Raw genomic sequence first — 121,157 nt, forward strand, 5'->3', positions numbered from 1 at the left:
CTTTGTTTCTCCTTAAAAGTACGTGTCTCTTCTCTTTATGATTCAGAAAAATACGGATAACACTATGGCGCTAATTTAAATTTTGTACTACTATTTTTTTAATCCAGTAATCGTTGGAATGCAAACTCAGATTCGGTACAACAAACCAAGCAAGATATATTAGACACAAAAGCTAACTTCAAATAATGATTGTTACAAATCCAGCATTTTTTAAGCTTTCATGAGCCCCTGAAAGTCTCTAACTAAATAGGAATACCCTAGAATTGAAGGGGGGTTGGGGGGGGGGATCTTTCCATCATCCATGGACTCAAACCAATATATGCTGTCCCAGACCCATGGAGGAAACTATATGAAAGTTTGTACATACTATTAGATATATGACTCTAACTAGCTAGTAGGTGTAAAGAGGCCTGCTTAAATTGTTTGGCAGTTTGGGTGTGCATCTCCAGCAATAGCCCCTAAATTAGATCTTTAAATGTTAAATGGGAGCTGCTTCTATTTTTAGGGGCTTCTAAATTTGTTTCAACTCCAGCAATAGCTCTCAATTCCAATATATAATAGAGGGCTCCCTAGAGATCCCCTAGGAATGGAGGGTGGAGAAGGGATTTTGGAGGCCTCCCTAAAATAGAGGGTGAAGTAGAGGGTCTGCTGAATGCATTTTTTGACTTAGCCCTCTAAATTTAGAATAGGAGGCTGTTTAGAGGGTCTGTTGGAGTTGCTCTTACATGCAGGGCCAACTTAAGGGGCAGCCGGGGCGATAGCCCGGGGCCCATGGAGGAGGGGCCCAAAATCTAGTATGTTGTAGTTAGTAGTACTTGGCTTAATTCGGAGTATACGAGCAGACAACCATGCACGTAGGTCTTCTGGCAAATATTAGGAGTTCCATGTGTGACTGGCAATCAAAATGATACATGACATAACAATTTTTTATTCCGGGAAAATAGTTCCATGTTAAAAAGTGTTCCAATTATTTTATATTTACCACGAACTGATATATTGGGCCAATCTAACTTCTTATTTTCGGCCCATCTAAGAAGAAAGTAGCTCATCATGCCTTCTGTGATAGATATATTTGGGGTCCGAGTAGCGCCCGATCTTACGGATTTCCACCCTTCCACGCGCGCGATCGCGACTCGGTGTTTGGCGTTTCGTTTTCATCTGCTTTCGATCGGACCTGACGTCGGGTGTTCTCCTTCTCCAGATGACCCAACACCGACACTGGAGATCGGAGTCCAACACACTCACGCAAACACAGGCCTGCGGGCGTGGCAGCATCGTGGCCCACGCGAGCATCTGTTGCCTAGGCACTATTAGCGTTCTAGCAGGTTGCAAGTAATTCTAGTTTTATGTTTCTATCATTTTTGTTTGTAATATTGGCATTATTCTTCATAAATTACAAATATTATTAGAATTTATACCGTCTTTTTAGTTACCATCACAAATGAAAATAGTTAATCTAAAGGGCTCATAGTATCTAGCTCGTCCTGGGGCCTTCTAAAACCGTGAGCCGGCCGTGCTTACATGTGGCTTCCGGGTGCCAAGTACGACCAATTCCAAACAAACAATGTTAGAGAAAAATTTAGCTTTGTGCTAATACTTGCAAAGTTTAATTTTTTTTGAAAGGGGGTATCAGAAGTCTCTAACATGTAATGTAAGGCGCAGTGCAGTTCTCTAAATTTAGTCAGACGATCCTAATAAGATCTACAAACAACCTTTCCGAGCCGGAGCCGCAAGCCATGAAGGCGTGTATATATAGTTCCTCCATAGAGATTAGAGAAATGCACTAGCCCTTGTTGATGTAAAGAGATTACTGAGTGAGGCCTGCACCTAATCTTGCTCTAACCGACGCATGCAACCAAAACGCCTCAAGAAACACCAAAAACACCCTTGATCAGTCGGCTGCCAATGACTGAGCGATCGATAGATCGATTTCTTATCGTCCAGCAGCCCGGCCCTTCTGGCCTTTAATTCTGTCTTAAGCGAAAGCTAACGGCAAGCCGCCCATCCATGTCGCCCAAGATAACACGGAGATTTGGGCCAGCTAAAATACAATAGGGACAGTGAGGCGTACGTTCGAAAAATGACAGGGAGGACAGTGAGATATCATCCATTCGTGCCTCAGTGAGTGAAGCTTAGGTGTGCTACCAGTACAAAACTTGTGTACTCACACATCGGCCGAATACGCATTACCTAAAGGCTAAGAAGAGAGAATGGCGATAGCTGCTGGCCAAACTTTACCTAAAGAATGTCGAGCAACACACCCTTTTTCAAAGCATGACTTGCGGAGTTGCATGCAGTCGAGGCTACCCAAGCAAATAATATAGCAGGCTGTAAGCAGTCTGAATAATGAAGTGGAGGAGAGAGAGGAGAAGTGGACTGTAAGCTTACAGTTCGCTTCGACCCGCTTCGACACAAGAACTAAAAAAATCTTGTGAGAGAGACAGGTGGGCCATGTATTAATGATGAAGAACTAAACCACTATACAAGTAGGCTGAGAAGTAGACTACAAAAATTCTTACAACCAGCAGTTGGCTAAATTATTAACCTTGCTCTAAACCGCAGCAATCATCTCGCTGCTGGTTGATTATTTGATTGGTTGGTTGGCTGCTGGATACTACATTTGGCGCTCGATCTGACAAGCGACGCACCCCTTTTGGTGTCTTGAAGGATCATGTCCGTGAGATCCAGACAACGAAGTAAGCTTCGCACGATGCAGTGACGGCGGAATACAAACAAATATCCTGTTCTTGTGTTTGACCAGGCACTGCACAGTGTTTCAGCGATGGCTGAATTGGATAAACACACTTGCATTGGGGACTGTATCTCGAACCCTCAAAATTCATACAAAACGCAAGTTTCAATTCTCGTATGAAATGAAACGGGCCGGGAGTAATTCGCCGCTTGGAATCGGAGCCTCAGATTAATTAATTCATTAGTAAGTAAACATACATCAACAGGATTGCAAGAACAAGGTTCTTTGTCAATTGGGTAAAATATGGACTCGTATCAACGATTCAGCATAGCGAAGGGTGTCATGGCAATTCACGCCCTGTCTTGCCGGCCAAGCCCCGACGACGACGACGAGCCGCCGCCTCCTTGATGGCCGTAACCGCCTCTGCCTCCCATTGCCATGTGATGCTGTTGGTGCTGCTGCTGCGGCGAGCCGTACATCGGCTGCCCCATCATCATCATGCCGCCGGCGCTGTACCCGGCGTACCCGCCGGCATTGGTGGCGCCCCTCGCCACGTCGCCCTGCTGCTGCGCGGCGGCGGAGCCCGAGGCGCCCGAGGAGGCGGCCGCCCTCTCGCCCTCGATCTCGCGGAACTTGTGGAGGTAGTGCTTGAGCGGCTCGACGTAGTCCTCGAAGCCGAGCGTGGTCATGGCCCAGAGCAGGTCGTCGCCGTTGATGGTCTTGCGCTTCTCGCGCTGGCACTTGTCGGAGGCCTCGCCGGTGATGAAGGAGATGAACTCGGAGACGCACTCCTGCACCGTCTCCTTGGCGTCCTTGCTGATCTTGGCGTTCGCCGGGAGCGCCTTCTTCATGATCCGGCTCACGTTCGCGATGGGGAGGAACCTGTCCTGCTCCCGCGGCGACGACAGCTCGCCGCCGGCGTTGCTCGGGCCGCCGGAGTCGTTGTCCGAGTCCGGCATCTCCGCCCGCCTCCCTCCTCCTCCCCCTCCTCTGCCTCAATTCAAGAAGCAGAGCAGCAAGGCCGCCGTGAGGATGCAGAGCAGGCGCTTGATGCAGACGCTGACGCTGATGAATCGAAGCGTCAGCACCTGCGCATGATGCAAGAAGGAGAACTATACGAAAAGAAAACGAAAAGGAGGGAAAATTTTGCCGAGGGTTCGTGTCCTCGAGAGATTTGAAGCTCGAGGAGGAGAGCAATGGTGGGGTGGGGAATGGGCGGGTCCGTTGGATCGCGCGGATAAGAACGCATCCAGGTGTGAACGTGGTGCGCCTCCCGCCGTTCGTTTGCTGATAAGTGTGTGCCACCTGGCGATTCCGCCTCCGTGGATGGGCGCCACGTAGGATCGATCCGTGCCGTCGCAGTGGGCCCGGGAACACGTGGGACGGCGCCTGGCCCGTGAGGTGCGCAAGTGGCCGGTCTGCCACCTAGGACGCTGCACTCGACCAGATGAGAGCACACAAAAGAGCACACTGACGACTCGGATGCAGATGCAGTCGAGGTAAATCTGCAGAACACACCATGTTCGTTTTTCTGTTTATAATACAGCTTAATTTACATAAGGATGCGTCGAAACACATCTTGACTTCTCAGTGATCTATTGCACAACAAGGTGAACTTTGCTAACAGATGCCATTCTGAATTTCTTGCTTCGGTGCCCATACAAAAGCTTTTCTCACTCATCACACAACAGCCCCCAACTGGCCATTTCTAACTGACCAACTGAACTATTCTCCAAGGCCAGACCTCGGCTTTCCATGACTCTACAGAAGCTATCCTACAAGAGTTATGGTATCAGTGGCAACGATACAATGAATCCTGCATAAGCTGGATCTCGATACAACTCTCTTTTACAATCTACATCCATATCATCACAATGGGCTTTCTTCAGCTGTCGCCGTCGCTGCTGCCTTTCACATCATCATCAGTCTTTCCCTTCTCAGCAGCACCATTCTTTCCAGAATCGACGTCACCTTTGGTGTTTGCATTGTGCTCATCATCTTCAGCTTTACCATTGCTGCCAGCATCTGCTTGACTTTGTTCTGCATTTATATCTCCCTCTTTTGCTTTGCCATCTTTATCACCATGGATCTCTACATTTATGTTGTTCTCAGTGTTGTGAGCTTCCTGAGCTTTGCCATCTTCTGTGTGTTCTGCATGTTCATCATTTCCACGATTGTTAGACTCTTCAGCTTCACAACCACTGGCAGCATCTGCATTGCTGCCAACATTCCCACTCCTTGCTGCTTCATTTCTAGTATCTTCAGTGTCATCATTTTCTCCATTACTAGCCCCTTCCACTTTTCCATCTTTAGAACCTTCTAGGATTTGAACATTGCTGTTCTTCATGGTCTCATCTTCGCAATTGCTTGGGCTTGAATCTTGCACGGCACTATCACCATTTGCTATGGGTGCAACCATTTCACCCTTGCCATCCTTCGTTAATTCATCATGGACGTTTTCATTCTGTGTATCAGCATCGGTTTTGTGGTCTTGTAAACCTTCAGCAGCATCACTGCTGTTTCTCTTAACAGCAAAATCCACAGAAGCCCCACCATTGACCCCTTTATCATTAGTACTGTCATTTGTGTTCTTTGAACTGTCTTTAGTTTCACCATCTGGACCGGCTTGAAATAAATTTTGCTTCTCAATACCTGATTCAACTGTTTGAACCTGTGCCATTTCCTTGGCAGCTTGCTCAGCTCTAGCCTTTGCTTCTGCTAGTTCCTCCTCTTCCAATTCCTTCTTCTCTGCCTCCTCCGTTAGCCTAAAGAGCTCCTCTTCTATAAGGGACCTTATTAGTGGCTTTCTCTCAAACAGATCCTTCCCAAAGTATTTGTCTGAAGATAGGAAATCAAGTCAGAAAGCTCCACCAGCTAAAAAACAATGAATGTTTAGATTCATAGATGCCTTTGCAATAAAATAATGACCCGGCATATCTGTAAGCATCGGATATAAAAGGCCTCTGAAAAGGAAGTATGCAAAGACATACCAACTTCTTTTACAACATCTCCAAAGGTCATCTGAAATGGGTGAAAAGAAAAGAAAAGAAACAAGGAAATGTAAACACTAACTGGAATATTAGTATAAGCCAACACACAACACTATAACAGAGAAGTTGTTAAAGACAAATAATGTACAATATCTCACCGTGGCAAAGTCTGCGGTATCCAAGATAAGAAAGACAGCTTCTCTCAGCTCGTCCTTACTTGGTTTCATTGCCTGTTTTCGTGGTTTTGTGTCTCCTTTAGACTCCTGTTTACCTATAATGGAAAGGGATAGAAAGTTTTCAAAACTAGGAACTAGGGCTCATCCAAACTGTAAGAAAAGCTGTTAGCTAACATAATAATGTCAGAGAAATGATATCGAAGGAATTCCCATGCAACCTAACAGTTAAAAACAAGAGGCAGTGGTGGTGTCGAAGAAATAGTTTCAAGTTTCTTTTCTTACTTCAAATCAACGATACACAGTTTTTCCTCCTACCTCACAAAAACTTGCTATTTACTTAAAAGTTAAAAGTAATCTATAGTTGGATTTAAACATGCATTCTTCTAAATTAGCTGATAATTCTAATCAATTCCTGTTGAAGTACTATAAATAATTTAGAATAAAATATTGTCAACTATACTGGCGGGTAGCCACACAACTGTATTTATGTTGCCCATGTGCTTCTTACTTCTTTGAAAGTACTTTACAGATTATGCAATTGACTATTTCATATATTTGAACCTCTGCTGTTGATCTGTACTAGCTCTTTTACTATATATACACCTACTAATTTGGGTCAATTAAACATTTGATTTAAACCCCTCTAGTAAGCCAAGCACTTCAACTCCAGTCTACGTGAATAATATTACAGTATCTTATTTTCTGGAACAAGTATATACCATATATTCTCTTTGTAACTGTAGTATTAAAGTGCTTTTTGTAGATTTCCTTGAGTTGCAAGGCATTGTTTACCGACTTTGAACATGTGGAACATGCTCTAGTTTCTTTTCTACAGATTATTAAAAAAATGTTAATTTACACATCCCCCTTAATGGCTGGACCTGTAAAAGGTATCTTTCCAGTCACAATATTCAGTTGCATCACCACATCATAAATGTTATCTAACTAAAAGGTATCTTTTCCAGACACAATAGCAAAAAATCAATAAAAAAAGTTCAAGCAAATAACACTCATGGTGCATTACTGAATATGGAACATACTTTGTTTTACGTGTTATTCACATGCAGATAAGCAGCACACATGCATAAGTCACAGCAAATCATACAGAAACATACCACAAGGTTTGACTTTGCGATCTTCCTTAGGAGTTCCTTTTTTCTTGGTAATAGAAGACTTATTTTTAAAATCCTTCACATCAGTACTATCCCCATCAGCAACTGTTACTAACTTTTTGGATGGCGTGGTAATCATTGCTTGTTCATATGTAGGATTTCGCATTTCACCGTGAGACACTCCATCAAAATGTTCCGATACACAGCCATTTATCCTCTCCGAAGGCTCAAGGTTGGTTTGTTCCTTGGGGAATTTTCCTTTCTTATTATCAGCATATATGTATCTGTTATCCATCAAGTCACAGTCAGAATATTTTGCTCTATCCTCCACATCATTCTTCCCAAAAGCATCTTCTTGACCATCTTGTTTATTTTTCTGCGTTAGTTTGAAAATAAAGAAATAAATAAAGTGAAAGTAGTAACCACTAAATAGTTTTTTATAAGACATATAGTTCATGGAAAAGATGAAACCTGAAAAATTTTGCAGAACACATCATAGGTAATTATAATATATTTACATAAATAAGGAGCTTTGCCACATTGGTAATGCTAAAAACAGGCTGGAAGCATACAAACGTAATTCCAAAAAGACACTATACCTTTGATGGTTTACCACTAGACAAACTTTCTTCTTCTTTCGTACGCCTTCTTTTCTTGATTTTCTACAATCGATAAGACATACGAAAAATAATCAGTGTGCCAATGACAATGGGCTGTAGGTTAGCAGTTACGAAGAAAAACAGCAACATGCGCTAGAATTTCTAGATGAAGTGTTCTAAAAATTTGCAGTTTAGGACCTTATCAGAGTATGCGCCATCGATGCCGGAACAGTGGTCCTTCACGAATTCCATCAGAAATGACACCAGTTCCTCCTGTAAAAGAAATAAGATGTTTTCCAATGTGCATTAAATGACAGATGATAACAGAAATTTCAAGTATTTAGTTGGACCAACCTTCCTATTAGCTCGTGAGCCAATGACATTAAATGAACGGCATAGTTCGATTAGTGTATCCCTTTTACATCTGTTGAGCTTCTCCAGTAGATCTGCTTGTAATATTTCCTGTTATCAGGTCAATACCACGAACAGTATCAACGAAGCTGCAACAAAATAACAGGAGAAAAACACATTGATTGAATACACCAAGCTGCTTCCTAATGACAATATACCTCTTCTTCATGACAACCATGCCCAGTGAGTTGGAGAATTCGCTCGCTCAAGTCATTTACCTGGTCACAAAATTAAGAGTTGCTTCTGAAGATCGAAGACACAATCTACAATCGTTCAACTTAACTGAAGCCTTTATTTGCACATGGAAAAAAACATATTGCATACTCTTTCTAAATTTGGTTCAGTACTGTAATATCAAAGAAGTATATTCATTTAATTCACAGCATGAACATCTATTTCATCATGTTAATGAGTACCATAAAAAGGGTGATCTATGAGCTTAGAGATCAATATTGTACAAGGCCAATCAGTGCTTAAACAAGAGCAGAAAGTAGCATCAATCTACCAGCAGCACTTTCAGCTACCAAGCAATTAGCATCCTGCGAGCACCTACTCAGTGCAGAGGCTGGGACCCGGGGACCTTGTTTCAGTGATGGAGTACAGTTTCCTTTGTCTAAAAGACCAAGAAATCAGCATGCATACATGAGGCACAAAACGGGCTAATCCTCCTCATGAGAGTTTGTTAGCCTATCTTTCACTCCTTAATTTTACATGCAAATGCAGTAAATTTCAAAAGCAACAGATGTGAGTGCCAAGGCCCTCCAAGCAATGGAAGTTAACAGTTGATGTAAATGGTTGAATCCGAATCGAACAGAGGAAATCTGCAAGGAAATTTGGCTTGATATCTTTCAAAGCAGACAAATCTGCCGGTTCGGATAATGCACATCTATGAACCAAAAGCAACAAAAAACCTACCGATTCTTTCTCAACGAAGACCCAAGTAGGCTGCTTAATCAACTTAGTTTCTGAAGCCACCTACAGAAACGCCGAAAGGAAATAAAACAACCGTCAGTTTAGAGCTTAATTTCTGGAGCAGCCTACACAATTAAAAATCAAATTCGTGGTTTCACCGACCCCGCACAGGCCGGCACAGGCAGACAGCAGCAAGAATCTTGCTGTGTTCTTGCTCTAACCATGGGTTACGGAAACGCTAGCTAATCCCACACGGGGTCGCAGGCACACAATTGAGCCAAGAAGAAGAAGAAGAAGAGCTTCCCCGCTTTGGCATCCCGATCCGGGATGTCCGCGCCCAGGCACACGCAGGGGAGAGGCCCATTTTCAGCTCAGGATTCGGGGATTCAGGCATGGACGACGCATGGCGTCATTAGAAGAGAAGGTGCGGGCGCGCGTGCATGCTCACCTTGGATCGATCCTCGCCGGCGCCGTCTTGGCAGTCCATGGCGCCGCCGCGGTTGCTCCGACCTTCCGTTGGTCAGCGCTCAGCGGGCGAGGTCGATGTCTCCGAAGACAGAGGTGTTCACTGCTCCGTTCAGAGAGAGGTGAGAACTCAGTGTGGCTGTGACTGCGAGTCAGTGACCCCTCGCCTCAATGAATTGACAGCTGCCTCCTGCCTCTTTGGCTGTGTTCGCTTCCTCCAAACTCTTTCAAACTTTTCAAACTTTTCATCACATCGAAATCACATTGAAATATTAAATATAGCAAATGATATATGCATAGAGTACTAAATGTAGGTAAATAAAAAAACTAATTGTATAGTTTTGATATACGTTGCGAGACGAATCTTTTGAGCCTAGTTAGCCTATAATAAAATAATATTTACCACAAACAAACGAAAAATGTTACAGTATGCTACAGTGTCCGATTTGACTTTTTCTAGCAGATTTTAGCGGATCTAAACACACCCCTTTAGTCCATTTCACCCTCAGGCAGGAGGCAATTGAATCTAACCTGCCGAATTATAGGAAAAAAAGGTAATGGGGGTGCTTATGCTTGGTCAGGCTTCGAGTGGTGGCTGAATCACTTTGGTGGCCGTCTGGGCTTTGGCCACGTAAACGGGGCCTGTTCGATCCAGCGATTCACACTGATTCATGCCACCAAATTGCTGTTTGCAGTCTTTGGTTTCCCCACTACTTTTTCATCAGGTCGGTGATGTGCCACTAGAAAGAAGTGAAAATTTCGCTGTGTTTGTTTGGCTGTAGCTGATGACTAGTGCTGATTTGTTATGAGAGACTAGTACTGCTGACTGGTTGGTGGCTGGTGCTGATTTAGTATGAGAAAATAGTACTACTGGCTGGTTGGCTGACAAGTCAAGTGAACACAGCGAATGAGTTTTGGTATGGGCATGTAACCCCGCGCATTGAGAAAACGATTTCCATTCTAGTGCTTGCTCGAAAGGGTGTGTAGCGTAGTGGTTACAAGAGCCTTAGCAACATCTCAGATTCTGAATTCGACACTATGGGAGAGGAAATAGTCTAGAATTTAATGATGTTGTGCTTTCAGTAGGTGATATTTCTATCGATAGCGAAGCGTTTGTAATGACTTCATCAATCTCAAAGATTTATCGGCTTAGTCTTTGAAGATGTTTATTGATGTAAGTGTGTGCGCGTTGCGAATATCTGAGTTTGTACTGTGTAATTAAAAAAGATTAGAGATAAATCGAGAGAGAGATATGATCAGTTTTGCCTTAGCAATAATTTTCTTTTTGTATTCCTATTTTGGCCTTGTTTAGATGCACTCAAAATTCTGAAACTTTATAGAATTTCCTATCACATCGAATATTTGAACGCAAGTATGAAGTATTAAATGTAGCTAAACAAAATAACTAATTACACAGTTTGACGATAATTTGCGAGACGAATCTTTTGAGCCTAGTTAATTTATGACAGAACAATAATTATCAAATACAATTAAAAGTACTACAGTATTTTACATTCAAAATTTTTCGCATCTAAACAAAGCTTTTGTTGTAATTTTTCTTTCCCTTAGCCCCTGCTGCTTGTCTTTGGTTCGGAGACAGGTTTTTGCCTCTAGCCAATGCTCCCGCCTTCAGCATCTACTTTTTTTCAAAATGCTATAAAGAGTGCTTACGTAATCCCTTTTTTGGCTGTGTACAGCTCGTTGTATAAGAGAGGAAAGAAACAAATAGTATTTAGTTGTGTGCCTCAGGGAGTCTGTAGGAAATCCATTCTTTTTTAAGAAACTGAGAAAGAGAAAGAGAAAGAGAAAGAAAAACAGTCATGGACTGTCGGCAAAGATCGTGAAACTTGACGATCAAAGTACACATCAAGGATGAGTTTTTAAAAGCACAGACTACTAGTTGGTGAAATATTTTGGATTTGGGTACTGTAGCATTTTCATTGTTATTTAGTAATTAATGTCCAATCAGGAACTAATTAGGCTTAAAAGATTCATCTCGTCATTTACAGTTAAATTATGTAATTAGTTATTTTTTCAATTGCATTTAATAGTTCATGCATATGTTTGAAGATTCGATGTGACAGGTATTATAAAAAAATTTAAAAACTAAACAGGGCCTAAGGATTATTTGCAGCCCTTGCTAGATTAGAAATTTAGAACACACACCTATGGGATGACGAAGATACTGTTTAGATCATTTTGCATTTTGGTTTTTTGAAGAAAATCTTCAACATTTAAAGTATTAAATGTAGACTAATTACAAAACTAATTACAGATCTCGTCTGTAAACTACGAGACAAATCTAATGAGCCTAATTAATTCATTATTAGAGCATATTTACTGTATCATTATTGTAGCAATTTAGTGTCTAATCACGCCCTAATTAGGCTCATTAGATTTGTCTCGCGATTTACAGTCTATTTGTGTAATGCGATTTACTTTTTGACTATATTTAGTACACCATACAAGCGATTTATAAAAATTTTATATTTTGGATTTTGGGATTTAAACAGGGCCTGAACAGAGCTGCTTTATTTACAATCTTCTCTTTTCTCTTGCGGGAAGCAAATGTAATTTTTAATTCTGTGAGTCTCCACGATGAATGCACACACACAACTGCACACGGCGTGCCCAATCTTGCAGTAGGTCTAGAAGGATCCGTCGTCGCCGGTGATGTCGCCCCACCTGACGTTGTAGTTGGCGGCGAGGTAGTGCGCGCCGACGGGGCCCCTGCTGCCGTACGGGTAGAGCTCCGGCGCCACCCTCCTGTCCTCCAGCTCCCTGAGCACGGGCGTGAAGATGGCCCACGCCGCGTCGAGCTCGTCGCTCCGGATGAAGAGGCGGCGCTCGCCCTCGATGGCGTCCAGCAGCAGCCGCTCGTACGCGTCCGGGATCTCGCGGCGGTACCGCTCGGAGTAGAGCAGGTTGAGGTTGCTGCGGTCCAGCCGCATGCCCAGCCCGGGCACCTTGTTGTTGATCTTGAGGTAGATCGCCTCGTCGGGCTGCACCCGGAGCACCAGCTCGTTCGTCGCCTTGTCCAGGTCCGTCCCGATGTTCCGCCGGTACAGGTTGCCCGGCACCCGCCGGAACTGCACCCGGATCTCCGCCCTGCCATTGCCGTCTCAGTTCATCAGCGCAGCAGAGAGAGAGAGAGAGAGAGAGAGAGAGAGAGAGAGAGAGAGAGAGAGAGAGAGAGAGAGACGGTTCATTCATCAGTGCAACCAAACCAAACCAAACCAACCTTCTGGTGTGCAGCGCCTTGCCGGCTTTCATGAGGAACGGCACGCCGTCCCAGCGCGCGTTGTCGATGAAGAGCGCGGCGGCGGCGAAGGTGGGCGTGACGCTGCCCTTGGGCACGGTGGGGTCGTCGGCGTAGCCGGGGAAGGACCTGCCGCCCCTGGTGTGGCCCTTGTACTGCCCCACCACCACGTCCTCCACCTTCAGCTGCCGCATCGACCGCAGCACCTTCACCTTCTCGTTCCGGATGTCCTCGGCGTCGAGGCTCACCGGGGTCTCCATGGCGAACAGGGCCAGGATCTGCAGCAGGTGGTTCTGCATGATGTCCCGGATGATCCCGTAGTTGTCGAAGTAGCTGCAGCCAATCCGACAAGGGCACCCATCCATCATTATCATCGTTTGATTTCACTCAAATGTCTAAGCTGCACTGAACATTGTATGCAATTAAGAAGGGGGTACTGCAGACCCGCCTCGACCCTCGGTGCCGAAATCTTCAGAGAAGATGAGCTGCACGTTCCGGATGTAGTTCCTCGACCACAGTGGCTCGAAGACGAGGTTGGAGAAACGGAGGACTGAGAGGTTCTCAACCAGCTCCTTGCCCAAATAATGGTCAATCCTGCAGGAGCAGGATGCGTTCAGTAGGAAATACTTCACTTCATGTGGTGCAATCACAAGAGATCGAGTATCTGAAATTGTTCATCCTATTCCTATCATGTAACTACGACTACCTGAATATCTGCTCCTCGGCCAAGTACTTCTTCAAGGACCGAGTGAGCTCTCCTGAGGACTCCGAGTCGCGGCCGAATGGCTTCTCCACTATAAATCTAGTCCAGCCGGTTGAAGAAGACGCGGTGCGGCTAGCTGATCTTACCACATCGACGAATATGTTTGGAGGGATGGACAGGTAAAATAACCTGTTTGGTAGCCTGCCTTCCTGATGACACAAAACTCTGAAGCATGAATATTTCGCACTTGTCCACAGAAGTGAGTTGGTAACTGAACTTCAATAAGATGAAAGCTACTGTATGCAAAGTCATCACATTTCCATATGAGATTAAGAGAATTGCTGAATGGCATGGCAGGTTAGGCACAGCAGTCATAATGGTTGCTGAATTTCAAATATGAAACTCAATTTGCGATGTCGGTACCTCTTTTTCTTTAAGCTTCCGGTCTAATTCAGCAAACCCCTCCTCTGTGTTGTACTGCCCAGACTGATAGAAGCACCTTTGCAGAAACTGTTCCATCTTATCACCGCAGTTCTCCCTATTATTTTTTTTTCCAAATGGAATGCGCATTAATTCAGAATGCAACTTTGGTGACACAGAACATGGACAAAAGGAAAGAAATGAAACTGGATTGAGGCTGAAAAAGCTTAAACCAATTGCATAGCCGATGGCAGTTTCAGTAACAGAACATAAAAAGATCGAATTTTGTGGACTTTTGTTATACACTTTATGATAAGCTCCTGCCATCTGTTTGAAAATGAAATCCTTATACGAGTTGCAACTATGTGATGGAATGCCATATTACAGACAACAGTTTACTCTAGTTTGGCAACCCCATCAGATAAATATCACTAAAGGTGTAGTCGGGGCGAAAATCTGTAGTTCATATAGACCAATGGAAACTCTACTGACAGTCTGACACACAAAGAACTGTACGGCCAAAGAGCAAGCATAACAATTAAAATATAATAATAACAATACAAACATACCTTTTGTCAATTCGGCATGTTAGAGTCGTACTAATCATGGTCCTGAGCTCTTCGTCATTCATCTTACTACGAGCATAACCGAATACTGTAAAATGCTGCATCAAAAGAGCTTGACTGAAACCGAGAGCCACCCGACTCCCAAACTGGGCAGCTGACACCATCCATAGCTGAATAAAGATGGTCACAAACCTCTGGGAGGCAATCCTCGTAGAACAAGGCGAAAAGCGCGGGGAAGATCTTCTTCTTGGCGAGGTCGCCGGAGGCGCCGACGACGGTGATGCTGACGGTGCTTCCTCCCTGCTCCGGTGGCCCATCTCCGGCTGGCCTCCCATCTATCACCTCTGCAGGAACTGCTTCTACATAGCCATTAACCATTTATCATTATGCACAGCAAGCTAGTTGCTACTTGCTAGTTCGACGGTAGGTAGCAGCAGGCGGTACCATTGGTGTTGCCGAAAGAGGCACCCATCTGTGGGAGCCCATTCGACGACTTTGCCCTGAGAAGGCAGGCTCTTCTGGGGACAAGGATCCTGTGAGGTGGGCAATGGTGGAGCGGCTTCTTGGTCCCTGCCTCGCGCGGATGAACTGAGAAGAAGGCGGCCGGGTGGAGGCGGAAGGCCGCCGTGGCGGCCATCGGATCAATGGAGCAGGAAGGGAGCGGGGATGGTTGGGAGTGTTAGTCCATTTGGATCAACCAGAGAGGTAGATTTGGAGGACTACCGATTTTCTGGAATGGTTTTCGATGTTCTTGGCGATTGCTTTCTGAATCCTGACAGTTGGTCGGGAGGTAGCGGTCCAGCGATAAGCAGTGGTCACGGATAATGTATCGTTCAAGATATTTCTTTTCATAATGAAATATATATTTATCATTATATAGTTGCAATAGATTTCATTTTACATCACACCTTCATGTATATTTGATATATATTTTACTAAATTATTTGTGAATTGATATTCTTATCTCATCCATCATAAATGAATATAAGATGAACATATCGTGGATACTATTTTTATATAAATAATAGCATAAATAATATATTACTAATGATAGAATAACAATTTAGAATACTATTTTGGTGCACTTTAATATTTTTATAATTAATTTATATTCATATTTACTGATTAATTTAAATTTAAATAATAATAGAATTGGATAATTTATATAAAAAATTTAGGAGGGTTATTTGTATTATTGTTTTAGCGGCATAGGTGGATAAGTTACACTAAGATTAGGGGTTATTTTAGATTTTCTTTATAATGCAGAGGTGGGAATTTAGATACTTGTTTAGGGGTTACTTTAATTTATTGTTATAATAGCAGATGTGGATAATTTATTAGAAAAGATAACACATCTAATCATTATTATGATTAGAGTTGTTAGACTGATGGTTGAGTATTTCTGTTTTTATGAGAATTTCTAAAACTTTTCTATTTTTAAGTGTTCACCTAGAATCATAGATACTCAAGCGTAAAGGCTCAAAAAAAAGTATCTAATTAGTAATAGTAAGATATCTCTTCTAGAACTTAAACTACTTAACTACACGTCGTATTTGCGTGTCTCTTGCAGTGGGTATGTTTCAGGAACAAAACCTCTGCATTCATGTAATTATGTGAATTAGAGGGAATTTCAACAGTAGAAATACAAACTCCCGGGGCATTCTCAAGCCAAATGCTTGTCCCCAGAAAAAATTGGCAGCTGCAGCTTTTATGCATGTGTTGGGCATGCTTTTGCTCAGTTTAATAACTAAGGGTCTGTTCTTTTAAAACGTTATAACGGACACCGCTACATTGGGCATGTTTGTTGCTCGTAATATTTATAGAAACTGAGATTAAAACCGCTTTTTTTATGAGGGGTAGATAAAAAACATCTGTGTGTTACCAAAGCCCAGTAACTATTGGGCTGCAACGCCGCTAAAGCCCGAGAACAACCCGAGAGACAAAGATTTTTTTTATTTTTTTTTATTTTTTTTCAATTTGTCAAAAATATATGTCGTAATTTTTATTTTGCAAATATGTCATCCAGCCGCCCGTTCATCCGGCGGAAGGAAGGTACCGCCGGATGAACTGGCGGTAAGTTCCTTGGCCCACGGCCCATCAAACATACCGCCGTTTCATCCGGCTACCTACCGCCGGATGAACTGGCGGTAGGTGCTACCGCCGGGCTACAGCGCGGCTGTAGCCGGACTGTAGACGCCCAGCGTCCTATCGCCGATTGAAACGACGGTAGGTATTCCCACATTTTTTTAATTATTTTATATGCTCTCCGTGCTGTAATTAATTGTTTAATTATTTTATAGGCTGTCTGTACTGTAATTATTTTCTTTACATTTAGAGATATTTCAGAAAATAATAGAGATAGTAGAGGTTAGGGAAATATTTTTTTAAAAATTAATAAAATTAGATTTAACTCTAATAGAATGTGAAAATACATTTTTATGAGATATTCATGAGTTTCAATTACGATTTCGATGTCCTGCCACCTTGCATCAGATTCTTCTGCACCCCCACTATAATTGAAAATATTGGAGGACCTACCGCCGTTTGAAACGGCGATAGACATACGTAAACCATGCATATAGACCAAATAGCTCCATCTATAAATAGGACATCGCCCCATCTCATACGAAGTCACTAGCCATTCCCGCACTACCACCATATATTTCTCTGGTTCTACCTACATTCCGTGGAACAAGATTAGAGAACCTGTGCCTCAAGGAGTGCAGGTTCCAATGTGCTTCTGCGGTTCGTTGTGTGAAGCGTCCCCTCATAAGAGAGAACTTAAATGTGATACAAAACACCAGTCCCAGGAGGATGATGCCACATTTATTACATCAGATGGTTCAAAACCGTACAAACCTTGGAGGACACTCGATACAGATAATGATAATAATTAACCAAGCTACGACGTAACACCAGACCGCAAACCACATGGGGTCTACCACGGGTTCTGAGTACTGCGACAACGGAGGCATCTCAACAGGGCCGGTTCCACAGGCAAGGTTGGGTGTAGAACGATAACCCTACTCGACGTCGTCTGGTACGAAGTCTGGGTCTTCCTCTGTAAAAAGTAAGAGTGGGGTGAGTACAAACGTACTCAGCAAGTCCAACCACACCCACGGAGGGGGTTATAACAGAATAATATGCATAGGTAAATCAAGGAATAGGTTACGGTTTAATTTGCAGAAAAACGATATTTTATGCAGGGGTTCATTTAACAGAAAACCTTTTTTTGAAAACAGTTTTTGTAGTAACACAGAGTTCAGGTTTTAAAACTGCTACCGGACTCCCCGTCCGTCGTAGCACACGGCACAACTGCCGGACATAATTCCAAAACAACTCACACCAGCCCATCCCAAGGAAACACTAGTTATGTGACCACCCCGTAACTCGCCCAATACCGTGGGCACGGACTATTCGAATAGATTCTTAACTCTGCAGAGGTGTGCAACTTTACCCACAAGTAGGATTCCACAACTCGAACACCATCGTGTCAGTGTAGATCCCAACATAGCCATTACCCACCATAGCTAAGCCTGACTAGCCATCACGGGATGCACCAAGGGGTCATTGACCGTTCACTTAGGTATAACCGGGCATAAGTCACTCGGGGCTTATCCCTTTTCCTTAGTTACCCGTTGCTCTCAGCTCTCCTGATGGCTACCACACCAACTAGTGGGATTTATGCTACGCCGTTGCCCATTCAACGGTCGAGTGGTTTGCACGATAATGGAGTTAGGTGAGATGACACACCAACTCGGTCCTTAGACACGACAAGATGGATATCTCCCTTCTTTCTTTGCCCTGCCACACAGGCATAAGCACACCAATCGGCAATTCACACAGAAATGCTGTCCATCCCGTCCATACTCATCTTTCAAAAATCCACATTTTATCCCTTCCCACACACACACATTTCCTTTATAAAATAAGTCGTATTACGAGTAAAGTCCTAAGCGTTCTAATATTGATTAATGTCCAAGCAAAATCAGACATTAATCTAGGTAGTCAAGGAATGGTCATCACAAATCAAGGGGTGGCTATCCAACCATGTTTTCATGCAAGCAAAACTTATGCAGTTTTATAAAGCAGGCCATTTGGTTGTATTTATAAAAACTAGGGCAGAAACATGCATCAAAGGATGGGATTGAACTTGCCGCCTTCAAAGCCTTCTGGGATGTCCTGTCCTTCGGGCTCGGGGTCGCGGAACGGGTCCTCGTTCACCTGCTCACAGCACTGCTCGTTGATGGGCTCTCCTTCGTTCACTCCGTGGTCTACAACGCACACAAACAAGCACACAATCAATACACAGAAAATAAAGGTTTATCGTTGAGCTCGAATCGGGAACTCATAAGATATGGAGCACGGAGTAATATTTTTGGGTGGATTCCTAATGGCATGGTCAAAACTATGTTATGAGAGGCGTGGTAAATTTTTAGGTTGATCCGGGGTCGTTTGGCGCATGAAATGATAGGTTAAAAAGGTGTTTAGGGACTAACAAGGATCTCGGGACCTTGTAAATATTTTTGAGAGTGATAGGGCTTTGATTAGAATTTCTGGAAGTGTCAAGGCTGCCCTAGAAAATAGGTACAATGGATAGTATATGAGTTTTTAGGAATTTAGGAAAAAGAATAGATAGAATCGGAGTTGATACGGATGAGATATTGCAGATATGGGATTGAGTAATTAATTAATCTCGAAAATGAAAATGTTGTATACGTGAGGAGCTTACGTCCTTGGGTCCCATGAGTTAAGCTAATGGACCAAAGGTGTTTTGGGCCTACGAGATGTGTACGAGGGCTGCAGACCTGCTTGGGCATTAACTCAGTCAAGAAAATAGAAGACAGAGGAGAGCTCCGGGAGGGCTCTTAAAAGAAAAGGAAGGAAGGGAGGGGGTTTTGGGCAATACTGCCCTCCTTCTTCTTCCTCACGATGGACAGAACAGAGGAGGCCATGGGAGGGGGGGCGGCGACCTTGGGCCCGTGGCCCTGGGGGCACGACGGCGGTCGAGAAGTGGGGGAAAACGGAGAGGAGGCCGAGGGGGTCCGATTCCCCTACTCACCTCGGGCGGAGGTGGTCTGTGGAGGGCGGGCGACGGTGGCGGGTGGAGGTGGCCGGCTATGGCCGTGGCGGCGGCGCTGCAGACTTGGAGAAGGGGCGAGCGGTGGTGGAGGAGGTTGTGGTGGCCGAGAGCTGTGCGAAGGCCTCTTTATAGGCCGGGAGAGGCGGTGGAGGCAAGGGTGCGGCGGTGCCCGGCGTGGCACGCTCTGAAGCGGCATTAATGGTGTGGGGGCGGCTCGCCCAGGTGATGCGATGGCACGGGCGTTGTGCGGCACTGGCGGGGCGTCAACGACGAGCGGTGGCGAGGCGAACGCTGGCGACGCGACGCCTCGGGCAGGTGCTGCTGTGCGGCAGCAGCGAGCTTGCGTGCGGGTGGCGAAGCGATGCGACGCTACGGGCTGGCGGCGACCTTCGCAGGCGGTGCTGTGCCGAGGTCGCCGGTGCTGTGCGCGTGTGGCTCGGCACGGCCGTGCGTGCGGACGGCCGGTGTCGCGGCTTGGTGCGCCGAGGCCTCGTGCGTGCGCGCGGGTGCACTGGCAGGCCAGGGCGGCGCGCGTGTACGCGGGTGAGCGAGCGCGCGGGCTGCGGTGTGGCACGGCTGTGTAGTTGGCGTCGCGGCGTGCACGGCTCGGCTAGCGTGTGGACGCACGCGTGCGCGGGGTGCGGCGCGTGCACACGGGCGTGGGCGGCGGCGAGCTGCTGCTGCGCGGGTGGGCGAGGGGGGCCGCGGGGCGCTCGGTGCGGTGGCCCAGGGGCGTGCACGCGTGGAGAAGAAGGACAGCCGGGCCGGGCGTGCTCGGGGAGGAGAAAGGGAAGGGAGGGCCGAGCGCGCGGGGAGAGAGAAGAGAGGGAGGAGAGATTTGCGCCGGATCCGCGGCGCGCGGTCGGCCACGCGCAGCGCCGATCACCTGTGCTCGGTCGGGTGCGTGCGCGGGGCAAGGGTGAACAGGGTGATGGATACGGGTGTCGGGTCGGGTCTTCGGGAGGTCGGGCGGAAAAGGGTTTGAGCTCAACGACGCAAAACTTATTAAACCATTTTATCGCATGAATTATTTCGGTGAATTTTGGGATGTTACAGACCTACCCCACTTAAAATGAATCTCGTCCTCGAGATTCGACTGATTCCTAAATAGGTGGGGAAATTCCTTCTTCAGAGCATCTTCGCGTTCCCAAGTAGCCTCTTTTACTCCGTGTCTGCTCCACTGAACTCTGCAAATTCGTACTTCGGTGTTTCTGGTCCTCCTGGTGACGGTGTCTAGAATCTTGACCGGTACTTCCTGATATCGCAGGTCTGGCTGCAGATCTATTGTTTCAACCGGCACATGTTCCACTTCGGGTATCCTCAAACACCTTCTCAACTGCGAGACATGGAATACTGGGTGTATATCCGACATTTCTTCTGGTAGCTCCAAACGGTATGCTACTGCTCCAACTTTCTTCAGAACTCGGTATGGTCCAATATACCGAGGGGCCAATTTTCCTTGTACCTGAAATCTTCGGGTTCCTCGAATGGGTGATACCTTGAGATACGCGAAATCTCCTGGGTTGAAACTTATTTCCCGTCTTTTCTTGTCCGCATAGCTCTTTTGTCGGGACTGGGCTGCTTTTAGCTTTTCTCGAATCTCGGCGACTCTTTCCTCTGCTTCCTTTATGAGTGCGGGGCCGACTAGGGCACGTTCTCCAACTTCTGACCACATCAGAGGGGTTCTGCATTTTCTTCCGTAGAGAGCTTCAAACGGTGACATGCCCAAGCTTACTTGGTACCCGTTGTTGTATGAGAACTCGGCATAGGGTAAGCTTTGTTCCCAATCTTTGCCATAAGTGAGGACACACGCTCTCAGCATATCTTCCATAATCTGATTCACCCTTTCCGTCTGACCATCCGTCTGCGGATGATAAGCGGAACTAAAGTCTAGCTTGGTGCCCATGGCTTTATGCAAACTCTTCCAAAATCTTGAGGTGAACTGGGTCCCTCTATCTGAAATGATTCGGCTGGGCACACCATGCAATTTCACTATGTTCTCTATATAGAGCTTAGCTAGCTTCTCCCCGTCATAGTTGGTCCGTACGGGTATGAAGTGAGCTGATTTAGTAAGGCGATCCACTATTACCCATATGGAATCGTGTCCTTTCTGGGTTCTGGGCAAGTCCACTACAAAATCCATTCCTACTTCATCCCATTTCCAAACCGGAATGGGTAGGGGTTGCAACAATCCTGCCGGCTTCTGGTGTTCAGCTTTGATTCTCTGGCAAGTATCGCAATGGGCGACGAATCGTGCAATATCTGCCTTCATCCCATTCCACCAATATTTCTGTTTTAAGTCCATATACATTTTGGTGGATCCTGGGTGGATGGAGTAGGCTGAGTTGTGGGCTTCATCCATGATTATCTGCCTGAAATCTCCTTTCTGGGGCACACAAATTCTGTCTTTATACCACAACGTTCCCTTATTATCAACTCGAAAGTCTGGGGCCTTATTTTCTCCGGTTTGCCTCCGGATTTCCATCAGTCCCTTGTCCGATTTTTGGGCTTTCCTGATTCTTTCTTCTAGAGTGGATTGAACGTTCAGCACTTGGCTGGAACCTCGAGGGACAATGTGCACATTTAATCGTGCCATTTCCTCTCGTAAATGGTTATCCTTGGGCCCGTAGGATTTCTGACTTAAGGCATCGGCTACTACATTTGCTTTACCAGGGTGATAATGGATTTCCAGATTATAATCTTTAACTAATTCCAGCCATCTTCTCTGCCTCAGGTTTAAGTCTGGTTGGGTGAAGATATACTTCAGACTTTTATGGTCGGTAAAGATTTCACACTTATTTCCAATCAAATAATGCCTCCAAATCTTAAGTGCGTGCACTACGGCTGCAAGTTCCAAATCATGGGTCGGGTAGTTCTGCTCATGAGACCTGAGCTGGCGGGAAGCATATGCAACAACTTTCCCGTCTTGCATCAGCACACAACCCAACCCTTGTCGGGATGCATCACAGTAGATGACAAAATCCCGATGAATATCCGGCAGGGTTAGTACTGGGGCTGTCGTCAATCTTCGCTTCAACTCCTGGAAGCTCCTTTCACACGACTCCGTCCAGGTGAACTTCTTCTCTTTCTTGAGCAGCTCTGTCATGGGCCGGGCTATCTTAGAAAATCCCTCAATGAATCTCCGATAATACCCAGCTAATCCGAGAAAACTCCTGATCTCACTGACATTGGTTGGTTGCTGCCAGTTGGATACTGCTTCGACCTTCTCGGGGTCCACGGCTACTCCTTTGGCGGTCAAAATATGACCAAGGAATGCTACTTTCTCTAGCCAGAACTCACACTTGCTGAATTTGGCGTATAGCCTATGCACTCTCAGCTTTTCCAAGACTACCCTCAGGTGCTGCTCGTGCTCCTGAATACTCTTTGAGTAAATAAGTATGTCGTCGATGAAGACTACGACAAACTTATCCAACTCGTCCATAAACACTTTGTTCATGAGGTTCATGAAATAGGCAGGTGCATTTGTCAGTCCAAAAGACATCACCGTAAACTCAAACTGCCCATACCGGGTGACAAAGGCTGTTTTCGGAATGTCGCTCTCCCTGATCTTGAGCTGAAAATAGCCGGACCTCAAGTCAATCTTGGAAAAGTACCTGGCTCCTTTTAACTGATCAAAAAGATCATCGATCCTGGGAAGGGGGTACTTATTCTTGATAGTGACCGCGTTTAGTGCCCGGTAGTCTACACATAACCTCATACTTCCGTCCTTCTTCTTGACGAATAGAACTGGGGCTCCCCAAGGAGACGAACTTGGCCTGATGAAGCCGATTCGTTGTAGTTCCTCTAGTTGTTTCTTTAATTCTGCCAACTCGGAGGCTGCCATCCTATACGGTCTCTTGGCTATGGGGGCGGTTCCAGGAACAAGATCAATGACAAATTCTACGTCCCTATCTGGTGGCATACCGGGAAGTTCTTCGGGAAAGACATCGGGGTACTCATTCACTACAGGGACTTCATCCAAGTTCTTGGCTTCCATACTGAATATCATCGGGTTTGCTCCGCTTTCCCGGGTGTGACAGGTCACTCGGACTCCCTCTGGGTTTGTCAGATGTACTACCTTGTCCGTACAACCTATGAGGCCATTGTGTTTGCTTAGCCAGTCCATTCCGAGGATCACATCTATCCCTTCTGACTTAAGTACTACTAGGTCTGCTAGAAACTCTACCCCACTTAAATTGATCCTTACCCGTAGACAACCCAGTTGACACCTGATGTCTCCTCCGGGCGTCCGGGTTATTAGGGGTGTTTTTAGTAGTACCGTAGGTATTTTATGTTTCTCCACAAAACTCGAAGATATGAATGAGTGTGATGCTCCAGAATCAAACAGTACTGTTGCAAGAGTTGAGCTGACTAGGTACTCACCGAGTACTACGCCCTGGGCTCCTTGAGCTTCCTGTGCGTCGATGTGGTTGACACGGGCTCGTCCAAAAGACTGCTGAGGTTGCCTCTGCTGGTTGTTGTTGTTGTTGCTGTTGCTGCGGAGGGGTACTCGGTTGGCACCGGTCAGCACTGGCTTGGGTCCGTTCACTGTGTTGGAGAAAGCTGAAGTAGCTGGCTTGTTCTTGGCATAAGGGCAGTCGGCGATGAAATGCCCTGTCTCTCGGCAGTTGAAACAAGCCCTCACATTGCTGTTGTTATTGGTGACCTGGCTTGCATTACTCTGAGGGGCCCTCATGGTGTTCTGGCTCCTGGGCTGGGTGTTAGAGGCCCGTGGTCCTGTCACTTGAGACTGAGTTTTGTACTGCATTGACGCTTGGGACCTTGGTGCGTTGTAGCTGAAGCTTCTGGGCTTCTGAAAACGATCCTGCTGGCGTGACTTACTCTCCAGGAACTTGCGCTTGTTCTCTTTTCTTTCCTCAATCTTAGCCCTCTCGGTGAGGATTGCCTTGTTCATCAAGGTGTTGAAATCAGGGTAGATCTGAGGAGTGAGCAGGGTCCTGAGTTCTGGGTTTAGTCCCTTCTTGAACATGTCCTGCTTCTTCTCGTCGTCGTTCACTTCATCTGGCGCATATCGAGACAGCTCCATAAACTGGTGAGTATATTCTTCCACCGACATACTCCCCTGCTGAAGTGCGCGGAACTCATCTGCCTTGCGCTTCATGGTGGCCGAGGGGATGTGATAACGGCGGAACTCCCTCACGAATTCATTCCAGGTGATGGTGGAGGCATCTCTGGCAGCAGCGCAGTAATTCTCCCACCAGGCTAAGGCAGTCCCGGTGAGTTGATGTGCAGCCAGAAGAACTTTATCTCGATCCTGGCACCCAAATGGCTCGAGCTTCCTCTGGATCACGCGGAGCCAGTCATCTGCATCCAAGGGGTTGCTGGATCCGGCAAAAGTGGGTGGCTTGGCCCTCAGAAAAGCTGTCAGCTTGTCATTAAAGGTCTGCTCTCGTGGCTGCCTGTTCACTAGAGCATTGGCCAGTGTCTCCAGTATGAGAGTCTGGTTATGGATTACTTGTGCCAGGTCCACGAAAGGTGGTGGTGGTGGTGGTGGTGGCAGCTGTGCACCATGATTTTCTCCTCTGCCCTGACTCACTTCTTGTTCCTCCTGAGGATGGTTTTGCCCGTCAGGGTGTACTCCTGCATCAGCAGCTGCAGGGTCCCTGACGCGGGAGGCCCTTGTGAAGCTCCGGGAAACCATCTGCAGATTGGGTAGGGTTTTTGTGAGATTGGGATTAGGTGATGTTTAAGTTGTTTAACTCGTATTTTTGAAAAGGCAGAATTAACCTTCTGCCGAAGGGTACACACAACAAGCACACAACAAGGCAAACAAGCAACCTTCACTAAAGCAAGGCAGGGTACAACACGGAAACACGACTAGAACGCGTACTACACCTCCGGGTACACAACTTTAAAAGAAAAAGGGGCACAGCACTTCTTCGGACCACACGGCTTCATTCCTTGCCGGTTGCTCGCGCTTCAGGCAGACTCATTGGCTTGTGTGGGTTCCTCCCTCGGAAAGGAACTCGCGTTCTCCGGGGAAATGAGTGGTCCTGGCTCGCCATTCTCTAGATCTCCGTTTTCCCGGGGTTGCGTTGTGGCTTCTCTGGCGGCGGCGGCCGTAGACCTTCTAGGGTTCTCGGGTGGGGCTAGTGGGTTTCCAACGAGTGGTCCCCATCCTATGACGGGCGTTCCGAGCAGAACATGGTCTTCTCCTATTGCCGGGACTGGGGTTCCACTACTAGTCCATTCTTGCATACGCCGGTCTCGGGCTTGCCTGAGGCTCTCCTGAGCAACTGCTTCACTGCTGACCGCTGCTGCGGCTCTTGCCTCGGCTTGGACTGCTCGGATCTGCTGCAATCTTAGCGCGAGCTCTGCTTGCTCGGCTCGATGGGTCTGTTCCCTCAGCAAGTTGGCTTGCTCGTCAAAGAGCTGATCCAAGGAGGCTAGGTAGGTAGCTACTTGGTACAGGAGGACTTCTTCATGGCGGCGCCGTTCCAGGCTTCTCATTCGAGCTTCCCAAACTGGTGTCCTGATGGCTGGTGGAAAGAACCTCATTGGTGTGGGGGTGAGGAGTCCTTCGAAAATCCGGCACAGATAACGAAGTGCTTTCCTGATGGCTAGGGGATAGGTGTCCTGGTGCCTAAACCCTGTAGCAGTCACTCGCCATGACAGGATGTCGGGGTAACGGTCACTTCTGGCGACGACTAGGATCACCCTGCAGCGGAGAGTGCCATGATGCTCGTACTCTCTGCTGTAGTACCTTGGGCGTTCCGTGACGCCAAGGCTCTCCAGGGCGTTGATCAAGAGGCTGGGGAAACCAGGTGCAGCTTGGCAATCGCCCTGGGTCCATCCTTCCTCAGCCATCTGAAAACAAAGATAGGGCGAAAAACTTGCACGATTATTTGAGGTACACAAAAGGGGAGATTATTTTTATTTATGGCATCACGGTGGGGGTACAACTTCATGGGTACATGATTATTAGAGCAAAGGTTCTAGCTTAGAGACTACTCCTATCATGGGGACTCTTCCTCGATCCTAAGAGAGCGCTTCTTCAGTGGGAGATACTGATCCGTGGTGTCATCGGTCTGAGTACCCTTATCCCAATGGGTTTCCTCGGGCTCTTCTTCCTCTGTCTGAGTACCTACGTCCCAATGGGTTTCCATGGGTTCTTCTTCTTCATCTTCCTCTATCCATCCGCCTATTCCCCAGCGAGCCTCGTACCTCCGCATACGAGCTTGGAGAGCGGCTAGCGAGTCCTCGGCGCGTGTGGCTCTTGCCCGCTGTTCTTCCAATTCTTCCTCTTTTTCATCCATTTGGACTTGGAGGGCGGCTAGGGAATACTCGGCATGTACGGTCCTTGACCGTTGTTCATCCAGCTCCTGGGTTGCCTTTTCTGCTCTGTGGAGTCATACTCCCGGTAAAGAAACTCTGGCGGATCCACAACTCCAATGCGTTCCAGGCTGAGTATCAACAACTTAGGAAGGCCGGGCTCTGCGAAACAGATTCCGCCGATCCATCCATTGTCAGCCATCTGGAACAGGGCAAGAACCAAGGGTAAGTGTTTGTGTGAGGAAAGGATTAAGGATAGAAAAGTCCTAAGGTGAAAGGTCCTGAAAACGGTTTTCGCTCCTAGGGTCACGTCCTACGGCCAACCTACGGCTCTGATACCACCTGAAGCGTCCCCTCATAAGAGAGAACTTAAATGTGATACAAAACACCAGTCCCAGGAGGCTGATGCCACATTTATTACATCAGATGGTTCAAAACCGTACAAACCTTGGAGGACACTCGATACAGATAATGATAATAATTAACCAAGCTACGACATAACACCAGACCGCAAACCACATGGGGTCCACCACGGGTTCTGAGTACTGCGACAACGGAGGCATCTCAACAGGGCCGGTTCCACATGCAAGGTTGGGTGTAGAACGATAACCCTACTCGACGTCGTCTGGTACGAAGTCTGGGTCTTCCTCTGTAAAAAGTAAGAGTGGGGTGAGTACAAACGTACTCAGCAAGTCCAACCACACCCACGGAGGGGGTTATAACAGAATAATATGCATAGGTAAATCAAGGAATAGGTTACGGTTTAATTTGCAGAAAAACGATATTTTATGCAGGGGTTCATTTAACAGAAAACCTTTTTTTGAAAACAGTTTTTGTAGTAACACAGAGTTCAGGTTTTAAAACTGCTACCGGACTCCCTGTCCGTCGTAGCACACGGCACAACTGCCGGACATAATTCCAAAACAACTCACACCAGCCCATCCCAAGGAAACACTAGTTATGTGACCACACCGTAACTCGCCCAATACCGTGGGCACGGACTATTCGAATAGATTCTTAACTCTGCAGAGGTGTGCAACTTTACCCACAAGTAGGATTCCACAACTCGAACACCGTCGTGTCAGTGTAAATCCCAACATAGCCATTACCCACCATAGCTAAGCCTGACTAGCCATCACGGGATGCACCAAGGGGTCATTGACCGTTCACTTAGGTATAACCGGGCATAAGTCACTCGGGGCTTATCCCTTTTCCTTAGTTACCCGTTGCTCTCAGCTCTCCTGATGGCTACCACACCAACTAGTGGGATTTATGCTACGCCGTTGCCCATTCAACGGTCGAGTGGTTTGCACGATAATGGAGTTAGGTGAGATGACACACCAACTCGGTCCTTAGACACGACAAGATGGATATCTCCCTTCTTTCTTTGCCCTGCCACACAGGCATAAGCACACCAATCGGCAATTCACACAGAAATGCCGTCCATCCCGTCCATACTCATCTTTCAAAAATCCACATTTTATCCCTTCCCACACACACACATTTCCTTTATAAAATAAGTCGTATTACGAGTAAAGTCCTAAGCGTTCTAATATTGATTAATGTCCAAGCAAAATCAGACATTAATCTAGGTAGTCAAGGAATGGTCATCACAAATCAAGGGGTGGCTATCCAACCATGTTTTCATGCAAGCAAAACTTATGCAGTTTTATAAAGCAGGCCATTGGGTTGTATTTATAAAAACTAGGGCAGAAACATGCATCAAAGGATGGGATTGAACTTGCCGCCTTCAAAGCCTTCTGGGATGTCCTGTCCTTCGGGCTCGGGGTCGCGGAACGGGTCCTCGTTCACCTGCTCACAGCACTGCTCGTTGACGGGCTCTCCTTCGTTCACTCCGTGGTCTACAGCGCACACAAACAAGCACACAATCAATACACAGAAAATAAAGGTTTATCGTTGAGCTCGAATCGGGAACTCATAAGATATGGAGCACGGAGTAATATTTTTGGGTGGATTCCTAATGGCATGGTCAAAACTATGTTATGAGAGGCGTGGTAAATTTTTAGGTTGATCCGGGGTCGTTTGACGCATGAAATGATAGGTTAAAAAGGTGTTTAGGGACTAACAAGGATCTCGGGACCTTGTAAATATTTTTGAGAGTGATAGGGCTTTGATTAGAATTTCTGGAAGTGTCAAGGCTGCCCTAGAAAATAGGTACAATGGATAGTATATGAGTTTTTAGGAATTTAGGAAAAATAATAGATAGAATCGGAGTTGATACGGATGAGATATTGCAGATATGGGATTGGGTAATTAATTAATCTCGAAAATGAAAATGTTGTATACGTGAGGAGCTTACGTCCGTGGGTCCCATGAGTTAAGCTAATGGACCAAAGGTGTTTTGGGCCTACGAGATGTGTACGAGGGCTGCAAACCTGCTTGGGCATTAACTCAGTCAAGAAAATAGAAGACAGAGGAGAGCTCCGGGAGGGCTCTTAAAAGAAAAGGAAGGAAGGGAGGGGGTTTTGGGCAATACTGCCCTCCTTCTTCTTCCTCACGATGGACAGAACAGAGGAGGCCATGGGAGGGGGGGCGGCGACCTTGGGCCCGTGGCCCTGGGGGCATGGCGGCGGTCGAGAAGTGGGGGAAAACGGAGAGGAGGCCGAGGGGGTCCGATTCCCCTACTCACCTCGGGCGGAGGTGGTCTGTGGAGGGCGGGCGACGGTGGCGGGCGGAGGTGGCCGGCTATGGCCGTGGCGGCGGCGCTGCAGACTTGGAGAAGGGGCGAGCGGTGGTGGAGGAGGTTGTGGTGGCCGAGAGCTGTGCGGAGGCCTCTTTATTGGCCGGGAGAGGCGGTGGAGGCAAGGGTGCGGCGGTGCCCGGCGTGGCACACTTTGAAGCGGCGTTAATGGTGTGGGGGCGGCTCGCCCAGGTGATGCGATGGCACGGGCGTTGTGCGGCACTGGCGGGGCGTCAACGACGAGCAGGTGGCGAGGCGAACGCTGGCGACGCGACGCCTCGGGCAGGTGGTGCTGTGCGGCAGTAGCGAGCTTGCGTGCGGGTGGCGAAGCGATGCGACGCTACGGGCTGGCGGCGACCTTCGCAGGCGGTGCTGTGCCGAGGTCGCCGGTGCTGTGCGCGTGTGGCTCGGCACGGCCGTGCGTGCGGACGGCCGGTGTCGCGGCTTGGTGCGCCGAGGCCTCGTGCGTGCGCGCGGGCGCACTGGCAGGCCAGGGCGGCGCGCGTGTACGCGGGTGAGCGAGCGCGCGGGCTGCGGTGTGGCACGGCTGTGTAGTTGGCGTCGCGGCGTGCACGGCTCGGCTAGCGTGTGTACGCACGCGTGCGCGGGGTGCGGCGCGTGCACACGGGCGTGGGCGGCGGCGAGCTGCTGCTGCGCGGGTGGGCGAGGGGGGGCCGCGGGGCGCTCGGTGCGGTGGTCCAGGGGCGTGCACGCGTGGAGAAGAAGGACAGCTGGGCCGGGCGTGCTCGGGGAGGAGAAAGGGAAGGGAGGGCCGAGCGCGCGGGGAGAGAGAAGAGAGGGAGGAGAGATTTGTGCCGGATCCGCGGCGCGCGGTCGGCCACGCGCAGCGCCGATCACCTGTGCTCGGTCGGGTGCGTGCGCGGGGCAAGGGTGAACAGGGTGATGGATACGGGTGTCGGGTCTGGTCTTCGGGAGGTCGGGCGGAAAAAGGGTTTGAGCTCAACGACGCAAAACTTATTAAACCATTTTATCGCATGAATTATTTTGGTGAATTTTGGGATGTTACATTGTGCAAGCTGATGGAGTCCAAAGTTTTGGGCGATGACTTCGGCAGGAGGTTCTTCATGTGTGAGAACTACGAGTACGATCCGCCAAAGCGCTACGGCAAGGACAAAGTGAAGGTATCACCTCGCACTATCTAGTTTGCGCCTTCGGAGTTCAGTAATTTAATTCTAACTTGGCTTGGAAATAGAGTCCACCACCTCTTTGTGATTTCATATAGTAGCTGGACACGGAGCAATCGACCGAAGCTAAGGAACACATTGAGCGCGAAGCAAGGTGGGCTGCGGAAAGATGGCAGCGAATGCTGCAAGAGGAAAAAATGGAGGAGAAGCGCAAGAAAGATAAAGAAGAGATCCAGAAGAGGTTCGCAGATGTGGAATGTCGGCAGGCGGAGGAGCGTGAAGCTGATAGGGAGAGGAAGCGAGAGAGGGCCCGCTGTGCGAAGGAGGCGGGGCCCGAGGCTATTAGGAAGGGGAAGTATCCTCGGTGCACTCAGTAGATGACTATCATGTAATGTTCGGATTTCATATTCCTTAAGACATGTTAGGTCTAGATGGAACACGACGTTAGCGTGTTCCATGTACTTTGCCAGCGTAATTGTTTTTGTAATTTCAATGTCTAATTAATCTGCATTGTGTACTTTCTACTACAAGTACCCATTTCATAAAACATGAGCTACAACTAGATTTTTCAGAAGCATTGCTCTACAAATAAACTTTTCAGACCGACGTGATGACAACTCCATGGGCATATATCGGCCAGTACACACAATAAAAACAAACAAAACAATCACCGTTCATACATTGAACACAAATAAAATAGTGGTTCACATAATTCAACGCACACAACACATGACATGGCATGTCAGGACCTGTTGCAAGCTACGGTAACGAGGTCCAAGACTAAACCTAACATGCCTTAGGTAATTCGAACAAACGTTACATTATTTATTCAGACGGAGCAGTATAACATCAATCATTCACTGGCAGTACCCTTATCACGTCCCGCCATGTCTGCTTTTGCACGCTCGCATTTGCGTAAATCTTCATTCACCTTCTTCAACCACTCCATATATTGCTGATCACGACGAGTGATCCATGTGTTAATCCACTCATGGAAATGACACCAATGAGTATGCGTGTCATCACCAGCGTACTTTTGCAAACAAGAAACTATTCAAAATTATTAAAAATAACAAAAGCATATTTACAAATTAATCTATACATGTGATGTTGCACCTCTTTTTTGGACTTCCTCGATATTCTTGCAACACCAATACCTCTGGCCAAAAGTCTCGGAATCACGAGATATGTTCGGAACACAACGCATTTGGCAATAGCAATCGGGTGGCTCTACACCTTTCGGCCATACCTTGCAATCTGTAATACATCTATTGGGATCGTTAGGAGAGGGTCCTAAATTAGCCTCCATTTCCTGACGGAAAGCTGCCCGAGAGAATGAGGAGCTCATAGCTGTTGTTTGGGCTAATTAAAAAAAGTGGAACCTAAATTGCAAGTCTGTGCTCTCGGCAACCACAATGTGGTCTTTTATACACGCAGGGCTGCCTGCATCGTCCAAACACTTTGAACACAGATATTACCTCTCACAGCTCCACAGTCGTCCTCGCTTCTGCACTCGCACGCTCCACAGCACGCACTCATTCCACTTTAAACAACAACAGGACCTCTCACTGCTCTTACCTTCAGTACTCGCACGCTCCACAGCGCTCAATGCTACCACTTTAAACACGGACACGACCTCTCGTTCCTGATTTCTACCCTCGCACGCTCAACACCACTCACTCATCCCACTTTAAACAACGACACGACATCTCACTGCTCATGACTTCAGCACTTCCACGCTCCACAGCGCTCACTGGTATCCCATCGAGCGTACTATCGCACTAACATAATTGTCGTACTGTCACTGCATCGACCTACTCGTGATTATTGCACTGCCCCGACACATCCCATCGCCCGGAACACTACACGGCACCGGCCTAATCGTCACAATGTAAACCATAGGAATTACATCATAATACAACGTTAATGAAACACACAGCAGACATGCAGTGGCATGGCAGAACCCGTTGCAACTACGGTAAACAGATTCTGAACTAAGCTAACATGCCTTAGGTAATTTAAAAAAACACAACAAATAAAACGATACAGCATGTCACTAGCACTAGGTAGTCCTAATAGCCGTATCCCCACGTAGCAAACTGTGTTGATCCTTCTCCGTAATATCCACCCATTGCAGGTGGTGTAGGCGGTGGTGCCGGAGGAGCAGGGCCCTTCTTCTTATGACAAGGGCAGTTGCAGTAAGGAATAGTGCATGGTTCATCCTGTGAAGCGGCAGCATTGCTGGTATCATCATTTTCGTCGTCTTTGTTACCCTCGCTCACTTCCTCGTAATGGTTCACCTTGCACTCCAGATCAAAGATCTTTATCTGGAGGTACTCGATGAACTCCTGAACTGAATCAATTGGTGCAGGATCGACCCACCTGGTAAAACCACAGTTTTTGGAGCATCTGAAGACTGCAAAACAAATTTCATGTAAGGTGTCTCAATGAAGATAAAGAAATAAAACAATCGAGTATTACCCATGCGTGTGGGCATTTGAAGAAACGCCGACCGCCATCCATCCCGTCGGTGCACATCTGCACTAAGCAGTCCTCACCATGTCTGCATTTTGGCCACGGTTCTCTACGGTTATCGTATTGTCGAAGAGGAGTTTCATTGGTAAATTCACTCTTGTTCTATGGCGGAAACTCAAACACTGGTTCCAGAAAGGAATCAGGTCCAAGAGGCCCCTCCCATGTTATGGGGTCTCCCTTTCTTCCTCATTTTCCTTTCCCAAGACCTTAGTAATTCTTCCGGCTAGACCCACCTCTAGACATTGGGTATACAATGAGCTTTGGTGTTTGAGTGCTGCTGGGAGTTCACAAACTTCGGAGTATTTATAGGCGCACAAAGGTCTGATACCCGGAGTGTGGAGTGTAAATGCACCTGAAAAGCCTACAGTATTCGCACGCTCCACAGCGTTCACTCCTACCACTTTAAACACGGACACAACCTCTCGTTGCTCTTGACTTGTACCCTCGCACGCTCAACACCGCTCACTCCTCCCACTTTAAACAACGACACGACGTCTCACTGCTCATGACTTCAGCACTTGCACGCTCCACAACGCTCACTGGTATCGCATCGAGCATATTATCGCACGAACCTAATCGTCGTACTGTCACTACAGCGACCTACTCGTGATTATTGCACTGCCCCAACACATCCCATCGCCCGGAACACTGCACGACACCGGCCTAATCGTCATAATTTCACTGCACGAACACATACCATCGCCCGAAACATTGCACCGGCCTACTCATCATAATGGTACGTAATGGACACATCCCATCATAGTCTGCATAGGCCTACATAACATAGTATGACGGAACAAAGTAATTAACAAGCTACAACCTATAAACTAGATGCATCCGCGCTTGCCCCCTCTCCTCCTGCCATGTCGCTCTGCAGCCTGGGCCGCCCTAGTGTGGTGCTGTGAGTACGTCAGTGGATCCGGCGGGATGGTCTCGCGAGTGGACCGACGACCCTGCTCAGGAATAGGAGTATGCTCCACCTGACTGTAGTCCTGCGTCGCGAGTGGGGCACCCCCCAGCTGTGAAGTGCCGACGACCTCCTGCGTCGGTGCAGAAGAGAAGAACTTGTTCACCCACTCCATCTGCGCGAGGTCGTCCACCTCCTGAATCTCCTCATCGTCGTCTGTCCCTCCCACCTGCCGGTACTCTGATTCACAAACCTCCATCCATCATTGTTCAATTAAGTATGTACTTGTTATCGCAAATTAACAACTCGTCTTAGACGTACCTAAATCGTGTATTGGACGATGAAGAGATGAAGATCTGGCGCCGTACGGATCTATCGACGGAAACAACGACAAGCCGGGCGCTACACGAATAAGAAGTACAAGTTAATGAATAAAGTTTTACATGATACGGTATTGTAAGTGACACAAGGTTAGAGTACGATTTACCTGCCGAGTACAAATGTGCCGGCCGCGGCACGTACGTGGGCCGAACTACAGAACCCGAAGGTGTCGCCATCGTGTCAGGTGGCGGTCGCGGTGGACCTGACTGTGCTGCGGGTGCAGACCGTCGTGACGATGGACTGGGCACAGGCACCGGCCCCGAACTGTGAGGTGGGAGGAAGGTGTCGTCCTCATGACAGGTCACGGCTCGTCGAAACAGCTTGCACATGTCGACAATCTTCTGCAGCGTGCTCTGGTGCTGCGCGGGCGTCATGTCATGGTACTGGCCCATGCTCGACGAAGCCTCGGACTCAAGCACTCGTATGACATCGTACTGAACCGAGAAAGTAGTAACATCATATGCAATCAGTTTTGTAGACTGCAAAATCAATCAGAGAAACGTACCGCTATTGCGAAGTTCTGGTCTCGAACTACGGGGTACGTCTCGGACACCCTTGCGGCCTCAATCCGAGCATCTGGTGGAACGTGCACGACACGTGTGCGCGTCCTCGGCATGTACCACCGTAGGTAGTCCGCGAACGCCTCGTCGCTATGCGGCCGATCCTCGAAAACGATGTCGTCGAGGGCTGCGGCCCAAGAGTCGACGTAAGGACGGACCTTGTCGGCCCACCGCGAGCCTGGTGGCTGGCCCTGACATGTCCACCTATAATACAAAGCTTGAGCGATTCAATGCTAAATGGTAGGTTATAAAAAAAGATGAATTATTAACATAACTATTTATTCGGTACCTGTGGACGTGGGCCTCCACTGAGTGCACATTCGGGACCGGGGTCTGCTGGTAGAGACCGAACTGCCTCATGACCCGGTTCACGTGGTACTCATCGACGTGGATGTCGTAAAGGATCGGCTTCCTCATCATCCAGTACTCATGGTCTCGCAGGCATAAGGAAGAAAGACCGCTCGGTGCCCGGGCGTAAATGTCGGCTGCAGTGTACGGAGTCCACCTCACGTCATGTCCACAAGAGCGTCAAATTGTCCCATGAAGTTATGGTATGACTTCCTCGTCTGCACGCCAACCCAAGAAGGCTGCATAACGAAAAAAATATGTTAACCGCTAAATCGTACAGTTGTGAAGGCATGTAACAATAAGTAAAACAAACGATATAACATACCCTCCTGAGGCACCACAACGAACCCATCGTAGGTCTGTCGACGTCGTCATGGTCTGCGGACAACTGGACGTATGGCTCGAAGTCCATCTCTGGCCTACCGACGGGAAAGCGCTCGTACGACCAGAGCTGTAACAGTAGAGGACACCCAACAAAAATGGGCTCCTCTGCTGAGACCTTCGTCACGCCCGTGCAAAGACCCCTGTAAGTCACAGCCAAAACGGCAGAACCCCAGCTGAACTGTGGGACCTCGTGAAGTGGAGCATCAGCTATCGACCTCGCCAAAGGAATGTGCTGTTTGGGGGCACAAGTCACCCTGGGAGCTACAGAACATGACCCAGCCGAACAGCCATAGTAAGTAGGCCTCGAAGTGCCTGGCAACCATAAAGTCGTCTGCGTCTGCCCTCATGTAGTCCGCCTTCAAAATGGTACGAGTCGTTAATGCAAATACGTAGGAATATAAGTACGGAAAGATTCAACATTTATGTACTCACACTGAACTGTAGGAGCCACCTCTTTGTCGGTCCGTGTGCGTGGTTCGCAGGCAAGGGCCGGTACGGCAATGCTAGCTCGTTGCGCTGAACCCCGGCGAACCGAGCCAAAAGGTCGTCGCGCCACGAGAGTCCCACGTCCTCTGCACTCACGGCTCGTCCAGCACACGGCAAGCCTAGAAGCATCACCACGTCCTGAAGAGTAGGGGTCATCTCACCGACCGGGAGGTGAAACGTGTGCGTCTCTGGACGCCAATGGTCGAGAAGTGCCGCGAGGAGGGACATGTCGAACTGAAACCGTGGAGCTCTGTCCCTAGGTCGATGTGCAGGGTCGGCCATATCTCCCTCCACAAGTCGCGCAATCGGGAGAAGACCTGAAGCGCGTAGCCTGTATCGCGAAAATGAAACGTCAAGTTAGAACAAACGGTTACGAAAACAATTAAAATATGTGACAAATGTAACCCGTACCTAGGAACCCATTGACGGTGTATCGACATCATCGACATGGGCACACGAGCCCGAAACGTCCCTAAGCTTATGCCACGGACCGCAAACATGTATGACCGGTGGCGCTTGTCGACGAGAGCATCGATCAACTCAGGGGTGCCTCCTTCCTCGTGCGCCATACCTGTATAATAAGATTTATTAGAAAAAATTTCAGAACATAAATAACAATATTAAGCAAAATAACATTAAGTAATACAACAAATACTTAATAAAATACTAAATAAAACATAACGTAATAAACTAATAAATGATGCACAACAAATTACATATCATATAACTTCAATTTCCAATTACAGCAACAAAGTTGAACATACGTTTGCGCCACACATTACAACAAATATTCGTACGCCAAGACGAAATCCGTTTACGACATATTAGTTCTTAATATTACATAATTTAACATCGAACATGATTCAATAGCGAATGACACAGATGACAATCGTCATCGATCACATAAGGCCATCGTTGTTCGGACGGCGGCCACGATGACCCGTTGCCTGCGTTGCCGGATTTGGAGCAACTTCTGATGGGCCCGCTCCATCTGTGCGGCCACCATAACTCAATGCCGTGCAATCCTTGTACGTATGACCCGTCTCATGGCACTTCGAGCAGAGGCGGACATCTCGACTAGCCTCCGATCGATCCATGTTATTTCTAATGCGTTTCTTCTTGCGTCGGCCCACCCCTTGAAACATTTCTGGATCTGGATCCGGAATGTAAGTTGCATTGTGTTCAGGATCAGTTATGAAGTCTCCCAGGATGCGGAACCCATAAATCTCATGCCTCCAAGTCATCCAAATAGTTTCCTTCATGAAGTAATTTGAGACATACATACGAGGCTGTAGTCCACCAGCTTCAAAACAGGCAGCAATGACATGTGTGCACGGCAGGTGCAGCAGCTTTTTCTTATGACATGAGCAAATACAAGCATCAGGACGGAGAACACACTCCTGCACATGCTTCTCACGCCGGCCCCCCATTTGGACTTTGTCCCTACACATCACCTCGTACCGACGTTCCACAGAGCCAACTGGAGTCACCCGATGTAAATGTGCCTTTTTGAAAGCTGCCTCCATATACTCTGTAACCTTGTATCCGTAAACTTTGCGATTATCGACCATATCTTTCTGTGCCACAGCGTAACGGTCCCTAAAGTACTCGCAAGTGCGATACAAGAAGAACTCCACGATCCCAACAAGTGGCAATGATCTTACACCACGCAGCACCCAATTGTATACCTCGGCTAGGTTCGTAGTTATTAAACCGTACCTAGCACCTCCTTCATCAAACAGTAAAGCCCATTTCTCTTTTGGTTCGTGCTCAATCCACTCCGAGAATGTCTTAATTGCCCTTCTCCTTTTGCGCCTGACATTCGGACCGTCCAAGGCCACGTCTTCAAGTGAGACCTGGTCGTCCTCCTCTGTATTGACAGATCTCTTCGCTAGCTCCGCCGTTTGCTTTTTTGTTAGCTCATCCAATTTTTTCCATAGGAAGTTGAATTTCCTTTCCTGATTCTGGCTGCATAACCACTTGAACAGCTTCATAAGGGTTTTGTTCTTGAACTGGCTATGAAAGTTTGCCCCCATATGCCTCATGCACCACCTACTCTTTAGGTCCGGCCAAAGTGCAGTCCTACTACGCTCAGTAGAACCATTCTGTATGTCATCGATTGCTTGTAATATACCCTTGTGCCGATCATGAATCAAACACACGTTCTCTACATCTTTGACAATCATCTGCTTCACCTCTGCAAAAACCAATACCAAGTATCCCCTGATTCTTTCTCCACAAAGGCAATTGCCAAAGGCAACAATTGTCTGTTCCCATCAGCTGCAACAGCTGTAAGGATTGTACCTTTATACCTTCCTGTCAAAAATGCCCCATCTATGCAAATGACTAGCCGGCAGTGCGGAAACGCCTCAATGCAAGTGCCCAAGGCCAAGAATGACTGTTGGAGTACCTGCTTTCCAGGCTTCTGGGCACATGGATACGTTTTCAAGTCGTAGTAGCTACCAGGATTTCTAAGACATATGGTGTGCAGCAATGCCGGCATATTGTGATACGAAGCTTCATACGTCCCCCACCTCATCTGCAGCGCTTTCTGTTTCACTCTGTAAGCTTTGCTGTAGCTAATTTTATATTTAAACTCCTCCTCAACAGCACAAATAATTGACTTAGGTTCATAACTAGGATTGTCCACGATCAAAGGGTACATGTAGTTAGCTATGAAACCTGCACTGAGGTTGCGGTGCTGTGGTTCTAATTGCTCAAGTAGGCATGTGTGCTCCACAATTTTTTTGACCTCCCAGAAATCCTGCCACTTGCCCATAGAAGCATACACCCTGAAAGGACATTTGCTTCTCACACAACGCACGTCATATGTTCTCGGACTGCTCTTGACAACTTTGAACTGTCTTTGCAAAGAGAGAGTCGACCAACATTTTATAGCTTCCTTCATGTTGTCACTGTTGGCATACACTGAACCGATGCATACCTCATTTTGCCTATACTCCCAAGGGACCGCTTCACCTTCATTTACACTTAATTTTGAAAAATCATACCCGGACCAGTTGTGTGGGACATGATAATCTTCGTCGTCATCATCATCATCATCCGAGGAGTCATCATTCATTGCATTGTGCTGTTGTTCACCCTCCCTCTAAAACTCTTCAACTATCTCTGGAATATTTTCCCCTTCATCAGCCTGACCAATTGCTTGATGAGGTTCGTGTGCAGCATATCTATCATCTTCTAAAATCTCGAGTTCACCACCTTCTTCATGAGGTTCATGCATCGTCTCGGTTTCTTTCGATACTATATCTCCCTGCCCTTCATGATCCCCGCCCGCTTCAGTTCTAAAACTAATCTTCTCGAATGCTTGAACAAATAACACAAGCGGTAAGCCTCGGCTACTACTTATATTGACATAGTTCCTCCAGTTTTGCGTCCCTTCAAGCGGCAATAGCTCCCAAAATACTGGTTCCCTTCAGACCACTGCCATGACAGAGATCTCATGTTCATCTCGACTAAGACCGAAAGCTTTAAATAGCCAACTGGATATTGAAATCCAAGTCCTCTCTCTAGCTCGGGGTATTTTTTTGTGATCGAGCTAAACTCTGACAAATTTACCCCTTCAGGACCATATCTAACTTCTCCTGACCCATAGAACACTTGAAAATACAAATCATCTGACATGCCTGCCAATATTTACGACAATAATTACTCGTCCTTAGAATTTAATCAACGCTAATAAATATTTCTCCTATTTTTACATCTATCTTAATTGTTTCTCTACAATTTCTATCAATGACATATATTCGTAGGTTTTCTATGTAATATAATATCAATTAATAATATTTTTATGAGACTAATATGTCTGTTTGAACTCATTAATATTTATATATGAAATTATATTCGTATGTAAACTAATATTTTCAATTTCCTGTTCTATGATTTTATATTAAAAATAATTACTTCTAAATCACTAATATTTATTAGAACTATTTCTACATCTAAAACTATATCTAAATCACTAATATTACTAATACTAATTTACTAATTATTTTTAACAAAACTAAATCGTAAAATATACCTGACAGCGCGCACGGCCGGACGCGCGAGCGAAGGGTGGCGATCGCTCGGTCGGGGGAGCGCCGACCGGCCAACCCACGGCGCGCGGGGGCCGGGCGCAGGCCGCCGCGCTCCGGTCGGGGCGTGGCTCTGACCAGGCGCGGTGCGGGCAGCGGAGCGGGCGGGCGGCGGCGCGGGAGAGCGAGCGCGGGCGGCGGCGAGCGCGAGCGGCGGCGCGGGGGACTGAGCGGGTAGCGGCGGCGCTTGAGGAGCCGGCCGGATTAATGGGGGGCCTTACCGCCGGTTGGTCCGGCAGTAGGTACTTACCGCCGGCTCATCTGGCGGTAAGCGCCACCTACCGCCGGTTCAACTGGCGGTACGTTCCCGGCCCACCACGGCCCGCTGGCCTGGCCTGCTACCGCCAGTTCAAATGGCGATAGGCTGTCAACCGGGGGCCACAGCTCCTACCGCCGGTTCATCTGGCGGTATCTCCTTACCGCCAAATGAACCGGCGGCATGGTGACAATTTTGCAAAAAAAAATTTGATATATATTTTTGATAAATTGAAAAAAAATAATAAAAAAAACAAAAAAAACTCAGAGACAAAAGAGTCTCAAACAACCCACAGCAAGTTAAAGGGTCCGCAACAGAAAAACAGAGGACCCGTTAGCCATACTGGGTGTGTAAGAACTTTTTTTGAGAACGTGTTTAGCATCTCCAACAGATTAGGTATAATTCTAGTCAAATTTAGAGTTATGTATTATCCTAACCAAATTTAGAGTTTTACAAGATCTATCAGAAAAATAGAAGACATACTATAGTGTGGGATGTGAGAAAATCAACAGATTCTGCATATCTTAACTCAGCATTTTCAAATCACTTGCAATCGAACGATTTTTTTTTCTCCTCTTCGGCCGAACACATTGACCTGGGCTCTGGCCGCCGCGAAATCGCCTGGATGCCACCGCCGGAGTTCGACGCCTCCGGCGGTGTTGTTGTTTCGGCCCTGTCCAGGCACCAACCTCCTCAACATGGATGACGGCGGATGGTGATAGGAGTGGGTAACAACATTGCGTGGGGGCGGAGATGGTGGTGGTGGTGCTGCTGCTGCTGCTGTCGCAGTGGGGGCGGTGGCGTGAATGGCCGGCGCAGGTCGCAAGGACTCTCTGCGAGAGTTATTATGGGTGCATGGGGCGCTGCTCACCTTGCGCGGGGCTGGGGGGGGGCTTGTAGCACTGGCATTGGTGTTGGCACGCCCACTGGAGCAGGCGCTGGCATAGGGATTCGGATTTGCTGGCTTGGCCGTGCTCAAGGAGCCCGTTGCTGCGCCGCTGACGCTGCTCGCGCGGCGATCCACCTTCTTGTGGTCTTTGGCCTCGCCATCGCCCGCCTTGAAGATGTCCTTCCACTTGAAAGTGACCGCGGGGAGGTCTAGCTTCGGCGTGATGCCAGACTCCATGAGTGGCATCGCGCCGTCCTCGCCTTTCGCTTTACGTCTGGTCGCAGGAGCGCCGCAGAGTCCGCATCCTTGGCATCGGTCGCGGTTCGGCGTCGCCTTTAGGGGCACCGTCACCGTTGGGGGGCGCCTCTTGGCAGTTGTGGAGCGGGAGCATGATGCCACCAGTGAAAATTTCGATGCCCGGATGCCAGGACGCCGCCGCCGAATCGATGCCGGACGCCAAGACGCCAAGAGCGGCGCGATGGCGAGGCGGCACGATGGCGGAAGAGCACTATGGAAGAGGAGTGGCGCGACGGTGGGGTGGCACACAGGAGGCGCAGGAAAGAGGCACACGGGCAGGAGGACCAATATGGCGAGCCCAGACACTCAGCAGAGATAGACAGCCAATGGGACGGGATGACCAGCAGGATACAAAAGTGAGGAAGAAAGAGAGGCTGTTGGATCCAGTTTTTATCAGCGTTTTTTTATTTTTTCCCTAAACAAATCAATTTAGCTGGACTCTTGGAGATGCTTTTAGCACATATTTTATGAAGAGAAAAGCAATACAACCGTTTCAAATGGCTATTAAGACTGTTACAAAGTACCACCAATCTAGTAGCAGGCGACCTAACACTGAAAAGAACAGCAAGAACAATAAGGGAAGAAACACACTCAAACCTAGGGGTGGCAATTTTAATGCGGGTGTGGGTATTTGCGGGCTAGGTACCCGACCTGATGAGTGAGGGTATGTGTTTAAAATTTTACCCATGGGTACAGGTACGGAATTTTACCCGCGGGTTGGTCAAAGTGCCTGTTGCGATAGAGGACACTATTTCACCTACCTCGCCCTAGCGAGTGGACGGGGCACATCGTCATCATCACAGCGGAGGCACACCTCCATCATGATGAATAGACAGGGCAATGTCGGGGATGGGTCGAGTTAGCCATTCCGAACGGACCGACGCACCCGAACAGACCGACGCACGCCCGTTCAGCACGGACGAAATGACCACTCTGCGATAAAGGATATGGGCGGTGGCCACCCGTGGACCCTGACTGACAAGGTTGATGGTCCCGGTCGATAGAGTTGGCTGTCCCTCTCTCTCTCTCTCTCATTTCCTTGCAAAGGGGCCTTCCTTGAACTATAAAAGGGACGGTCCTCCATGTAGGAAAGGGATCCGGAAAGGAGGATTTTAGACTCAGGTTCTAAGCTTTCTTGGGTCTTACCCCACTTGTCACCCGTGAGCTTGTAACTCACCCAAACATTCGAGCACCTGGGCTCAAGCAATATATAAATCTTAGTCATTGTGTGCTAGACCGCATCTTATCATGACACACGACATACGACTATGAGTAGAATTTAGCACTTAGCCATTTCTGGAGCCGACAACAATGATCCCCGAAGTGATGGTTCTGACATCCAGCAGAACTTCCAGGATGATGTCTCAAGGAAGAGGGCGACACCACGTGCCATCATCGTTCGACTAACAAGGTCAAAGTTTTCACTTAGAAAACACACCAGAGAAGAGGAAAATAGAAGAATGAATGACGCCTTCAAAAAGGAGGACGCTCTCGGGATGCCGCCACCGCAAACGATAGCCACGGGGGAGGAGTATCACCACAATGCAGATTGGGGTGGACCACCAGCTGTACATCTACTAGCTAAAACATGACGACAGAGCACCGAGTCCCTGTGCTAGACCCGGTACACCCCGACTGTTGCCCCAGCCCTAGGAACAGGGCGGGTGAAGCCGAACTGGCAGGGGCAGGTGAAGCTGAACATTTTGGGGTGGGAGAGATGAGGCCAGAGAGGTGGCAGCGCACCTTGGTTGCGCCTCCGACACAAAAGGTGGCGGAGGGGCAGGCAAAAGGTTGGGGGGAAGAATCAGCTAGGGATGCACGGAAGGCCGTCGTCGAGGTGGATCGAGGCTCAAGGGAGGTGGATATGCAACAAGCAGTCGGCGAAGGATAGGGGTGACCGGCGACCTATAGTTTGCGGGGGTGGGAGTTGAGAGGGGCAAGAGAAGAGGAGGGCGGTAGCCGCCACCGCCGCGGTCGGTCAATGGCAACGGTGGCGGCCATCGGAGCTTGGTTAAGGAGGGGTGTTGACAGTTAAAATTGGCATCAACCGGTCTGACCAAGCGGTCTGACCGGTCTGGTGCTATAGCGGATCCGGCAGGAGCCCGACCTGTCTAGGAGGAGTCCGAGTGTAATTAGAGTTTTAGTAGATCTGGATCTGTAAATAGGATTTCTTGTGGGGTAAGTCTTCCCCACCATATAAATATAAAGGGTCACAACCGATTGAGGAGATACAACCCAATCGAACTAATCAAATACATTTATCTTTCATTGTCTTTATCTTTTTTCTTTACCCTAGCTTTTCCAACCTCGACATGTTGTTCTTCTCTCGTCTCCATGGCGTTTGAGGATGCTCTAGCTGGCCTTCCGAGCCTAGGGCAACCCTACGCGTGCTTGCCCTGACGGTGTTCCTCCCGGGCGAGTGTTCGTCGGATCATCATCGTTCTTCACGGCGACCGATCTCACCGGTCCCTCTGACCGGTCTGACCGCTCCACGCAGGAGGCGCTGCAAGGAGCCCATCCTCACGCCGCGTGACCTAGCGCGTTCGTGTGTTGACCAGAAAAGGCACCAACACAAATTGGCGACTCCGCTAGGAACGAAAATCTAGCTGTCATGGCCGATCTATCAAATTCCAGCGATATGATGGCACTTGAAGGATTTTCTGAAGACATGCACAAGATTATCCACATAAATTTTCATTCTCATTGTTATCGGGTAATGGAACAAGGCGTCATCATGATGAAGATATCTGTCATCGACGAGTTGAGGATGTACGATCTATCAAGGCATAGTAAGTCCACAGCTACTTTTATAAGTGGTTTGTTTACTTTTGTGGATGAGCTGATTAATAAAAAGAAGAGTGTAGATCCAATTCCTGTTATTCAAAAGTCGGCTATTGAAAAGCCGGCTAATAATCCTTGCAACAATTCGGCCGTCCCAAGCCGAAATTGTTGAACCAAAATCCCCTGGCAAGAGCACAGAGACTAAATATAGTACTTCAACGCTCGGGGGTAACAAAACAAAGACAAAGATGCTGGTTACATTGCAACCGGTCTGACTAGTTCCAAGACTAGTCTGATCGGCTCATCTAGGGTTTTGCAAAATAAATCAAAATCTTAGATGGTTAAGCTCAAAAAATCTGAGATTGGTGCTTGAAAAACCGTTGAATCCAAAGGCCGTCACAAGCATCAAAAGGAAAAGCTGAAGTCCTTTCTTGGAGATCTTCCGGCTAAATCCAAAAAACAAAATAATGATGCTAGTCGGCTAAAACATCCAAAACACTCAAGATCTACTCCAAGACAGCAATTCCATGATCGGAATCGGCAACAAAATAATTTTTCTAATTCAATGCCGTTTCCGTCACATAGGTCACCTATATCTATGCCATGCGGATCTTATTACAACATGCCTTGTTTTTATCCATCATGGCATTGTAATTCACGTATGTTGTCTCTTTCTAGATATTTGTGTTCAGATTATATTATTTATAGGGAGCCGGCAATTGGTAAACCATCACCTATCATTAATGACCATTTTGATGAAAAAAATCGGTCTATATAGAAAAAAATACAAGGTGATCAAGCAAGTTTATTGTGTCAAAAAAGATGGACGATTAAACAAAAATTCAGATTTGACACTAGATAAAGAAAAGCCGGTTGTCGAAAAGCAATCGGATAGCTCAATTTGTGAAATTGTCCCCAATGATGATCATGGTTCGAATAATGTAGTCAAATAATGTTCAAATTCGGCCGCGGGGCAAGATAAGAGCAACCATATCGGTTCTGACAGGATCGGTCTGACCTGTTCGTCATATAGGAAGTCTGGTGGTGTGAAAAATATGACCAAACCGACATTTGAGGAGCTTCTGGATAAATACAAGAATATATCTGAACAAAAACAAAGCGACCAATTGGAAGGCAAACGAAGAACGAATTCTTCACCACCAAGATCAAGAAAGCATCATCGGTCATCTTATTGGACTTCGTCATTTATGTCGTCGATGCACATACCATGGACTGCATATCTAGGTATGTTTAATCCATGGTTTGGTTATAATTCTTGGTTGGCATATTATGACTATCAGCTTTATGCTTTACCAAGGAGCTATGATTTGAATAATCGGCCGCTTTGCCGTTTCAAGATTTTTGTTATTGAACATGCTAAGAGCATGAAAGCCGAAATAGTTTGGTGATCCTGAACCATAAATTTTTACATTCACTAGTTTTCTTATTTCTGCTATTTTAGCATGTTTAGAGATAATATATGGCCAATGCGTTGCTAATCGTCGCTCTTAGACAATTTTGGTTCAGAAGAATATTTTTTTGGCAAGCAAGCTTTACCAAAAAAAACAGGGGGCATATGTTGACAGCCAAATTTGGCATCAACCAGACCGGTCTGACCAAGCGGTCTGACCGGTCTAGTGCTGTAGCGGATCCGGCAGGAGCCCGATCGGTCTGACCGGTGGGTCCGACCGGTCTGACCGGTCTAGGAGAAGTCCGAGTGTAATTAGAGTTTTAGTAGATCTAGATCTGTAAATTGGATTGCAGGGTAAGTCTTCCCCACCTTATAAATATAAAGGGTCACGGCCGATTAAGGAGATACAACCCAATCGAACCAATTAAATACATTTATCTTTCATTGTCTTTATCATTTTTCTTTACCCTAACTTTTCCAACCTCGACATGTTGTTCTTCTCTCGTCTCCATGGCGTTTGAGGACGCCCTAACTGGTCTACCAAGCCTAGGGCAACTATACACGCGCTTGCCCCGACGGGATCCCTCCCGGGCGAGCGTTCGTCGGATCGTCGTCGTTCTTCACGGCGACCGGTCTGACCGGTCCCTCTGATCGGTCTGACCGGTCCCTCTGATCGGTCTGACCGCTCCACGCAGAAGGCGCTGCAAGGAGCTCCTCCTCGCGCCGCGCAACCTAGCGCGTTTGTGTGTTAGCCAGAAAAGACGTCAACCAGCGGCTGGTGGCTGGCCATGCTGTCGCCCCGTGGCACCTCACGAGGGACCCGGGGTCAAGCTCCCGTTCCTTACTACTAGTTTTGACAGCTCAGGTGGGTAAAAACAGAAGCCTGGCAAGTTTTGCTTGGATGGCCACTTAGCGGTGGGAAAAGGCGATTTATAGAAAGATAAATATCACTCACTTGATGAGGAGACAACTATCTATAAAAAACACTTTAGCTATATTATAAGGCAAAATAGTCAAAATAGTCCCTAAACTCTTGTCAAAGGGTTAACTTCGTCCCTATACTTTTGTTTAGGACAATTTGGTCCTCCAACTATTAAACTTGGGGTCAGTTACATCCTTCATCCAAACTGATGTTACTAACACTGTTAAAGCAGCTAACACCCATCAGAAAAAGACCCATTTGCCCTTATTCCAGCGTTCCTCTTCTGCCTATTCTTCCAGCGTGAAAAAAAAAGAACGCAGCATACCCGTTCGCTACCTTATCTGCTCAGGGAGGGGCACCGCCGCATCTGCACCCTGGGAGGGCCTCCGCCGTCACCAAGCAGGGAGGGGCGCCGCCGCCACCAAGCTGGGAGGGGCGCCGCCACAAGCTGGGAGGGGGCCGCCGCTAGCCGACGATCAGAAGCCGCCGGCCCTCCATCCTCGGCAGCGCCGCGGCGGGGACCATCGTCGAGCTCCCGACGCTCTCCTCGTGGCCGCCCTACTAATTCAAATATGCAGATGCAGGGGCTGCAGCCTGCAGTGGTCCTTTTTTTTAATGGCTGGAAGAGGAACGCTGGAACGAAGGGTGCGGCGAACGGGTATGCTGCGTTCTTTTTTTTTTACCCTAGAAGAGTGGGCGGAAGAGGAACGCTGGAACAAGGCCAATAGGGTCTTTTACTGATGGACGTTAGGTTTTAACGGTGTTAGTAACAGCAGTTTGGATGAAGGATGTGACTGACTCCAAGTTTAATAGTTGGAGGATCAAATTGGCCTAAACAAAAGTTAATAGTTGGAGGATCAAATTGGCCTAAACAAAAGTACAGAGGGACGAAGTTGACCCTTTGTCAAGAGTTCAAGGACCATTTTGGCTATTTTGCCATATTATAACATTTTATAGCAAAATACTAGTTTTTTTTAATCTCAATGGGGAGACGTGTATGAATTTATCATGAGATCCTTCTCTGTAGCAAATAATGTCCTCCCTCTCTCTGTCTCTCGGTTCTTAAATAAATGATGTTTAGAAAAAAAAATGGTTAGAAAAGGTAGCAGGAAAGCAAGCATTTTTGGACTCGAAGGGTTTCTTTTTTTAGACATATTAGGTAAGTTTAAAACTGTCACGTAATCTTGATATCAAGTCCATCGAGAAAAATGTGTTTGAAAATATTGTTGCAACATTTTTTAAAATTGTTGGGAATAAGAGTGCATCTACACATGCTGCTAAAATTAGTAGGTGGGCCTTGCAAAAAAAAAGTAGGTGGGGATTCAAACTGGTGTGCTGATAGTAAAATACTAATTAACTACTAGAAGCCAACTATAGTAACAATTATCCCCTATGTTTGCGATTATTGGATGTTTTGTTTTTTCTAAATCCATAACTTTTGCTATGCACATAAACATACGCGTCTAAATACATAACAAAAACTAAATATATCTATAAAAGCTAAAACGGAAATGGAAGAAATACTCAATTTGTTGGTTGGAGGCTGCTCGTATACCTAGCAGTTTGAAAACCAACTAGCCAACTAATACTTGGTAGCTATCTATATAACCTATATAGATGGAACCACTAAGGATCATTTACTCTTATTTCTCAGCGACCATGTTAAGCCACGTCGGTTCTATTTTTTATTTCTGTCAGATCAGCGATGTCCTCTAAAATCCATCCGTCCATATATCATCTCCTCATCCTCCACTAGCATCAACCATAATGATCGTAATCCTCGAGTGCCACTATCGATGGCTTTTCAGCTCATCGTCTGACTTCTCTGCTTCTTCCTTCAACTAAAAAACCGCCCAACCTCTTAGCATCTCCAAGAGTCTTTCTAAATTTCACTCTCTAAATCATTATTTGGAGAATCATGTACATAAAAATCGCTCTCTATACATCTTCATTCTCCAACAGCTTTTCTATATCTTGTTTACACTCTAGAGAGCCATTTTCGTTATCTATCTTTGGTTAGCGAAAAATCCGGAATAGATGATGGCTACATTTAGATAACCACTTAGAGAAACTCTTGGAGGCTATTTTTCCATCAAAATCTCTATTAATAACAATTAGAATGAATACAGAGAGTCTCTGAGAGTTAGTTTATCAAAACAACTTTTTCAAATCTCCCAGCAACACGCGGGGAATTCATCTAGTTACTAATTAACTAGAAACCGCGGCACGGCCGGCCTTGCCGCGTCATTGTTAGGAACATGCATTACGTCATTGTAGTATTTAATATATTGATATTCAAATATTATTCTATCACTGTAAATTTTTCTGACCAAGTCCGGTCATAGACTCTGACATTGCGCTCGCTACGATTCTCGTTGACAAGAGGCCGGCTACCCTAGCCAGGGAAGCAATATGCTGTTGGCAGCCTCGATGGCGTGTTGCCGTACGTGACAAATGGGGGAAAAAGTAATCAAAATTAGCTGTAGAGGAATGGATAATAATATTCATTTGCATATATAGATACACCTTTGTGACTTCCAGTATCATTTCTTAAGTTGGTAGCTATTCATAAGGTAGTAAATACATATGATCTATTGCTATGTAAATTCATTTATTCCCAGTTGCATAGATACAGCTTTGTGACTTCCGGTGCCTTTTGTTCCTGCCACAACCATCCGTTTTTTTTTTAGACATTGGATAAGTCACAACCATCCGATTGTATAGCATAGTTAGCTATGGATCCAACGCTGTGAAAAAACATAGAGGTGCAAATGAGTGATTCTTGGAGTATCCATTGTCCCTCTTTAGTTCAAAAAATTATACTAATTTCTCAAATTGAGCTCCCACTTTGAAAAATTAGTACAAACTTTTGAGCTAAAGAGAGGTGGTGGATATCCTTAGGTGCACCTTTTGCACCCCTAAAAACAGACGATGTGGCCTAATTGCTTGCTAGAGCTTGATCCAGATTTAGAGGTTTAGAGATAGCCACCTATTCAAATATATTTTACTCCCATTTGCATGTTCTATGGGTATTGATTTTTTTCCTCCCTTTTTAATCACCTAATGAACGCGTTGCTGCCGCTCGCGAGCATTCTGCTACCGCCGCACTGCGCGCACTCCTCGGTGTCGTCGCGGACCTTTGGCGGTACCGTGCACCGCTGCCCATCCAGATTTTTAAAACTACATCCATAATCACATGATTTCATTATATTTCATAAATAGTTTTTTTTCTGATCGAAGATAGTGGGTAAAGGCACACATGCACGAGAGATCGTGCAATTTGCATTTCTATATATGCTACTGTAGCGTTGAGAGTTATAGGGGGCCGGCCTGTTTGAATAAGCTAAAGTTAGGTGCTAATAAACTTTATCATCTTTTAGAACTTATACTCTTCCTAAAGTTTTTAAATCTGGATTAAGGTTCAACCTACCCCATTAGCATGTTGTTTGGATGGAAACTTTAGTATTCTCAGACATCAACATTTGGATCTAAAAATTCCTACAGCGTCTCCAAGAGATTAGCAAAAAAATTCTAGCTAAATGACTATGTAAAAAATAAAAAGCTAGCTAAATGGTTGAGTAAATCAGTAGATTAACTAAATTCTCGCTTATTGTCGGTGTTCTGACCCGGCGGCCCGGCACCAACTAGTAAGATGCTGCGCGATCCCTCACACTGGATGGTTGATGCAAGAGATAACACAGGAACACGCGGGTTTATCCTGGTTCCGGCCGCGGGATCGTACGTCCAGCAAATGTGTGCGAGTGCACTGTGCTATCTTGCACCAGGGGTGCATGTAGTAGGGGGTAAAAGCGAGGAGAGAGAGGGAAGCTCCCAAGTCTCTGCTACATGATTGACACAAGTGACAACATCAGGAGATCAAGCGAGTGAAGCTAAGGAGTTGGTTGTATGAGAGCGTGGAGGCGAGAGAGTCAGAGAGAAGAAGATGGAGAAGATAGAGTCCGCCCCCCTTTTATAGACACAAGGAGGGGCGGAGTACATGTACGGGAGAGGTAGAAGTCGTCTTCTCCCCGAATCGGGGGCGCACAGCAGATTCCTACTGTAGAAAGTACACTATGGGGCACTGGAGATCATGGCGCTGGGCGTGCGGTTGTCCTGGACGGCGTCCTGGCCTTGCGGAGATCACGCCGGCGTCCTGGTAGCTCCAGCGGGCATCGTGGTGATTACTGTGGAGGGTACCGTCCTTCGTGCTCGACGTGGCTGGGTGCCGAGGGTCCTGCGGGCGGGGGTCTTGCTCTGGTCAAGGCCCGGGCCGCGTTCGAGGGTCGCGCCCATGCCGATCGAGGGTTCCGCAGCAGGGAAAGTACACGGGGTAGTATGGAGAGTTGGCAGCATAGTGGCAGGAGCAGTGCTGGGCACGTTCGCACAGGGCGTTGCAGGTCCCCACAGTGGCGCCACAGTGCCGGGGATGGTTGAGCAGTGACCAGAGTTGGCGGATAGGACTCCGGTCACAGCCGCTGTGCGGAGTGGTGGCCTGACGCCGTCTGACCTGGGTGTTGCGGTGGAGTTGTTGGCATTTAATGCCTCCGTATTGCGGGCGGGTGAGCAGATGGGTTACTAGTCCCTTCTGCCGAGGGGTGGCCTCGAGCGAGACGGAGTTGATCCGCTCCCCCGAGGGTAGGTCCGCTACCCTCGAGCGAGGCGGAGGTGCGGTGCGCTATCGAGGGCTCCGGCGGGGGAGCCTCGAGCGAAGCGGAGATTGCTCCGCGAGTTCGAGGGGGGTTCGGATGGGCTGCACCGTGGAGCCAGGCCGTAGGCTGTGCTCGAAGTGGGCCTCTTTGAGTCATTTCCTTTCCTTTGGATCGGAAAGAGACTGTAGGCCTTCCTGGCCCTGACTGCTTAACACATGTTTTGTGTGAGGGTGATTTAGTCCCATGATTAGAGTGCCCCTAATCATGGTACCCGACAGTAGCCCCCGAGCCTTTGTAGGGATGAGCATCAGCCCTGCAGAGACTTGATCCCTCAAGGGCGTGACTCAGGTGCTGACCATGGGTTTGGTTTGCCCTGCGGGGGCATGTCGTCTCGGACACCATGGCATTGCCGCCGGGGGCGTCCCCGCCGCCCTGTCGTGAAGGTTCGAGTTAGGTTGCAGAGCCAGATGGAAGCGAGGAGATGAGTCGGGTGCTTGCGGCCCTATTTGGAGCCAGAGGCTGTGAGTTAAGACCGGTCTGACCCCGAACCCAACACTAGCGGGAACGAGGAGATGGCTCGGGTGCTAGGCTGGGGTTTTGGTCCTCGAATGTGTGAAGTTTCCTCCGTGGGGGCGCGTTAGCGCACCTGCTGGTGTAGCCCCGAGGCCTTGGAGGAGTGCTTGCTCTCGTCCAAGGGCTATAAACGTCGCTCTGCATGGATGATTAGGTGCGGCAATCGCCCAACTTCTTTTTCAGCCGGCCTCGGCGTTTTCCATGCTGGTACGGCGGCCTACAACTCTGTTGATCAATCCGGTAGGCGCGTGTAAGTGCGGGAGGTTTGTTCGACACGTGGGACTTCACAATCGACGGTAGCCGATTCGTTTGAGGGTGCGGCCTGAGCCGCGGCGTGCGAGGAGCCCCCGAGCCCTGGCCTGCATGAAGGCATTCAATGGACCCTCGACTTTTCGTTACGACCCTCGTCGCCCTTCTGCAGGGAGGAGGGGTGAAGCGTGCCTTGCTAGCCATGCCCGGGTCGCGAGCCATGGTGGCTTCGGTGAGCTGTTAGCGGGTGGTTCAAGTGGACGTCTGTGACCCGTTCGATAAGGGTCGGCTTGTGGTCTATGGACACGTCACATAAAGCACTTGCAAAGGTTCGCTAGGTGGGGCTCGGACCCATTTTATAGGGTCCGAGGGCTCGATGCTCTCCCTCGATGGGATCCCCCTGCTAGGCGCCCTCGGCAGGTCTTGAACACTGCGCAGGACGTCTCGAACTCCGTGTTCGAGGGTTGCTTGTACGGCACGCCCATGTAGTCCCTGACTCTGGTGATCTGGGACGCCTGTCGAACCCTCAGCGGGCCAGGCTTAGAACCCCTGATCGGTAAGGCCTCGGAATAAAATTCCTTCGATGGTAGGGAACCACCGGAGGGAATATTCAATCACAGTTTGTAAACGGCGCGGAGTTGCCTGTCGCGCGCGCGGGTCTTCCACTGGTCGTGGGCGACGTGGCCCAGTGCGTGCGGCGCGGTGCGGTCGCCCCTTTTCAGGCGGTCACCTCGGGCAGGTGGAGAGGCACGGGCGGCGGCTGGCTGACGAGACGGCGCTACAGTGCCACCGCCCACGTCGTTTACCGCACCACGATTACTGCTGCACGCGCGTGGGGGGTCTCCGCGGTCGTGGGGCCCAGCCATCGGTGGCTGTAAAATCCCCCGCATTTAATGCGGTAGATTCAGGGCTATTGCGGTAAATCTGCCCGACGCGGTGAATAAAAGCGAGAGAGGGGGGATCCGCTCGGCTTACCCGGCCATTCGCTTTCGCCTCCCCTGCTTTCTTCGCCTCCCCTGCGCCCAGAGCCCAGATCCAAGAAGCGAGAGGAGGAAGAAGAGAAGAGCGAGTGCACCTTTGCCTTCGTCCGAGTCTGTTCCCCGCGTTCCCCGTCGATCCGGAGTGATGATGCAGTACGAGAAGCCGCTGCCATGGGGGAAGTCCTCCGTCACTGAGGTGGTCTTGAAGGGGCTAGTCGACGACGGGCTCTTGCCGCCGAACATTGACCCATCACGGCCGGTGTGGATCACTCTGCGGGCGGAGGAGGTGTTTCCGAGGCCGCCGAGCGGCTACATCGTGAGCCTCGTGCGGCTCCATGAGCGGGGGTTCGGCGTCCCCGCCAGCAGGTTCGTCCGCGCGCTCTGTGACCACTACGGGGTGGACCTGCTCAACTTCGCCCCCAACTCCATCTCGCAGGCGGCGGTCTTCGTCGCCGTGTGCAAGGGATACTTGGGGGTGGAGGAGCACTGGGACCTGTGGATCCATCTGTTCCGCGGCGAGCTCTACACCGACTCCGTCCAGGGCCAGCCGAGGAGGTATGCCCGCGCCGGTGGCCATATGCTCCACGTGCGTGGGCAGAGGGCGGACCTGTACATCCCGAGGAAGATGACCACGAACAACACCGGGTGGACCTGAGGGTGGTTCTACCTGCGCAACAACGACGGGCGGCTCCCGGCATTCACCGACAAGGTGCTCCGGGAGAAGCCAGACTCGTGAGGCAAGGGGGATGTCGCCCCCAAAGCAGCAGGCCAGGCTCGAGGTGTTCACCGACGCGCTGCAACATTTGGTGAAGAAGGGGCTGACGGTGGCCGCCGTCATCGCGAACTTCCATCGGCAGAGGGTGATTCCTCTCATGGAGAGGAGGCTACCGATCTTCGAGCTTACCCTCGAGGCCGCGGCCGAGGGGTCGAGGATGTCGAGTGTGTTGCTCCCCCTCGATGCCACTGCCCAGAGGGAGAGGAGCATGGTGGCGCGGTTCCCCTCTGACCCCGAGGATCTCTAGAGGATCAAGATGCGCCCCGAGAAGGGGTACATCAGTTTGGTAAGTTGGGCTTTCGATTGCTGTCAGTTTCGCGCTGTTTTTCCCCTACTTCTTGCTCCTGATTTGGTCGCGCTTGCAGGGTCTAAGCCGCAAAGGCTACGTCTCGAAGCCTCCGCTTCCCGAAGCCCGCGAAGCGAACCGCCTGCACGCAGAGGCAGTGAAGAAGAGGAAGGACGTGGCGAAGGAGACCACTACTAGGAAGAGGGAGATGAGGGAAAACCACGACAAGGCGTGCGCCAGAGTGCGGAGGGAGGGCCTCTAGCCGCCGCCCACGCCTGAGTCCACTGAGAAGGAGGATTCGTTGACTGGCGGGGTCGATTTCTCAGAGTCGGATTACTTCGAGGTGGCGAGTCCCCCCCCCCCCCCCGGCCCAGCGAGGGGCTGGCGTCGAGGCCTCGACGATGACGCTGGGCGAGAGGAGGCTCGCGCCAGCAACACTCATAGTGACACCCGCAGTGAGGGCAGAGCGGAGGTCGCCCATGCTGGCGGTGGGGTAGAGGTCTCCCGCGCCGGCCGCATGAAGGGATTCACCCACGCCGGCGACGGGACAGAGGTCGCATGCGCCAGTGACGGGTGGGAGATCACCCGCGCCAGCGGCGACGACGGGAAGGCGGACGCCTGCATCCGTGACACCGGCAGGTGGCATGACATCCGCGGCGAGTACGGAGATGCCAGAGCAGACGGCCCCGAGGGTTCAGGTCGACCCGAGGGCAACGCACCCAGGCCAGTCGTCAGGAGGCGTCGGCGTACCGCGGGCCCGGAGGAGTGGCAAGGGCAAGCGCAGCCTGAGTTCTCTGTCGGAGTAAGAGGTTTTGAATCCATTTTTCGCACTTGTTCATTTGATTCCTCGGTCCCGCTGACTTCGGTGTTCTCTCCCCCTTTGTCCAACTACAGGGCCACCTCCAAGGGTCCGGTGCGCCTTGCGCCGACCAAGGCCCTCAAGTTCGGGGCGAGTGCGACGCCGCATTCGGCGCTGCAGCCCCGACCGGAGGGGACCAGCCCCTTGAGGCGGAGGCCGCTAAGCTCCAAGAGGCGATGGCTTGGGGGGCCCAGTCGGCCCAGCAGACCCGAGCGCAGGAGAGCGGGAACGATGCCGGTCAGAGCAGCGCAGCGGCGGCCACTCGGGCCGACACCGAGGAGGTATCCGGCCGGGGCGGCGCGGGAAATGCCGCCCGGCCTGATGTTGAAGTCGAGCCCAGCCATGGCGATGCGAATGACGCCACTCGGACGAAGACGGGGGACGATGCCGGCCGAGGCGTCGCAGGTGATGCCGCTCAGCCGGGAGCAGGAGGTGGAGGGATTGGTGGGGACGCGCAGGAGCGTCCCACCAGCCGAGAAGAGGGAGAGACCCTCGCCCCTGGGCCCTCGGGGGCTGGGGGTAAGGGCGCCACGGTAGCGGCGATGGCGCCAACATCGCCAGTGGTGGAAGAGACCCTCGTCCCAGAGCCCACGAAGGCCGGGGACGAAGGCGCCGGAGACCGTGGTGCCAGTGGTGGAGTTGCCGCTGAGTGAGGAGTATGGGGAGTCGGACGATATCGACCCGGCCACCGCGGCTAGCGCCGCCGTCCGGATCGCCGAGTTCGTCTCGGCCTCCAAGGGTGTGTTCGGCGCGTTGACGTCCGAGGGGCCCAGTCATGGGGCTAACTATGTGATTGTTCAGTCCGGGGTCCCCTCGGATTTTGACCATGCTACGCAGGAAGAAGGTGGCGACTGACGAGCGCATATTATCCCCTCGGATTTCACCCACGCCGAACGGGAAGAGGGTGACGCCTGGCGAGCACATATGGCCATCGGGGCCTAGATCGAGGAGGACCTCTCCCGGGCTCTAAATCTCTTTTCTCGAGTGAATCGCGATGTCAACAGTGTGAGTGCCCTATTTGCCTATTTTCGATTTCGTGCATATGATATCCACTCACATTTCTTCATCTACAACAGCTTATGTCCATGTTGCGGGACAAGAGCGACAGGCTAATGCGGCTGTACTCCAGGGTGCATTGGCTTGATTCGTCCAATGCCACCTTGGTCACGCAGCTGAACGAGACCAATGCTCGAGCCCACCAGGTGACACCCTTGGAGCGCGTGGATCCATGGGCTGAACGCGAGCTGGCCCGAGCTAACAGCGAGTGCGACGTGCAGCGAGCCGCGGCTGACCAGAAGGCCCAGGTGCATGAGGCCGAGCTGTGGCGAGCTAGAGCGGCGCTGGAGTAGAGGGATCAAGCGCTCGAGGTGAAGGAGACCGAGCTCCAGCATAAGGAGGCCGAGCTCCAGGGCAAGGAGGCCAAGCTCCAACCCGAGAAAGCGGCCGTCGCCACGCTCACCACGACCCTTGCTGAGAAGGACGCAACGCTTGCGGAGAAGGAGGTGGCCGTTTGGAACGCAGAGGCCGCCCTCAAGGAGAAGGAGACCTCCTTGTCCACGCTTCAGGACGCCGCACGGGCTCAGCTGGAGGATGTGCAAGGGTCTATCACGGGTAAGTGTCCGAGATTCCATTTAGCTTGATTCTAGTTTGCCGCAACTTATCTCCGTTCCCTCATTTAGAGCTGAAGAAAGCGGTGGTCGATGAGACCGCGGCGAAGGAAGCCGCCCAGATCGTGCTCACGGCAACGCAGGTTGAGCACGCAGACCTGGAGCAGACCGCCGTGGCCATGTGCCAAGAACTCGAGGGGGAGGGAGCCTCGTCCGGTAGCTCGGTGGCCAGCCGCCTGTGATCGCTGGGCGGTCGGGTGGCCGAGCGCATCAAGAGTGCCTTCCGCCTCGGCGTCCAGAGGACCCTCGGCGTGGCTTTGACGCATTACGATATGGCCCTCGTGCGGTAGGTCATTGCGCCCGACGTCGACGGGGATGCCGCAGCGGTTGTTATGGATGAGGTCGACGCCGCCGTCGAGGGCTTCGCCGCTACCTTGTCAAAAAAGCTTGAGGATGACGTCCTCCCCCTAGCCGAAGTCGACACTACTGAGGATCCTCAGGGGAGAGAAGGCAACCTGTAGAGGTCTTGGGCCGTGGAGCCCGTGTAAATGAGTCAGTACTTTGTCGTAATTATATTTCTAGGCAAGAAAACTAGTTGATATGTATTGACAGTGTGGCCAATCGAGGCTTTATGTGTTCGAGCCCTCGTTATCTTTACTTTGTTTTCGTATTCTCATATGCATCTTAGATAGGTCTTAGCGAGGAAGTTTGCGTTCATAAGCGACTTAGGCGTGGGGAGGTGAGTGGGGATGCTATATCCCGGAGGCGTAGGTGGTCCCGCGGCTCGGCCGATCCCATTCCGTAGTCGTTTATGTCTTGCGTCGGCCTTTTTGAGTCTGCGAGAAGTTTAGGTACGGAAATTTTTCGAAAAAACATTGGCGTTTTTGGGGACGTTCGGGGGTTCTCCCCGTAGTAACCCCCGAGGGAGGCTTGGCTTTGCCGAGGGCAAAGTCAAGCCTACCTTAATGTTCGTGCGCGTCCGAGCCCCGAGGGTTCGGAAGGTTCCCAAAAAATAAATAAGTAAAGCATACTCTTTATTGCTTCGAGAAACTTAAATACAAGTACAAACTATGTACAAATAGCTTGGAATTTCAAGGATAGAAGCGACGTAGCTGCTGAATGTTCCAAGCATTGGTGAACACTTTGTCATTTTCATTAGCTAGCTTGTACGTGCCAGGCTTGAGTACTTCAGCGATGATGTACGGGCCCTCCCATGGCGGTGAGAGCTTGTGGCGTCCTCTGTTGTCTTGTCGAAGCCTCAGCACCAGATCCCCTTTATTGAGGTCTCGGCACCGAACACTCTGCGCTTGATATCTTCGCAAGGATTGCTGATAACATGCTGAGTGTAGGAGCGCCACATCTCGAGCTTCGTCCACTTGGTCTAATGAATTTTCGCGGGCTTGCTGATTTTGCTGCTCCTGGTAGGCCTTGAGCCTTGGCGACCCGTACTCCAAATCCGTGGGGAGGACGGCCTCGACGCCATAGACGAGGAAGAACAGGGTGAAGCCCGTGGCTCTACTCGGGGTCGTTCTCAGGCTCCAAATAACCGAGGGTAGCTCTGTGAGCCACCTTCGGCCAAACTTGTTCAACTTGTTGAAGATCCTTAGCTTGAGGCCTTGCAGGATCATGCCATTGGCACGCTCCACCTGGCCATTTGTCTGTGGGTGTGCCACAGCTGACCAATCCACGCGTATGTGATAGTTGTCGCAGAATGCCAAGAATTTCTTGCCCGTGAACTGGGTGCCGTTGTCGGTGATGATCGAGTTCGGAACCCCGAACCTGAAGACTATGTCGGTGAAGAATAGCACGGCTTGCTCGGATCTGATTTTGCCGATGGGTCGAGCCACGATCCACTTGGAGAACTTGCCGATTGCTACCAATAAGTGGCTGAAGCCCATGGGCGCCTTCTGTAGTCGGTCAACGAGGTCCAATCCCCACACGGCGAATGGCCATGTGAGGGGGAAGGTCTGTAGAGTGTGAGCCAGGAGGTGTGTCTTCCGGGCGTAGAACTGGTAGCCCTCGCAGGTCCGCACGACATCGGTGGCGTCGGCGACCGCAGTGGGCCAGTAAAAGGCCTATCGAAATGCGTTGCCCATGAGGGTGCGCGGCGCAGCGTGGTGACCGCAGATGCCGGCGTAGATGTCTCGAATTAGTTCCTTGCCCTCGGGGATAGGAATGCTGCGTTGCAGAATGCTCGAGGGACTGTGCTTGTACAGCTCGTCATCGATCAAGACGAAGGACTTGGCCCGCCTGGCGCTGTACCGTGCCTGAGCGCGGTCCAAGGGTAGGACCCCTCGGATCATCCAGTCGAGGTACTGGGTACGCCAGTCTCGTGGAGTTGGGGCCTCGTCAATCTCCTCTTCAGCCTCGTCTACCGAGGAGGTCTCGATGTCAGTGTCCATGGCCTCGGGCTCCTCCATCGAGGGGTCTTTGGCTGATGGCTCCACGGTCGCAGCCCCCGAGGGCTCGGGCGCCGCTCCATTGGCTTCCGCAGGGTTCTTGAAGTCGACGGACGGCTTGATGAGGTCGTGGGCGAAGATGTTCGGGGGAACGGTGGTCCGCCCGGACGCAATCTTGGCCAGTTCGTCCGCTTCCTCGTTGTACTTGCACGCGATGTGGTTGAGCTCGAGCCCATCAAACTTGTCCTCGAGGCGACGTACTGCATTGCAGTACGCCTCCATCTTCTCATTGTGGCAGCTGGCCTCCTTCATCACCTGATCGATGACGAGTTGGGACTCTCCCCGGACGTCGAGGCGCTTGATGCCGAGTTCGATGACGATGCGGAGGCCGCTGAGGAGGGCCTCGTACTCCGCCATGTTGTTAGACGTCGGGAAGTGCAAGCGTACCACAAAGCGCATGTGCTCTCCGAGGGGTGAGACCAAAAGCAGGCCCACGCCTGCGCCGGTCTTTATCACAGACCCGTCGAAGTACATGAGCCAGCACTCGGCTTGAATCTGAGGTGGGGGCAGCTGAGTGTCGGTCCACTCAGCAATAAAATCTTCCAAGATCTGGGATTTGACTGCCTTGTGAGGGGCATAGATGAGAGTTTCTCCCATCAACTCCACCGACCACTTGGCAATCCTACCCGTGACCTCCCGGTTGTGGACTATCTCCCCAAGGGGGAAAGATGAGACCACGGTGACGGGATGGGCCACGAAGTAGTGGCGCAGCTTGCGCTGAACCAAGATTACTGCGTAGAGCAGCTTCTGGATCTGTGGATACCGCGTCTTGGTTTCGGACAGTACTTCACTGATGAAGTACACCAGCCTTTGGACGGGCAAGGCATGCCCCTCCTCTTGTCGTTCCACAACAATGGTCGTGCTGACGACTTGAGTCGTGGCTGCCACGTATAGATAGAGGGGCTCGCTGTCCATCAGTGGTGTTAAGATTGGAGCACTTGTGAGCGACGCCTTGAGTTTGTCGAGGGCCTCTTGGGCCTCGGGGGTCCACGAAAAGCGTTCGGATTTTCTCAGGAGCAGATACAGAGACAAGCCTTTCTCACCGAGGCGTGAGATGAATCGACTGAGGGCTGCTAGGCAGCCCATGACCTTCTGCACCCCCTTTGGGTCTCGGATCAGTCCCATCCGAGTGATGTCCGAGACTTTCTCAGGTTGGGTTCGATGCCTCGCTGGGAGACGATGAAGCCCAAGAGCATCCCTCGAGGGACTCCGAACACACACTTCTCGGGGTTAAGCTTTACCCCTTTGGCCCTAAGGCAACCGAATGCGATCCTGAGATCGGCTACCAGGTCGTCCTCCTTCCGGGATTTTACGACGATGTCGTCGACATATGCCTCTACGGTTCGCCCTATATGATCCTTAAACACATGGAGCATACATCGCTAGTACATAGCTCTGGCGTTTCTAAGGCCAAAGGGCATCGTGACGTAGCAGTAAATGCTGAAAGGGGTGATAAATGAAGTCGTGAGCTGGTCGGACTCTTTCATTTTTATTTGGTGATGACCGGAATATGCATCGAGAAAGGATAAAAGTTTGCACCCCGCAGTTGAATCAATGATTTGATCAATTCGTGGCAAAGGAAAGGGAACTTTAGGACATGCTTTATTTAAACTAGTATAGTCTACACACATCCTCCATTTCCCACTCTTTTTCTTAACTAGTACAGGATTAGATAGCCACTTGTGATGGAATACCTCCTTGATGAATCCGGCCTCCAAAAGCTTGTGCACCTCCTCGCTGATCGCCCGTCTCTTGAGCTCGTCGGAGCACCGCAGGCGTTGCTTGACCGGCTTGGAGTTCGGCAGGATATCAAGGGAGTGCTCGGCGACCTCCCTCAGAATTCCAGGCATGTCCGAGGGGCTCCACGCGAAGATGTCATCGTTGGCGCGGAGAAAGTCAACGAGCAGCACTTCCTATTTGCTGTCAAGGGTAGCGCTGATTTTCAGCGCCTTGCCGTCAGGGGTCTTTGGGTCGAGGGGGACGTCCTTGGTACCCTCGGCAGGCTCGAAGTTGCCCGCATGCCGCTGCTTGAAGTCCATGGCCTCCTCGGCCATCTCCTGCAGCTACGGGCGAGGGCTTCGTCGAGCGCCAGAGCCTCGACATGCTCAACGCACTCGACGTCGCACTCGTAGGCGTGTTCGAACAAGGAGCCGATGGTGATGACACCCTTCGGGCCCGGCATCTTCATCTTGAGGTAGGTGTAGTTGGGGATCGCCATGAACTTGGCGTAGCATGGACGCCCAAGGATAGCGTGGTACGCCCCCCGGAACCCCACCACCTCAAAGGTGAGGACCTCCTTGCGGAAGTTGGCCACCGTGCCGAAGCAGACGGGCAGGTCGATCTGGCCAAGGGGTTGGACTCGCTTCCCCAGCGCAACACTGTGGAACGGCGACTTGCTGGGGCGGAGCTTGTCCAAGCTGATCCCCATGAGAGATTAAGGAAAGAAAAGTTCTAGTGTCAAAGGGCCATAAAAAGGGTTTCGCTCCTAGGGACACGTCCTACGGCCAACCTACGGCTCTGATACTACCTAAAGCGTCCCCTCATAAGAGAAGACTTAAATGTGATACAAACATCAGTCCCAGGAGGCTGATGACACATTTATTACATCAGATGGTTCATTACCGTACAACTCTACGCGGTAGTGAGCAGAGAAGCGCCACTATCACGAGGATTACAACCCACACCCACACAATGATTATAAAAAGAGGGTCATCAGATTCTTGAGCCATGCGGTATCTCCTGCGGGTGACCCTAATCCACAGGCAAGGCTGGGTGCAGGACGGTACCCTACTCGACGTTGTCAGGAACGAAGTCTGGGTCTTCCTCTGTACAAATTAAGAAATGGGGTGAGTACAAACGTACTCAGCAAGTCCAATCACACCCACGGAGGGGGTATAAATAGAATATAATGCATAGGGTAAATCAAGGATAAGGCTAGATTTTGTTTTGTGGAAAGCAATATTTTATGCAGGGGTTCATTTGAAAGAAAGCATTTTCCAAAACCAGTTTTCTTGTACCGAGTAACACGAGGGGTTGATCCACACAGGATCCAATTTTAAGCTACTACCGGACTCCTCATCCGCCGTAGCACACGGCACAACTGCCGGACACATTTCCAAAACAACTCACACCAGCCCATCCCACAATAAACTCTAGTTATGTGACCACACTGTAACTCGCCCAGTACCGTGGGCACGGCTATTCGAATAGATTTTTAACTCTGCAGAGGTGTGCAACTTTAACCACAAGTGGGGTCCCGTAACTCGATCACCATAGTGTCGGTGCAGATCCCAACAAAGCCATTACCCACCTTAGCTAGACCTGACTAGCTATCACGGGACGCACCAAGGGGTCATTGACCTATCACAGAGGTTCTAACCGGGGCATAAGTCACACAGAGCTAATCCCTTCTCCTTGATCACCCGTTGCTCTCAGCTCTCCTGATGGCTATCAGATTAACTAGTGGGGTTTATGCTAAGCCGTTGCCCATACAACGGTCGAGTGGTTTGCACGATAGTGGAGTTAGGTGAGATGACACACCAACTCGGTCCTTAGTTGTGACAAGATGGATATCTCCCTTCCTTGCTCTGCCACACAGGCACAAGCACACCAAACGGCAATTCACACAGAAATGCCATCCATCCCGTCTAGACTCATCTTTCAAAAATTTCCACTTTTATCCCTTGACACACACACACACCTTTTCTTTATAAAACAAGTTGTATTGTGTATAAGATCCTAAGCGTTCTAGCAGTGATTAACGTCCAAACAACACATTCAGCCATTAATCTATGTGGTCAAGGAAATGGTATAACAAATCAAGGGATGGCTATCCAACCGTGTTTTTAGCAGGCAAATCATATGCAATTTTGTAAAACAGGCCAATAGGTTGTGTTTATAAAAACTAGGACAAAACATGCATCAAAGGGCGGGATTGAACTTGCCGTCTTCGAGTCCTTCAGGGAGGTCCTGGTGGAAGCACTGTCCTTCGGGCTCGGGGTCGCGGAACTGGTCCTCGTTCACTGGCTCGCAGTACTGCTCATCAACGGGCTCTCCTTCATTCACACCGTGGTCTACTACGCAAACAAACAAACACACAATCAAGAAAAACAAATAAAAGTTTTATCGTTGAGCTCGAATCGGAAATAATTAAGGTATGGAGTTTGGAGTAATATTGTTGAGCGATTTCCTAATGGCATGGCCAAAACTATGACATGAGAGGCGTGGTAAAGTTTCAGATCGATCTGAGATTATTTGGCGCATGAAATGATAGGTTATATAGAGGTTTAGGGGTTAAATAAAGAGTTAGGGACCTATTTGTAATTAATCTCGAGAAGGCAGGGGCCTGTTTATAATTTTTGGAAACATCAGGATCATTCTGGAAAGGTTAGGGGTCTATTTAGAATTAAGTTTATATGAGGGAAGGGTTTATTTTGAAATAGAATAGTTGAAAGGGTTTCTTTTGGAAAATGCCAATAAGGTGGAGGGGCTCTTTAACAAATAGCAGAAAGGGGAGGGGGCTATGGGCAAATATGCCCCTTTCTTCCTCCTCCCTCCACGGGAAACAGAGGAGGCGGCCATAGGGTGTCAGCGGCGGCCAATCCGGCCGTTCTGGGCCACGGCGGCGGCCGGGAACGAGGGGGAAAGGGGAAGGGAGGTGCACGGGTGTGATTCCCGTCCTCACCTCGGGTTGCGGCAGCGCGCAGAGGCGGGTCGACGGGAGTGGGCGGCGGCGGGTGGAGGAGACTGCGGCGGCGGCGCTGCGGGCTATGAAGGGAAGCTATGGCCGGCGAGCGGGGTTGTGGGGAGGGTGAGCCGCGCTGGGTGCCCTTTTATAGGCGGTTTAGGTCGGTGGGGGAGGCCGTGGCGGTGAGGTCGGGCAGTGAGCGGTGTGGGTAGAGTTAATGGTGTTTGGCTGCGTTGGCTTGTCGCGGAGCGGCGTGCGGCGGTGAGGACGTCGAGGCCGCTCACTGTGGCACGTGGAGGGGAAAGACCGAGAGCCGGGCTTGGCGCAAGCGGCGAAGCGGCGGCTCTGCGGCGGCGCTGTTGCTAGGCGACGCACGGCGCGGCGGGTGCACGTGGAGTAGTGGCTTGGCGAGCGCGGGAGGGCCCGGGAGTGGGGCGAGCGGGACCGGGGGCGGCCGGCTTCGAGCCTCAGCGGCGAGCGGCTCGGCGGGCGGCGCGCGTCAAGTGGCGCGTGCGCGCGCGTCGGCACCAGGCGAACGGCGGGCGTCGTGGCGAGCGGCACGGCACGTGGTGCGTGTGGCCGGTGTCGCGTCATGCACGACGAGCGTGTGCGTGCACGCGAGCCGAGCGGGCAGCGCCGAACGCGGTGTGCACGCGGCCTCATCTAGCTCGGCATGGGTAGAGGGAGGCTGCGGGGTGCTTGGCGCGGTGGAGTGCGTGGGCCAGGGGGGTGCGGAGCAGTGGCAGGCCGGGGAGCGTGGCCGGCGTGCGCGGTGGAGAGCTGCCCAGCAGCGCGCGAGAGGAGGAGAAAGAGGCGGCGTGCCGAGCGGCGTTCGGGGCGCGCGGCAGGGAGGAAGGAAAGGAGGAGAGAGGGGGGAGGGAAAAGAAGAAAAAAAAAGAAAATGGAGAAAAGAAAATGGGAAAAGGGAAAAAGAAAAAAAAAGAAAAGGGGAGGGGGGGAAAAGAGAAAGGGAGAGATGCGTCGGCGCCGACCGCGGCGAGCGGTCGCGCGTGGCCGACCGGCGGCCGAGCGGCGCGGGATGGGACAGCGGCGAGGAAAAAGAGGGAGGGAACGGTCGGCGGAAAGGAGATGACAGAATGTTAAATGAACTCGGGATTTGGGACGGCGGAAAAAATTCTGATTAGGACTTGGGGTTACTGAGCTCATCGATGAAAATAAATTTTAAAATTTAGCGAGTGACTTAATTAGTAAATTTTCCGGGATATCACAAACCTACCCCACTTAAATTGAATCTCGTCCTCGAGATTCGGCTGGCTCCTAAACAGATGGGGGAACTCCTTCTTCAGAGCGTCTTCGCGTTCCCACGTAGCTTCCTCAACTCCGTGTCTGCTCCACTGAACTCTGCAAATTCGTACTTCAGAATTTCTTGTCCTTCTTGTGACAGTGTCCAGAATCTTGACCGGTATCTCCTGATATCGCAAATCTGGCTGCAGATCTATTGCTTCTATTGGCACGTGTTCTGCCTCGGGTACTCTCAAACACCTTCTCAACTGCGAGACATGAAACACTGGGTGTATGTCCGACATTTCTTATGGTAGCTCTAGACGGTACGCTACTGCTCCAACTTTCTTCAGAACTCGGTACGGTCCAATGTACCGAGGGGCCAACTTTCCTTGCACCTGAAATCTTCGGGTTCCTCGAATGGGTGACACCTTGAGATAAACGAAATCCCCTGGGTTGAAGCTTATTTCCCATCTTTTCTTATCTGCGTAGCTCTTTTGCCTTGACTGGGCTGCTTTCAATTTTTCTCTAATCTCGGCAACCCTTTCTTCAGCTTCCTTTATTAGTACGGGCCTGACCAGGGCACGTTCTCCAACTTCTGACCACATCAGGGGAGTTCTGCATTTTCTCCCGTAGAGAGCTTCGAACGGTGACATGCCCAACCTTGCTTGGTAGCTGTTGTTGTATGAAAACTCGGCATAAGGTAAACTTTGTTCCCAATCCTTGCCATAGGCGAGAACACATGCTCTCAACATATCCTCCATTACCTGATTTACTCTTTCTGTTTGGCCATCCATTTGCGGGTGATAGGCGGAGCTGAAATCCAACTTGGTGCCCATGGCTTTATGCAGACTTTTCCAAAACCTAGAGATGAACTGGGTCCCTCTATCTGAAACAATTCTGCTAGGCACACCATGCAACTTTACTATGTTTTCCACATAAAGCTTTGCTAGCTTTTCTCCACTGTAATTTGTCCGTACGGGTACGAAATGAGCCGATTTAGTGAGTCGGTCCACTATTACCCATATGGAGTCATGTCCTTTCTGTGTTCTGGGCAGACCCACTACAAAATCCATTCCTATCTCGTCCCACTTCCAAACCGGGATAGGTAGGGGTTGCAACAGCCCTGCTGGCTTCTGATGTTCGGCCTCGATACTTTGACAAGTATCACAACGGGCGACAAACCGTGCAATATCCGTCTTCATCCCATTCCACCAATATTTTTGTTTCAAGTCCATATGCATTTTGGTGGATCCTGGGTGAATAGAATATGCCGAGTTGTGAGCTTCATCCATGATTATTTGTCTGAAGTCCCCTTTCTGGGGCACACAAATTCTATCTTTATACCATAAGGTTCCCCTATTATCCACCCTAAAATCTGGTGCCTTATTTTCTCCAGTCTGCCTCTGGATTTCCATCAGCCCCTTGTCCGAACCTTGTGCCTTTCTGATTCTGTCCTCTAGTGTGGATTGGACGTTCAGCACTTGGCTGGAGCCTCGAGGAACAATGTGCACATTCAATCATGCCATTTCCTCTCGCAGATGATCCTCCTTGGGTCCATAGGATTTCCGGCTTAGGGCATCAGCTACCACGTTTGCTTTTCCGGGGTGGTAATGGATTTCCAAATTATAATCCTTAACCAATTCCAGCCATCTTCTTTGCCTTAAGTTCAAATCCGGCTGGGTGAAGATATACTTCAGCCTCTTATGGTAAGTATAAATCTCGCACTTATTTCCAATCAAATAATGCCTCCAAATTTTAAATGCGTGCACTACGGCTGCAAGTTCCAGATCATGGGTTGGATAATTCTGCTCATGAGGCCTGAGCTGACGGGAAGCATATGCAACGGCTTTCCCGTCTTGCATGAGTACACAACCCAATCCTTGTCGGGATGCATCACAATAGATGACAAAATCCCGATGAATGTCCGGTAGGGTCAGCACTGGGGCGGTCGTCAATCGATTCTTCAATTCTTCAAAACTCGTCTCACATGGCTCTGTCCAGGTGAATTTCTTCTCTTTCTTGAGCAGCTCTGTCATGGGCCGGGCTATCTTGGAAAATCCTTCGATGAACCTCCGATAATACCCAGCTAATCCGAGAAAACTTCTGATCTCACTGACGTTGGTCGGTTGTTGTCAGTTGGAGACTGCTTCGACCTTCTCGGGGTCCATTGCTACTCCTTCCGCGGTCAGAATATGACCAAGGAAAGCTACTTTCTCCAGCCAGAATTCACATTTGCTGAATTTGGCATATAGCCTATGTACTCTTAATTTTTCCAGAACTACTCTCAGATGTTGCTCGTGCTCCTAGACACTCTTCGAGTAGATAAGTATGTCCTCGATGAAGACTACAAAAAACTTATCTAACTCATCCATAAATATCTTGTTCATGAGGTTCATGAAATAGGCAGGAGCATTTGTGAGTCCAAAGGACATTACAGTGAACTCAAACTGTCCGTAGCGGGTGACAAAAGTTGTATTTGGAATATCACTTTCTCTGATCTTAAGTTGAAAATATCCTGACCTCAGATCGATCTTGGAGAAGTACTTGGCCCCTTTTAACTGATCAAAAAGGTCATCGATCCTGGGGAGGGGATACTTATTCTTGATGGTTACTTCGTTCAGTGCCCGATAATCTACACACAACCTCATACTCCCATCTTTCTTCTTGACAAATAGGACTGGGGCTCCCCAAGGCGACGAGCTTGGTCTGATGAAGCCAATTCATTGTAATTCTTTTAACTGCTTCTTTAGTTCTGCCAATTCGGAGGCTGCCATCCTATAGGGTCTCTTGGCTATAGGGGCAGTTCCAGGGACAAGGTCAATAACAAACTCTATGTCCCTATCTGGTGGCATTCCAGGGAGTTCCTCCGGAAAAACATATGGGTACTCATTTACCACTGGGACTTATTCTAGGGACTTGGCTTCCATGCTAAACACCATCGGGTCTGATCCACTTACTCGGGTATGGCAGGTCACTCGTACTCCTTCCGGGTTTGTCGGGTGTACCACCTTGTCCGTACAACCTATGAGGCCATTGTGTCGGCTTAACCAGTCCATTCCAAGGATCACGTCTATCCCCTTATACTTAAGTACTAATAAGTCTGCTAAGAATTCTACCCCACTTAAATTGATCCTTACCCGTAGACAACCTAGTTGACACTTGATGTCACCTCCAGGCGTCCGGGTTATTAGGGGTGTTTTTAGTAGTACTGTAGGTATGCTGTGCTTTTCCACAAAACTCGAGGATATGAATGAGTGTGATGCTCCAGAATCAAATAATACTGTTGCAAGAGCTGAGCTGACTAGGTACTCACCGAGCACTACGCCCTGAGCTCCTTGAGCCTCTTGTGCGTTGATGTGGTTGACGCGGGCTCGTCCAAATGACTGCGGGGGCTGCCTCATCTGCTGACTGTTGTTGTTGGTGTTGTTGTTGTTGCGGATGGGCACTCGGTTGGCTCCTGACAGAACTGGCCTTGGTCCATTCACTGTATTGGAGAAGGCTGATGTAACAGGCTTGTTCTTGGCATATGGGTAGTTGGCAATGAAATGCCCTGTCTCTCGGCAGTTGAAACAGACCCTAGCATTGTTGTTGGTGGTGGTGACTTGATTGGCATTGCTCTGCGGGGCCTTCATGGTGTTCTGGCTCCGGAACTGTGTGTTAGAGGCCTGTGGGCCTGCCACTTGAGATTGAGTCCTATACTACATTGGAGCCTGATACCTTGGTGCAGTATAGCTGAAGCTTCTTGGTTTCTAGAAGCGATCCTGCTGGCGGGACTTGCTTTCCAGAAACTTGCGCTTGTTATCTTTCCTTTCATCAATTTTGACTCTTTCTATAAGAATCGCCTTGTTCATCAGTGTATTGAAATCAGGGTAGATCTGCGGAGTAAGCAAGGTCCGGAGCTCTGGGTTTAATCCTTTCTTGAACATATCCTGCTTCTTCTCATCGTCATTCACTTCTTCTGGTGCATACAGGGCCAGCTCCATGAACTGATGGGTGTACTCTTCCACCGACATGCTTCCTTGCTGAAGTGCGCGGATCTCATCCGCCTTGTGCTTCATGGTGGCCGAGGGGATATGATATCGGCGGAATTCCTTCACAAATTCCTTCCAGGTGATGGTGGAGGCATCCTCGGTGGCGGCACAGTAGTTTTCCCACCAGGCTAAGGCAGTCCCGGTGAGTTGGTGTGCTGCCAGACGGACTTTGTCTCAGTCCAGACACTCGAACGGCTCGAGCTTCCTCTAAATCACATGCAACCAATCGTCTGCATCCAAGGGGTTGCTGGATCCGGCAAAGGTGGGCGGCTTGGTCCTCAGAAAAACTGTCAGCTTGTCATTCATGGTTTGCTCTCGGGGCCGCTTGTTCACGAGAGCATTGGCCAATGTTTCCAGTATGAGGGTCTGATTGTGGATTATCTGTGCCAGGTCTCCGAGGGGTGGAGGTGGTGGCAGTGGCACTTCTCCTTGATTCTCGCCTCGGTTCTGGCTCACTTCCTGTTCATCCTGGGGAGGAACTGTCCATTAGGCTGCACTCCCGTACCAGCGACTGCGGGGTTCCGAATGCGGGAGGCCTTCATAACGCTTCGGGAAGCCATCTGTAAATTGGATAGAGTTTTTGTGAGATTGGGATTAAGTGATGTTCAAGTTGTTTAATTCGTATTTTTGAAAAGGCAGAATCTATCTTCTGCCGGTAAGCACACAACCAACAAGCACACAAACATAGCAAACAACAAGCACACACAACTTTATTACTGCCAGGGAGGGTACAACACAGGGTAAGACTAAAATGTGTACTACATGTCCGGGTACAGGTTCACCCTTCAGGGTACAACTTAAGCTAAAGGGGCTTGGGACGGTGCAACACTAGGATGGTGTCGGGCCTTCTACTCGCGGGGCGAGCCTTCTTCTGGGACGGAACATGCTTCCAGGGGAACAGACAACTCGCCCTCTTCTATGTTTCCGTTTTCCAGGGGCCGCGTAGCAGTTTCTCTTGCAGCGGTGGCGGTAGACCTTCCAGGATTCTCGGGTGGAGCTTGTGGGTTTCCTAAGAGTGGTCCCCATCCTATGACGGGCGTTCCGAGTAGAACATGGTCTTCTCCAATTGCTGGGACCGGGGTTCCACTTCTGGTCCATTCTTGCATACGCCGGTCTCGGGCTTGCCTGAGACTCTCCTGAGCAACTGCTTCACTGCTGACCGCGGCTGCGGCTCTTGCCTCGGCTTGGGCTGTTCGTACCTGTTGCAGTCTCACCGCGAGCTTTGCTTGCTCGGCTCGATGGGTCTGCTCCCTCAAAATGTTGGCTTGCTCGTCAAAGAGCTGATCCAAGGCGGCTATGTAAGTAGCCACTTGGTACAAAGGATCTTCTTCATGACGGCGCCGTTCCAGACTCCTCATTCGAGCTTCCCAAACTGGGGTTCTGATGGACAGCGGAAAGAACCTCATTGGCGTGGGGGCTAGGTGTTCTTCGAAAATCCGGCACAGGTAACGGAGTACCTTTATGATGGCCAAGGGATAGGTGTCTTGGTGCCTAAATCCCGTAGCGGTCACTCGCCAAGGCTGGATGTCGGGGTAGCGTTCACTCCTGGCGATGACCAGGATCACCCTGCAGCGGAGAGTGCCATGATGGTCGTACTCTCTGATGTAGTACCTTGGGCGTTCCATAATGCCAAGGCTCTCCAGGGCGTTGATCAACAGGCTGGGGAAGCCAAGTGCAGCTTGGCAATTGCCCTGGGTCCATCCTTCCTCAGCCATATGAAAACAAAGATAGGGTGAATAAACTTGCACAATTATTTGGGGTACACAAAGGGAGTAGATGATATTTATTATTGCAACATGGTGGGATACAGACTCCATGGATACACGATTATTAGGGCAAAGGTTCTAGCTTGGGATGCTACTCCTATCATGGGGATTCTTCCTCGATCCTGAGAGGGCGCTTCTTCAGTGGAAGACATTGATCCATCACGTCATCTTCGGTCTGAGTACCCTTATCCCAATGGGTTTCTTCGGGTTCTTCTTCTTCGGTCTGAGTGCCTACATCCCATTGGGCTTGTTCGGGTTCTTCTTCTTCTTCCTCTATCCACCCACCTATTCCTCTGCGAGCCTCATATTCTTGTAGTCGGGCTTGGAGAGTGGCTAGGGAATTCTCGGCGTGTGTGGCTCTTGTCCGTTGTTCCTCCAGTTCTGCCTCACACTCTTGCATTTGGGCTTGGAGAGCGGCTAGGGAATACTCGGTGTGTGCAGCTCTTGTCCGTTGTTCATCCAGCTCTTGGGTTGCCTTTTCTGCTCTGTGGACTTGTTGCTTCAGTTGTGCCGCTTGTTCGCGGTAGAGCTCATCCAGGCCGGTGAGATAGATGGATAGGTGGGAGACCGTATCTTCTAGGTCTTCTTCTTCTCTTCCGAGTCCTCTCATCCGGGCAATCCATGTGCGTCCTCTTCCTTCAGTAGGAGGGAAAAATCCCATAGGAGTCTGCCGAAGATGGTGCTTGTAGATCACACGCAGACGTCGGAGGGCTTTACGGGCGGCATTTCGGTAGGTGTCTGGGAAACAAAATCCAGTGGTGGAGATGAACCAGGGATCCACATCAGGGTAGCGGGTGCTCTTTCCCACGAAAATCATTACGTCGCACCGAAGAGTGCCCCTGGAGTCGTACTCCCGGTAGACGTACTTTGGTGGGTCCACCACTCCAATGTGTTCCAGGCTGAGTATCAATAACTTAGGAAGGCTGAGCTCTGTGTGATAGATTCCGCCAATCCATCCATTGTCAGCCATCTGGAACAGAGTAAGAACCAGTGGTGAGTGTTTGTGTGAAAGAAAGATTAAGGAAAGAAAAGTTCTAGTGTCAAAGGGCCAGAAAAAGGGTTTCGCTCCTAGGGACACGTCCTACGGCCAACCTACGGCTCTGATACTACCTAAAGCGTCCCCTCATAAGAGAAGACTTAAATGTGATACAAACATCAGTCCCAGGAGGCTGATGACACATTTATTACATCAGATGGTTCATTACCGTACAACTCTACGCGGTAGTGAGCAGAGAAGCGCCACTATCGCGAGGATTACAACCCACACCCACACAACGATATTAATTATAAAAAGAGGGTCATCGGAGTCTTGAGCCATGCGGTATCTCCTGCGGGTGACCCTAATCCACAGGCAAGGCTGGGTGCAGGACGGTACCCTACTCGACGTCGTCAGGAACGAAGTCTGGGTCTTCCTCTGTACAAATTAAGAAATGGGGTGAGTACAAACGTACTCAGCAAGTCCAATCACACCCACGGAGGGTGTATAAACAGAATATAATGCACAGGGTAAATCAAGGATAAGGCTAGGGTTTGTTTTGAGGAAAGCAATATTTTATGCAGGGGTTCATTTGAAAGAAAGCATTTTCCAAAACCAGTTTTCTTGTACCGAGTAACACGAGGGGTTGATCCACACAGGATCCAAGTTTTAAGCTGCTACCGGACTCCTCATCCGACACAGCACACGGCACAACTGCCGGACACATTTCCAAAACAACTCACACCAGCCCATCCCACAATAAACTCTAGTTATGTGACCACACCGTAACTCGCCCAGTACCGTGGCACGGCTATTCGAATAGATTCTTAACTCTGCAGAGGTGTGCAACTTTACCCACAAGCGGGGTACCGCAACTCGATCACCTTAGTGTCGGTGCAGATCCCAACAAAGCCATTACCCACCTTAGCTAGACCTGACTAGCCATCACAGGACGCACCAAGGGGTCATTGACCTATCACAGAGGTTCTAACCGGGGCATAAGTCACACAGAGCTAATCCCTTCTCCTTGATCACCCGTTGCTCTCAGCTCTCCTGATGGCTATCAGATTAACTAGTGGGAATTATGCTAAGCCGTTGCCCATACAACGGTAGAGTGGTTTGCACGATAGTGGAGTTAGGTGAGATGACACACCAACTCGGTCCTTAGTTATGACGAGATGGATATCTCCCTTCCTTGCTCTGCCACACAGGCACAAGCACACCAAATGGCAATTCACACAAAAATGCCATCCATCCTGTCTAGACTCATCTTTCGAAGATTTCCACTTTTATCCCTTCCCACACACACATCTTATCTTTATAAAACAAGTTGTATTGTGTATAAGATCCTAAGCGTTCTAGCAGTGATTAACGTCCAAACAACACATTCAGACATTAATCTATGTGCTCAAGGAAATGGTATAACAAATCAAGGGGTGGCTATCCAACCGTGTTTTCAGCAGGCAAAACATATGCAATTTTTTAAAATAGGCCAATAGGTTGTGTTTATAAAAACTAGGACAAAACATGCATCAAAGGGCGGGATTGAACTTGCCATCTTCGAGTCCTTCGGGGAGGTCCTGGTCGAAGCACTGTCCTTCAGGCTCAGGGTCGCGGAACTGGTCCTCGTTCACTGGCTCGCAGTACTGCTCGTCAACGGGCTCTCCTTTGTTCACACCGTGGTCTACGACGCAAACAAACAAACACACAATCAAGAAAAAGAAATAAAAGTTTTATCATTGAGCTCGAATCGGAAATAATTAAGGTATGGAGTTCAGAGTAATATTGTTGAGCGATTTCCAAATGGCATGGCCAAAACTATGACATGAGAGGCGTGGTAAAGTTTCAGATCGATCTGAGATTATTTGGCACATGAAATGATAGGTTATATAGAAGTTTATGGGTTAAATAAAGAGTTAGGGACCTATTTGTAATTAATCTCGAGAAGGCAGGGGCCTGTTTATAATTTTTGGAAACATCTGGATCATTCTGGAAAGGTCAGGTGTCTATTTAGAATTAAGTTTATATGAGGGAAGGGTTTATTTTGAAATAGAATTGTTGAAAGGGTTTCTTTTGGAAAATGCCAATAGGGTGGAGGGGCTCTTTAACAAATAGCAGAAAGGGGAGGGGCTATGGGCAAATATGCCCCTTTCTTCCTTCTCCCTCCACGGGAAACAGAGGAGGCGGCCATAGGGCGTCGGCGGTGGCCAATCCGGTCGTTCTAGGCCACGGCGGCGGCCGGGAACGAGGGGGAAAGGGGAAGGGAGGTGCGCGGGTGTGAATCCCGTCCTCACCTCGGGTTGGGGCGGCGCGCAGAGGCGGGTCGACGGGAGCGGGCGGCGGCGGGTGGAGGAGACTGCGGCGGCGGCGCTGCAGGCTAGGAAGGGAAGCTATGGCTGGCGAGCGGAGTTGTGGGGAGGGTGAGCCGTGCTGGGTGCCCTTTTTTAGGCGATTTAGGTCGGTGGGGGAGGCTGTGGCGGTGAGGTCGGCCGGCGAGCGGTGCGGGCGGCGTTAATGGTGTTTGGTCGCATTGGCTTGTCGCGGAGTGGCGTGCGGCGGCGAGGACGTCGAGGCCGCTCACTGTGGCACGTGGAGGGGAAAGACCGAGCGCTGGGCTTGGCGCGAGCGGTCAGGCGGCGGCTCTGCGGCGGGGCTGTTGCTAGGTGACGCGCGGCGCGGCGGGTGCACGTGGAGCAGTGGCTTGGCGAGCGCGGGCGGGCCCGGGACCGGGGCGAGCGGGACCGGGGCGGCCGGCGTCGAGCCGCAGCGGCGAGCGGCACGGCACGTGGTGCGCGTGGCCGGTGTCGCGGCGTGCACGGCGAGCGTGTGTGTGCACGCGTGTGCCAGTGCGCGCGTGCGCGTGGGATGGGGAAGCGGCACCGAGCCGAGCGGGTGGCGCCGAACGCGGTGTGCGCGTGGCCTCGTCTCGCTCGGCGTGGGTAGAGGGAGGCCGCGGGGTACTTGGCGCGGTGGAGTGCGTGGGCCAGGGGGTGCGGAGCAGGGGCAGGCCAGGGAGCGTGGCTGGTATGCGCGGTGGCGAGCTGCCCAGCAGCGCGCGCGGGGAGGAGAGAGAGGTGGCACGCCGAGCGGCGTTCGGGGCGCGTGGCAGGGAGGAGGGAAAGGAGGAGAGAGGGGGGAGGGAAAAGAAAAAAAAGAAAATGGAGAAAAGAAAATGGTAAAAGGGAAAAAGAAAAAAAAAAGAAACCGGGAGGGGGAAAAAGAGAAAGGGAGAGATGCGTCGGCGCCGACCGCGGCGAGCGGTCGCGCGTGGCCGACCGGCGGCCGACCGGCGCGGGATGGGACAGCGGCGAGGAAAAAGAGGGAGGGAACGATCGGCGGAAAGGAGATGACAGAACGTTAAATGAACTCGGGATTTGGGACGGCGGAAAAAATTCTGATTAGGACTTGGGGTTACTAAGCTCATCGATGAAAATAAATTTTAAAAATTTAGCTAGTGATTTAATTAGTAAATTTTCCGGGATATCACACCGGCGCTTGCGTTTGCGCTGCCGGGAGGTCATGTTCGCCGTCGGCTCTCCGAAGATGAATAAGGTGTTTTCCACCGAGGAGAATTCGCTGTCTCCACCCTTGTCACCCACATCCTTCTTCTTGTCCTCGTCATGATGCGTAACGCGGTTGTAGTATTTGCGAAGCATTTCACATTGCTCGAGGGTGTGATTGACCGAGCCCTTGTGGTAAGGGCACGGCTTCTTGAGCATGTCGTCGAACAGGCCGCCACAGCCTCGAGGGGTGCCTCGAGGGCCCTTGCAATCTGGGGAAGCGACGAAGGCCTCATCGGAGTCCTCCGCTTGCCCCTGTCCACGCTGGTTCGGTGGGACCGGCTTCTTTCCCTTCTTCCCCCGCTTCTGTTTCTTGGCGGGGGTCTTGGCCTTGCTGTTGCTGCCCTCCGCGGGCGCATCTTCCTTGCGCTTGCTCGTCTTATTGTTGAAGATGGCACCGACTGCCACCTCGCCGGAAGCAAAGTTGGTGGCGGCATCGAACAACTCATTGGTGCTGGCGGGACGGCTTCGTGCGAGCTCGTGCACCAGGTTCCTGCACATCGTGCCTTCGAGGAAGGCGTTGATGACCTCGACGTTGGTGACACTAGGGAGCTCGGTGCATTGCTTGGAGAAGCATCACACGTAGTCGCGTAGGGATTCGTTGGGCTTCTGTCGACACCCTCAGAGATCCCAGGAGTTCCCAGGGTGCACATAGGTGCCCTGGAAGTTGCCCATGAAGATCTTCACTAGATCGGCCCAGTCGTGGATCTGATCTGCGGGTAGATGCTCGAGCCACGTTCGTGTGGAGTCGGCGAGGTGAAGAGGAAGGTTGCGGATGATGACCGCGTCGTCCATCGCACTGCCCAGCTGACATGCCAGGCGGTAGTCGTTGAGCCAGACCGCAGGATCGATCTCTCCTGAGTACTTGACGAGGGTAGTGGGTTGGCGAAAGCGTGGGGGAAAAGGAGCGGTGCGAATCTACCAACTGAACACACGGGTGCCCGGAGGCTCCGGTGACACGCCCCTGTCGTGCTCAGGGTCGAAGCGGCCACCCCGTCGAGGGGTGTACTTCCCGTTGATGATGTTGCGGGCGTCGCCGTCATTGGTGCGCCCGCGCGCATCGTAAAGGCGCTCCTTCACAGGAGGCCTCTTGATGCGATCATGCACCGAGGGTGCCTTTGCGTCGTCCACTGTGGCTACCTTGCCCTTTCCTCTCGGTGGAACGTGCACCGAGGCCTCGTGGTCTTGCTGTGCAGTCCCACCGGCCTTTGCCGATGCCGCTGAGTGCACTCGAGACGCGGAGCTCTCAGCCTGCTGCATCGCAGCCTGCTCGATGAGCACCCGTGCCTCGTTGCGCGGGTTGCGGCCCTTGGTCGTTGAGGGCTCGGGCATGGCTTGAAGTAGGAAAGCAGCTGCGACGAGCTTCTGGCTGGCCCTTTTCAGGTCCAGCGGGTTGTCGACGTTGACGTCGGCCAGGATCCACTCCCGGGCGACACGCCCCGCTACCTGAGCTCGCGCACCGCGCGCGGTGTGCTCTTGCTCAAGCGCGGTACGCAGCAGTCACATCTGCCGTTGCTCCTCTTCGAGCCTTTTTTCAAGCTCCGTGAGTTGCGCCAGTTGTGCCCGTCGCGCCGCCGAGCTTGTCGAAGCAGCTGGCGTTGCGACCGGCACCACTGCTTGGTTTGCTGGTGAGGGCTCCTTGTTGTTTCCGTCATCGCTCAGTGCTTCATCGACCACCCCATCCTCCAGCTCGACCATGAAGCACTCCCGAGTGGGATTGTAATCCCCCTCGCTGGAGTCTTCGGAGCGGTGAGGCAGTAGTTTGCCGTGAGCTGGAACGACTGGAAAGCGTCGAGGTTACGGACCCCAGAGAAGTCTCACTCCGAGGCCGTGAAGTTGTCCTTGAAGAAGTTGATGTCGTCGGCTGTGTCGGGGTAGGAATCGTCAGGTGACGACGCGATGAGGTTGTGGATCGAGATGAGGTGATGACCCGGCAGATCCTCGTACGCACTCATGTTGGTGCTGGTCGAAGAGGCATAAATCATAGTGGCGTTGCGTATCCCAAAGGAAAAGGCCGACGGCGCAGTCGCGCCCTCCTTGGGAAGCACAGAGGCCGCATTCGATGGTGGTGAAGAGGTGGTGACGTCCCCCGCCGCGGCTGCAGGCCGCGACGTGCCAACCTCTACCCACGTGGGGGTAGCAAGGCGTGCCGCTCTGCGCCGCTCCATGCACGTTTGTCGCGCGCACTGGCCCGAGCGCCTCCTGTGCTGGGGCGGTGGAGTCGGAGTGTCGGGGTTGGCCCCGGCCGGGAGAAGCTCCATGTCGTAACTATTGCCGGTCGCGACGAAGTCGAGGCTCCCGAACCGAAGCACCGTGCCCGCCGGGAGCGGGCGTGGCCCGTCTGCCATCCAGAGAACAAGAGAGAACGAAGACAAAAGTCACGCAACGTCGCCCCTACCTGGCGCGCCAACTGTCGGTGTCCTGACCCGGCGGCCCGGCACCAACTAGTCAGATGTTGCGTGATCCCTCACCCTGGATGGTTGATGCAAGAGGTAACACAGGGACGCGCGGGTTTATCCTGGTTCCGGCCGCGGGGCCGTAAGTCCAGCTAATGTGTGTGAGTGCACTATGCTATCTTGCACCGGGGGTGCCTGTAGTAGGGGGTACAAGCGAGGAGAGAGAGGGAGGGAAGCTCCCAAATCTCTGCTAGATGATTAAGGCAAGTGCCAACATCAGGAGATCGAGTGAGTGAAGCTAAGGAGTTGGTTGTATGAGAGCGTGGAGGCGAGAGAGTCAGAGAGAAGAAGATGGAGAAGATAGAGTCCACCCTCCCCCTTTTATAGACACAAGGAGGGGCGGAGTACATGTACGGGAGGGGTAGAAGTTGTCTTCTCCCCGAATCGGAGGCGCACAGCGGATTCCTACTGTAGAAAGTATACTGTGGGGCACTAGAGATCAAGGCACCGGGTGTGCGGTTGTCCTGGGTGGCGTCCTGGCCTTGCGGAGATCGCGCCGGCGTCCTGGTAGCTCCAGCGGACATCGTGGTGATTGCTGTGGAGGGTACCGTCCTTCGTGCTCGACGTGGCGGGGCACCGAGGGTCCTGCGGGCGGGGGTCTTGCTCTGGTTAAGGCCCGGGCCACGTTTGAGGGTCGCACCCATGCCGATCAAGGGTTCCGCAGCAGGGAAAGTACACGGGGTAGTACGGGGTGTTGGCAGCACAGTGGCAGAAACAGTGCTGGGCACGTTCGCACAGGGCGTCGCAGGCCCCCACAGTGGCACCACAGTGCCGGGGATGGTTGAGCAGTGACCGGAGTTGGCGGATGGTTCTCCGGTCACAGCCGCTGTGCGGAGTGGTGGCCTGACGCCGTTGACCCTGTTGTTGCGGTGGAGTTGTTGGCATTTAATGCCTCCGTACGGCGGGTGGGTGAAAAGATAGGTCACTAGTCCCTTCTGCTGAGGGGTGGCCTCGAGCGAGACGGAGTTGATCCGCTCCCCCGAGGGTAGGTCCGCTACCCTCGAGCGAGGCGGAGGCGCGGAGCGCTATCGAGGGCTCCGGCAGGGGAGCCTCAAGCGAAGCGGAGATTGCTCCGCGAGTTCGAGGGGGGTTCGGATGGGCTGCACCATGGAGCCAGGCCGTAGGCGGAGCGCGAAGTGGGCCTCTTTGAGTTCTTTCCTTTGGATCGGAAAGAGACTGTAGGCCTTCCTGGGCCTGACTGCTTAACACATATTTTGCGTTTTGAGGATGATTTAGTCCCCTGATTAGGATGTCTCTAGTCATGGTACCCGACACTTATCTGTATTCAAATCACCTTCTTCCTCGACCCTATGCTACGTCGGTCTCCCGGATCCGCCCAAGACCAAAGTCGCCGACACCACGCGCTCGTCCCTATCCTACACCAGTCTCCCGGCCGCGCTTGGCTGGCAGTCCTCCACGCTCGTCCATGCCGGCCGCCCGCGCGCCGCCATGGGGTCAGAGATAGAGCTCGAGCTCATCCAATTGCATCACAGTCAGAGCTTGAGCTCACCTTTGTCGCAAAAATTCGTCGTTGTCAAGCCGTCTCCCACCAATTCTTTGCACCACCAGTGTCACAACCTCCCCAGATCCATTTGAGCCACTCCTGAGTCGAGTCGTCCATCGGAGCTCCAAAATATGGGGTCTTCTTCTTCCTCTGCTCGCCGCCACGCAGAAAGGGGCAAACTGCATTGGGGCCTCGGAGCAGCGGCCCGCACCTGCGACGGTTCGAGCCGGCGGCGAAGCTTGACCCTAGGGCGGAGCTCGCCCTCGTCGGAGCGCGCTGGGGCTGGGTCCTCAGGGTGGCGGCCTGCATCCGCGTCGGCTCACGCCGGCGGTGAAGCTCGCCCTCACCAGAGCGCGCTGGGCTGGGGCCGTGCGCCAGAGCAGGACCTGGGCGCATTCCTACGCCGACCATATATAGCGGATCACGGAAGGAGGCGGAGCAGAAGGGCAGGCAGGCGAGCACGAGCAGAGCAGAGCAGAGCAGAGCGGGGAGAGGAGCGTCAGGAGGGAGCAGAGGGGCGCACCAATAGGAGATTGAGAGTCAGTCTCCCTTGGCAAAGAACGCTAGCAGATGGGAGGATTTGGCTAGCGAGATAGCGAGGAGAGGAAAAAAGAAAGTGTTGATCCAATAATTTTGACCCCAGATTTGTTATTATTACCTTGTCAACTAGTTTTACAAAGACTCTTAAAGATGCTATCTAACCTTGACGGGGACACACAATCAACTCATCATTTGTCTCTTTCCATCTAGCCTGCCTATAAAAGGGCAGTCAGATTCGAGCGAACAAGTGCACATGAACACAGTTCTAACGCATCTGTCGCTACTAAGGCAATAGAGAGAGAGAGAGAGAGAGAGAGAGAGAGAGAGAGAGAGAGAGAGAGAGATATGGTTGCTCCGAGAGAGGTTGGTAGCAGCAGTATGGGCTTGGGCAGCAGAGTGATCGCCCAAGGATACGAGGTCCTCGACGAGGAACGCCACGCGGTGGACTACCGTCCTAGTGTCTGGGGTGATCACTTCATTAAGGACCCCACACTGCCACATACTAATAAGGTATGGTACGATACGTCTTCGTTCGACTTGTGTACTTACATCTTGCTATATATGCTTCTTCCATTTTAAATTATCGTAGATCGTTTAAACTTTTCTATATACATAATTTTACAATATATTTGAACATATTGTATATCTAATAAAAATTACAAACTTAGAAAAATTAAAATGACTCATAATTTGAAAAGAAAGAACTATATTACTATATTCTAATGGTGAAATAGCGGCCGTCACACCCAGTTTTTGAAACAAACTGAATCCATAACTATATTTATATGTATCCCAGAATCAAGTTCTATACATATAACAATATTATAATAGCAAAATAAGCAACAATATCACGAAAAAGATGCTTAAAACAACTAAAAGCCTATTAGAGAGACACAGCTTACCCTGGAAACAACGGCTCCACACCTCAAAAGCAATCGACCGGGGTTGAGTACGCCTAAAACTCAGCAACATCTCCAAAAAACTTCATAGCAATTTACTCTTCTGAGCAACGGTTTTGACAAGTGTGAGTATATTTATGGTTGGTAATCAACAAGTATATTAGGAAATAAATGACATGAAAGACTTAAACAAAGATAAAGGCCAGCTGGATAAAGCGGCAATCATTTTAAATAGCAGTTGAACATTAATAACCTATTTACTAAGTCATGAATGAATCCCTTCTTATTTTTATGAAATAAAAGTAGCTGAATAAATAACTGAACTTGGAACATATAAGTAGCTGAATTAAAGCACAGATTTCAATTAAGTTGTCATGCGAGGGTCCGAGACGCTCTTGACTGTGAGCACGGCTGATATATCAGTTTTACACTCTGCAGAAGTTGCATATTTTACCCACAAGTCGTGTTACCCGTCACGTACTAATTAGGCACATTCATCACACTTCTGAGGTATGACTGCATGGGTACACTACGAGGCCTTGAAAAGATTCCCTAACCAATAGTAGCCCGCTAAGATTTCAGCAGCTACGTGAGTGAACCTCCCCAAGGTGTGACAAAAAACCAAATGAAAGAATGCACCCTTGGCAGGCAATGAAGCCCTCATAACAAGTTAGAGACATCTAATTAATTAGTCAAGATCAGAGCCATATAGTCTTTTTGGTTGCACTTTTTCGGATGATCGCTGCATAGTTTAAATTAAGTATTATCAATCATTCATCACAGTAGTTCCAAAAGATATAAACCATGTATCAAGTATTGTTTTCATAAACCACCTATAACTATTGTTCAGCAACTAAGCTACCCAATAATTAAATACATAACCTGGATTTTTAAGGATATGGATATATGATATGGATAAGTAGGGACCCGTCAAATTAATGCATGCAAGTGTAAAATAAAAGTTTATTGTGACGAAGTAAGATCAAGGAATATACTTGTTGTATATTCGGATAATAGCTGCTTAGAGTCTTCAACTTTTGTTTTTGAAATTCTTCATCTTCACATCTCTCGAACTATGTTCATTTCTACTCGCAACAAGCATCGAGCACAAACATACACGAAACAAGCAAAATAAGATACAACTAAGAACACGACACCAAATAGAAGAAAAGCATTAAAGAGTGCACTAAGGATAGGGCTTGAAGCTATGATCACGAGAGCGCAAGAAACGCACTTGCTAAAATTGGAGTCACGGTTGAAAAGATACACTATCAGAAGATTTATATTATAATAGAAAAGAATCTACAAGATGGATTCATTTTAATTATAAAAAACACATTTATAGGATATTTGAAATAAATATCCAGATTATAACTAAACTATATTTAATTTATATCACAAAGACAAAGTAGAACTTAATCAAAGTTTTATTTATAAAGTCTATATATACGAGTTATACCAATTAATTATTTAATTAGCAAATAAAAGACAAGTATGAGCACCTAGTTTAAGACTTTATGATTCGTGGTTTGTACTAAAGAAGTTATATAGAGACACATTTAAGTTGGTAATTTATCATATTAACATTAATTATAAAAACCGGTATAGAACTCTAATTAGCTTTTAATTAGAAAAGCTTGTTCAAGTTGATATAAATTGATTCTAAATATAATTAATCACCACAGAAGTCGCTGGAGTGGATGGAAGAAAGACGTGACGCGCTAGTCAGCGAAGCAAAGAAGGCCTTGACCGGCACGCACGATCCCATGGCTGAAATGAAGCTGATCGATGCAGTCCAGCGCCTCGGAATCTCTTACCATTTTCAAGATGAGATCCATGCATCACTGCAAAAGCTCAAATCCATAGAGTTCGACAGTGAGAGCTTGTACCAAATTTCCCTCCAGTTCTGGTTATTAAGGCAAGAGCGGTACTACGTGTCTTGTGGTAAATATATATAATCTTTCCTTGTCCCCCGCCCTAACTTGCTTGCTCTGAATAGGTTCATCGAATCATAAAGTTATTTATCTATAGTCATATTTTAATATAGTTGATAGCTCCTCATTTTATAGGCTCCCTTGAGCCTAAGACATGGACTAGAATATCGGCAACAATTTTTCTAATCGCACTAGCAAAATCTGAACATAGAACCTCCTGGTTCAAGTGTGACATTGAGTAGCAGGCACCAGCAAATTCAGCATTTTTTATGTAAAATTTAAGACTATTATGGTCTCTCTCTCTCTCTCTAACTTGAGAAAGAGAAAACAGGTCTAGCATCTCTTTCTCTCTCATACCAACATAAAAAAAAAACTAACTTATTGCGAGAGCCCTCCCAATTTGGCAATCTGAGGAAGAGGAAGGAGACAAAAGGAAAAAAAAGAAAAAAAGTAACAAATCAGAACAAGTACTGATGCTGAATTCTGGAGATCTCTTCTAGATCTGGTAGGGGCGAAGGAACGATTCAAGTTAGGGGTTACCTAGTTACGATTTCTGGGTCGAGGAGATTCTATAGCGGGTTGGTTTAGAGGAATGGCCGGCGGCAGAGGCAAGTTCGGCGGTGGTGGCGGGTTGAGGGTGGTGATCCTTGCCAGCATCAGGGGCGTGTTTGGACGCCGGCCCTAGGGTGCTAGGCCAAAATTTGGCCGTTGACTATCAGCATTAGCATCGTTTGGAGTGTGGTCAGAATTTGGTTGCCCCAACCGCGTAGTTCATTTTTGCTAGGAAAGCCCGCCAAATCGTGGGCGGCCTAATTTTGGCAGCAGACGATCTCTGGCCTAGCAGCCTGGGGCCAGCATCCAAACACAACCCAGAGGCAACGCTAGCGAGGGGGAAGTCAACGACGGGGTGGAGGCCAGCAACGACGGGGTGGTGGACGAGTGGATAAGGAGCATGAGGGGCTCTCGATCTGTCCCTTTCCCGAGATCCTAGCAGCCTCCTACTGACATACACAAATTTTAATTTGAAAAATAAAGTGAAGGTGTGTTCGAGCAAATGACCATAACTATACTGACAATAGATACTAGCTCAAATGCAACGTATAGTATTTTATTAGTATCCAAGTCTTCTATAATACGTTGATCGATACTAAATATAATATTCAAGTGTGAACTACTATGTCATCATATAAAGATTTGAATTTAGTTACAATCGACTAGTATTATGACTCATAAGTAAAGAAACTGATGATAAATAGAAAACTGCTATTTTTTCAGATGTATTCCAAAGCTTCATGGACAACCAACAAAACTTGAAGGTCAGCTTGGCTAGTGATGTACGAGCATTACTAGCACTCTATGAGGCAGCTCATCTAGGCACTCCAGATGAACAACTTCTCACGGAAGCTCAAAGGCAAACTACAAGTCTTCTAAAATCAATGGGTGACCATCTTGAAAAGCCACTAGCAGATAAAGTACGACATGCTCTTCAAACACCATCTTTCCGAAGGATGAAGAGATTGGAGGCTAGACAATATATCCCTCTATATGAACAAGATAAAGAGGACTGTAATGAATTGGCACTTGAACTTGCAAAATTGGATTTTTATTTGCTCCAGCGAATTCATCGTGAAGAAGTCAAGGAAATATGCGAGTAAGTGCATCACAGTCAAGTGAAAAAGTGCTCAGTACAAACTTGTCGAGTAGCACATTGGAATCTTTTGTTGACTTTTATTGCTAAGTGTTTTGCGAGATTGATTATGTTCAATTACAAAGTTAGAAATATTTGGTTATTAATTAATTGCACTGGAAAATATTTTCCAATAATATCCCTTTCTATCATAAAGGTGGTACCATGGCTTGGAGTCCCCACAAAGACTATTCTATGCAAGGCATAGGCCAACAGAAGCCTATTTTTGGGCATTGGGAGTATACTATGAACCACAATATGCGAAGGCCAGAAAGTTGCTGGCGAAGTTTATAGCAACAATTACACCATATGATGACACCTTTGACAACTATGGCATATGGGAAGAGCTACAACCATTCGCTGATGTGATGCAGAGGTTTGCTATTTTTAATAACCCAAAGTTAGAAGCTACTGTAATTTAATACAAAACAAATTGTTGTCGCGCATCTCAAACAAAAGTTGCTCAACCAATTTACTTATTCAAGATAAAGTATTATATATGCGTTGCACGATGTGAGTTGTAATATTATAATATTAATGCTGTATTTTTACAGAAATTATTGCTATATTTTGAAGTAATGAGCATCTGAAATATGATTTCATATCATATACTTTTATGAACACTCTTGTAGGTGGGACATGAAGGAAGTTGAGAAACTGGCCATGTTTGGTTGGAGGGTGGAAAAGTTTTGATGAGAGAGAAACGATGCTTTGACTACTAATTAGGGGTATTAAATAAAGTCTAATTACAAAATTACCTCCACAACTGTGGTACTGTAGCAGTTGCTCTAGCTAATGAGGTCTTTGACCGCATGATTAGAGGATGATTGAGCGCGGTTACTGTAGCATCACTGTAGCCAATAATGATGAAACTTGGCTCATTAGATTCGTCTCGAAAAGTTACACCCATTCCTAAAAAGTTTTTGCAAATAAACTTCGTTTAGTACTTCATGCATGCATTCGTCTTTTTGTGCAAAAGTTTTCGTGGATTCATCCAAACACGGCCACTCAATGGATGCTACAGTGACTTTGCCCGCTTTATGTTTGGTACTATGATTGAAATCGAGAATGCACTTCCAAAGGACACAGGAAGGAGAAATGTCAACTTCATTAGAGATATTGTAGGGGTTCAATAGTTCTTTGACTTTTGTCAATATAAATTTTCCCCAATTTAGTTTTGATTCATTTGCGTGTTTTAGTTTTAGCATTTTAAATGAAGTTTGCATATAGCGTGTTTTAGGTTCTATATATCTTTTGCACATAGCTTGTATCAAGGATATATAGAATGAGAATTTATGAAAGTAACTAATGTAAAAAAACTCCCAAAATATTTATCTAGTCCACTTAATTGAGAGACATGATATTTAATATAGGATCATATCAAGCTTTCACCCATTAGATAAGTCATCATGTGGTATGTCTACCTAATAAGGTCAAGTATGATCCAGTTCATGAAAGGATGTTTTGACTTTGTATCTTTTAGTTATGTGTGCTTGATACATATTGCGAATGGAGGTAGTAACAATGACCAAACAAAAATACTATTGATGTATGGCTATGTACTTGTTGAGACTTAGTTTCTGGTACTTTATTGTGTAACCAATGATTGGAGAATTTTTGTCGCTATTATGTGAGCCATTTACCATGTCATAAGCTCATGTTATCGTATTAAGCACTAAGAACGATTTCGTTATTTAACATGGCATGAAAATTACTTAATTATATTTTGGAAAGTGATCAAGATTATTTTTTTATAATTTCTATTATTAGATTTATTGTAGCGTAATTATTCCCTTCACACCGTACCAAGCTCAAAAAATTATCCAAATAGGAGATAATTAAATAACTTAGAGGAAGTGTTCACATGGTGCTCTAAGTATAATAGCCTAGGGAAGTGTTTTATTTTGTATTCCAATTCTCATAAAGAAATTTTGTTATAATGTTTCCTTTCCATTTTGTTGATATTTTGTTATATGCAGATCAATCAAGTATGCAAAGGTCATGTGACTGAAATTGGCTAGAGAGACAACAAGTACATTCCTTCTTTAGAGGAGCATTTGAAGGTCACGCTTGTTACATGCTTCTATTGGGGGATTTGTTGCGCGGCTTTTGTTGTCTTTGAAGAGAATGTTACAGAAGAACTTCTGAAATGGATGTCAAAATTTCCACAAATTGTAAAGGATTCATGTATTATATCCCGGCTCATGGATGACATTGTTGCCCATGAGGTAAGGTTCTACTTTGTTCAAAACCCATTACTGATAGTCAGCATCATTGCAGTCACATGTATATTTATTTTACAACAAAATGATGATGTACATATTCCATGTTACAATATATGTGCATATGCATATAGTCAAGCAAATTTCACACAAATAATTATATGAGAAACATTTGTATCGAAATAATCGAATAGCACAACATTACAACAATAAAGAACATCCATATATGACAGAAATACACATAGCTAAAATTTGTCTTTCATTTTGTTAATAAATATTCTAACCACAAGCTTCTTGTTGTTTGAAACGGAGAGGAAAATAGCTAAAATCAGTCTTTAATTTTTATTAATAAATATTCTAACCACAATCTTCTTGTAGTTTGAAACAGAGAGAAACAATGTTGCTACTGCAGTAACTTGCTACATGAAAGAGTATAAGACAACAAAGGAAGAAGCAAGCGAGGTGCTATGGGGCTCAGTGGAGAATGCATGGAAGAGTATGAATAATGAGTACCTCACTTGGACCTCAATACCGTCGAAGTTGCTTATTCGTGTAATTAACCTTGCAAGAATGATGGAAACAATGTACAAGAACATAGACGGATACACGGATTCAAAAATACTGAAGGAGTGGATATCTGTTCTACTTGATCAACCTATTCCCTTCTAGGGTACTGTCCTAAGAATGCTTTCATGTATCACAACAATAAAAGTGTTTGTACTACAAGACCAAATTTGTTTTTGGTTCAAGAGTGCCAACTCCAAATTAGTAGTGCCTTATTGCTCATGATTAATGTTATGGGTATTGTTCTTGTCTGTGCAAGTTGTTGTCTATTTGTGAACGGTTTTGAAATATCAATTTATCTTATGGCTTTGTAGTATGTGTCCTTATTATCATCAGTTTTCATTTGAAGTAAAACATGTAGGAGAGTTTGTGCATAACTCTATGAAATCGAGAAGGGAGGCCCAAATCTATCCAAGTGCATTCCAAAATGACATCACACGGTCGCACTCGCTTGCCCAAATAGGTGCCCTACAAATCCGTTGAAGACACACATCAGCCATTACTTAGTATGTGCCTAGAGCCACCAAGCTTGTAGAACGATAAGAGAGAGTTAAAACCTTTTCAATTGCGTAGTATATATGCATGTCAACCCTTTGGAAGCTTGTTGTGACCGATGTTGTAAAAAACTATTGGATATGTGTCGAATATGTGTACGGTTCGATTACGACTGTAGTTGAGTTGTAATATGGTAGGACTAGGGATAGAGTTTGAGACGTACTTTGTATCTCTAAGGCCCATAAATATAAGGGCACTACCGTGTAACCGTGAGCTGCTGTTTATGGGGAGGAGCGCCTGTAGTCATGCCCCGAGGATGTAGGCACATTGCCGAACTTCGTTAAAAAACATCGTGTATCGGTGTTGTTCTCGTTTATGTGATCTTGTGATTTGGTTTTGTTTTCTTGAGGTTATCTCTTCCGCACAATTATTCTAACAAAAACAAAAAGGAAAGATGCGCTAGACCTGTCACTGCAAAACCTTAGTCTTGACTTATGCGAGAAAGAGAGAAAGTAGAGAGAGAGAAAAGCATGCGTTCTCACTCCCCGCCGCTGATCAGCGAGGGAAGCAACAACGAATAATCCACCCCGTGGATGCCGACGGACGGGCGGATCGGCAGTTTGGCACCGCATGATTTGTTGCGAGAGCGGGAGCACCAACCAGCACACGGACGCGGCGGTCACTCGGTCAGCAGCGGAGCGCACCCTCCTGCTGCGGCGCGCCGCGGGCCCCGGCCCGTCCCCGTCTTGCACGCGGCGGCGGCCGCGGAACCCGTCACGCACGGTCGTCCGGCCGGCGGGTACACTGCGCTGCGCTGCACAGTACGGCTACCGACCGCCGGTAGGACGACGTGAACCCTGCGCCGGGCGTGGACTCCATCCAAAGACACCTGCTTCGATTCCGGTACGGTGCCCCCCACCCCACTTGTCGTCCCGTCGCTCCCCAGCTATGAGCTGAGGTCTCTCTTGTTTGAACGAGAGCCCCCCTACCAGAGTCCAGAAGCAGTGATCAGTCACGAGCCAGCCATGAGATGCCATGTGAGACTGAGATTCTCCCTCGACCCTCGCCATGATCCACACCTAGTACAGCTCCAGTCTCAGACTAGACAATGAAGCCGTCAAAGTCTTGGTCAGTCATCGCCCCTTGGCCCGGCACCAGCCACCAGCACCGGCCCGAAGCGGGCCCCACGGTTTACTCCGAGCTAGCCCGGGCTCCCCGCCCACCTATATAAACGTGAGCTCGCCGGTAGTGCGCGACCAAGCAAGCAGGGCGACGGAGCTCTCCCCGGCTGCCTCAGCAACCTCTCTGTTCAGCAGCTTCTTCAAGACCGCGGCGGCCATGGCGAGCACCGAGGCCAAGACCGCGGCGGCGCTGCTCATCTCCTTCTCGGCGGTAGTCTTCCTCCTCCTCGCCCGCGAGGCCCTCCTCCGGCCCCCGGCGCTGCAGCAGCAGCGGCGCCGCGGCGCCCTCGCGGACCTCCTGCTCGCCGCGCTCGACCGCTTCCTCGACGGCCGCGGCCTCCTGGACCTCGCCACGCGGAGGAACATGCTCCTGCTCTGCCACGCCATCCTCGCCCTCGTCCTCATGGACGCCGGCGTCCTCGGCGCGCGCCCGGCGGGCGCGGAGGAAGGCGCCTCCTCCCGCTCCGCCCCTGCTAGTCCGGCGCCCCACGCGGCGGGGCCGGGGAGGAGCGTCATGGTGTGGCGGCGGCGGCGGAGCAGCAGGGCGGCGGCCAGGCGGATGCCCCGAGGCCCCGAGGTGGCGGCGCCATGGGCCGCGGCAGCGTTGGCAGGGCCAGCAGGAACAACGGAGCCGGAACCGGAAGAGCTCGTGGCAGCCGAACAGATGATCCTCGTGGACAAGGCCCCGAGTAGTTACCTCCTCGATGGCCATGATCGCGCGGCTGTCGCTGAGCTTGGGCACCAGGCTCCTGCGATCGCGGCGGGTCGCAGCAGGACCGGCTACGATCACAGCATCATCGGCGGCGGCGGCGACGGGAGAAACGGAGTTGCCGAAGCGGAGGAGACGGAGGGAGTGGAGCTCGCCGACGACAGGAGGATCGAGGAGTTCATCGAGAAGCAGTGGAGCAAGATGCGGCAGGAGAGCCTGCAGCTGGTCAGGGCATCAGTGTCCCAGCAACGATCGATCACAGCATGCTAGCATAACGAACGATCGATGACTCGATGTAACAGACCTGACAGGCTTGGTGCGTCATCCTAGGTAGTATAGCTTGGAGCCCTTGATGTGGGCGGGGTGTTTTCCTCTGTTTTCCCGGCCCAAATCTTTGCCGTCAGCAGTGTGCGTACTCTTTTTTTTTTTGTTGGCACTGATCGATCGATTCACCATAACATGGCTAGGTTTTTTCCATCAGCTCTCCCATGTTGGCACTTGGCAGATGCGAGTAAGATCGAAAGAGAAATTGTGACGAAACAATGGTTTGGTTTTGCAACAATCCACGCACGTCTTCCGAAAAGAAAATCTCGTATGCATGGTGTACTAAATGAAATCTATTTGTAAAACTTTTTTATGGATGGGTGTAATTTTTCGCGACGAATCTAATGACGGTAATTAATTGATGATTTGCTACAGTGGTGCTACAGATTCTTTAGGATCACTAGCTCGGGGGTTCTGAAGTTGATTTTGTAAACTGAATTTATTTGATACCGTAATTAACGGTCAAAGTAACAAGGGAACAAAACCAAACAAGACAATGGGCTCAAACCGAGCAAAGCACTGAGAAGCAGAGAGAGCGCGGTCGTGCAGTGAGGCTGGGCTGGACGGGCGGTCGTCGCCGTCGGTGTCAAGTGTTGACGCCGGAGGAGTCAAGATCGAACGCGTACAGAAATGTCCTGCATGCCGCGAGACACGACGAGTCAGCGGTATACGGGAGAGAAGGTCATTATAAAGATCATTTGGGGACGTGGAAGCTGACAAAGGCCGCCTGTGCTTGGTATTGTAGTTGTGACGACTGACGACGACGTTTACTTGACCGTCTCGTGCCGTGGAAGCTACCGTGTCGTCGCCATTAGAATCCCTGTGTCCGCCGCTCTCACTACTGCATTCCCGTCATTTGCCGTGTGTCAGGAACACGCGGCGAAGCCTCAAAAGCATACAGCAAAATCTTTACCGTGTGCGGTTCATGACAAAGCTAGTACGGCAACAAGTTTTGACAGCAAAAATGTTTTGCCGTGTGTTTTTTATCAGACACACAGCAAATATCTGCTCGAACCAAACCAATCGCCAAGTAATCGAATCTATCTAGGAATAAAAAAAAGGGTTGATTTTTTGGCCGGAAGCATCAGCATCAATGTCTCTCAGATTTCCTCTCCAGCTGCCGCTTGCTCGCGCCGTTGGCCGGAAAGTTCCAAGTCGCGTCCCGTACGTTTAGTTTGGTAGCAGGTACTGTCCGTATTCCAGTTGGTAGATTACTCTAACACTACTAGCTAGGTACTAATAACTCTGCATGCGACTATACGAGACGAAGCAACCTTTTTTTTATTTTTGAAAGTAGGAAGCAACCCTTGCATTGCAGTGAAACTTCACTTGATCGGACGCAGCAGGCATGTGCCTATGAGCAGGAGCGAATCCAGGAATGAGGAACAGGGGGCTGGTGACCTACTTCTACTTTGGGCTCCTCCCTTCCTTCATTAATGGTGCTAAAAATTTTAGGGGGGCTGTGGGGATCCACGGTTTGCAAGGCAAGGCAGTAGGGGGGGCTCTAGCCCCCCATGTAAATCCGCCACTGCCTATGAGCTAGTACTGGTACTGACAGGTAGTTGTTCGGCAGGTAAACGCAACCGCGATGGCATCCTCTTCCTCCGCGCCGGCGCACTCGCCGACCTCCTCCTCTCCGCGCTCGACGCCTCACTGTTCCTGGACAGAAGCTAGGTGTGCTTTTTTTTTTGCATGTCCATGGTGGCACGGTGCAGAGAGTTCTCTTGAATGTTGAGCTGCTGCGTTCCTCATCGTCCGTGGATCCACGCACAACCATGATCACGCTGCTGGGACTAGGAGCACACCTGACTTGGCGCAGCAGGGAAGCCTAATCAGGGTTAGTTGCCCCGCTTGCCCTGGCCCATTCGTGGCGCCGCCGCTAAACGCACAGCATCTATTTGTAGGATCGTCGCTTTCATCTTTTCCATACTACTCCTGTACTCGTACGCCTAGAGGTAGGCGATGGTGATTCGCGTGGCCAGCCGGCCATCTCTAGTCTCTAGGACTCTAACCCACGCCTGAGAGGCCAAAAGGAGCAGAGCAAGCACAGAGGCAGCTTTTTCCATGCTCAGTTTAGGAGCGGCTTGCGTGCGTGCTAGCATGTGACCTTGTTTGTTTGTTAGTTTTATTCCATTCTACAAAAGAATCTCGTATGTATGCATAGTATACTAAACGAAGTCTATTTGTAAAACTTTTTCAGAGATGGATGTAATTTTTCACGACGAATCTAATAACAGTAATTAATCGATAATTTGCTACAATGATGTTATAATAACCATCATCTAATCGCGCGGTCAAAGGCCTCATTAGATTCTCTAAGGTCACTGGCACGAGAGTTTTGAAGTTGGTTTTGTAAACTTGCTTTGTTTGACACCGTAAATAGCGGTCAAAATGCCACTATTTACTAGCATGCTCTAGCACAACACAAACCAAACGGGGCCAATTGTCATCAGTATTTTCCCCCGGAAGTGTATTCCTTTTTCGAAAAGTTTCCCCCGGAAGTGTATTCCTTTTTCGAAAAGATTGTAGTAGCACTGCATTGTCGATCGTTTAAGAAGAAAGCATGATGTGGGTTCAGTTACAGTGGGATATGAACACGAAACCGAATAGATTATACAAACCAAGCACCCAATTCATAAATGGGAACGTATCTGGTGAAAACCAGAACTTCGTGAAAATTCATGCAAATCACGGCAAAAAAGATCGTCTAAATTCATCAAAAAATTCACACATGTAGATGATATGATGATATATAGTCTTGTAAAATATCTTGTCCAAACTCGATTTTGTTTGTGAGATATAAAAATAACAAATTTCAAACTAGAAAGCTGTCCAAATGATTTGTGAGATATATATAGTATAAAAAAACAGAGACAGCAAGAGTAGCGTGCATACGGTTGTTCATCTTTACATTGGAGAGGGCGCGCTTTGTCCTACACTTAAACACCTGCCCACTTGCTGTGACAAAGTTTAATCTCTCCAAAATACTACACCAATAGAATACAAACTTACAAAGACAACGTATTCACACACACACCCAACACTGAAGCAAAGCAAAAGGAAGTGAAAAATATACACCCTAACATATACTACCAGGAATTTTACAATATTGAACAAACATCACGAGGTTGCAGATCTTTCATATACTGTATGTATCTCGGAAATCGAAAGACTTCCTGCTGAATCTTTCACCTGCAGAAACAGAAGTACAGAATTAACTAACCGTCCTCCTCCCGTCCTCCGTCCTTGCCGCCGGGCAGCCATGAGCTGATCTGATCACATGACGCTGCACCCGGCGCTGGGCTCCTCCTCGTAGTACTGCTGCCCGTAGGGGCTCCTGCCGTAGCCGTACGGCGACGGCCCGTACGCGGCGTGGCCGTACGCCGCGGGCGCGGGCCCGCCGTAGTACCCTCCGGCCGGCGGGCCGCTGTAGCTGCCGTACGGCTGCGTGCTGTAGCCCCACTCGGGGGCGGGCGGTGCCGTCCATCTGGCCTGCGGCTGCTGCGGCATCATCGGCGCCATCATCCCCGGCAACCGCACGGGCGCGGGCGTGGCCATCGACATCGAGGGCCCGGTGCGGGGCGCCTCCAGCCGCGCCGCCACGGGGGTGTTGGTGGTCACGATCTTCGGCTTGCCGCCGCCGCCGCCGTGGCCGTGCCCGCCGGCCGCCGCCGGCTTCTTGCCCATGTCGAAGTCGAAGTCGTCGTCCATGTCGTCGTCGTCGTCGAACTTGACGTGCTTCTTCTCCGGCTTGCCGCCGCCGTGGCCTCCACCGCCGTGCCCGCCATGCCCCTGGCCCTGCGCGTGCCCGTGGCCGTGGCCGTTGGCCTTCCCGGGCTTGGGCGCCTTGGCGTTGGCGTTGGCGGCGTGCTTCTGCTTCCCTGATCCGCCTCCGAGCCCGGACCCAACGACGTGTATGTCGGTGATGACCTTGCCGGCGTCGGAGGTGAGCCGGTCCGCGACCTCGTCGCCGTCGAAGGGCCCGGACACCGCCACCGTGCTGCTCTTCTCGTCGTAGGTGATGGTCCTGATGCTCACTTTGTCTGCGGGTGAGCAGAGTAGTGAGGCACGGATGATGTGGGATCCGCGAGCTAAACAAATTCGTGGTGTGGGATTGGGCGAGCAAAACAAACAAACAAACCTTGGACCTTGCAGAGGACCTTCCTAATCTTCTTGCAGCACTTGTCGCACTCGAGATCCACCCTCATGACCACCGTCGACATCTGGATAGATGCAAATTCTGGGATCACAATCTCTCACGCAAACGTAGCAAAAGATGAAAGAAGAATCTTTTCGCCGAGAAGCAGAGGAACCGTTAGCCGTACGTAGCACAGTGATCACACATAGTAACATGGCATCCTAACTAACTAATTGCTTGGGGCAGAGTAATGTGGTGCAAGCTAACTAGTGGGCAACTGTTTCTTCCCAAAATATCCCTGGATGTACAACAGTTAGGCGGCTGGTCCATTTTCTGTGAAAAGGGGAAAACGGGGAAGGGAAAGGGAATCGCACGTTGCTTGTTGTCTACTTCACGCGTGGTATACTTGAGTAGTGTGTGGGAGGGAGCGGGGGAGCGCACTCGAAAGCCATGCATGATCGCACCGGGAGTTAGCAGCGTGACACCGACACCGAACGGGCGTCTCGATCGGCATCTTGGAGCATGCAGATTCATGGTGTGAAGTACTCTATCAAGGTTCGGAATAGGCGCGCAAAATTTTTGCTTCTTCTTCGTCTGGTTTCTGCTCTGGCACGGCAGAGATCGTTCGGTGAGAGATGAACGGACGGACGGCATAGGAGATTGCTAGAGCTACCGGCTGTTGCGTGGGTGGGTGAATGCTAGTAAAAATGCCTTCCTGTCAGCTAAGAACTGAAACTTGATCTCTGAGAGGAACAGAAAGTTTGTGCAAGGACATGCATGAAAACAGCAGCATAAACTTGGGTTAACCTTTGCACAGATGAAATCAGAGAGAGAGAGAGAGAGAGAGAGAGAGAGAGAGAGAGAGAGAGAGAGAGAGAGGTTGCTTTGCTTACCTTGTGCTGCTATGGCTGGCAGGATGCCTTAAGAAGCTTGGCTTTGCCACCTTTGCAGCAGATGCAGAGAGCAGGAGGCCGGGAGAAGGAAGAGATAACGGGGGAGGAGGATGGTGGGCAGGCAAGCAAGGAACTGAGTGGAGCCTCTCAGCACTCAGCTCAGCTCAGCTCAGCCCGCTTTTGTTGAGGCACCAGCAGGGGTGCTTAACCTGGCACGGCAGGCTGGCAGCGTGACGCTCTCGAGTGCTCTCGGCTAACTACAAGCCCCGAACTTCGGCCGACACGTGGGCCCGCCCCCTCCTTAAACTACCCGCCTGTGGCCCCACCTGCTTTCCACCGGCGCAGCCATTGGAGCTGCTTTAAGAGCAAATATTAACAGGCTGGAGGACCGAGCTGGGACTCGGTTGGCTAGCCCAGCTGGGGCTGGGCAAGCCCACCTGCATTCGACGCCGGCCGGCGCGCGGTGACTCACTCTTTTTCTTAAATGATGTACTAGTGCTCCTGGCTGATTTCAAAAAAAAATATTAATAGACTATAAGTAGACTGAATAATGAGTTGGAGGAGAGAGAGAAGTATACTGCAAGCTTTGACACAAGAACCAAAAAAACCTTATAAGAGAGATAGGGGAGCCATATATTAATAATGAAGGACTAAATCACTATACGAGTAGGCTGAGAGGTAGGTTATAAGAATTCTTACGGCCAATAGTTGACTAAATTATTAACCTTGCTCTAATCAATCTGCCGGATACTACCTACTACTAACGTACTGGATTCGGCGGTAAGATTTGCTTTTTATAAAAAAAGAAATATTAAAAATACATGGTAACACGCGTCAGTTACCGGAGCTGTTGGGTTGTGGGTATCCAAGCAAGCGGCTCGATGATTGCTGCTAGCCTGCTACAAGGTAGGAGATCGAACTCGCGAAAAGCTGAGTATGGCCGGTTTGTTTCCATCAGTTTTTTTAGTTCTTGTCACATCAAAAAAAATCTTACCATTAAGTAATATGAAATAAAATTTATTTATAATACCTTTTTGACAGTTGGGTGCTAATTTGCGAGACGAATCTAATGAGTCTAATTAATTCATAATTTACTATAGTGATGCTACAGTAACCATCCGCTAATTACGGATTATCATACCTCATTAAATTCGTCTCGCAATTTGGCCCTAGGGTTCTGCAGTTAGTTTTGTAATCAGATTTTATTTAATATTAATAAATATTAAAATTCTTTTGGATGTGACATAGTCTAAAATTTAGCCCCCGTTGAGCGGCTCCACCAGCTCGCTCGTCTGGGATCGAGGTCCTCCACAGTGGACTGCGGAGACTGACGTGTGGGCCCCACAGATTCGGCTGGGGATAGTATGCCATGGATCAAGTTCACCAAGAGAGAGAGAAAAGGGGTCAAAAGAGTTGAAGACAGTATTGCGATGAACTTCTTTGTAGTGAGCGAATAATGCAAGCTGCCCCACGGTGTGGAATGGTTGCATCATGAATGGGCGCGCCACTAGTCCCCGGGAATTAGGCAGCGCTTGCCGTGGTTGGATAGCTTTGAGAAGGAAACCCTCCTCCTGTCCCAGGCTAGTGGAGTGGGCACTCAACGGCTGATGACGCCCGCCACCAAGCGTAGCAACGTGCAACAGATCGCCTGGTCTCGCGTTCCAGACTCCAGAGTTGTTGATATCTACTCCACGAGAGCTAAAGCGGCTACCGGGAAAGTCATCTAGAACTAACCGTGGGGACGGCGACGAGAAAGCGAAGCAAAGCAAGGGGAAGCAAGAAGCGAGCTGAGGCACTTTTTACACCCGTAGCTTTTGAGGGGAGAAGGGGAGCGGATCGGTGCGCGTCGTGGGGTCGGGTCGTTGGCCTCGGCCCACCAATCCCAGCTAGCTACCCGTTAATAGTTGTTTGGTTCCAGGAGTTAAATTTTAAACTATGTCACATTCAAAAGAATTTTTATATTTATTAATATCAAATAAAATCAGATTACAAAACTAACTGCAGAATTCTGGGACTAAATTGTGAAACGAATTTAATGAGATATATTAATCCATAATTAGCGGATAGTTACTGTAGCACAAATGTAGCAAATTATGGATTAATTAAGCTCATTAGATTCGTCTCGTAAATTAGCACCCATCTGTTAAAAAAATTTATAAATAAATTTTATTTGATATTCTTAAATAGTAAAATTCCTTTTGATCCTGGGCACGGGCCACCATTCTACACTCTCTTACCACTGTCGCGCATGATTGCCGATCGGTTGATTAATGGTCCGCTGCTCCCGGACGTGATGTGTGTCTGTGCGCCCTCGCCCTCAGGGGCGAGTTCTGGACCCGCGCCACCGACAAGCAAGACCGATCTGGGACCAATTCATACTGCTAGATGACCCTGCAGATTCAGATCAGGATCCCCGGCCGGCCCTGGCGTCGAAAGGTCTGTGCGCCCAAAAGCACCCGGTGGCCGTGAAACTTTACCATCGGCGAGGTGCGAGGACGAGCGCCGCACGGGCATGAATATGCCTGCGAGACTTTATCAACAACGAGGACGAGCTCGGTTGCACGACGTAGTACGTGGGGAAGCTTCCAGCTCGGGCTCCACACCAACCTAACATCAGCTCTTGCGCCTTTCCGCGCGGCTGCGGCGCGTGACCATCATTCAGGGTCCAGATAGCCAAAAGATCCGGCAACAGAAGCAGGTGGTGATAACAAGGCATGATGACGCACACCCCCTGCTGCTCGGACCAGAGACCAAGAGGCGCGGCAATCATGTACTAGTATTCGACAGGAGGCAATGGGCACAAACCTGCAAAGCAACGCCTCAACCACCTGTCCCAGCGAGGGTTGATCCATTTTTCACCTTAGTTAACCCCGACCAACAATACCCACAGCAGCGAAACGGAACGGGGCAGGTTGGAAATGCTGACAGACATAGGAACACAAAGTTTTTCCAATCAAAGCAAACACGCTGTTCCGGAGCAGCGTATTGATAGTACATACCTGCAGCTCCAAGATAATAGGGCAGAGAATTCGCAGTACACTGATAAATCACCAGGCGCCCACTCAGCAAAGCTGCTGGCAGGAGATAAGGTATCACTGCGAACGGGACATGAGGTCAAGCGGCTCTCTTGAAGGGGTCCTTGGCATGGTTGGCGCCATTGTGGTGGCGAAGGAAGTCCCCAGCGTTTCCTCCTTTGCTGTTCCGGCCACTTCCAAATGCCTTCTGATCACCTTCCCTCACTTTGCTGTTCTTGTCGCGGTACCCGGTTGTAGCCGAAATGTCCTCTGGCTTCTTCCCGCGAGATGGCGGTGCACCGTGCGGTCCAAGATATATGTTCTCTGTATCCTTGGTGGGCTGTAGTGAAAAAAAAAGCATCGATGTAAAGTTAGGGACAGCAAAGCTAGGTATGAATGCACAATGATCATCAACCATGTGACGCAACCAGTGCAAGTTTGCTGTCCTGTGGTATGCGAGCATGTTTCTTGAAAAACAGTCACAAGAGTGTCATATCATTTTACAGCTAGTTGGCCCCCATTCATGCAACAAAGAAATGAAGATACCCTGATGTTTTGCTTTCGTAAAGGGACCCAGAATAATGGAATGATTAGAAAAAGGACCTTTGGAGGTGGTTGAGGATCAGAAACCCGTGTAGCCTCCCAGTCACCAAGATCGGATTCTTCAACACTCAAACTTGGGATCACAAAGTCATCATTATCTATAACACATGTAAAACACAGTATGTCAGAATATGTTTCCTAGAAAACAAACCAATCCTCATTCCAAGGAAAGATTAAATGGACTAACATTTACCTATGACTTTATGAAATCAAAATGTGGTCACAACAACAACAACAACAACAACAACAACAACAACAACAACAACAACAACAACAAAGCCTTTTGTCCCAAGCGAGTTGGGGTAGGCTAGAGATGAAACCCAAAAGACACAAAGGTCAAGGTTCAGGCACATTGATAGCTAGTCTCCAAGCGCTCCTATCCAAAGCTAACTCCTCAGGGATATCCCAATCTTTAAGGTCTCTCTTAACCGACTCGTCCCAAGTCAGTTTAGGTCTACCTCTATCCCTCTTTACCTTATCAACACGCTTTAGCACCCCACTACGCACCGTCACCTCCGGAGGACTCCGTTGGACATATCCAAACCATCTCAACCGATGTTGGGTAAGTTTCTCCTCAATTGGTGCCACCCCTACCCTTTCCCGAATAGCTTCGTTCCGGACTCTATCCCTCCTTGTGTGCCCGCAAAACCACCGTAACATCCGCATCTAATAGGATAAATGAAGCACAAACATAAATGAGGGCAGATGCATCAAAGAGAAAACTAAATGATAAAGTCTACTCAAAGAATGAACAGAAAATAACGAACTTACATAATCAAATCAGCAGAAGCATATCATAGCTAACTAAAACAGATCTAGCAAGCATATCAGATTAAACTAATATGGGAGCAACAAAAACTCATGTGGATAGGAGACAGATTTCAGAAAGTGAAGCATGCTGCCAGTGCTTCCAAATTATTGTTGCATATTTTTAGAGCATATTAACTCAATATGCTTTAAAATTCCCTCATTATTATTCCTCCATAGGCCTTCAGAGGGCACAAACGCATTGCAGGTGCAAACAAAGGGCACGTAAAGTGTGACTTCTTTGGCCTATCACTAGACTTACTGGACCAGCATACTGATGTGAAGTACTGACACCCACATGTCATCTCTATCAGAGATCAACAAAAGCCTGCCATCCAACTCATATAAACATAAACCAGCCCAATTCAGGTCACAACTCAAACTCAAGGAACCTATAATCATTAATGGGGCCAAGACAGTATGCAATGAAATAAACCACGAAGTAACAGTAACAGAACCTAACTTCACTGATCCACCATGAAAAAGCCACGTAGTTCCAGCCACAGGATGTATGCCAATTGCCATATGGGAGATGTCACGTGACAAATCTATGTCCCTATGGCAAACAGTTTCTACAACTTAGCCAAATTAGAAGGCAACACTGAAGACAGGTAACCAAAGCACCCTAAGCATGCTTCAAATCACAGCTCTACTTGCAATATCATTAATGCTTAGCTTCCCTAAGGACATGGATCAGGCACTATACACCAAATTTCATGAATATTCCTTTTACCCAGCTCTTCTCCCCTCTGCACATTCTTCAGAAAACTCTCCAAATAGTGCCCACTTTGCCAATTTAGATGCCACAATGATGAGTTACCCAAATGGTAATCGACATATGAAGGTATGGTGAGGAACACCTATCTATGCCTTAACGCCTAGGTAATGCTTAGGTGATAACTCAATAACCATGCATATCACACAACTCCTAATGCACTGTAACCACCCTCTCCTGTCTCAACCCACAGCATACAAATGTCCACCCTGTCAAGCGGATCAGATCTTACATAACATCAAACAGCACTACAAGGTGAGCAGAAAACCATAGGAAAGAAAATCTGCACTGTGGTGATGCATAGAAATATTTTGGTCATTTCACATGTTCATAGAGATTAGAAAATGTAAGACCACTTGAGACACATGAAACTTTCAATTTTTTGACATTACCATTCTTGATTTATTTTAATAGAAAACCTGTGAGCATTTTTCTGACAATCACTAGCTTTGTTTGAATAGATAAGGTACAGAACACAAACCTTGGTGCTACAAGAACACAATCTGCTTGCCTTTTTTTTTATTTCTATTTGACACAGTGGTATGATGTAAACACGTACCTTCGAAGAGTTTTTGTTTCCAAAGTCAAATATGATATTTCAACAATCAAGTTTTTGAGTTATATGGACGATAAAAAATTGGGATGCAAAGAGCAATTAGTAAAGCTGAATATTCTTTTACATTGCTATCTCGAGGAGCCTAGAAGAGAAGGTACTTGGACCGTAATACAGTAATGGGCTAATGGCAAAGGTCTTAGCTCCCTACGATGGTAGTAAACTTTGTTCTAGCTATTCTTCACTAACCATAGCAAAGCTCAAAAACCAACTTCTTATTCATATAATTTACTCTCTCTTACCTAGCAAAGCATGTAATAGGCTACCAAATTCAGAATTTGTCTGTCTAGACTCCAGCAATGGAGTCCTTAACCACCTGCAATGGATACAACTGTTTCTTCTAGCAACACGCCAATACAAACCTAAGTGCACTTAACTGCCTACCATTGAGGGTATCATCACAACAAATCTCAATGCTTCTTACTGCAGATTCTGCTACGGATGGTACTTCCAATTGCCTGAAGTCTACAGATCCGCAAACGCAGCTAAAATTACATCGCACTCATAACGTCTATTAATCTCCCACAGAAAGCTCGTTCATCATCTGCATACCCTAGAGGAATTAAGCCGTTCCTAAAACGGGAAACCAAACCGAGGCAGGAAACAAAGAGCATGGGGACATGGGGCCGCGCGGGACGGAGAGGTTTACGAGCGTTACCCCAGTCGTCGGCATCGGATGCGGCGGGGCCGGTCAGGCGGTGCGGATCCATCGGGCGCAAACGGACATCGAACTCCGGGCGCGGATGGGCGCGAGAGCCCGAGGTCCGCTAATTCAAGGGATTGCAGCGGCGGCGGGAAGGAGGTGGAGGTGTGAGGTTAGGCGCCGCCGGCCACGGAATCCGGAGGAGGAAGGCGGCTGCGGCTCCAGGGGCAGATGCGGCGGCGATTTGTCGAGCGGCGAGGGAAGAGAACAAAACAAAGCAATGCTGTGTTTGGTTAGGACTGTAACAACTAATTTAAAGTATTAAATAAAGTTTAATTACAAAATCAGCTCCACGTGTAAATCGCGAGACGAATATAATGAGGTCTTTGACACGTGATTAGAAAATGGTTACTGTAGCATCACTGTAGCAAATCATAAATTAATTGCTGTGATTAAATCTGTCTTGAAAAGTTACACTCATCTCTGAAAAAATTTTACAAATAGACTTCATTTAATACTCCATGCATGCATTCGTTTTTTTATGTAAAAAATTACACGCCTGCAACCAAACACGGGCAAAGAGATGAGGAAGGAACTGGAATTTGGAATCTGAGGGTGGTGTGCCAGTTTTACCCCTTTTGTGTGTTTTCCCTCTTGTTCTTCGGTTTTTGGAAAAAACGAAACTTTAGGGAATGTTTGGTTGGAAGCTATTCATTGTCACATGCAAAGTACTTTCGCCACGGAACAGTATTTTTTGCGGCTGAAGAACCCAGACCTGTTGTAGGTTGGCCGTAAACCAAACACGCTCTTAATATTTGCAATGTAAAAAAAAACTAAAAGAAACGGCTCATTCCACTCCATGCATTGAGTAACAGATGAGTGGATAAGTAAGACTTGATTTCAGATGAATTGAGAGAGAGAAAGAGTCTGAGCTGAAATGAAGAAGGTAACATCATCGTCGGATTTGATTCTGAAAAAAGGGAAAAGAATATTCTTAGAATATTCAATATAATTTCAGACAAAAAATTAGGACTAACAAAATAATTTTGGAATTTATGAAAAGTGATAGGATGACACATGGGACCATGGTCCATGGACGGGTCAACAGTAGTAAAAGGCCGATCCAAGTGGATCAGGTTCCTGGGCCCATATATATTAAGAGACAGAAGAGGAGGTTCATAAAAAAGTTTAAATCTAATTGAAATGGAAAAACGAAATTCGGCTAGAACTGTCTGGTTGCATTATCGTATTTGCCTAACGCTACATGTTGGGTCGGGCAAGTTTCCCTTTAGTTTGCTCCATTAGAAGGCTCATCCTTGATTTTCCTAGATAATATGAGTATTGTGTTTGTAGGCTCTATATGATGGTGAGTTTCAGTTCATGCCCATACTATGATGACTTGTATGCTCTATATGACTGGTAACTTTCAGTTCATGGATATTCTTAGAGCATTTCCGGCAAATTTGGTATAATGGATACATATCCCTAAAAACTGCCAAAATATCTAAAGTCCACCAAAAACAGCTCCAGCAAATTTGGTATATGGGTTGCTATCCCTAAATTTTTAACAAATTACCTAAATTCTCTCTCTTTGACCCTAATATACCAAAGCAAAGGCTGGATTACTGAAACTTCTTTTCACGCGCAGAAGACACCAACCGTCGTTTCACAATTGTGTCGCTCCTTCCGCTCCCACACCGCCGCCGCCGCCGCCCCCCCCATCTCCGGCGGGAGTGACCTCCATGAAAGGGAACGGGGCCCTTTCTGCAGCCCCTCCACCGCCTCCCTCTCGATCTGGCCGAGCTTCAGGCGTCCCCAATCCGCACGCAAGGAGAGGAGGGCCACGTTCCTTGCGGCGCGGCGATAGGGTCTGCTGGGGAAGGCGCTGAGGAGATCGAGGTATTCACTTTTTTTGCTGCTGCCAGCTTAGTAGTAGTAATCGTTAGTTTGGCACTAGTCTAGTACAGACTGCAAATTCCGATTAGTGGGGGCTAGCTCTTGGATAAATTTACTGCCTTTCCATTAGTACTGTTCTACCACTGCCTAACCTAATCCAATTGCCAACTTCTACTGGAAATGGTTGGCCTTTGCAGTGGTTTTCTGATGATGATCACTCCGATTAGTTTGGTTGCTAATGACCACTCTGGTTGCACCAACACATACAAGACAGGGTGCAAGTTCAGGTTTCTGCAGTATGCAGCAATCCTGTTCTTGAGATTTTCCTTTGTTTTCTTCTTTCTTTCAAATACTTGACATGTTCTGGGAATGATTATGGGGAGATTCAGTTGGGCTGGATCGAAACAAACAAAACCGGGTGTCACGGGAGTTATCCGATTCAATTATGTGGGGGGGAATCAAAATGCGTACACGAAATGGGAACATCTATATATATCGACAATCTGAACAGGCAGTTATTATCATTCAGAGAAGGCTACACTACGTCACTCTTTACTGTGCATTGGTTGTCACGTTTCCTCCATTATTAAGGAATTTTTGTTTCTGCATGTGCATGAGCTGTATTCAGTCGATGCTTACTATTCTCAGATGTTTCTGATTCACTTCTTCTTGTACTATTTTCTCGTTCAGGCCTTGAGGAGGGCAAGGTGAGCACCACAAATGGCACCAGCTCTGAGCCACACCCAGCTGTAAGTTAGTAGTTCAGTTTCTAAATTCGATCTTTGACCATGTCAATACCTGCTCAATTTCCCCCAACAAAACAGAACTTAATCTACAAAGCCTTACGATCCCATCGCTTGATTTGTGGTGCCGTGCAGGATGCGCAAGGATCTGATCACTCGGTTGCATCAATGCTGCGCAACGCGAGCACCCTCGGAGATAGCGTTCTGCTCATCGCCGCCCTCTGCTTTCACTCCGTCTTCGAGGGCATCGCCATCGGAGTCGCTGGTAAGGCCAAGTTGGATAGAGATAGTGGTATATGGATGGATGCTTCCCTGCTTTGTTCGCTGCTTCCAGCTTGCAGATGACGCAGTCTTTGCTTCACTTAGAGTCACTGCCAAGTGTCTCTATCGTTCTCACGGGCAAAGTTGTCGAGCTTAGTTTAGTCCGAGTAGAAGAACAGATTATCAACGGTAGGTACTAAGTGCGATTGCGATGCATGGAAGGATGACATATATACACACTGTCACAAAAGTTCCCGGATCGATGGATCGAAGAACGTGGTATGTGGTACGTTATTTAAGAGTGATTTTAACACTATTGGAACGAAAATGTACCACGTAGGCACCGTACCATGTTCCATGTGACTTTGCATATATACTTGCAAGGGTCAACTGAATCTGAAGTCTGCATGACATATAGTTGTGATAATGCCCAGGTGGAATTGTCAATTGATCTTTTGTCAAAGCTGGGTTACTGTCTAGCTATTCGGTCAAAACGAAAGGAGCCTACAGATTGAGTACAGCCGGAATAATAGGCTGATCCTTCTTCCAATAATGTCGTTTTCGCAATCCCTTCCTAATACACGCATTGTTTCAGTTCAGTCATTGTCATGCATACTTTTACTTGTTCCGGTCTTGGATTTAGATGCCCATCCAGATAGATGCTCTGAACTTCTCTTCCTAGCCCGACCTTCAGAATCCACTCCATTCATCTGCTGAATGAATTTCAAGCATTCTGTCTTAGCATTTCAGAACCTGCTCAATCCGTTTAAACAAAAAGATTAATTCTATGAAAATCTGTAAACACTTCTGAGGTTTCATTAGCTTAGCATCTCCAGTTCTTGGGTGCAACCTAGCAGTTATTGCAGAGCATTGACTTCCAAAACTGATCAACTCTGCAGAGACGAAGGCTGACGCGTGGAAGGCGCTGTGGACCATCAGCCTGCACAAGATCTTCGCGGCGATCGCCATGGGCATCGCGCTGCTCCGGATGCTCCCGAACCGCCCGCTCCTCTCCTGCTTCGCCTACGCCTTCGCGTTCGCCATCTCGAGCCCCATCGGCGTCGGCGTCGGCATCGTCATCGATCGACTCCACCACGCAGGGCCGGGTGGCCGACTGGATATTCGCCGTCTCCATGGGCCTCGCCACGGGCATCTTCGTCTACGTCTCCATCAACCACCTCCTCTCCAAGGGGTACAAACCCCAGAGGCCCGTCGCCGTTGACACGCCGGTCGGCAGGTGGCTTGCCGTGGTGCTCGGCGTGGCCGTCATCGCCGTTGTCATGATATGGGACACCTGATGTGACTATGTGACAGAGAGAGACATGGGATTGTTATGCACAGTTTGGGGCGTTTGGTTCTTGCAGGAGGGAGCGAGGGACTTCTCTTACATTATAGATTATAGTAGGGGCGATGAGAATTGCCTTAATTTGCCTTGACCCGGTGAAAGGGGAAAGGAATAAAACATACAGTTCCAACTGAGGTCTTGTTTAGTGCATAAATTTTACCCCGTAAATGTCACATCAAATATGCCAGCACACATTTGAAGTATTAAACGTGGACTAATTACAAAGTAAATTATAGATTCTATCTGTAAACTACGAGACGAATCTAATTAATCTAATTAATCTGTCATAGTGTTTATCATGGTCTAATTAGGCTCATTAGTTTCGTATTTACGAGCAAACTATGCAATTAGTTTTTTATTTCGTTTAGATTTAATACTTCATGCATGTGCCGCACATATTCGTTGCGGTAGTTTTGAATTTTTGAATTTTGCATCTAAACAAGATCTGAATTAATAAATTTTTTTATCGTTCTGATTTAAACAATCCGTTCATTTTCTTTTTTTTTAAAATGGATGTACTAACCATGGGCGAGCCCCTCGCCGTTCGCGGTTCGCCTGTGCAGCTCCGTCGGGGAGCCCGGCCGCGTGGCTCGCCTCTCCGCCATGGAGCCCGGCCGTGTTGCTCGCCCGGTCGCGCTGCCCGACCACGACGGCTGCTCATGGATCTGGACGCTCTCTACTCCGCGCGCTCCGCATGGAGGCTAGCCGCGCCGCTCGCCTCCCTTTCGCGACCTCTCACCGCTCGCTCGCCTGTGTGGCCCGACCGCGCCCCGCATTGGCTCGCATGGCTTGCACTACCTCGACCACGTTGGCAACTCGCGGATTCGGCCGCGCCGTCTGCAGCAAGCACGAGAGACGCTGTTCAAGTGGGATGAGGTCGTCGTGCTATGTTTTTCAGGACAGGCTCATCCTAATATGTACTCCCTCTGTGGCTTCGTCCCTCTGTGGCTTCGCCCCAAAAAAACTAATCATCCTAAAATTCAAATTTTGTCAAAAAACATGTCCTCTCACCTTTTGGACAATCCTATGAGCCCACAATGGATAGGAAATCCACCCACACAGTCCGTGATTTCCTTAATTGATTAATTATGGCGTCAAAAAATTACTGATGGCGGCAGCTAACCTCCTGCATGCAGCCATGTAGATTTCCTTAATTGAATGATTACGGCGTGGGATCTCCTCCAACCGGTAGGGGCTGCATGATCATTCTACTCTCTCACTAATCTGTCTGAAATTTTTCAGGGTGACTAGTTTTTTTAGGAAGGAGGGAGTACCAAGGAAACACCCTGTCGTGTCACTCCTTAACGTAAAGTGGAGCTACTCCATCTCATTCCCTCTTATCCCATCACGTAAACACTACATTAAATATGATCCGACTGAGGTTAAAAGTCCAGACAATTCTTACCGACGATCGAACAAGTCGGTGGAGATGCAAACAGTGAATGAGGTCAATAGTGGAGCTGCTCCATCTCATTGAGTACATATACTAACACGCCAAGAATCAGCGCGCGCTCGTGAGTTGTGGCCCCACGTGGAGCGGCGCACTATTCACACGTGGGGGGGGCTGGGTACTGTTCATGCAGGGCCCATGTGGCCCCACATACTGTTTAGGTGGGACCCACGTATTGTTTACGTGGGACCCACATGGACCCCACATGAACAGTATGTGGCCCCACGTGGGACCAACATACTATTTAATTGGGGCCGCGCATAAAATATATTTAACTATTTTTTATATGAAAATAATAAAATAATTTTGTATACAACGTACACGTGATAACTCTACTATTTATTGAATTTTGTTTTCACTTCATAAACTCATAAAATATAATTGAATCATTCATTCATTTCTAATCTTATTTTTTCTACCAAAATCAATAATTAGTGTAAGCTAATCCATCAACTATACCTACTAATGTAAAAAAAATTCCTACATGTACTATTTATACAAGACCCACGTGAGTCCTGTGTGCTATTCAGGTGGTACCCAAGTAATATTCAGTTCGAATCCACCCACAAAATATATTTAATTATTAAACTCGCAAAGTATAATTAAATCATCGTTTATATTATGTAATAGTTATGTTTGCGACTTGGACTTCATATGTATCAGCCATATACAAAACAATTTGAACGGCGCAGCGTAGCGCGCCTACCTGTCTAGTTTACTCCTATCCCACCATCCAAACACTACCTTATACAGTCCAACTAAGGTTAAAAGTTCAGATGATTCTTACCAACGGTTGAAAAAGTAGGTGATAATGTAAACAGTGAATGAGATTAACAGTAGAGCCGCTCCATCTCATTCAATCTTATCCTATCATCCAAACACTACCTTAAATGGTCCAACTAAGGTTAAAAGTTCAGACGATTCTCGTCCAAAAATTTTCGTGCCATATAGTAACTTCGAATATTTAACCACTAATTAGGAGTGTTAAATATGGATAACTGATAAAAACCCATTCCACAATCCCCGGGCAAAATCGCGAGACGAATCTAATGAACCTAATTATACAATGATTAGACAATGTCGTGCTACAGTAATCAATCTCTAATGACGAATTAATTAGGCTTAATAGATTCGTCTCGCGATTTCCCGTCCATCCGTGTAATTAGCTTTACAATTAGATCATATTTAGCCCTCCTAATGATCGGTTGAAAATTACTACAGTAATTTTTCCCAAAAATTTTTGGGAACTAAACGCGCCCTCATTCAATCTTATCCCACCATCCAAACACTACCTTAAACAGTCCAATCGAGTTAAAAGTTCATTTGAGGTCGAAAATGAAGGTGGAGATGCAAACAAGCGCAACAAAACTTTTTTTGTTAAAAACAGTCGAAATTTTGAAATGAAGCTGAGTCGGGTTTGCTTTCCTTTCCTATGACCCGCCTCCAAAACGGGAAGAAAACGTGACATAACGCGCGTATTATACAGCTGGGCAGGGTTTGTCCCTATGTATACTCCGTTCCTCTCGTCGATCGCCAAATTCCTCCAGCGCGGCATGGATTCGGGCGATCAGAGGATGTCGCCGCCCCCGCCGCCGCCGCAGCTGCCCGAGGACCTCGTCTACGGCAGCATCCTGCCCTGCCTCCCCGTCCGGTCGCTGGCGCGCTTCGCCGCCGTCAGCAAGGCGTGGCGCGACCTCATCGGCAATGCCGCCTTCGCCGCGCTGCAGGCGCAGAGCCCCTCGGTGGCCTCCGCCGCGCTAGCGCGCTTCCACAACGGCCAGTTCGAGGTCCTCGCCCCCGGCGGGTCCGACGCCTCCGTCGCGCCGCCGGACACCAGCCTCTCGTTCCTGACCGGCGGTGGCGCCTACCAGGGACTCGAGCTCTGTGCGTGCACCAGCGGTCTCCTCTGCCTGACGGCGATGCACAGCGAGAGCCGGCGGCTCGTCTTCTTTGTCTGCAACCCGGCGACGCGTAGCTTCCACCTGATCACGTACAGCTGCCCGCTGGGCGTGGCCGGGCTCGCGTACGACCCGGCGGCGGCGGAGCGGGGCTACGACGTGGTCCTGGCGGCCACGCAGGGCTTGGAGACGTGCCGGTTCTTCCGGTTCTCGTCCCGGGCGGCCGGGTCCGAGTGGCTGGCGCCGCAGGGCACGGTGGGCCTCGCGCCGTTCGAGGCGCTCCAGCCGAAGCCGGCGTACGCCGGCGGGCGCGTGCACTGGCTCACCAGCCGGGGGAACATCGTCTGGCACGACGTCGCCAGCGAGCTCTGCGGCGCGATGCCGCCGCCGCCGCCGTGCGTCTCGGGCGGGGGCAACTTGGACCTCGGTGCGTGGCGCGGTCGGCTCCGGCTGGCGTGCGCCACCAACGCCGGGCTGGGGCTGTGGGAGCTCGCCAGCTACGGCGGCGCGGGCGCGTCGGCGTGGTGGCCCCGGAGCGGTGCTTCATGTGGTCGGTGGTGCCCGCGGGGATGGAGGCCGGCGGGGAGGAGGCGGTCGGCCTGGCGCGCGGTCAGGCGCCTCGTCCGCGGGGTGCCGAGGAGGCAGGACGTGTTGCGCCGCGCGCTGGTGCGCTACGACAGGCTACCACTCCAGCTTGGCGGCGCTGCCCAGGCTCAACATGGGCGACGCATGATCCGTCGTCCATATCGATCTCCTTGTCTTGCATCCATGGAAGCAATCTGAAGTTTTGCGCGCGCAATGCCTGCAATCTGAGGACTGAGCTGCGTGCATGGGCCTGCAGATTGTGAGTAGGTCAGTGTTGTTTTATTAAAAAAAAGTAGTCGGTATGGATTTTGGTTGAATTTCTTACTGTTTTTGCTCCTTTATCTCCATACATGCTTTGGATTAGAAGGTGGTTTTATGTTGATCTCTGCTACTCGTTAAGCATCAGATGTTGGTTTAATAAGGTGACAAGAGAGGGCACTGATGCTGATCTGTGCCTAATGGAACCAGTTTTTCTCTTTTGACGGTCACCGTGGGTGGGGGGGGGGGGGGGGGGGGGAGGGGGGGCAGCATCCCCACCTGAATATATTGATAGGCTTTTAGCAAGCAAAAATGCCAGTACATCGATTACATTTTCAGAGGTAGAGGTTTTAAACTAGCTAGCAAAGAACAATATCTTTGCTAAGGTTTTACATTGAAGAGAACGTAGAGCACCATATATCAGCTAGGACACGATCCACCACAGGCCACCGTTGACACCACATCCGCGCATCCTCTTTGCATGCGGACCAAAACCTCGAGATGGAAGGCGGCACACCATTGAAGACGAAGTTGTTTCGTTGCTTCCATAGTTGCCAACACACCAGGAGGATGTAGACGACAGTAGAATGTTTGGTTGGCAGCGTTGCCGGGCAAGGAATAGTCCATAGCCGAGCCACACTGCAACCATCCGTGTTCACCCCAAGTGCAGACCAGATGCCAGCACATACGGGCAGGTGAAGATGAGATGGTCGCAGGTTTCATCCGCTTGGTTGCATAGCTCACAGCGTGCGTCGTCGACAATGTTCTTCAACAGGAGGTTCGTTTTGCACTGCACCCTTTCTTGAACAAGGAGCCAAGCGAAGAATTGGATTTGCGGCGGTTTATTACTCTCCTGTTTTTTATGTGTACGCGTGCTAGTATCAGCTTCCTGCTTCCTAGACGTATGGTTAGCCTGTTTATTACTCTCCTGTTTTTTTTTTAAATCTGCTGGTGCGTCCCGGGCTTGTGCGCTTATTGGGGATTTGGGATGGACGCTGGGACTGTGCCCAAAGGTCATCAAATCACACAGGAATGCAGCACTAAAAGGCCCATGTGAAAAAAAAGTAGAGCCGGCCCAGATAATACACCAAAATAAGCTCACTTCCTCCCCGTCTAGAAAATTACCCGGTTTTGGTGGCAACATCTTCGCTCCTGCGAGGATTTAAACCCGGACCTACTAGGTGCTACTTAGGTACTTCTCACAAACTGAAAAACACCTAACCTCAAATGTGGAGGAAAAAGAAAAACCCTTCCAAAGAAGCTCTCAAGAGGTCTGAAGGCCCAAGCTTTGTACCCGAAGGGATGGGGTTGATGAATGAATGAATCCATTCAATTCATCCCATCAAACAACTGAATCAAGCAGTCTAAATGTCTGATCAAATGGGTGAAATTGGATGAATCCAGTGCATTTATTTGATCATGGTAAAAAGTTTAAGCAAACACACGTGTACGTATTGCTGCCCTACAACCGATGCCCAAACTTCCCCCAGTTACCACATCCAGGATGGGTCCAAAAGCACAAGATGTGATTATCAAGATATATAACCAAGTATAGAACATTTCTATACTGAGCAATTCAAATCTCCTTTTTCTAGATGCACTGTGTGCCACACCATGCATCCTTAGCATTATCAAGATTACTGAGCACCCTGCTGAATTAAGTGCAGCTAATAAATCCTAACCTACCTTTACTGTGTAACTGCATGCATGTTTGCAAATGATACATTGATATTTTTAGTAGTCATCGATCAGTAGATAAATGACAACCAGAGCACTCATCAGAGCAAGGAGTACTACAGCGTTACGTACCTGTAGTCTCTGAGATGTTTGGAGATCCCACTGGCAAGGTAGCACGCATGAAACTGGTGTTCTTTTCGGTATCAAGCTTGGCCACTCCTTTCCAGTCGCCCTGTACATGGTCCGGTTCCAACCCAGAACCCACCAAACCTGTGGAACCGACCCATATCAAATCGTTTTCGCATACTCCCTACGGGTTGGGTTTAGCTCGGGTTCTACCGCTTAACCCCTGTGATAGATATGTTATCTTCAACCTCTGTCTCTCTGCCGTCCCGCACCTCCAATTCGAGCTCATCCTCGTGCTCGTGTGCGGTGTCTTGCGGGCTACGGCCGCCTCTCACCAGCTCACTCACGGCGATCTCCCTGCAGCGGGTGCTCCTAGACAGTCTGCCTTGCCTCACTAGCTCACTCGACGGAGCCTCCTCAACGACCTACCTTGCCCACTAGCTCACTCGATCGAGTCCTCCTCGATGGCCTGCCTTGTGTCGCTGGTTGCGTCCACCTTGCTGGCACTCCACGGTGCAATCCACTCGCCAGCCCTACAGCTCATGGTGGTGTGGCGCCTCCGCTCCGCCGACGGCGGCGGCAGCCACCGAGCCTGGCGTATCTGTGTCGCTCGCCGAGCGCTCCCACCCTCCCGCTCACAGCGGCAAGTGGCCTCCGCTCCCGACACTCAACGGCGCCATCCTCTCGCTGACCCAGCCGCTCTTGTTGGTGCGGCGCCTCCGCTCCGCCCACGGCGGCAGCGGCCGCTAAGCTCGGCGTATCTGCGCCGCTCGCCGAGCGCTCCCGCCCGTCCTCTCGCAGTAGCACGTCGCCTCCGCTCCGCCAGCGGCGGCGGTGGCCGCCGAACTCGGCGCCCCTGCTCCACCTACCTGCCGCTCGGCGACGCCGCAATGGCCATGCCCGCAGCGGCGGCCAAGCGTCACCTCGCCTGCGGCGGCGGTGGCCGCCGAATTCGGTGCCTCTGCTCCACCTACCTACCGCTCGGTGGCCAAGCGTCGCCCCGTCAGCGGCGCCGCCGCGGAGGCTGAGCTCCACCTGTCCACCTGCCGGAGGCATCTTGGATGAAGCTCTGCTCCTTTCCTCGACGGTGACCACTATGACAGTTTTCTGTCAAGTCGAAATTTCAGGACGCTATTACTCGCTACCCAAGCGCTTCGGAACTGCGGCAAACATGCATGGGGATCCGTCGAAATCCGTCTAACCCTTGGGTCTCAAACCGCTCAACTTGCTCCGTTGCGGGCTGGACGGGTTGGTTCAAAATACCCGCTCAACCCGGACCATGAACAGGGCGACTATCCAGCTTCTTCCTCCTCACTTCCTCAGGTCAACAACAATCACGGGAGACCGGCTGCATCCCTCCGCTCGGCTCTGGTAGCGCGACCTGCCCCGCCACCTGAATTGGGGGGCGAAGCTCCGAACAGCTGTTCACCCATTCCTCCGTCGTCTGGAACAGCACCCATGGGTGACGAATCGCTGTGGTCCGGGAAGAGACAAGGCGGGCTTGCACCTTCCGACGGCTCATGAGCCTTTCCGACGGCGGCATCCACCGACCACCGCGCCGGAATGATAGCTCTAGTACCTTCTCTCTATTAGAAGCTCAATTTTCACTCTCATTGAGCTGAGAGGATGACACTCAATGTTGGGGTAATTTTCTGGGATTTTCATTCACTCAAACACAATGTCATGCTCTCCATAGGAGAGGTGGTCACTTATTTATACAGCAGGCTGCTAGGCAGCCAATGACTAAGCCAATAATGCTAGTCTAACTGCTGTCTTGGTGAGAACACTAACTGCTGTCCTAGAGGGGACACTAAAGCTAGTCCAAGATGCTAAAGAGTGCTGTTATGGTCCATGCAAGGACTGTAGCCCCACAAAGACCAAGAGGACACAAGAGTTATCCATCATTCACCCCCTAAGTCTTGTGCGTCATCTTGTGGGAAGGTTGGACCATCCCGGTCCTGGAGCAAAGCTCAAGGAACTTGATCCTCCCAAGAGGCTTGGTGAGCAGATCCGCAAGCTGATCCTTGATGTTGATGTAGCTCGCCTTGATGCTTCCTCCCTCCAAGCAGCCTCGGATGAAGTGATACCTCACCCGGATGTGCTTTCTCCATTCGTGGAAAACGGGGTTCTTCGCTAGGGCCAGAGCGGACTTGCTGCCCCCTTTAAGCTCCACCGCTTCGGTGTCTCTGCCAAGGAGATCACCAAGCAGTCGAGCGAGCCAGAGCGCCTGAGTCAAAGCAGTGGAAGCCGCTATGTACTCGGTCTCGCAGCTGGATAGGGCCACCACCTGCTGCTTGATCGACTGCCAGCTAACGAGGCACTTGCCGAGGAAGAAGAGGATCCCGCTCGTGCTCTTGCTGGTGTCGATGTCGCCGGCGTGGTCGCTGTCACTGTACCCGACGAAGTGTGCCGCCCTAGGGCACCTCGGGTAGTGGAGACTGTGGTCGAGAGTTGTTGACGCTCCTTAGCGCCCCCGATTTGTATACCGCAAGCGCACGGTTCGTGTAGCTTTTCCTTTAGAGTATTCTCCCAAGGTTTATCAATCCACGGAACCAAAGATACAAGAAACAATCTACTAGCATAGAGATTCCTTTGTGTTGAGATGGTGAAAAACGAATCTAATCTACTAAAAACGACAAACACCGAAGGTAGCAAGAGAAAGTTAGAGATAACCAATCTAGATCATCTAGATCATGCATATGTTATAGTTCCAGCTAGATGTAGTGAAGTAAGATAGATGTGAATCTCAATGAAAAGCATCTTTAAACTCAAAATCTCCAATCCGATCCCTCGATACCCCACCTACTCAGTGGCAACGCCCTGTCACGACGCCCCCATTTGGACGAAAGTACCCTGAAGCAAGTCGAACCCCCTTTGGTAGTTCCACCATGAACATCTAGCCACCATGACTACAAGATCATGCTAAGCGATCTATCTCGATAATAGATCTAGGATGAAGCAAACCCAAAGAAAAGAATGAAATCGAAAGAGAGAACATGGTCGCTAAACATTCGGAATCACAAATAACTTCACCATGAATGATTGTACATCACAAGATCACAACCGGGGCCCTACCTTGATCTTGATGATCCTAACTCCAGAACTCCGACGTGGTCTTCCTTGCAAGGTTCCCACGTCGGCTAGGGAAGCCCCTAGACAACTAGCACGACCCTCGGCTCTCCGAGAGGTGTCCCTCTATCTTCTCTGCTCCTTGGCATCGTCTCCCGAATTGATCTCCTCGTGAACCTTGGGGAGGGGTCTTTAAATAGCCTTAGGAAACCCTAGGTCAAAGAGGAGGCCGAACCACCTCAAAAAGGGGCTGGGCCGGCCGGCCCAATGGACCTAGGCTGGCCGGCCTGGCCCATTTCTTCGCCGCCCCGTGTCCTCCTTTCTCCCCAAGTCTCCTGGAGTCTTCTAGAGTTTATGCCTTTCACGATTGCACCCCATTAGACGTCGTTATCTTCGAGATTTCTTCGAGAAAAAGGATAGGATGGAAAATCCTTCCTTAAATCTCTCTTTGCTTTGCTTAGCCCCGAAGTATCTTGATCTTATCTTGTGGGCTTTGTCCTTTGGGCTTCATTGGAGGGTGGATGTGCACGAACGGGCCTCTAATCATCATGGCCTTCGGTCCTTTGTTCGGGCTTTGGCCTTCGTCTTTATTCGTGTCATCGCGTGATCGTGGGCCTCGTCATTTCATGCTCCAAAATTGGTCAAAAACCTACAAAAATAAAGTACCTCCAAAATATATGTGCAAACGCGAAAACGACCAATAATTGGGCCGAGGTTAGGATGGTTAGTGATTTTGATATTAAATTCATGCCATTATCAAAGTTAAACAGGGGATAAAATGGATACTTAAGGAGCGCCAACATTCCCCCATGCTTAAACCTTCTTCGTCCTCGAGTAAGTCTTTGATAAAAATCAGCGTTGCCTTTCAGTGTCCAATCCTTGCACTTGATCATACACGAGAAAACACAATGCTCCCAAAAATATTTTGCAGTTAATAGTTCAAGTTGTAACCAGCTTTTTCAATATGGAAGGTAGATACAAGTTAAATGCTTCCCCACAATTATTAAGCACATGCTCTCAAAATTAAACAAGTCTCAGAATTAAGAAAGTAAGTTCCATAAGTAATGCTAAACCAAGATCAATAATTTAAACCTCATTGCAATTTGCTCACGGAAACTCTCAGCTCATCTTGTCTCTCAAACTTGATAGAACTTTCTCCTTTCTTTCTCTCATATGTATGTGTGAGGCTTTATCTGGAGCTCTGGAAAGGTTAGGCCTAACAAAAGATATTATAATCAAGATATTATCAAAACAAGAAATACTTATTATAGATTTACCGAGACTCGTCAAAAAGACCATTGGAAAATAATTTCTTTATGGAGAGGGAGAGAATGGAACACACACTTTAGATGGTGGACATGTGCAAATGGCAACGGTTGATCCCAAGGCACAACTGAAGTCCTTGTTATCGGATTGCACATGGTTGGAATAATTGAGTATAGAATAATCTTCAAAGTACCTGGAGTTTAATGAAGCTAAAGGAACCAAGGAGCTTTTCATTTTTTTCTTTTCTCTCTCCCTTTTTTTCTTTCTTTCTTTTTGCTCCTTAGAACCGTTGGCAACACAATGCACTTACTCCACCTCCCCCATGCTTGAACGTTTGCTTGTCCTCAAGCAATGAAGTGATGATAACTTGATGGAGTGAGTGCACAAAACCTTTATCAATTCTCTGGACTCAACTTTGGAATTCAAGGGAGCATCTCCTCGTGAAAGATTGAAGCCAACAGAGAAGGAAAAGGGGCAGGCCGGCCGGCCGGCCTACTGCATGTAGGCCTCCACTTCTTCGGATTTTTCTTCTGCGAACTCTTTGATGCTTCCCAAGCTTATGTTTTACTGAATTTTGCTCTTGATTCCACTATTTTGCCGTCGAAATAAATATATATACTCAATATATAGGTTGTGGTCAAGGAGATATTTCACAAAAAGATGTTTTTGGTTAAGGGTGGATGTCCAGCGAGGTTTGCGATGTTCCCGGTATAGAAACTCACAATGCATGGATAGAATGGCTAGCAAAAGAGAGGTACGCAAAAATACGGAATGATCAGCTTCTTAGTCTCGTACCAAAGAAGATAAATCCTAAATTAATTCACCTGAAAATAATTCTTGCTCTATGGTTTGTTATGATATATCATTTAGGCTTGTAGAAGGATAGAGCAATTGCAAAAGGTATCATTGACAAGGTCAGCTCAAAATTAAATCCAAATTAAATTTTCCTTGACAAGCTTAAGTAAGAGAGCAAGAATAAAAAATATGGGTCTTCATTTATCATAACCACCACAATTGAATTAGCCGGCATTTAATTAATTTTCAGATCATGTTAGAGAGAGCATTAGTTTAATAATGCATAAACCAATTACAAGAAAGTAGACAAGGCGGCAACGATCATCATATTTTATCACGGCACAAACTTTCTATCATCATTACTAACCATAACATTAAAGTGTGGGTGATGCATTTATTTATCATGGTGATGAAGACAAAAGAAAGCAAATTGCACATATGCTGAAAAATAAATAAAATAGAAAATTGCTACGCACACACAAGCTTGCACACATGCTGAAAATAAATGAAAAGAAATAGAAAAATCCAAACCACACGTGCGAGCATTTTATTCATGGTCTTGTCGTCGATCACTCTCCTTGATTGGCTCTTGCGTTGTATCCTTGGTCATAATACTGCTAAAATGTTCCTCCATTAAATTGTTCCGGTGGCGCCAGGCCTAGAAGTCCCATTTGATATGCAATTCCTGCGGTTCCATCTTCTAGTTGGCTTGTGTGCCTCTGGATGGCGTCTATGTCTTCCATGTTTCTTCTTGCATAGGCACCCATGATTCTCATTCCTTGTTCCGGTCGAGGGAGGTCAAAGTATTGTACTCCAAATGATGGGTCGGGCATCTCTCCTTGGTATTACGGGGGTGGGTAGCCGTAGTTGCTAAATGGTGGGGACGCCGCCGCAGCATGCCCCCATGCTTGATCTTGGTTCCCTTCCCATTGACTCGTCCATCCTTGCAGGTATCCTTGTCCACTTGATGCACCTTGAAATTGATTCCTCCAATAAGCGAAACTTGGCAGTGGAATGTCTACTTCCAAGTCTTCTTGTTGTGCCGATGCCGATGTTCCTTCAATTAACCTTCCTCTTTTTGATTTCTTCACCTTTTTTCCAATATTTTCAACTCGCCAATCAGTCCTCCCTCTTGCGAATAATTTCAGCCTTTGATCGGGGAGGGAAATATCCATCTCAAAAATAGTGAATCCCTTCTTTTCATCCCCTCCGATATAATGGCCTTGCCTCAAATGTTCAATCCCAATATCTCTTCCCGGGACATAATATTTTTGGATCACTCGTAACCCCGGATTCATGGCTCGGGCTATCATTGTGAGATAACACCCCGAACCAACTTCTCCCGTACCGGATGATGCTTCACAAATCCACCTTTCAACCATGATGTAGGTGGGATCAATCACTTGCTTCTTCACCAATACAGCATACATCCAATTTAATTCTTGGTCGGTGACTTTCGATTCTCTCATCCTCCCGAGAATTCTTTTGCTCAACCAAGAGTGGAATATTTGGAGGGTCACATTACTTATATTCTTCCTTTGGCGATTGACATCTTTTGCTATCTTTGTCCAAAATTCATCAAGGTCTCCATCTTCAACTCGCACCATTTCATATGCATTACTTTTGAATCCGAGCAAACTCCCTATTTCTCCATAGGTGATGACTTTTTCTTCATTCTTGAGCCGAAATTTCAGACATGTAACTTCTTCATCATTCACCACTTCCGTTGTTTTCTCCAGTGTCATGAACATCTCCAAAGCCACTTCTTCTTGCATGTCTACCGTGACACCGTCGGAAAATAACTTCCAACCGATGTTCTCCATGAGTTGGTAGATGTGATGATGAAATCCCAACTTCTCCAATGCTTCATCATCAAAATCATAATTTGCTCGCAGCCTTCCCTTCAAGAACTTGAGCATTTCTTCTTCTTCCTTCGACAAGATAATAAACCCATATTCTGAATTCTTGGGCTTGTATGGTGGTGGTGCAGATGACCTTGTCGAACGCCGTGGAGGAGGTGGCATCCCTTCGGTGAATCTCATGGAGGAGCTTCTCGGGTCTCTCATCCGACCAAGGAGCAACATGTCGCTCCTCGGTGCGGGGTTGTCTTCCTCCATGCTCCGCGGAGACTCGGAGACTGAGTGCCTCTGCGAAGAACTTGCCAATGCGTCGGATGTCGATGAACGCGTCCTTCTCCTCCCGGTGACGAACCTCATGATGCCACTCATGGTGACTCCTTGCTGCACACACTCAAAAACAAACACACCAGGGGTTTCTTGCCGGCGGGAGAACAATATATCGAAGAGTGGAGCAAACTAGGATTTGTGGCGAATTTTCGGAGATTTTTGGAGTAGATTTTGGTGGACGAATTTTTCAGGGCTCTAACTGATGTTTCTGGGTGAAGAACTTGAAGAACATAAGCAATGAACTGAGTGAGGAGCGTACCTGTCAAAGGAGAGCACCAGAGCACTTAAAAAGGGGCCAGGCCGGCCGGCCTAGGGCCTTGGGGCCGGCCGGCCTAGGGCATTTTTGGCTCTCCTCTACTTCAATTTTCTCTGGTGGCTTGCTGGTGCAATTATTTGCTTTTGTCCAGTACATCTTTCATGCTTTGCACCGTCAAAATCCTGTGAACCACTCCTTCTTTGCCTTTGATGTCTACTTGCAACATTATTTCTTCACTTTGTGTCATTCACCTTGTTCCATGCTTAATCATTCATCACATGGTGCCATCTTTGCTGAAAATCACATGTCCTTCCCATGCATGGCTGCTCCCTCCTTTGGATTATTTGCATGTGGTGGTAGGTAGAGAGCACAATTTCTTCCCGTGAACTCACTTTGATCAATAGATGTTAATCAAGCACATAAACCCTCTCCAAATCATGCTTAGATGTTGAATCTTCCTCTAACTTCGAAATTTCAGAATTAACTCAAAGCATGCAATGAGCTTAAATGAATAATCAGAGGGGAATTAAAACATATTTACATTTGTAAGTCGAAAAATATTTCCCGACTACATTAATTTTGGTTGCACCGGAACCGTTCACTTTCATGAATTGATAGCGAACAATCTTGAATTCAACCGTGGGTCTTGGGTTTAGGTTCTAATTTTTTGCCAAAATGAGAGATATTTTTAAAAAGGGAACAATTAAAGTTACTAAAATTCTAGTCCTATGATAATAAAACTAAAAATTCTCTCTATGTTTGAGCGAACCTACGCATCAAGAATTTAAATGATATAAACATAGCGCGGCTTTACTTGTGTCATTTATCTCAACTTGGTCCGGCCGTCATGGACAGGACGGTCGCCAAAAATGGGTATGAAATTTTGGATATGGCTTTCTCAAGAAGAGGCAAATAAACCATAGGATGGCTCATGTCATTGGTTTAAAATAAGAAACAACATCGAAATGACCGAGCGAATAAAATCCAAATCGAATTGTTCGACCGAACGACCAATTGTTCAAAAGTTTATCATGTCCTTGCATAGCAAAATTCTTGACTCACTTACCAAAACCTCTCGCGGGTTGTCCTCCCGGTAGCTTATTCTTGACTCGACGAACGGGTTGAACTCCCGGCAGCTTTATTCTTGACTCGACGAACGGGTTGCCTACCGCAAAGCGCTTCGTTTATAGTCTATAGCTAGACTTTCTTCTTCTTCACTTCGGACCAACGCTCGGTGATGGCGCTGCAGTCTTGGGTACCCACTTCCGCACAATCTGTGGTGCGGGTTTGTCTTCTAGGTTAGTCGTCTTTTTGGTCTTCACAGGCGGGCTTTTAGCTTTCTTCTTGATGGGTGCAGCAATCTTCTTTATCGCGATGGACGTGACGACTTCTATCTCCTTCTTCGCTTCCTTCTTGTTCGGCTCCTCCTCTTTCTTTGTCTTCTCCTCTGTGATACGACAGTGAGGCAGAACATATTTGACATTGATCATGTTGCATACCTCGAGGCGTGGACGAAACTTGAATTCGCTTGTGGTGCCATTGATGTCGAACTTTATCTCCCCCTTGCCAACGTCGATGTTTGCCCCTGCGGTCTTGAGGAAAGGCCTCCCAAGTATGAGAGGCGCCTTGCTCCCTTCTCCCATATCGAGAATCACAAAGTCAATGGGGACTAAATGTTCTCCAATCTTCACGGGCACGTCTTCGGCGATTCCCAAAGGATAGCGAACGGAATTCTCCGCTAACTCTAGGCACATGGCGGTGGGCTCCGGCTCCGGTAAGCATAGCTTCTCGAACACATTCTTTGGCTTGACGCTCACACTTCCACCGAGATCACAAATTGCTCTTTCGAACATAAGAGATCC

General features: G+C 48.9%; 6 protein-coding genes, 1 long non-coding RNA gene and 3 pseudogenes across 11 annotated transcripts; 3 read left to right on the forward strand and 7 right to left on the reverse strand.

The window, feature by feature from the left end:
- Positions 1-2,886: 2,886 nt before the first annotated feature.
- Positions 2,887-3,902, reverse strand: LOC120688076 (nuclear transcription factor Y subunit B-8-like). The gene has a single exon (XM_039970224.1). The coding sequence runs from the start codon at positions 3,649-3,651 to the stop codon at positions 3,043-3,045; it is 609 nt and encodes a 202-aa protein (XP_039826158.1). The 5' UTR covers positions 3,652-3,902; the 3' UTR covers positions 2,887-3,042.
- A 273-nt stretch (positions 3,903-4,175) lies between these two features.
- Positions 4,176-9,529, reverse strand: LOC120688075. 2 transcript variants are annotated; one of them, XM_039970222.1, is made up of 10 exons: positions 9,341-9,529; positions 8,896-8,955; positions 8,139-8,198; positions 7,924-8,031; positions 7,768-7,842; positions 7,570-7,632; positions 6,974-7,346; positions 5,841-5,953; positions 5,683-5,713; positions 4,176-5,530 (listed from the first exon to the last, which is right to left on the reverse strand). In XM_039970222.1, the coding sequence occupies exons 1-10, from the start codon at positions 9,377-9,379 to the stop codon at positions 4,578-4,580; spliced, it is 1,875 nt and encodes a 624-aa protein (XP_039826156.1). In that variant the 5' UTR covers positions 9,380-9,529; the 3' UTR covers positions 4,176-4,577. The 2 variants fall into 2 exon arrangements, with proteins under 2 accessions (XP_039826156.1, XP_039826157.1); XM_039970223.1 differs by lacking the exon at positions 8,896-8,955 and having other exon boundaries at positions 9,341-9,521.
- Positions 9,530-11,161: 1,632 nt separating this feature from the next.
- On the reverse strand, positions 11,162-15,126 carry LOC120690966 (glucose-6-phosphate 1-dehydrogenase, chloroplastic-like). Of its 3 annotated transcripts, XR_005682055.1 has the most exons (9): positions 14,750-15,125; positions 14,498-14,664; positions 14,309-14,403; positions 13,743-13,857; positions 13,323-13,528; positions 13,061-13,210; positions 12,599-12,949; positions 11,891-12,465; positions 11,162-11,238 (listed from the first exon to the last, which is right to left on the reverse strand). XR_005682055.1 is itself a non-coding variant. In XM_039973906.1 (8 exons), the coding sequence occupies exons 1-8, from the start codon at positions 14,940-14,942 to the stop codon at positions 12,006-12,008; spliced, it is 1,731 nt and encodes a 576-aa protein (XP_039829840.1). In that variant the 5' UTR covers positions 14,943-15,126; the 3' UTR covers positions 11,862-12,005. The 3 variants fall into 3 exon arrangements, 2 of the variants coding, with proteins under 2 accessions (XP_039829840.1, XP_039829839.1); XM_039973906.1 differs by lacking the exon at positions 11,162-11,238 and having other exon boundaries at positions 11,862-12,465; positions 14,498-14,658; positions 14,750-15,126; XM_039973905.1 differs by lacking the exon at positions 11,162-11,238 and having other exon boundaries at positions 11,862-12,465.
- Positions 15,127-35,209: 20,083 nt separating this feature from the next.
- LOC120693451 lies at positions 35,210-36,439 on the reverse strand. The gene is made up of 3 exons (XR_005682992.1): positions 36,075-36,439; positions 35,584-35,998; positions 35,210-35,497 (listed from the first exon to the last, which is right to left on the reverse strand). It is a non-coding gene; the product is annotated as an uncharacterized LOC120693451 (long non-coding RNA).
- Positions 36,440-40,766: 4,327 nt separating this feature from the next.
- On the reverse strand, positions 40,767-42,487 carry LOC120689184 (annotated as a pseudogene).
- Positions 42,488-54,810: 12,323 nt separating this feature from the next.
- LOC120689185 (uncharacterized PE-PGRS family protein PE_PGRS54-like) lies at positions 54,811-55,805 on the forward strand. Its single transcript, XM_039971507.1, has 2 exons — positions 54,811-55,095; positions 55,188-55,805. The coding sequence occupies exons 1-2, from the start codon at positions 54,811-54,813 to the stop codon at positions 55,803-55,805; spliced, it is 903 nt and encodes a 300-aa protein (XP_039827441.1).
- Positions 55,806-80,361: 24,556 nt separating this feature from the next.
- On the forward strand, positions 80,362-87,394 carry LOC120689186 (annotated as a pseudogene).
- A 5,433-nt stretch (positions 87,395-92,827) lies between these two features.
- On the reverse strand, positions 92,828-95,258 carry LOC120691092 (heavy metal-associated isoprenylated plant protein 34-like). Of its 2 annotated transcripts, none has more exons than XM_039974056.1 (3): positions 95,030-95,258; positions 94,140-94,238; positions 92,828-94,041 (listed from the first exon to the last, which is right to left on the reverse strand). In XM_039974056.1, exons 2-3 carry the CDS (start codon positions 94,219-94,221, stop codon positions 93,275-93,277), a joined length of 849 nt encoding a protein of 282 aa, XP_039829990.1. In that variant the 5' UTR covers positions 94,222-94,238; positions 95,030-95,258; the 3' UTR covers positions 92,828-93,274. The 2 variants fall into 2 exon arrangements, with proteins under 2 accessions (XP_039829990.1, XP_039829989.1); XM_039974055.1 differs by having other exon boundaries at positions 94,140-94,221; positions 95,030-95,250.
- Positions 95,259-97,951: 2,693 nt separating this feature from the next.
- Positions 97,952-101,772, reverse strand: LOC120691550. The gene is made up of 3 exons (XM_039974644.1): positions 101,500-101,772; positions 98,647-98,744; positions 97,952-98,383 (listed from the first exon to the last, which is right to left on the reverse strand). The coding sequence occupies exons 1-3, from the start codon at positions 101,549-101,551 to the stop codon at positions 98,144-98,146; spliced, it is 390 nt and encodes a 129-aa protein (XP_039830578.1). The 5' UTR covers positions 101,552-101,772; the 3' UTR covers positions 97,952-98,143.
- A 649-nt stretch (positions 101,773-102,421) lies between these two features.
- LOC120689187 lies at positions 102,422-105,932 on the forward strand (annotated as a pseudogene).
- The last annotated feature ends 15,225 nt before the right edge of the window (positions 105,933-121,157 follow it).

The sequence above is a fragment of the Panicum virgatum genome, chromosome 9N, assembly GCF_016808335.1.
Source record: "Panicum virgatum strain AP13 chromosome 9N, P.virgatum_v5, whole genome shotgun sequence".
Classification (NCBI taxonomy): Eukaryota; Viridiplantae; Streptophyta; class Magnoliopsida; order Poales; family Poaceae; genus Panicum; species Panicum virgatum.

What these genes read in the sequence shown, in the direction of transcription:
- LOC120688076 (XM_039970224.1), bottom strand. Translation starts at nt 3,651, where the DNA reads ATGCCGGACTCGGACAACGACTCCGGCGGCCCGAGCAACGCCGGCGGC.
- LOC120688075 (XM_039970222.1), bottom strand. Translation starts at nt 9,379, where the DNA reads ATGGACTGCCAAGACGGCGCCGGCGAGGATCGATCCAAG. An exon ending in TCGCAAAGTCAAACCTTGTG is followed by an intron (nt 5,954 to 6,973) that starts GTATGTTTCTGT and finishes TTTCCATTATAG; the next exon opens with GTAAACAGGAGTCTAAAGGA. An exon ending in ATACCGCAGACTTTGCCACG is followed by an intron (nt 5,714 to 5,840) that starts GTGAGATATTGT and finishes CACCCATTTCAG; the next exon opens with ATGACCTTTGGAGATGTTGT.
- LOC120690966 (XM_039973905.1), bottom strand. Translation starts at nt 14,942, where the DNA reads ATGGCCGCCACGGCGGCCTTCCGCCTCCACCCGGCCGCCTTCTTCTCA. An exon ending in ACATGCCGAATTGACAAAAG is followed by an intron (nt 13,858 to 14,308) that starts GTATGTTTGTAT and finishes AAAAAATAATAG; the next exon opens with GGAGAACTGCGGTGATAAGA. An exon ending in GGCACCGAGGGTCGAGGCGG is followed by an intron (nt 12,950 to 13,060) that starts GTCTGCAGTACC and finishes GATTGGCTGCAG; the next exon opens with CTACTTCGACAACTACGGGA.
- LOC120689185 (XM_039971507.1), top strand. Translation starts at nt 54,811, where the DNA reads ATGAAGGGATTCACCCACGCCGGCGACGGGACAGAGGTCGCATGCGCC. An exon ending in AGCCTGAGTTCTCTGTCGGA is followed by an intron (nt 55,096 to 55,187) that starts GTAAGAGGTTTT and finishes GTCCAACTACAG; the next exon opens with GGCCACCTCCAAGGGTCCGG.
- LOC120691092 (XM_039974056.1), bottom strand. Translation starts at nt 94,221, where the DNA reads ATGTCGACGGTGGTCATGAGGGTGGATCTCGAGTGCGACAAGTGCTGC. An exon ending in GGTCCTCTGCAAGGTCCAAG is followed by an intron (nt 94,042 to 94,139) that starts GTTTGTTTGTTT and finishes GCTCACCCGCAG; the next exon opens with ACAAAGTGAGCATCAGGACC.
- LOC120691550 (XM_039974644.1), bottom strand. Translation starts at nt 101,551, where the DNA reads ATGGATCCGCACCGCCTGACCGGCCCCGCCGCATCCGATGCCGACGAC. An exon ending in ATCCGATGCCGACGACTGGG is followed by an intron (nt 98,745 to 101,499) that starts GTAACGCTCGTA and finishes CATGTGTTATAG; the next exon opens with ATAATGATGACTTTGTGATC. An exon ending in ATCCTCAACCACCTCCAAAG is followed by an intron (nt 98,384 to 98,646) that starts GTCCTTTTTCTA and finishes TTTTCACTACAG; the next exon opens with CCCACCAAGGATACAGAGAA.